The sequence below is a fragment of the Erinaceus europaeus genome, chromosome 21, assembly GCF_950295315.1.
Source record: "Erinaceus europaeus chromosome 21, mEriEur2.1, whole genome shotgun sequence".
Lineage (NCBI taxonomy): Eukaryota > Metazoa > Chordata > Mammalia > Eulipotyphla > Erinaceidae > Erinaceus > Erinaceus europaeus.
In genome coordinates, this window is record NC_080182.1 from 11,098,112 (window position 1) to 11,213,373 (window position 115,262).

The 115,262-nt window shown below is 45.8% G+C and overlaps 2 protein-coding genes and 1 long non-coding RNA gene across 11 annotated transcripts; 2 read left to right on the forward strand and 1 right to left on the reverse strand.

Annotated features, from left to right (window-relative positions):
• The first annotated feature begins 6,653 nt into the window (after positions 1-6,653).
• NKTR (natural killer cell triggering receptor) lies at positions 6,654-91,074 on the forward strand. Of its 6 annotated transcripts, none has more exons than XM_060180381.1 (17): positions 6,654-6,787; positions 7,058-7,137; positions 32,295-32,369; positions 35,874-35,981; positions 37,838-37,882; positions 38,187-38,214; positions 49,619-49,648; positions 50,463-50,608; positions 51,730-51,952; positions 53,304-53,459; positions 60,012-60,099; positions 60,596-60,741; positions 67,488-70,328; positions 84,430-84,525; positions 86,319-86,378; positions 87,036-87,140; positions 90,243-91,074. In XM_060180381.1, exons 2-17 carry the CDS (start codon positions 7,080-7,082, stop codon positions 90,328-90,330), a joined length of 4,293 nt encoding a protein of 1,430 aa, XP_060036364.1. In that variant the 5' UTR covers positions 6,654-6,787; positions 7,058-7,079; the 3' UTR covers positions 90,331-91,074. The 6 variants fall into 6 exon arrangements, with proteins under 6 accessions (XP_060036364.1, XP_060036362.1, XP_060036363.1 ...); XM_060180379.1 differs by lacking the exon at positions 38,187-38,214 and adding an exon at positions 39,579-39,666; XM_060180380.1 differs by lacking the exon at positions 38,187-38,214 and adding an exon at positions 39,579-39,666 and having other exon boundaries at positions 87,039-87,140.
• Positions 91,075-91,420: 346 nt separating this feature from the next.
• Positions 91,421-93,460, reverse strand: LOC132535277 (uncharacterized). The gene is made up of 2 exons (XR_009547049.1): positions 93,152-93,460; positions 91,421-93,058 (listed from the first exon to the last, which is right to left on the reverse strand). It is a non-coding gene; the product is annotated as an uncharacterized LOC132535277 (long non-coding RNA).
• Positions 93,461-97,445: 3,985 nt separating this feature from the next.
• Positions 97,446-110,758, forward strand: ZBTB47 (zinc finger and BTB domain containing 47). 4 transcript variants are annotated; one of them, XM_060180377.1, is made up of 6 exons: positions 97,446-97,588; positions 101,269-102,786; positions 104,275-104,422; positions 105,516-105,631; positions 106,134-106,278; positions 107,810-110,758. In XM_060180377.1, exons 2-6 carry the CDS (start codon positions 101,350-101,352, stop codon positions 108,136-108,138), a joined length of 2,175 nt encoding a protein of 724 aa, XP_060036360.1. In that variant the 5' UTR covers positions 97,446-97,588; positions 101,269-101,349; the 3' UTR covers positions 108,139-110,758. The 4 variants fall into 4 exon arrangements, with proteins under 4 accessions (XP_060036360.1, XP_060036358.1, XP_060036357.1 ...); XM_060180375.1 differs by having other exon boundaries at positions 97,456-97,592; XM_060180374.1 differs by lacking the exon at positions 97,446-97,588 and adding an exon at positions 97,646-98,205.
• Positions 110,759-115,262: the final 4,504 nt, after the last annotated feature.

Genomic DNA, 115,262 nt, shown 5'->3' on the forward strand with positions numbered 1-115,262 from the left:
CAGGGATAGATAACATAATGTTCTTCTAGCGTTTGCTCTTCTTCCTTAGCCAGTTAATGGCTTTGAAAGTGACTGGGATCCATGTGGATTCAGTTGGCTAGGAAGGATCGTCAGTTTCCCCAATGAAGTGGTTATACAGAGAGACTCATGTCTGAGGCTCCTAAATCCTAGGTTCAATCCCCTGCACCACCGTAAGCCAGAGCTGAGCTTAAAAAAAAAAAAAAAAAGTCCATCAGAGCAGTGGATTTGTAGTGCCCGCACAGAGCCCCAGTAATAACTCTGGAGGCAAAATAAGTAAGGAAATAAAATAGAAGAGAGGGAAAGGGGAGAAGTTTACCTTTGCAGGTGGAGAGCCAGGGCTTGAGTCCAGGTCTCTTGTGAATGGTAATGTGTGGCACCCCCTGGCCCCCAATACAGCCTTACGTTCTTGTGAACCGAACTGGTAATAAAACAAGGGGAAGATGACATAGTAAATAGATTTTGAGCAAAGGGGAAATGTTACTTAAAAAAATACTGGTGGTCCAGGAGGTGGCACAGTGATAAAGCTTTGGCCTCTCAAGCATGACGTCCTGAGTTCGATCTATGGCAGCAGATGTGCCAGAGTGCTGTCTGGTTCTTTCTCTCTCCTATCTTTCTCAGAAATAAATCTTTAAAAAACAAATACTGATCCGGGAGTTGTGCTGTAGCGCAGCGGGTTAAGTGCACGTGGTACAAAGCACAAGGACCAGCTTAAGGATCCTGGTTATATCAAGTTAAATAAACTTAAAAAATATTTAATTTTGGTTCATACTCCCAGAAACGGAGAAATTCCTAATACTATGGCCGATCTACATAATCATTGTTTTGCCTGAAAAATCCCCACCCATTCCATTCCTTTGATCTATCTTCTTTCTATCCTGAGAGGCTCCCTGCCTGCAGGGTAATACTAATCCTACCACTTAAAACCCTCAGAACAGTTGCTAAGGAAGTTTCTACCTTCCCAGCCCCTTTTGCCTTTCTCAGCCCCTTTCCTAGCATTTCCGTTTCCGACTTGCCACTTCCGAGAGTCTGCCCTTTAAAAAGCCTGGGCTCTCTGATCAATAAATACATTGCATTGTCTGGCTACCAGGTGTCTGTTACTGAGTCATCTTCCTCCCGTCCCTGAGTGAGTAGCAGCCCAGGCTGGCTCCAGTCGAGTTCTCTCCAACCCAGAGAGTACGCACCCAGGAAGAGGCACCCCCACGCTAGCCCCGGCAACTGTCTGTCTCTATTTATATATATTAGTGCATTTTTCCCCTATGGTCCTGCCATCTCTTCCCTTCTAAGTCACACCTACACCTATTACTACTTCTGAATGTCCTTTTTTTTTTCTCCCCAGGTCCTGATGTAGTTCAGAGCCCTCTGGTCATCTTCCCCTATAATTTCTCCGTTTCTGGGAGTATGAACCAAAATTAAAGATTTTTTAAGTTTATTTAACTTGATATAACAGAGAGAGAGAGAGACCTGCAGCACTGCTTTACCACTTGTGAAGCTTGCCCTTCTGCAGGTGGGAACTGGGGACTTGAATCTGGTTCCCCTGAACCAAAATTCTTTTTTTTTTCAACCAGAGCACTGCTCAGCTCTGGCTTATGATGGTGTGGTGGATTGAACCTGAGACTTTGGTGCCTCAGGTATGAGAGTCTCTTTGCATAACCATTATGCTATCTACCCCACCCTTTTTTTTAAAAGAAATTTTATTTTTTATTTTTTTCCCTTTTGTTGCCCGTTGTTTATCATTGTTGTTATTGTTGTTATTTCCATTGTCGTTGTTGGATAGAACACAGAGAAATGAAGAGAGGAGCACAAGACAGAGGGGGAGAGAAAGATACCTGCAGACCTGCTTCACCACTTGTGAAGCGACTCCCCTGCAGGTGGGGAGCCAGGGGCTTGAACCAGGATCCTTACCTTCACACCATGTGTGCTCTACCCTCCGCGCCACCACCCCGCTCCCACCAAAATTCTTTAAGGGGTACAGAAGCTGGGAGTTCTGGCTTCTGTAATTGCTTCTCTGCTGAACATGGATGGCATTGGTAGGTCAATCCATACTCCCAGCCTATAACAGTACCTTCCATGCACTTAAGAATATGTGAACAAGGGGAGTCAGGGCGGTAGCCCAGCGGGTTAAGCGCACTGGTGCAAAGCGCAAGGACCAGCCTAAGGATCCTGGTTCAAGCCCCCGGCTCCTCACCTGCAGGGGAGTCGCTTCATAGGTGTTGAAGCCGGTCTGTAGGTGTCTGTCTTTCTCTCCCCCTTTCTGTCTTCCCCTCCTCTCTCCACTTCTCTCTGTCCTAGCCAACAGTGATACAAGAATAATAACTACAACAATAAAACAACAAGGGCAACAAAAGGGAAAATAAATATTAGAAAAAAAGAATATGTGAACAGGCTGGGGGTAGATAGCATAATGGTTATGTAAAAAGACTCATGCCTGAGGCTTCAGAAGCCCAGGTTCAATCCCCCAAACCACTATAAGCCAGAGCTCAACAGTTCTGGTTTTAAAAAAAATGTGAACAGAGCAGATCTCATGGTAGGCATTCTCACCACAGTCATACAAAGCTAGAACAAAAGGTGGTTATCAGATTTGAGGAGAGTTAAGAATGAAGCACTATTGTGAAACAACTTTAAACCTCTCTCCCTCCAAGAACAGTGAAGCTGTTATACAGTTGGGAGCAGACAGAGCTGGAAAGCTAGAAACTGGATCTGGGGGCAGTCAGGAAGGTTGAAGGCCCTCAAGTCTTCCTCCCTCCAGGACCACGGTTGTTCAAACTCCCTCCTTGAACAAAACCAGTAATAGATCTTATCCCCCCCTCCCAGAGCACTGGCTTATGGTGGTGTGGGGGGTTGAGTCTGGGACCCAGACACTCAGACATATATATATATATATATTCAATATATATGTATATTCAATACATATAAATATGTATGAACATATATAATATATATTCTATATATATACTAAAAATGATAGGTGTAATTTTATTTATTTTTATTTATAAAAAAGAAACACTGACAGAACCACAGGATAAGAGGGGTACAACTCCACACAGTTCTCCCCACCAGAACTCCATATCCCATCCCCTCCCCTGATAGCTTTCCTGTTCTTTAACCCTCTGGGAGTATGGACCCAAGGTCATTGTGGGATGCAGAAGGTGGAAGGTCTGGCTTCTGTAATTGCTTCCCTATTGAATGAAAAAAAAAAAAATATATATATATATATATTTATTTTATTTTATTTTGCTTCCAGGGTTATTGCTGGAGCTTGGAACCTGCACTGACTTGAATGAATACACTGCTCCTGGAGGCCATTTTTCCCTTTTGTTGCCCCTGTTGTGGTTATCATTGTTGTTGTTCGTTATTGGACAGGACAGAGAGAAATGGAGAGAGGAGGGGAAGACAGAGAGGGGGAGAGAAAGAGAGACACCTGCAGACCTGCTTCACCGCCTGTGAAGTGACTGCCCTGGAGGTGGGGAGCCGGGGGCCCAAACCCAGATCCTTATACCGGTCCTTGCGCTTTGTGCCATGTGCGCTTAACCCGCTGCGCTCCCGCCCGACCCCCGAAAATATTTTTATGTGACCATTATGCTACCTCCCCAGTCTGGTCTCAGCTGGACTGCTTCAAGAAAACAAGGCCAATAGGGTTATCCCTTTGTTACCAACTTCAGCTGTAATATATTAACTGTTGGAGTTAATTTCAACCTAATTTATCAAACTTGTTATCTCTTTCCCATGACTGTATCAGACATCTCAGTGTTTTTCTTTGTAGGGGGGGAGGTCCCAGTTTCAAGGCTACAGTATAAACTTCTAGGCAAAAACACAATATGTGGGAGTCGGGCGGTAGGTACCGCAGCGGGTTAAGCGCACGTGGCACAAAGCGCTGGGACCAGCGGAAGGATCCCGGTTCAAGCCCCGGCTCCCCACCTGCAGGGGAGTCGCTTCACAAGCGGTGAAGCAGGTCTGCAGGTGTCTTTCTCTCCCCCTGTCTTCCCCTCTTCTCTCCATTTCTCTTTGTCCTATCCAACAATGAACAACATCAACAATAATAACAATAATAACCACAGCAAGGCTACAACAACAAGGGCAACAAAGGGGCGGGTGACCTCCAGGAGCAGCAGATTCATGGTGCAGGCACTGAGCCCCAGCAATAACCCTGGAGGCAAAAAAAGAAAGAAAGAAAGAAAGAAAAAACACAATCTGTATCAGATAGATGGATTAGGCACAGAAAGGCTCAAGACATAAAAGAAAGAGATAGAGAAGAAAAAAAAAGGACTAACTGTAGTCATCAAAACAATGAAAAGACAAGACGCAAGTTGGGAGAAGATATTCACAATCACATATCAATAAAGAAGAGTAGAGTGTGCATATAGCACCTGCTAACCAAGAACTATTATAATAAAATGAGCAGTAGCTCAGCGGGTTAAGGCAAGTGGCGCAAAGCACAAGGATGGTCGAAGGATCCCGGTTCGAGCCCCCAGCTCCCCACCTGTAGGGGAGTTGCCTCACAGGCGGTGAAGCAGGTCTGCAGGTGTCTGTCTTTCTCTCCCCCTCTCTGTCTTCCCCTCCTCTCTCCATTTCTCTCTGTCCAATAACGACGACATCAATAACAACAATAATAAGTACAACTATAAAACAAGGGCAACAAAAGGGAATAAATTAATGTTTTAAAAAAAGATTTAAAAAGAGGGGCCTAGTGGTGAAGCAGGGCTGCTGGTGTCTCTCTATCTCCTGCTCCCTCTTGATTTCTGGCTGTCTCTATCCCATAAATAGATAATAAAAAATATATACAAACCTTGACAAATATCTGTTTATCCAGCCACCATCAATTACAGTATTAACACACATAAGTTGGTGCTTAGAAAAAAATTATTCACTAAAAATATTGGGACCAGGTGGTGGTGCACCTCTTTAAGCACACACATTACACAAGGACCTGGGTTTAAGTCCCTGGATCCTACCTGTAGGGGGAAAGCTTCAGGAGTGGTATACAAGGCTACAGGCGTTTCTCTGTCTCTACCTACCCTTCCCCCAATGTCTTTCTGTCTTATCCAATACTAAATACATAATAAAAACTAAAAAGGTAAACTTAAAAAATAAATCAAACCAAGCAAGTTCACAATACAATGCAGAAGTTCAGAGACACCCCCAGATTCCACCTGTCTTGTTTTGTGTCCTCCCTATGCCCCCATCATGTAAGTCCTTGGGTCAGGTCAAGTGGCTTGGCCGGTGGTCAAGTTACAAGGTGACAAGCACGATGTTCCTTTGCTATACACCCAACATATGCAGCTCAGGTCTCTGCTATAGGTGCAGAAGTCAGTTTAGTTTGCTTTATTATTTTTTTAAGTGTCTGATGTACAGTACTGCATACTGCTGAGTCATAAGCTTTACCTTAATAATTCCCTTTCCCTTAAAATATAGAGGTGCAAATTAAAGTCTTCGTCCCTAGCAATTTCTTCTTCCTTTCCTGCTGTTACAATAACATGAGAAAAGGAAGTGGTTATTTATTCCCTTTTGTTGCCGTTATTGTTGTTATTGCCGTCGTCGTTGTTGTTAGGACAGAGAGAAATGGAGAGAGGAGGGGAAGACAGAGAGGGGGAGAGAAATATAGACACCTGCAGACCTGCTTCACTGCTTGTGAAGCGACTCCTTGCGCTTTGTGCCACGTGCGCTTAACCCACTGGGTGGTAGGGCTACCGCCCGATTCCCCCGGAAGTGATTTTTAAAAGGTCATGCATCTGAACTTACCCTTCTCATTAGATGTAGAATTGAATCTATGTCAAGGCCTTTGGAGACTGCACACCAGACCTCCGTGCCTGAGACTCCAGAGGTCCCACGTTCAATCCTGGGCATCACCATAAGCAATACTCTGGTCTCTCAATCCGCTCCTACTCTCTTATTAAAGGAAATAATAGAACTATGCTCGATGAAGCTGCTGCCAAAGCACATCTCAAGCCAATAGAACTTTGAAGCGAAATAAACGGTCTGGTATCAAATGAGTGGGGAGGTAGCATGATGGTTATGCAAAAAGACTTTTATGTCTCAACCTCCAGAGGTCCAGGCACCATCCTTAGTCAGTGGTCTGGTTAAAAAAAATGTGACACCCGCCCCCCCGGTGGAGATTCTCTCCTAAATATATATATATATATTTTATGAGGCAGGGAGAACTGCTTAATAAAGTAGTAGAGCAGGTGAAAAAGATTTTAGGGCATGAAGATGACGTCTCTCCAGATACACAATAAATAGATAATAAGTAATCAGTAAATACTCTAAGGAGAGAGGAGCGTTATTGCGAAAAAGACAGCAGGCTAAAAGATGCGTCTCTTTGCTAAACTTCGGTGGCATAATCCATACAACTTCTTTCCAGCTGTAACTTCAGGGAGCCTGAAGCTGAAGTTCCAGGCAGACAGCTGGGCGCCAGGAGAGGAATGGAGAGCGCAGGCGCCGCCAAGGCTCTCCGATTGGCTGACTGGCTGCGGGGGCGGGGCTAGAGGCCCCACTCAGGTGTAGGAACGCGAGGCAGGACGCCCCCCGAGAGTCTGACACGCCCACGAGCGCGCGCCCCTGCAGTTAAATATCGCTGCGGGACTGCGCTCTCGCGGTACTTGTCCCGACTCTCGCGGGACTGTACGTGGCACTGGGAGGCCAGCCGGAGAAAGAGGAGGAGAAGGAAAGGGGCGGGGGTGGTGCTGGTCCGTTAGTGGCGTTGGGTGGCGGCCGCGGTGGCAGCGCTTTCTCCTCCGCCTTTGAGGAGTCGCTCAGGCTGGAAGCCGGCCAGGTAAAGCATCGGCCCTTAGGTGCGCGCCTCAGGGGGCCGGGGGGCGGAATGGCGGGAGGGGGGCCAGGGGCCGGTCGGATTGGCGGGAGGGGCCGCGCCCCTGCGCTTCACCTCGCTCCGCCCCCTGCCCCCCGCGCCCCACCCCCTGCCCCCGAGCCCCGCCCCGAGCCCCTGCGCCCCGCCCCTCCTCACGCCCCTCGCCCCGCCCCCTCCTCCACTCGCGCCCGCCCCGCCCTCCTCCCCGCCCTGACCGCCTTCCTCTCCCCGCAGCTCTCGCCGTGGCCTGGGCGCGATGGGCGCGCAGGACCGGCCGCAGTGCCATTTCGACATCGAGATCAACCGAGAGCCGGGTGAGCCGGGCCCCGGGGCGGGTCTCCCCCTCCGCAGCCCCCCAGCCTTCCCGGGGCGGGCGGGCGCCCCTTCCCATCTGCTCCCGCGCCACCCCGGGGCAGTGAGGGTGCCCCCGGGCAGTGAGGGTGCCCCCGGGGCAGTGAGGGTGCCCCCCCGGGCAGTGAGGGTGCCCCCCCGGGCAGTGAGGGTGCCCCCCCGGGCAGTGAGGGTGCCCCCCGGGCAGTGAGGGTGCCCCCCCGGGCAGTGAGGGTGCCCCCGGGGCAGTGAGGGTGCCCCCGGGGCAGTGAGGGTGCCCCCCGGGCAGTGAGGGTGCCCCCCCGGGCAGTGAGGGTGCCCCCGGGCAGTGAGGGTGCCCCCCCGGGCAGTGAGGGTGCCCCCCCGGGCAGTGAGGGTGCCCCCCCGGGCAGTGAGGGTGCCCCCCTGGGGCAGTGAGGGGGCCCCCCCAACACACACACACAGCCTAGTGCCAGCTGCGCTCTCCAGACTGTGGGCTGCTGTGCTTCCTGGGCCACTGACAGGCTGCCTAACCCCCTTCCTTTTTTTTTTTTTTTTTTGGTACCTTAATTATTGTCAGAATTTTCTTGGTTCTCGAGAAAATGACTTTGAAATCATTCTGTGTCCACCGACCTGGCAGGGTGCACACACTAAATTTAGCTTCCTCAGTGTTTATCTTGAGCGAATCCGGCCATCCATTCTTATATTTTGTTGGGAAGAAAATATTAAAAACAACAAAAGAAAGAAAGAAAGAAAAGAAAGTATTTTCTTCTGAAGGGGTGTTTGGCTCCAAGTAGGAGAACAGGGAGGATTGCACACTGTCTCTTAGCTCCTCCTCAGTGCCCTGGACGCGAGCTCTGGCTGGAGGCATGTGCAGCCTTTGTGCAAGTCTGTTGAGATGACAGTGGAGCCTGCTGCTGTTCCCGTTGTGGGGACCTAGTGGATAGATCAAGCCTTTCTTACTTTTGGGGTTTGTTTGTTTGTTTTGCCTCCAGGGTTATCGCTGGGGCTCAGTGCCTGCACTACTAACCCACTGCTTCTGGAGGCTATTTTTCCCATTTTTGTTGCCCTTGTTGTCATTGTTGTTGCATAGGACAGAGAGAAATCAAGAGAGGAGGGAGGACAGATAGACACCTGCAGACCTGCTTCACCGCCTTTGAAGTGACTCCCCTGCAGGCGGGGAGCCAGAGGCTCCAGAACCCGGGATCTTATGTCTGTCCTCGCGCTTTGCACCACGTGCGCTTAACCAGCTGCTCTACCGCCCGACTCCTACTTGTGGTTTTTATCCTACTGGGATATTGAGACACTGGCATGAAGTTAGAGCTGCATCGTATTTTGATTATTTCTTTCTTATATTTGATAGGATCATGAGAGTTGAGGGGGGAGAGAAAGCCACAGCTGCAGCCCTGCCTCACTATGAAGCGTCCCCCCTGCAGGTTGGAAAGAGCTACATTTTCAGAGCTTAATCAGAAAGGCCGTTTTTTGAGGTGGTTCCTTAAGCACACATGTAAAGGAGCTGCTGAGCCCTGGGGTGTCCTTGATAAGGGCGTTTCTGGTGGAAGATCAGTTCATTCAGATGCGAGGGTGGGAGGGCAGCGAGGAAGCCTAGGTGGCTGCAGTCCAGGAAGAAGAGAGAAGCAGGAAAGGGCCTACAGGCCACAGAAAGGACTTTGACTCTGAACTTGGAAATAACTGCAGCATTCTTAGGAAGGTGGTTGCCGCCTTTTTATATTTTGAAACATGGTGGATCCTGATCTTTTCTTCTGCTCCTTCTCGTCTTCGTCTTTACCAGAATTCTGCTCAGCTCTGGCTTGTGGTGGTTGGGGGGCATTAAGCCTCGGGCATGAAGGTCCCTTTCCATAACTATTACACTGTCTCCACTGTCTGATGCTTCATCGCCTGGGGCTTATATCTTATTTGTTTTTATTTGTCACCGTCAGAGCTTCACACCTGTGTGGTTGCGTTATTGCAAGCAGACTTTTTTTTTCTCCTTTCAGTCTCAGAGAGGAGTATAGAGAGGAGAGACGCCACATTGCCGCTCCACTGTTGGTAAAGCCACCATTCTGCGTCGTGCTCCTGGGCTTTCGGGGACTTGAACCCAGATAGTAAAGTGGTTTGGGCTTGCCAGATGAGCTGTCTCCCAGTCTCTGCTTTTTTTTTTTTTTTTTTTTTTTGGTTCTGTGTACTTTAGAGAGAGGGCAAAACACCAAGCATCGCTCCATCATCTACGGCGTGTGCTTTGATGTTGTGTCTGATGCCCCATCTGCTGAGCTCTCTTCTCCCTCAAGGCTGTTCATTGAAAAGTAGAAGTAAAGCAAATGTTCTACAACCATTTTAAGTACCTCTTTCCTAATAATATTCATATCTTAGAAGTGCAAATAACCTTTTTAAGTAAAAAAAATTTTTTTGGCTACATTTTTATCTTATTTTTAATTATGATAGAGACAGAAGCAGGGAGATGAGGGAGAGAGAAAAAAAAAAGACACTTGTATCATGTGTGCCTGGCCCTGCAAATAACCTCTGCTGTGGAAAACCCCCAGAACTTTTGGTAAATGTTAGATGGAATTGAGTCCCCAGCATGAAAGGTAGTTTGTAATGATTCCACGCTAGGAGAAGTGACTGGTCCTCTTGAGAATCCAAAGATTGCTTCCATCGATCCAGTGGAGAATCGGCAGCTCCGAGTTCTTCAGTCTCGTGTAATACTTCTCTACCACTTCTCAGTGTGTCACCTAAGTAGTCTGTACTTGTTTTGAAGACTCACTTCAGTTTGAACTAAGGTGTGTTCTTGCTTTGTAGTTAGTATTTAACCTCTGGTATTATATATTGCTGAGTACTGAAGTAGTATTCTTGTCTTACATAGTTAATAATTCAGTTGGTATAATACAAAATGTTAGCTTTCACAAGCAAAGACTATTATTCTTTTTAATATTTTTAAACTTATTTTAATGAGACCCAGAGAGAAAGATAAAGTCAGATCACTGCATAGCTCTGGCATATGGTGATGCAGGGCCTTGAACCTGATACCTTAAAGCCTAAAGCATGATATCTCCCTAGCCCCCAAAGATTATTATTATTTTTTTAAATTTATATTTATTTATTCCCTATTGTTGCCCTTGTTGTAGTTGTTGTTGTTATTGATGTCATTGTTGTTGATGTTGTTGTTGGATAGGACAGAGAAATGGAGAGAGGGGGGGAAGACAGAGGGGAGAGAAAGACAGACACCTGCAGACCTGCTTCACCGCCTGTGAAGCGACCCCCCTGCAGGTGGAGAGCCGGGGGCTCCAACCGGAATCCTTGAGCCATTCCTTGCGCCATTCCTTGCGCTTTGCGCCACCTGCGCAGCGCTTAACCCGCTGCGCTACCGCCCAGCCCCCTCATTCTTTATTTCTTAGGGCAAGGGAAAGGCGGAAGGGGGAGACAGAAAGAGGAGCCTTGCCAGAGCATTGTTCTACCCGCGGAGCTAAGCTCCCAGCGCCACTCAGAGCGCTCACTTGCTGAGCACAGAGAAGCTTGCTCTGCTGGCTGAGCTATCTCCTTGGGGCCTGGAGTTACTTTACTTGGTAGAGTGCATGCCTTACCATATGCAAGAACCTAGGTTCACTCCCCAGCATTGCATAAAACTTTTTTGGGGGGAGTCCGGTAGCACAGCGGGTTAGGTGCACATGGCACAAAGCACAAGGACCTTCATAAGGATCCCGGTTTGAGCCCGCAGCTCCCCACCTGCAGGGGAGTCGCTTCACAGGTGGTGAAGTAGCTCTGTAGGTGTCTCTCTTTCTCTCCCCCTCTCTGTCTTCCCCTCCTTTCTCTATTTCTGTCTCCTATCCAACAACAATAACTACAACGATAAAACAACAAGGGCAACAAAAGGGAATAAACAAATATTAAAAAATCAAAAAAAAATTTTTTTTGGATGTCTTTTTCTGTGGTTCGGGGAATCAAATTTTAAGTCCTCGTGCATGTTAGGCACATACTTGCTTGCAAAGTTACTTTCCCAGCCCAGAACTGTATGTATTTTATAGCAGCCAAGTAGACTTTTGAACTGTAAAGCCACCAACCGAGAACAAGTGTAAGACTTTGTTGGGAGCCAGCCAGTGGTGCAGCGGGTTAAGTGCACGTGGCGGAAAGTGCAAGGACCGGCATCAGAATCCTAATTTGGTGGTCCCGGAGGTGGCGCAGTGGCCAAGGCACTAGGCTCTAAATCATGAGGTCCTGAGTTCAATCCCCGGCAGCACATGTACCAGAGTGCTATCTGGTTCTTTCTGTCTCTCCTCCTATCTTTATCATTAATAAATGAATAAAATTTTTTAAAAAAGAATCCCGGTTAGATCCCCCGGCTCCCCACCTGCAGGGGAGTCACTTCACAAGTGGTGAAGCAGGTCTGCAGGTGTCTGTCTTTCTCTCCCCCTCTCTGTCTTCCCCTCCTCTCTCCATTTCAGTCTGTCCTATCCAACAATGACGACATCAATAACAACAACAACAATAAAACCACTACGGCAATAAAAGGGAATAAATAAATATTAAAAAAAATTAAAACGGGACCGGCAGTGGTTAAGCACACACATTACAGTGCAAAAGGTTCCAGGTTCAAGTCCCTGGTCCCCACCTGTAGGGGGAAAGCTTCACAAGTGGTGAAGCAGGGCTGCAGGTGTCTCTCTGTCTTCCTCTCTTATATTTATATTTATTTTTATATTTATTCATTTTCCATTTTTGTTTCCCTTGTTGTTTTCATTGTTGTAGTTATTATTATTGTTATTGACATCATTGTTGTTGGATAGATCAGAGAGAAATGGAGAGAAGAAGGGGAACCAGAGAGGGGGAGAGAAAGATAGACACCTGCAGACCTGCTTCACTGCTTGTGAAGCGACTCCCCTGCAGGTGGGGAGCCGGGCTTGAACCGGGATTCTTCTGCCAGTCCTTGCACAAGCTTTGCGCCACGTGCGCTTAACCATTGTTCTACTGCCGGACTCCCTCTGTCTTCCTCTCTTATCTCCCCAACTCCTCTCAATTTCTCTCTATCTCTATCCAGTAATAAATAAATAAATATTAAAAATAAATAAATAAAAAAGACTTTGTTGCCTCATTTTATTTGTTGATTGATTTTATTTTTTATTATCTTTATTTTTTCTTTCTTTATTGGATAGAAATAGCCAGAGATTGAGAGGGAAAGGGGAGATAGAGATGGAGAGAGACAGACAGACACCACTGGCAAAGCTTCCTCCCAGCAGGTGGGGACGGGGGCTGGAATCCAGGTTCTTGCACATTGTGACACATGCGCTCAACCAGGTGTGCCACCACCCGGTCCCTGATGCCTTACTGTATTAGTCATTGTTTTATTACATTTTGCAATTATAATGTGTTTTCCTCTGCTAGCAAAAAGACTGTCATTTGCTAAAGGCTCAGATGGTAGCATTAAAAAAAAAACTAAAAATTTGTAATTTTAAAATATGTACTTCTTCAGGGCCTAATAGATTGTACAGAAAAGTGTAAATGTGACTTTTATATCATTGGGAAAGCAGGAAGCTTGCTTGTCTCACTGTGGGAGTACTTGTTTTTATTTCATTGACCTTGACTGGAATTTGTGGCAAACGCTAGAAGAAGAAGAAGAACTGGAATTTGTGATATCTCCATGGTGTGCCTGTATACTAGTCACTGTGAGGCCACTAAAGTGGTTCATGTTGGATATAATTGCAGGACTGTTCCATACACATTTTTTTCAAACATTTAAACAAGTTTTTAAAAAGTTTACTTTGTTCATTATATGTGAAAGTTCACCTGCGACAGGGAGAAGCCAGAGCCCCGTGTTGGTGCCTGTGCTGCTGGGTGGACCTGGGACCTCACACATGCAGCCTGCTCCCCTGTCAGGTGGAAGTGCCCTTCCACTCTGCTGCATCTTTTTCAAAAGCCTTTTAACTAAAATTTGTATTTAATGGTTAGCTATTCGATTATTTCCCGTTCTTTCTTTTTTTTTTTTTTTAAAGAAAAAAATTGCTTGTTTTTTTAAGAGATTATTTATTCCCTTTTGTTGCCTTTGTTTTATTGCTGTAGTTATTGTTGTTATTGATGTTGTCTTAGACAGGACAGAGAGAAATGGAGAGAGGAGGGGAAGACAGAGAGGGGGAGAGAAAGACAGATACCTGCAGACCTGTTTCACCGCCTGTGAAGCGACTCCCCTGCAGGTGGGGAGCCAGGGCTCAAACCGGGATCCTTACACCGGTCCTTGCGCTTTGCGCCACATGCGCTTTGCGCCACATGCGCTTTGCGCCACATGCGCTTTGCGCCACATGCGCTTTGCGCCACATGCGCTTTGCGCCACATGCGCTTTGCGCCACATGCGCTTTGCGCCACATGCGCTTTGCGCCACATGCGCTTTGCGCCACATGCGCTTTGCGCCACATGCGCTTTGCGCCACATGCGCTTTGCGCCACATGCGCTTTGCGCCACATGCGCTTAACCTGCTGCGCTACTGCCCGGCTCCCTTGAGTTTCCCTTTCTGTTCTTTCTTTCTCAACTTCTGTTTATGAGTGGGATCATCCATACTCGTCTTTCTGATTTAGCTCACGTAACATAATTCCTTCTAGCTCCATCCAAGATGGGACAGAGAAGGTGGGTTCATTTTTCTTAACAGCTGCAAAGATGTGTTTTTAATTTACTAATTTATTTATTTGATAGAACAGAAACACTGAGAGGGGGATGGAGATAAGAGAGGGAGAGAAAGAGATACCTGCTTCACCACTAGCAAAGCTTCTTCCCTGCAGGTGGGGAGTGGAGGCTTGAACCGGAGTCCTTGCACATTATAATGCCTGTGCTCAGCTAGGTGCTCCACCACCCAGCTCTGTATCTCTTGTTACTTTAATCCTGGTTCTGCCTGTGTTGGAGGAGTGCTCTGACTGGCTCTCTCCAATGTGATACTTGCATCTCAAGTGAAATATATGCTCAGCTCTGGTTCACGGTGGTGCAGGGGATTGAGCCAACCTGGGACTTTGGAGCCTCAGGCATGAGAGTCTCTTTGCATAACCATTATGCCACCTACTCCCGCCCAAAAAAATCACTTGCTATTTGAAGGACAGGTAGACACCTAGAAAACTTAAGTAACTGAAACATTTGTGAGAAACATTAAAATTGTACAGCCTGTGAGTTGGTGAAGTAGCTAGTGTTGGATTTGAAAGCATCAGGTTCCAAGTACAGTGTTCTGTATCTTTTGTGCTAGGGTGATGCTCTGTTCCCACCCCCCTTGTGTGTATATGTATTTTAAATTGTGGTGTCAGAGGAAGCTTAGAAACAGTGAGATAGCACATATGTGAGACCCTGGTTCCAGAAAATTAATCAAACAATTTGCATATACATTTCACATGTTTTCTTGTGGACTGCATTCTAGAACAGCATGACACAGTAGCGGTGCTGCTACATACTTTCGACTGGTTCCTTACTTCAGTGGAATCAGTACTGTACTATTTTTTTTTACATGAAGCATAATGCTGGGGCTGGGTGGTGGCACGTCTGCTTGAGTGCACATATTACATTAACCGGAATGCTGGCTGTTGATTTGAAGGGCATGTGGGAATGTATGTGGTAAAGGATGAATTCTGGCTCTTGTCAAATACTCTTGGTTTCTGTCACAGAATGTTTATAGAGTTTTTCCTTCACTTTAATTACACTAGTTGATAGTTTAATATTAACTATAGCATTTAAAAAGAAGAATTTCTATTCGGGGTTTTATGTCATTTTCAGACTTGGGTTTCAGTGTATCTTAAAATTTGCCAAGCTTTTCCCTCTCTGTTTTTTTTTTAATTTTTTATTTATAAAAAGGAAATATTGACAAAATCATAGGATAAAAGGGGTACAGCTTCGTACAGTTTCTACCACCAGACCTCCATATACCATCCCCTCCACTGATAGTTTTTCTATTCTTTTAAAAAAAATTTTAAAAAATATTTATTTCCTTTTGTTGCCCTTGTTATTTTATTGTTGTAGTGATTGTTGTTGTTATTGATGTCATCATTGTTGGATAGGACAGAGAGAAATGGAGAGAGGAGGGGAAGACGGGGAGAAAGATAGACACCTGCAGACCTGCTTCACGGCCTGTGAAGTGGACTCCCCTGCAGGTGGGGAGCTGGGGGCTCGAACTGGGATCTTTATGCGGGTCCTTGCGCTTAGCACCATGTGCGCTAAACCCACTGCGCTACTGCCCAACTCCCAGTTTTCCTATTCTTTAACCCTCTGGGAGTATGGACCCAGGATCATTGTGGGTTGCAGAAGGTGGAAGGTCTGGCTTCTGGAATTGCTTCCCCACTGAACATGGACGTTGACAGGTTCATCCATACTCCCAGTCTGTCTCTCTCTTTCCCTAGTGGGGAAGGGCTCTGGGGAAGCAGAGCTCCAAGGCACATTGGTGGGGTTGTCTGTCCAGGGAAGTCTGGTTGCATCCTGCTGGCATCTGCAGCCTGGTGGCTGAAAAGAGAGTTAACATACAAACCCATACAAATTGTTGATGATTCATGGACCTAAAGGCTGGAATAGTGCAGATGAAGTGTTGGGGGGGTCCTCCATTTTGTAGATAGCTAGTAGGCATATTTTAGTTATATTTCAAAGGGCCTGTAGCTATACTAGTGGTTTGTTTGTTTTGTTTTGTTTTGTTTTGCCTGAGCCTGAAATCTGATATGCAGGTGGATCCTAATTATTGTCTGGGGAGATGATGTCATGGCTGGGAAAAGGACCAGCTGGATCAGGGAAGAGAGTAGCTTCCTAATATGGGAAAGGGGTATAAATATTACTGTAAACCCCATCGATTTGATGTGATCTGGGGCCCATAATTAGCTTAGGAGCCTGTGTGACCTCTGCATCCCTCTAGATCTGAGCTCATATCCTGTGGTCATGAATTCCATGACCACATTCCATGCTGCCCCAATATCGACCCATCTTCCTCAGATGTAGCATAGAGTATGTTGTCCAGCCTCCCTTTGAAGAGGATGGAACATTCTCTACCATTGTTGATCCAAGCTGAGGGCAAGGTCCTATGGGGGCCCACAAAGGGGTCTATTTTGTTGTTCCTGATAGAAATGACCGGTAATAATGGAGAGAGGGATTTATTCGAGTTCTAGGCCCATCAAGTCTGTTTGGGAATCTCAAGACTCCCCGATTAGGGCCCCAGCTGGTCTCTGTTTTTTTTTTTTTTTTTTCTCCCCTTCCTCTATATATAGAGAAAGGGGCAGGGGTAGATAGCATAATGGTTACGCAAACAGACTGGCATGCCTGAGGCTCCAAAGTCCCAGGTTCAATCCCCTGCACCACCATGAGCCAGAGCACCTGACACTGTTGACTGGCTACGGAAGAAGGGCAAATGCTAGAAGAAGAAGAAGTGCTCTGGTTAAAAAAAAAGAAGGAAAGAGAGCACAACATTCAAACTTCCTTCAGTGTGATGGAGACCAGACTCGCTGGAACCTGGACTGCGCACATGGCAAAGCAGCACACTAAGTGAGATATTTTTCTGGCCCAGTTGTTATTATTGCCATTGCTGCTGTTGTTGGATAGGACAGAGAAATGGAGAGAGGAGGGGAAGACAGAGAGGGGGAGAGAAAGATAAACACCTGCAGACCTGCTTCACCACCTGTGAAGTGACTGCCCTGCAGGTGGGGAGGCTTATGCCATGCTTGTGTTTAACCCACTGTGCTACCGCCCAGCCCCCATATTTGTGTTTCTAATTAGTTAATTTCTGCTTTTACTTTTATTAAAATATTTGTAATTTCCATACGTTTTTTAATTACACTTTTATATTTTTAGGTTGATTGATTAATTTATCTCTAACCTTTTTCATTAATGAAAATATTTAGGGCTGTATGCGTTGATTCTGACAAATCACTTTTTACCTGGTAAGACTTGGAAATTCTAAGATAGGGTTCCATTCCATAACGTCCTGGTTACTATAACTTTTTGATCTAATTCATGTCAGTATCTTTGTCAAGTAATAACATAAACCAATAAATGAATTCTCTTTGAGTTTTTCCTTATATTGTGTATAATGTATTTTTTGCTAGATGCTGATTAACAGATATGCTTTATGCACTTAAATAATTATAGAGTTGATTTGATATTAACCTTCTATGTTATTCAGGGTTTTTTTTTTAATATTTATTTTATTTTCCCTTTCTGTTGTCCTTGTTTTTCATTGTTGTTGTAGTTGTTATTGTTGTTGTCGTTGTTGGATAGGACAGAGAGAAATGGAGAGAGGAGGGGAAGACAGAGGGGGAGAGAAAGACAGACACCTGCAGACCTGCTTCACCGCCTGTGAAGCGACTCCCCTGCAGGTGGGGAGCTGGGGGCTCAAACCGAGATATCCTTCCACCGGTCCTTGTGCTTTGTGCCACCTGCGCTTAGCCCGCTGTGCTACCACCCAACTCTCTGGTTTTTAATTTTTATCCTTATTTGGGCTAATATCTTTATTGCCTCCAGTGTTATTACTGGGGCTTGGTGCCTGCACTTCAAATCCACTGCTCCTGGAAGCTATTTTTTTCCCTTTTGTTGCCCTTGTTGTTTTATCATTGTTGTAATTATTGTTGTTGGTGTTGTTGATGTTGGATAAGACAGAGAGAAATCAAGAGAAGAGGGGAGATAGAGAGGAGGAGAGAAAGACAGACACCTGTAGACCTGCTTCACCACCTGTGAAGCAACCGCCGCCCCCCCCCACAGGTGGGGAGCTGGGGCCTCAAACCCAGATCCGTGAGCCACGTGTGCTTAACCCACTGTGCTACCGCCAGACCCCTATATCTTTTGTTTTTTATATATTTTTATTAGTGATTTACTAGATTATAAGATAACGGGTATAACCCCACACCATTCCCACTGCCAGAGTTTTGTGTCCCCATTCCCTCCATTGGAAAGTGCATTCATTAGTTCTCTCAGATCATAGATTGGGTTGACTGTTCTTTCTATGACTTTTATCTGTCTGTCTGTCTGTATCTTTACTTATGTATAAACATTTTTTCTCTGTGGTCCTGACTTCTTTCCTAAGTCACACCTACTATTTCTGAGTGTTCTGATTGTCCTTCCTTTTTTTCTTGTCTTCTCTCTCCGGGTCCTGATGGAATTGGAGTTCAGAGCCTCTGGTCATCTTCCACTAACCTTTACTCTGCTGGGAGTGTGGATCAAATTTCTTGCTGGTCCCCACCTGCAGGGGAGTTGCTTCTTTTAAAATTCTTGATGGAGTTCAGAGGGTGAGAGTTCTGGCTTCTCTAATTGCTGGACATGGGCATTGGCAGGTGGATCATTCTGTTTCTATCTTCCCTTAGTATATTTTTAATGTTTTATTTCTTTTCCTTGCCTCCAGGGCTTCACTGGAGCCACCACCTGTGGCGTTCCACCACTCCCAGCAGATGGCATTTTCTTTTCTTTAGATAAAGGATGAGGTGGGTGGGGCAGACTTGACTAGGACACACCACAGCACTGGTTCAGTGCTGGTGAAGCTTCCCCTTTTACCACATGGTCTTATGTGCTGGTTGGGACTTGACCTGGGTCCTCACACATTAGGTAAAGTGAGGAGAGCCATCTCCTTGCCATTTTGTATCTTTTTTAGTGTGCTTTCTCCACTATGCTAATAATGAAGAATACTTAATATATATTTTAGTACTACAAGTGATTATAGATTTACACATGCCTGAAATTTCTATTTTCCTCTTTTTAAATTTTTCAGTTTTTTTTTTATTAATGGTTGACAATATTATAAGATAACAGGCACAATTAATTCCACACAGTTCCCACCACTAGAGTTCCATATCCATCTCCTCCCCTCCACTGGAAGCTTCCCTATTCTCTACCCCTCTGGGAATATGGACCAAAATTATTCTTTTTTCTTTTTTTGTAATAGGTTTATATATTTATTATTAGTTAGAGACAGAAATTGAGAGAGGATGGAAATGGTCCTGCTAGACTTGGTGCTCTGTTGACATACACCCCTTTTTCTGCCAGTTGAACAGTCAGCTAATTCACAAACCCAGGGACTTTGAAGTGAATGTGGCATCTCTTTTTTAAAAATATTTATTTATTTATTATTGTATAGACACAGAGAAATGGAGAGGGGAGGGGAGATAGAGAAGGAGAGAGACAGACAGAGAGACACCTGCAGCCATGCTTTACTGCCTGTGAAGTTTTCCCCCTGCTGGTGGAGACCTGGGATTGAACCTGTAATATGTGCGCTTAACCAGGTAATGCAGGTACTCTCAGGTGGTGGCCATTGGCTTGAACCCAGGTCCTCCTGCATGATGAAGTGATCAAGACTGATTCCCCACTTTTCCCCCGCCAGTTTAAATTACTTTTACATTGAAGACATGAAAAGTTCTTCATATTTTTTAATATTTATTTATTTTCCCTTATTGTTGCCCTTGTTTTTTTATTGTTGTTGTAGTTATTCTATGTTGTTGTTGTTGGCTAGAACAGAGAGAAATGGAGAGAGGAGGGGAAGACGGGGGAGAGATAGACACCTGCAGACCTGCTTCACCACTTGTGAAGTGACTCCCCAGCAGGTGGGGAGTCGGGGGCTTGAACCGGGATCCTTAAACTGGTCCTTGTGCTTCATACCATGCGCGCTTAACCCACTGCGCTACCACCCGACTTCCGAAAACTTCATATTACCCGTCATGGAGCTCGGCAAAGTACTACGCAGTTTGCATAAGTACTGCCTTTTGTAAGAAAGAACACCAAAGTATAGAGTCTGGAGATGTAGTTCGTGGCAGAGTGCATGTTTGGTGTGTATGAGTTCTGTCCTTAGCATTCCACCTGCCCCCACATAGAAAAGAATGTTTTCTTATTTGCTTGTGTGTGCAAGAAAAATACTCAGTTAACGGAAGTGATTACCTGTTGACAGGACTGAGAATAAGACTTCTTGTTCTTTGTTGTTTAACTTCAATTTTTCAGTCATGAACATTTTTTCAAAGAGAAGAACATTTTTGGAAAGTACCTAAAATAACAACAACAGAAAAATACCATTATATGCTTTGTTTCCCACTAGTACAGCATTTACTTACTTTTTAAATTAAAACTTTTCTTAAATTTGTATTTCTTTATTATTGGATAGAGACAGAAATTGAGAAGAGATAGAGAGACAGAGAGACACCTGCAGTCCTGCTTCACCACTTGTGAAGTTTCCCCCTGCAGTTGGGAGACCAGGGGCTTGAACCTAGGTCCTTGTGCACTGTAGTGTGTGCACTTAATCAGTTGCGCCACCGCCTGGCCCCACATTTATTTACTTTTAATTATCTTACGAAGACAGACCAGAGCACCACTCCAGCATATGCACTGCTAGGGTTTGAACTGGCGGTCTCATATGTGCAGGCTCTGGTACTGAGTTTGGTATTGAGTCACCTTCCCAAGTGCTCTGTGCCCATAGTTATTGTTATTGTAATTGGTTAGGCTTAACTCTGTGTGATAATCAATTCACTACTCTATACGACTCTGCTCCATCTCCTTCAAACTTTTTCTCAATTCTGTGAGTCCTAGCTCAGGGTTATTTTTCAAATTTGTCTGGATAAAATCTGATTTGTTTCTGTTGGTTGCCATAAATTCTTTGCCCATAGCATGTTGGTATCCCTTAACAATGATAAACAGAACTCTGTTGTCTCTTGTTTGTTTCTTTCTTTTTTTAATATTTATTCCCTTTTGTTGCCCTTGTTTTTTATTGTTGTAGTTATTATTGTTGTTGATGTTGTCCTTGTAGGACAGGACAGAGAGAAATGGAGAGAGGAGGGGAAGACACAGTGGAGGAGAGAAAGATAAACACCTGCAGACCTGCTTTACTGCCTGTGAAGCGACTTCCCTGCGGGGGGGAGCCGGGGCTTGAACCGGAATCCTTATGGTGGTCCTTGGGCTTTGCGCCACCAGCTTTGTGCTTAATCTGCTATGCTACCGCCCGACACCCGTTGGTTTTTTTTTTTTTTAGTTTTTTTTTCAAAGGTAGATTTAAAAAAAATATTTCCTTTTTGCTGCCCTTGTTTTTATTGTTGTTGTAGTTATTATTATTGTTGATGTCATCATTGCTGGATAAGACAGAGCAATGGAGAGAGAAGGGGAAAATGGGGAGAGAAAGATAGACGCAGACCTGCTTCACCGCCTGTGAAGCGACTCCCCTGTAGTTGGGGAGCCGGGGGATTGAACCGGGATCCTTCCTCCAGCCCTTGGGCTTTGCGTCACAGTGCGCTCAACCTGCTGCACTACCGCCCGACTCCCGTTGCTCAGCTTTGTCTTATGGTGGTGCAGTGGATTGAACCTGGGACTTTGGAGCCTCAGGTATGAGTCTCTTTGCATAACCATTATGCTATGTACCCCTGCCCACAACAGTTATTTTTTCTTTCTTTTTTTTCAGTTTTATTAATCATCTTTATTTATTTATTGGATAGAGACAGCCAGAAATCGAGAGGAGGATAGATAGAGAGGGAGAGAGACAGAGAGACACCTGCAGACTTGCTTCATCACTCAAAGCTTTCCCCCTCCAGGTGGGGACGGGGGCTCAAACCCGGGTCCTTGTGCACTGTAACATGTGTGCTCAGCCCCGTGTGCCACCACCTGGCTCAACAGTTGTTTTTATACTTGTGATAACCTTCTGATATACAATGAAAACTTTTGATCTTTCTGTATATTGAAGTCATCCTTTCATTGTGAAAGTATTCTATTAATCTGTGTGTTTGACTAATTTTGTTTCAAGTGCTTTTCTTGGTAGTATCCAACTACTGAGTACTTACTCTGTTCTAAGTAGTGAGGATAGAGAGCATGTACAACAGAGATGGTCCTTATCTCCCTGCTCTATCCCGTATCTGTCAGATGTAGGTTGGATAAGGGTCCTTCATTCATGCCATTTACACTTTGTGAAGCAGTAGGTGCGTGTAGTACACTAGAGGAGAGACCTCAGTAAATCATGCTTGAATGTGTGACCCACCTTTATTGGGATGCTGCCCATTTCCCCTGAATTCTCTCTTCGACTTTGCTTTCTACTGAGCTAGTACCATGTGTTCCTGTCTGCTCTTCTCCTCATCCTTAATATACTATGGAAAGTATATTAAGTTCTATACAATTTTCTCCAGTCAGTGCTACCTTTACCAGCTATCATTTTTTTTTAAATATTCATTTATTTACTTATTAGCGAGAAAGATCATAGCATTAAAAGAAACAGAAGACCGACATAGCATTGCTTTACATGTCATGCCAGGGAGTGAGCTCAGAACATTACACTTTTAAATTCAGAGTTTTAGCTACTACATTATCTCCCAGGCCATGCTGTCATATCTTTTAAGTGCATGACTTATAATTGCTCCTTAACCATCGCTTCTTCTCTTCCAACACAACTGTTTTTGATAACAAGGAACTATGATATTACGGAAAAATGTATGACTTTATTCAGATTCTGGGTACTTGGCAATTTTATCCTGCCACCCAGTGGTCAAACCAGTATTTATGGCTTCCTGACTGCAGCCAACATTTGCAGTGTGTTCATAATACCTCAGTGATCTCAGTGCTGCTCCTTACGCTGTCTTATTTAACTTATTTCTAAGATAAAGAGCGGCCAGAGTCCTACTTCAGCATTCGTGACTCAGAGAATCAAGCTAGTGGCTGAACCACTCCCAGTGAGGGTTCAGTGCAGATCGGTGAAAATTTGTAGTGTTTGGAAACTGATAACTTACTGTAAATGTACAAAGGAAGCAGAAAATGAAATAATAATTGTATTTTTATTACCTTTTATTTCAACAGTGACTACTTGAACTTAAAAAAAAAGTCTAAGTACCTAATGGAGTAGTTTCTACTTAGCCCTAGATACCCTCCTCACCTACCTTCTATTACATGTCCCTCAATCACTCCAAAGCTAACCTTGTCAGACAATGTAAAGACTACAAAAGCTGAATAAGAGCAAGAGACTGGCATACTTTAATGATGACTTCTTGGTCACTACCAGAAGATCCCTCTCTCCACTGTCACTAGTCATCTCCATCAGGAACAACATAATGGAGCCCTCTGTGGGCCCCTATCAGACCTGGCCCTCGATGTGAATGAACAATGATGGGCAGTGTTCCATTCTCCGAAGGGAGGTTGGATAGCATACTCTGCCCTATCACCTACAGGAATGCAGGTTACACAGGCTCCTGTGCTGATTATAGGCCCCAGATCAGATCAGTGGGGTTTACAGTGAACAATATTTACATACTTTCCCCATATTTGGGAGCTATTCTCTTCCCTGATACAGTTTTCTGGTCCTTTTTCCAACTGTGACACCATCACCCCAGACAATAACTTAGGTCACCTGCATATTAGATGTCAGGCTCAGGGAAAATTAGTTGGGTCATGGGCCCCTTGGAATATACCTAAAATAGACCTACTAGTTTTTTCCAAAATGGAGACCCCAAATCTCCAAATATCTGCGGTATTCTTGCTTTTAGGTTCATAATTAGTCAACAATTTGCTCTGCTTTCTATCTTAACTCTTTTTCAGCCACCAGGTTCCAGATAATACCATGATGCCAACCAGACTTCCCTGGGCAGACAACCCCACCAATGTGTCCTGGAGCCCTGCCTCCCTAGATCCTTGCCCTACTAGGGAAAGAGAGAGACAAGCTGGGGTTTGGATCCACCTGCCAACGCCGATGTTCAGTGGGGAAGCAATTACAGAAGCCAGACCTCCCACCTTCTGCACCCATAATGGCCCTGGGTCCATACTCCCAGAGGGGTAAAGAATAGGAAAGCTATCGGGAGGAGAGGGGATATTGCCCTTCCAATGGTGGGCATTGTGTGGAATTGTACCCCTTTTATCCTATGGTTTTGTCAGCATTTCCATTTTATGAATAAAAACTAAAACTAACTAAATAAAAAGCCTTTATTAACTAAAAGTTACTGAAAACCCAAACCTTTGCAGCCCACTTCATATTCTCTTTTAACCATTTTAGGGCAGAATAATGTTTTGAACTATAAACTTGTTCTTTATTAACAGTGACAGTCATGTGCTTAATGAAAAGCTTTTGATCAATAATTAATCTTCCCACTGAAGCTTGATAATCATCCTTGCTCCAAAATTTGGTTTTGTTAGATCTACAAAATGAACAACTTAGAGCCAGAAACTTAGAAATAAGCTACATGGCTTTTCTTGAGGGACTTTTTTTTTTTTTTTTTTTTTTTAATAACGATTGACAAAACCATAGGATAGGGTAAGAAGGGTACAGTTCCACATATTTCCCACCCTCAGAGCTCCATATCCCATCCCCTCCATTGGAAGATCTCCTATTCTTTTTTCCCTCTGGGAATATGGCCCCAGGGTCATTATGGGATGCAGAAGGTGGAAGGTCTGGCTTCTTTAGTTGCTTCTCTGCTGGACATGGGTGTTGGCAGGTGGATCCACACCCCCAGACTGTCTCTCTCTTTCCCTAGGGGGACAGGGCTCTGGGGAGGTGGGGTTTCAGGACACATTGGTGGGGTTGTCTGCCCAGGGAAGTCAGGTTGGCATCATGGCAGAATTTGCAACTTAGTCGCTGAAAAGCATTAAGATATAAAGCAGAGGGGGCTGGTCAGTAGCACAGTGGGTTAAGCACATATGGCACGAAGTACAAGGAACAGATAAGGATCCTGGTTCAAACCCCCAGCTCCTCACCTGCAGGGGGGTCGCTTCACAAGCAGTGAAGCAGGTCTGCAAGTGTCTTTCTCTCCCCCTCTCTGTCTTTCCCTCCTCTCTTGATTTCTCTCTGTCCTATCCAACAACAGTGACAACAATAATAAAAAAAAAAAAAAGAACCAGAGTTGATTATGCTTAGTGAAGTAAGGAAGTAAAAGGCTAGTACTACATGGTCTCACTCATATATGGAGTATAGGGAATGAAAACACATGAACTTAGAAAAAAAAAAGATATAAAGCAGAACCAATTGTTTAATCATCAGGAACTTAAAAGGCAAGAATACAGCAGATGAGATGTGGGTTCTTCATTTTGGAAGAAGCTAGGAAGTCTATTAGGCATATATACCAAGGGACCCATGACTTTAAGTTTTGCCTGAGCCTGACAGCTAACATGCAGGTGGGCCACAGGTATTGTCTGAGGAGATGGTGTTATTCTATGTTTTCAGAGAACAGGTGAAAACACAGAGAGATGGACGGGAGCAGCAGCACCTCACCACACGTGGAGCTCCTTGCCCGTGGTGCTCTTGTGTGCTCCGCTGTTGAACTGTCTCTGCTTCACCCAGGCTCGTTTTTTTATGTGAGAAAGACTTTAATGTAACTTTTAGTCAGTGAATTAAGTTAGAAGTCTGCTGATTGCAAACACTGAAACAAGATCCAAAGATTTTATTTTTCTTTAGAGCATTCTTTGGGCATATTAAGTGATTTTTATAGGTTGTAAAAAAAATTAGTTGTAGAAAAACTCTTCCTAGAGAAATAAAATCCCTCCTTAGAAAATAGAAATAGGGCCAGACAATGTCATACCTCGTTGAGTTCATACGCTGAAGGACCCAGGTTCAAGCCCCAGTCCTCACCTGCAAGTAGGAAATTTTGCAAATGGTAGAGCAGTGCTGCTGTTTTTCCTTCTTTAACTCTATTCTAAACAAATAAGTAAATTAAATATCTTTTTTTTTTTTTTCCACCAGAGCACTGCTCAGCTCTGGCTTATGGTGGTGTGGGGGATTGAAACTGGGACTTTGGAGCCTCAGGCATGAGAGTCTCTTTGCATAACCATTATGCTATCTACCCCTGCCTTATTGGGGGATTAATGGTTTACAGATGACAGTAAAATAAAATATTTGTACATGCACAACATTTTCCCGTTTTCCATATAACAATTCAACCCCCACTAGGTCCTCTGCCATCATGTCGAGGACCTGATAAGTATCTTAAAAGATACATACGCACAGGCCAGACAAGGAATACCATTCATTCTTCTTCCACCCAGAGAAACAGCTGCTATAATTTCCAATGGTGACTTTTTTTTTCTTCTGTTCATATTTATAACCTACTTTTCCACTTCAGTCTTAAAAAACCTTACCCACCAAAAAAGATCAACACACATTGTTTGGAAGGGCTCACAGCACTTTATCACATTACGTCTCCTGGCTAAGAATTCTGACTAGGCCAGAATAAGGATAAGAAATCTTAACCAGCCTGTCTTCAGGCTTACTGCTTCTTCCAATCTACTGTTTAGTTCCTTTTAGTTATTGTACATTCCAGCTCCAGAATCTGTATGTTTCCACTTTATAGTTTCTGTCTTCAGTCTGATTGTCTTTTTGGAGAGGGCTGTATCTTACGTTGTTCTTTAGATGTGGTTCTTTGTCTCTATGCCTGTGGTCAGAATCTCTCATTTAAAGTCATTTAAAGCTTAATCTTCTAGCAGCTTCAGAAACTGTTCCTGGGAGTCGGGTGGTACAGCAGTGGGTTAAGCTCAGGTGGTGCAAAGCGCAAGGACCGGCCAAAGGAAACCGGTTCGGCCCACATGCAGGGGAGTCGATTCACAAGCAGTGAAGCAGGTCTGCAGGTGTCTTTCTCTCCCCCTCTCTGTCTTCTCCTCCTCTCTCCATTTCTCTCTGTCCTATCCAACAACTATATCAATAACAACAACAATAATAACACAACAATAAAACAAGGGAAACATAAGGGTATAAATAAATATTAAAATAAACCAGAAACCGTTCCATTGATGGGCTTCATGATTTTCTTGTGTTACATCTATGTATTTATATTTTTCATACTGCTTATCATTTTTGTTGTTGAAAATGAGATGCCTTCCTCTCCTCCTAGAGCACTGCTTGTTGTGGGGTAAGTGTCAGAGACCACCCGAGACCAGTTCAAATTTGAGAGTCTTTATTAAGCCGGCTTGTTGTCAAAGTTCGGGGTGCCAGTATGCCGGGCTAGCTTTGCGGGCGGGAGACAGAGACCAGGGACACACGGCTAAGCAGAGAAGCTGTATTTCTTTATTTACGAGCAAACGATTCAAAAAACTAATCTAACCTAATCACCACACAGTTCTGTCCTGCATCTTTCTCCTCTGGCGGCAGCGTCAGGAACCCGGGAAGTACGTAGGATAGGGGGCAGGGAGAAGGGAGAAGGCAAAGACTAAACCACAATCTCCTGGAGGCGGGGGGAGTGAGACCAAACCAATGTGAAGCATACCAACAATTCCCCCTTTTCTTTTTATTTTTATTTTATTTTATTTTATTTTTTTTCCCCTTTTCTTTTTAACTAATTGACCATAGTATCAGGAGTGTGGGGTGAACAGAAACCTATATCATACAGGCATTAAAAAAAAAGAAACGCACAAACATGGAGGAACAAGTAAGTGAGCAACAAGAATGTGTGCTGCCAAGGCCTGAGGGGGGCATTTCTTGCCTCTGTGGGCAAGGCTTTATCAAGCTAAAGGACCTTTCCTGCCTCTGTGGGCTTTTCTTGCCTCGACGGGCGTTTCCTGCCTCTGTGGGCATTAGCTAGCATGGGGGGAAGGGGGTATGACCTATAGAGTCCCAAGGCAGCTGGCTGCAGTCAGTCTTTGAGAAACCCAGCAGCGTAAAGGGAAGCTGTTATAAAGTTGTGCAAAATATCCAAGAGGTGTACCAGTGAGTCCGATAGAAGTGCCTGTCCAAAGCAGATGTCCACGGAAGAATGTCGGGGGGTGAAACGTGGCATGAGGAAGGTCAGCCGTTGGAATTCCGCTTTTCTGTAGAGAACTTGACAGCTGCAATTTACTTACTTATGAAACAAAACTTGTAGCAGGTTAGAAGTTTACCACAATTGATAACTCGATGATTATAATTGGTTTAAGTATCTTTATAAATTTGGAGGGTCTTTTTCGTTTCATTGTAAGGCTTCTAACCAATCTAAGCGCAATAAAGTGTGGTGAGGCGAAGAACCCCTGCTAGAGCCTCAGCATGAGAGTCACTAGCATAACCAGTGTGCAGTCTGTAGTTCCTGATTGAGAAGGTATCTGAGAGCTTCACATATCAACAACGTCTTTTTTTTTTTACACCCATACAAGATGGAGACACACCCTAGGTGTGCGCAGGTTTTTTAGACCAACTTAGTTAAAATATATTGACTTTTAACTAATTTTTACCTCAGACTTTAAATGTAAGTTAATTTTACCTTTATGAGAATTATGTTGAAAACCTTTTCCATTTAACTTTGCCTGATAAGAATGTAGCCTTAAATCTACATTTTTAACCTTAAAATTAATCTTTACCAAACTTCAAACACACACATAAACATGGTCTTCAATACACAAGGAGAAAAACTTTTGTTACGAAGACATGTCATTTTAAACACGAATCTAGATCTGCACTGTCTTCGTTGTTCGGGGGTGTGCAATCCAGAGGTGGCCTCCCACGCAGCTCCACTTCCAGCAATTGCAGGTTGCCATCACTGCACGAATCTCTGCGTATTCTAGCTCCTCTGCCTTCAGAGCCGAGCTGAAGATCTCGGCCAGGCAGCCCACTCTCGGCAGGGAGCCTGCGGTCTCCAGGTGGTCCGGGATCTGCCCAGACTTCATAGCAGCAGGGCGGGCAGGCTGGCCGTGCAGAAGGCGCAGCCCTGCCCACCATGTCTGCCGCCCTGCTCCCGGCGGCCGAGCAGCATGGAGGGAGCCCGCAGCCAATGCCCCGCGCCACAGGCGGCAAGCCGGCTCCTGCGGGCGGGCCATGGGTGGAAACCAGAGTGTAGCCCAGAACGAAATGTTCCAGAAACAGAGAAACAGTCTCATGAAGAAAGGGCAGAGGCCTTTGTAAGCCTCTTCATAAGTAGAAAAGCAGGCCATTGTGGCTTTACTTATCTGATCTTCTTTGGTCTGTTGCAAGTGTGTGGAGCCGAGATTCTTGTCCCTGTTCAGGCCACCATTATGCGGGAGTGAGACCAAACCAATATGAAGCATACCAACACTGGCTGGTGACTACACTCACAGCTAAACGCGCTGCTCAAAGTGCAGTCCTGAGCTCAGTGTAGCACAGCCATTTGTAGGGGTAGGCGCAGAAAGTCAGCTAGGTTACAGAAGCCAAACACGCAGTGGTTAAGGCAGTCTGTTACAGTCAGGATGATGCGTTATGGAAACAATCAACAATTAATCAATAATTTCAGAACACAAAGATCTACTTCTTGTTGGCAAGTGAAGCAGTTGCACAGGTTCAGGCTCAGGTCAAGATGGAGTCATTCAAGATGGGAATTGGGCGGTAGCGCAGCGGGTTGGGACTGTGTGGCGCAGAGCGCAAGGGCTGGTGTAGGAATCCCAGTTCGAGCCCCCAGCTCCCCACCTGCAGGGGAGTTGCTTCACAGGCGACTGCAGGTCTGTAGGTATCTATCTTTCTCTCTCCCTCTCTGTCTTTCCCTCCTCTCTTTACTTCTCTCTGTCATATCCAACAACGACGACAATAAGAATAACTACAACAATAAAAAGACAAGGGCAACAAAGGGAATAAATAAATACTTAAAAAAACAGTTTAAAAGATGGAGTCAGAAGTCAGGTGGTAGTGCAGCAGGTTAAGCACAAGGACTGGCCTAAGGATCCTGGTTTGAGGCCCCAGCTCCCCACCTGCAGGGGAGTCGCTTCACAGGCCGTGAAGCAGGTCTGCAGGTGTCTATCTCTCCCCTCTCTGTCTTCCCCATCTCTCTCCATTTCTCTCTGTCCTATCCAACAAAAACAACATCAATCATAACTACAACAATAAAACAACAAGGGCAACAAAAGTGAATAAATAATAAATAAACATTTAAAAAAGATGGAGTCAGTTGTGCTACGAAAGTGGGGACCCTGTCAACATGCTTAGTGTTACGCTCAGAGGTTCAGTCTGGATCACACACACGGAAGTCCAGAGTCACATGCAAGTACAAGAGCAAGCTTATTAGCAAGCTTAAGCTTGGGTCCCAAGAGCCTCCACGCAGGGGAAGTCTCGCAACCCCAAACATTTTTCATCTCAGCTTTTTATAGTTAGCACAGGGTGGGGACAGGTGGGGATGTTTATGCAGAACAGGGAACAGTTGGTTTTGGGTCAACGGGCTGTTCTCCTTTTTCAATATTCAGGGACTTTCCTGCTTGTCTCTGATTGGTTGGGTTCAGGGTGGCTAACATGGTGGAGGGTGTCCAAAATGGCCTAGATCTTTTCTCTGACCTCCTCAGTTAGCTCTGGCTTCTGGAGGTGCTGAGGATTAAACCTGGGATCTTTGGTACCTCAAGCATGAAACTTTTTAAAAAAATATTTATTATTTATTCCCTTTTGTTGCCCTTGATGTTTCATTGTTGTAGTTATTATTGTTGTTGTTATTGATGTTGTCGTTGTTGGATAATACAGAAATGGAGAGAGGAGGGGAAGACAGAGAGCGGGAGAGAAAGATAGACCTGCAGACCTGCCTGCTTCACTGCTTATGAAGCAACTCCCCTGCATGTGGGGAGCCATGGGCTCAAACCAGGCTCCTTAGCCAGTCCTTGCCTTTGTGCCGCCTGTGCTTAACCCACTGTGCTACCGCCCGACTCCCATGTAACTCTTTTTACATAACCATCATACTATCCCCAGTCCCAACAATTTATTCATTGCTGGGTATCAAACTCAGGACCTTGTGCTTGAGAGTCCAATTCTTGTGTGTGTGTGTGTGTGTGTAATTTTGGATAGAGACAAGTTGAGAGGGAAGGGGGAGGTAAAGAGGGAGAAGGAGAGATCATCTGCAGTATGGACCCACCTATCAATGCCCATGTCTAGTAGAGAAGCAGTTACAGAAACCAGACCCTCCACTTTCTACACCCCTTAGAGATCTTTGGTTCATACTCTCAGAGGAATAAAGAATAGGGAAGCTTCCAATGGAGGGGATGGGATATGGCATGCTGGTGGTGGGAATTGTATGTATTGTACCCCTCTTATCCCACAATCTTGTCAATCATTATTAATTCACTAATAATAATATATATTAAAAAAGTTGAAAAGCACAAAGCAGAACTTGGACTGGGTTTGGTGTACTGCACCAAAGTCAAAGACTCTGGGGTGGGGGAGGGCTCAGGTCCTGGAACAGGATGGCAGAGGAGGACCTAGAGGGGATTGAATTGAATTGTTATGTGGAAAACTGAGAAATGTTACACATGTACAAACTACTGTATTTTACTGTTGACTGTAAACCATTAATCCCCCAATAAAGAAAAAAAGGGGAGGGGAGACACCTGCAGCATTAATGCGCTGCAGTACATAATCCACATTTTCAAAAGTAGGAATTAAGAGTTTGAAAGCAACTGTCAAGATAGCATATATGGAGAGGAGCTTTGGTGCTGTGATGTCTTTATCTTTCTCTGTTTCTCTGGAAAAGTTGGTCTGGAGTGAAGAAGCTCTAGTGATAACAAACTATTATTATTATTATTATTATTATTACTTAGTTTTAAGTCTGTGAGGCGGGCAGTGGTTCATTCAGTAAAGCACTTACTACCATGTGCAGGAGCCCATGTTCAAACCCCCAGCCCCCACCTGCAGAGAAGAAGCTTCTGATAATCTGAGGCAGTGAAGCAATGCTACAGATATCTATCTTTCTCTTTCCCTTTTTATCTCCCCTTTCCTTTCCAATTTCTGTCTCTACCAACAACAACAATAACAAAAAACCACCAGGAGCAGTAGATTCATCATGCAGGGGGCTTGAACCCTGGTCCTCATGCATGGTAATATGTGTGCTCTACCAGTTGTGCTACCACTCAGTCCCAAATTCTTTTAAACATTTGTGTTAAAGGGGGCCAGTGGTGCAGTAGGTTAAGCGCGCATGGCACAAAGTGCAAGTACTGGCATAAAGATGCCATCTGTGGGGGTGGTGGTCACCTCATAAGCAGTGAAGCATGTCTGCAGGTGTCTTTCTCTCCCCCTCTCTGTCTCCCCCTCCTCTCCATTTCTCTCTCCCTATCCAACAACAGCAACAGCAATAACAACGATAAACAACAAGGGCAACTAAAGGGGGAAAAAATGGCCTTCAGGAGCAGTGGATTCATATAGTGCAGACACCAAACTCCAACAGTAACCTTGGAGACAAAAAAATAAATACACAAATTGAAAATAAATAAAATTCTCTTTCTCCCCTCTCAATTTCTCTGTTTCTCCAAAAGAAAAAGGAGGAAAACCAAAAATGGGTTTACTAGTTTATTCATTCTGTTTATTACTCCCACATTAGTGTGATGTATCTAGTCAGTTTGCTAACCTTGCTTTTCATGTGTTTTCTTTCAGTTGGTCGTATTATGTTTCAGCTCTTCTCAGACATATGTCCGAAAACATGCAAAAACTTCCTTTGCCTGTGCTCAGGTAAGTGAATTATTAAGTTATTTCCAACGAGGGCTGGGGAAATAGCATAATGGCCATGCAAAAAAAAAAAAAAAATCAATTAAAAAAAAAAGAACCTCTCATGCTTGGGACACCAAGTACTACCATAAGGCAGAACTAAGCAGTGCTCTGGTTTAAAAAGAAAAAAAAAAAAAATCTATATTTCCAATGAGAAGTCATGGCTTACAGTTTTAGTTTTGTCTTGTTTAACAGAGTAGATCCTATGAAATGAATTTAACAAATGTATATCTTATTTTCACTGTTAGATCAGGATAGCATTCCCCCTCCCCCGAAAAAAAGGTTTTATATAAGATCCAAAATTCATATGCTTAATGGTCAAAATCATCCTTCTTTCAAGAGTTCACCTTTTTCATTTTTTAAAATTTATCTTGCCTAGTACTTTTTAAAAAATAATTATTTTCTATCTTTTCTATCTGTGTTTATACAGTCCCTTCACTCTTCTCCGATGTTTTAGAAAGTTTACTCCAGGGTGGGGGTAGATAGCATAATGGTTATGCAAAGAGACTCTCATGCCTGAGGCTCAAAAGTCCCAGGTTCAATTCTCCCAGGTTCAGTTCCCCACACCACCATAAGCCAGTGCTGAGCAGTGCTCTGGTGTTTATCTCTGTGTCTTTATCTCTCTGCATCTCTCTCAAAAATAAAATAAATATAATAAAGACAACAATGAGATATCACTTCACTCCTGTGAGAATGTCATACATCAGAACAGGTAACAGCAGCAAATGCTGGAGAGGGTGTGGGGTCAAAGGAGCCCTCCTGCACTGCTGGTGGGAATGTCAGTTGGTCCAACCTCTGTGGAGAACACTCTGGAGAACTCTCAGTAGGCTAGAAATGGACCTACCCTATGACCCTGCAATCCCTCTCCTGGGGATATATCCTAAGGAACCCAACACATCCATCCAAAAAGATCTGTGTACACATATGTTCTTGGCAGCACAATTTGTAATAGCCAAAACCTGGAAGCAATCCAGATGTCCAACAACAGATGAGTGGCTGAGCAAGTTGTGGTCTAGATACACAATGGAATACTACTCAGCTGTAAAAAAATGGTGACCTCACCGTTTTCAGCCGATCTTGGATGGACCTTGAAAAAATCATGTTGAGTGAAGTAAGTCAGAAACAGAAGGCTGAATATGGGATGATCTAACTCTCAGGCAGAAATTGAAAAATAAGATCAGAAAAGAAAACACAAGTAGAACCTGAAATGGAATTGGCGTATTGCACCCAAGTAAAAGACTCTGGGGTGGGTGGGTGGGGAGAATACAGGTCCATGAAGGATGATAAATGACATAGTGGGGGTTGTGCTGTTAAATGGGAAACTGGGGAATATTATGCATGTACAAACTATTGTATTTACTGTTGAATGTATAACATTAATTCCCCAATAAAGAAATAAGTTATTTATAAAAAAAAATGACAAATTCAAAACTTTGATACAGCTTTTAACAAATTAAAGTACTTTGGTTTCTTCTCTTTTATTGCTGCCTGAGTTTTCACTGGGGCATTATGTCTGCGTGATGTATTACTCCCTTTGGACCTATTACTATTTTTTAAAGATAGATTGTGAGGAGAGGCAGAGAATAATGTTCCCCCCTTGCATGGTGTTCTTAGGTGGTGATATCGGGCTTATCCCAGCTTTTCTTCATCAGGGTGAGCTGTCTTCCAGTGCCCCCCCTTTTTTTTTGCCTCCAGGGTTACTGCCAATTTCCCCATTTTTGTTGCCCTTGTCATTGCTGTTGTTGGAGAGGACAGAGAGAAATGGGGAGAGGAGGGGAAGACAGGGAGAGAAAGACAGACACCTGCAAACCTGCTTCACTGCCTGTGAAGCAACCCGTTTGCAGGTGGGGAGCTGGGGGCTCGAAGCAGGATCCTTAGGCCGGTGCTTGCGCTTCATGCTGTGTGCGCTTAACCCACTGCGCCCATTTAGATTTATTTTTATGTGAGCAGAGAGACCAGAGCAATACCACTCAGTGGTGGTATATGGCAGTGCTAGGGCTTGAACCCGGTTACTCAGGCATGCAAGACATGAGCTCTAATTCTATCTCCCTGGACTCAAATTCAGTAATTTTAACACAGACATCATTTCACATTCACAGGAAATTTAGTATTACAACAGGGGAAGGGAACATCCAATCTGCAAAATCATTGGTCTGGTCCTGCCAGTGCAACCTCAGGCCAGATTCACAACTCTGTGTGTCTAGGAGCTTTTTCATAGCAACTTAAATTTGATCATTTTGTATGGCAGTGTTATAAATATACAAATGAACCAACCCTTGGCAGAAAAAAGATCCCCCACTCCTGGATTAGCAGATAGACAATAGAAGTTCTTTGTTTAAATGTTTTTCTTTAAATTTTTTTTGTTGAATCATTTATTTATTGGATAGAGATAGAAATCGAGAGGGAAGGAAGTGATAGAGAGGGAGAGAGACAGACAGACACCTGCAGCACTGCTTCACCACTTACAAAGCTTTCCCTCTGCAGTTGGGTGGGGACTGGAGTCTCAAACTTGGATCCTTGCACACCTGTGCCTCAACCAGGTGCACCACCACCCAGCCCCAGATGTGTTACTTCCAATAAGCAGAAAAGTGGGGAGAATACCTATACTGTTACTTTTAAAATAAAAACAACAGGGGCCAGAAGATAGCTTACCCAGTAGTGTGTATACCTCACCCTGTGCAAGGCCCTGGGCTTAAGCCCCTGTGTCAGTTGGGATCACCAGAGATAGCCCAAAGGGAGCTTCATGGGTGGGGAAGCAATGATGTGCTCTGCACCCCTACTACCTTTCACCTGAAATAAAAAGAATGAATGAAAAGGCTCACTAGGGGGAAGCAGTGGTGTGCCCAGGAGAAGGCACCTGGCTTGAAGTCTCTGGTCAACACCCCAGTAATGATCCTGGTGGCATAAAGAGGAGAAAGTGTTCACCCAGGAATGGGGAAATCACACACATGCAAGACCTTAGTATTACAAATAAATCAAAAATTAGAAATGATAGGTTAAAACTTTAATGCCTACATGGATATAAATACACAATAATTGATTGTATTTTTGCTCGAGTTGTGGTTGTTTGTTATTTAAATGAGAGATACACAGAGCAAGATACAAGCCAGAGCACTGTTCAGCTCTGGCTTGTAGGTGGAGCTGGGGATCTGATCTGGAACCTCAGAACCTCAGGTGTGGAAGTCATTTTGCATAGCCAGTAACTATCTCCCTAACCCTGATCACCATTTTTTCATTTTTCTTTTCTCTGGTAGTGTGTACTATTGTAGTTTAACACTTCAGTGCTATACTGTATTATTTATTTTGCTTGAGTGTATGTTTTAAATCATTAAACTTTTAAAAATTGTTGCTACTTCTGTCTCTGAAAGTACCCACATTACAGAAGAGATTTGACACAGAATCAACTGGGTGGCACTGTCCATGAATGGATGTGTTTGTAGCTAAACTTCATTTCTTTTCTCTTTCTAGGGGAGAAAGGCCTTGGGAAAACAACAGGGAAGAAGTTATGTTATAAAGGTTCTACATTCCATCGTGTGGTTAAAAACTTTATGATTCAGGGTGGGGACTTCAGTGAAGGTAGAGCTAAAAGTTCTGTTCCTAATAACTCTGTCTATCAATTTCTAAAGCAGACCTTTCATTGTAAATATTGCCACTTTATAGCATGATAGAACTATTCAGTGAATACTTGTTGGTTGAATAAATGTTGTAGACAGAGAATGTATAAAAATGTAAAATACGAAGATGCTTTGTTTTTGTATGATTTTTGTAAAGTGATGCCCAGGAATAAACGGAGCACCTTGTACATGCAAGATACCCTGACCAGTTTCCCGAACCCAGGTTTATTCTATATACTTAGAGAGAGAGAGAGAGGTGTGGAAAAGGCAGAGAGACACCAAAACAGAGTTCTCGTTGGTGCTGTCCATGGTGCTCCCACATGGTGCCAGGAATCAAAGCCAGGACCTCATTCTCAGCAAAGTATGTGCTCTATCCTTTGAGCTATCTCAAAGGATAGAGCAATACCCCTTCCCCCCCTTTTTTTTTTGCCTCCAGGGTTATCGCTGAGTCTCGGTGCCTGCACTACAAATCCACTGCTCCTGGAGGCCACTTTTCCCATTCTCTTGCCCTTGTTATTGTTGTTCCTGTTGCTGTTGTTGTTGTTGTTGTTGTTGGCGAGGACAGAGAAATGGAGAGAGGAGGGGAAGACAAAGGGGAAGAGAAAGACAGACACCTGCAGACCTGCTTCACGGCTTGTGAAGAGACTCCCCTGCAAGTGGGGAGCCGGAGGCTTGAACCGGGATCCTTGAGTGGGTCCTTGCGCTACGTACTGTGTGCGCTTAACCTTGCTGCACCACCAATTACTGTCTTTATAAAATCTTAGTTACCTTTTTTTTAAAAGACTTTTTAAAAAATATTTATTTATTTATTCCCTTTTGTTGCCCTTGTTGTAGTTATTATCATTGTCCTCGTTCTTAGATAGGACAGAGAAATGGAGACAGGAGGGGATGACAGAGAGGGGGAGAGAAAGACAGACACCTGCAGACCTGCTTCACCACCTGTGAAGCAACTCCCCTGCAGGTGGGGAGCTGAGGATTTGAACCGGGATCCTTATGCGGGTCCTTGCACTTTGCACCACGTGCGCTTAACCTGCTGCGCTACCTACTGCCCGACTCCCTAAAATCTTGGTTATCTTATAGTTACTTGAATTCCCTTGCAACAAATACCCAAACGCTGTCTGACTATTTTTCTATTTTAGAATTTTGTTGGTGTAAGTACTTTCTGACATAAATGAATCATAAAAATCATTTTTCTGCGCCAGGACCTCACACATGGCATATATCACCACTCCAGTCAGACTTTGTTTTCACTAACTGAGAGAGAATAGAGAGGAAGAGACCAAACAGCCCTGCTTCACCGCTCACAGGACGCTTCATTGAACGCCTGCTCCTGCTTCAGTGTGGCTCCAGGGCCTCACTCTGCTGCTTGTTCAGTCTCCCAGCTCCTAGAATGTGGGTTTAAAATCATATTTATTGTTTTAGGATTCACTTTATTTTAAAGATGAGTTGAACTGAGGATTTTTTTTTTCTTTTTAACATAGCACTGGGGAAGGAACCCAGAGTCTTAGGCACATTGGATAGCACTGAGCGACCTCCCTGATCAACAATTTTATTATTATTATTATTCTTTAAGAGGGAGAGAAGGAGAGACATCAAAGCTTAACTCTACCATCCTGGTGCTATCCTTGGTCGTCCCACATCACCACCTCACTCAGAAGGTTCCCACATTCCATAGGCTGAACTGACCCCCAGGATCTTTAAAATTGATTGCAACAATCACGAGGTGTCACTCCATCTGCGAATTGAAACCATAAAACCTGACTTATGTCTATTAGATATTTATTTTCACTATAATTGAATGTAGCTCATTATTTATAGGTAATGGAAAAGGTGGAGAATCCATTTATGGAGGATATTTTAAAGGTAAGGTTTAATGGTTTGTGGTCTTCTGTTTCAGTTCTGATACTAAAGCAGTTTTGACTGTACTTTTAATGAGAAGAGGTTTACTTATAGTTCACTTTTTGCATGAAACTAATGCTGCATGAGGAGACTTTATTTGCATGAACTTGGGGATAAACTATATTGTAATACATAACTTTAATTTACAAGATTAATTAAGGCTAACTTTATGGCTAGACATGACTTTCAGCATGGAGGTTAGGCAACTATATACATGAAAACTCCTATCTTCCTGCCTAAAACTGTCAACATATTCTTTTGTTTATAGAGAATGTGGTCTTTTGCAAAATGAAAAGGTAAGAGAACAAAGCTCAGTAACACAAACTCCAATTCTGTTCCCTTGCACCCTTCCTAATAAATTGATGGACAGTCTGGGTCAGGCTGTGGCTGAATTTCTGTATTGCTTGAAGACTTGGAAAATTCTGTCTACTATTCCATTATGTGCTGCTTTATCTTTTTTTCTTTTGCCTAATGGGTTATTAGTTCCATATCAGGGAAAAGAACCTAGTTGTGTTTTTCTCTTTCCTAAACCAAGCATTGTGTTTGAATAAAAGTTGGTATTTCCTTCTTCTACAAGGTTTGTATGTATTCTTTTGTATTCTAAGACTATGTAATTATGTTTCATTCTTACAGTAGATAATTTGTGTAAATCTAACTATTGCACTTGCCCCAAAAAGCCTTAGAAAAGTCCGTTTCAGAGATTTATAAGAGGAGCCAATATTATTAGGTCTTACCACCATAATAGCTACAGTGTTATAATAGTTTTTATATTTCTTTTGGGGGAAAATGAAGTACTACTGGTTTTCAGAAGCCTGTTCCCAAGGTAATCATTTAAAAACATTTTTTTCTATGTTTCTGTTTACTCTAAAGAAAGATTTATTTGTATAAATGTTAAAAGGAAACATGCATTAGTGTTGGTGATACATTTGCTGAAATGAATCTTTAAGCAATTTTTTAATGGTTATTTTACCTTTGAACTAGTAGGAAACAGCTCTTTTAGCTGGTTCTGTTAATGAAACAGTTTGAAACTATACTCCACTTCAGTGTGGTTATTGTATTTTCCACTGACCTTTTTGTTTTCCTGGAACATTCCTAGATAATTTTGTGTTCCTGTTAATAAGAAGGGATTCGTGTAGCTAATTTAATTTAGGCATGTCCCGACAACTTAGTTTATGTAGTTTTTCAAAACTGTTCTTTGCTCTCATGATCTAGCTTCGGTTCATTTGAGTAATAAATTTGCCATATAGAACTTAAGTTCATAAGAGGATTATTAAATTTCTTTCATGTATTGTCCTGTAGGAAATTTGGAGAAAATGAACTTCACTCTGAAGGTTTTCTAAAATTTTTTTGCTAGTTTTTCTTGAAGGTTGATAGCTTAAATATCATTTAGCCAAAGTATGTTCCTATTAAAAGTGACTGTTCTAAGGCTGTTTGTATAAAGTGTTAAATGTATTTTTCTTCAAGGCTTTCAGTAGTAGTTTTTGTCTTTTATGCTTTTGTTGATCGATCAGTCAGATCTTATTTCTGAATACTCAGCCAAGTAACTGTACTGACCAGAAGAAGAATCTCACCCTTTGGTTTTCTGTTTACTACTGTGAACCTTGCATCTGAAAAGTGGCTTGTAATTGGAGACTGACAAATTTGTGTTTTCTTCAAACAGATGAAAACTTTATTCTCAAACATGACAGAGCATTCCTTTTGTCAATGGCAAATCGAGGGAAACATACCAATGGTTCCCAGTTTTTCATGTGAGTAGGCATAATTCAAAGATGAGCTTTTCTTAAACAGAGAAGCGCTGTTCATGAGAAAGATGGTATACTTAAGCTGTGTTTATTGCTAGAATCCTACCACCTTAGGCTTTGTCATTTATGATTTTATAGAAGTTGATAAGCCCTGATAACTGAGTATTTTGCATATACCCTGGAGTTGAGTAGTACTTAACTCAAAGTTATACATTAGTTCCAAAATATATCATCTTCTTAAGAAAAACAATTGACTTGGACTTTTACCAAATTTGAGGGCTTAGTATGAACACTAGATTGGAATACAAAACTATTGAGTATTTAAGGTAGTCATAGAATAAGGACCACATGCATCCTTAGCATGGGAAACATTTTGTTTGGATAACCTTTGTGTGGTGATCTTTTCTCTTAGTGCTGCTTTTCAAGCCAACATGAGAGTTACCATTACAGTATTTTCTGATACTGTATAGAGATAGATGATTTGCTATTGATGAAGCATTTTAAAAAAAAACAAAAAAACTCAGGCTTTATGAGATCTCAGTATATAATTGAAGTAATACAGTGTTGTCATTGCCACCAAATTTAATAATGAGATAATCACTACAGTTGTTCAGGATGCTGAATTTGCTTTTCAGGAAATACTTTCACATGTGGATGCATGCTTGATAAAAACTATTTCTCATGTGAGAATTCTAACGACCTTTAGTATAATATCAGTTATAATCTTGTCTAAAACTATGCCAAAACCTTTTGGTCCCGTGATATAAAATGGAAGAGAATTGTTCAGTTGACGGTCAGTGCTTCTGACTGGAAGTAAATCCCTACAACTATAGTACATTTGCTGGAGACCTGCCCCATCGCAGCTCCTCAGATAAAGCTTTCTCCCTGTCATCTTTCTGAATGGCGCTTCCCTGTCCTGAAAGGAGTAAGTGGTTCATATAAAACAAACCTCACACTTAAATTTCATCTGAAAAATTGATTTCCAACACGATCTGGTAAAGTTCAGATAAGGGACATTTGGTTCCTAAGAATGTCCTAAAAATGGAAAGCGAACAGAAGATGATAATGTTTGAAGTCAAACAAAAAGGAAAGGAAAGGAGAACCTAGACCCGTTGTTTCTGTGTCTTGTTTTGGCCCTACAGATAACTGTATATTTTTCCCCAGAGTATTTTTCACTATTTTTTTATCTCCTTGCAAGTAAAAAGTAGAGAAAGATGATTTTGAAACATTTCTCTTTTAGTCTAGCTGTGTACTCTTTTGATTGAAGTTTCTCATTTCCATTTTTAAGCTTATCTGAACTGTTAACATGATTAATGATTCATTTGGTCAGGAAACTACCATCTGAGGGCTCTAAAGTTTCTTTTTTTGTATCAGTACATTTAAAATTTGATTTATCAGGGAGCACTTTTTTCCTGTTTTTATATACTGGTTTGCGCACTTATAAAATCTTAGCATCACAACTGATGCACCTGTATCTACTAATTAAAATCTAGTATATGAGAGATTTAGAATAATTTGTTTCATTATTTCGTACTTAGTCTTTCCTATGAGTAAGTTTAGAATCAGACAAAATAATTGCTATTTTCTACTTGTCTTACTTTTAAAGTAAACTGCTCTGACAAGGAATGCCAAATTAAAAATTCAACTTCAAAAGTAGGATTAACACTGTTAGTCTTGTTTCCATAGTTAACTGTAGGTGGCACTTTCGTCACTTTGAACTTATTATTAAAAATTTTTTTTTTCGTATTTTCAGTTTGAAATTTACTTCTAGAAATGAGTTTGCTTTAAAAAAAATCCCTGGAAGCAATTTTGTAAAAAGATATATTTATTAGTCAGTAAGAGTGAAAAAGAAGGAAGAGGGTGTGGGGGTTGGGGAGAAGTTCCCATCTAAGTTGTAGGGTAAAATCAAAGTAACGTATTTTTAAAGAAAGCCATTTCTTGCTTTAATAGAATGGGGTAGGTAGTCTATAAAAGAAAAATATTTGAAAATCCACATTTTACAAATCTAGATTCTCTTGTAATTTAAAGTGTTTTTTTAAGTACAATTTACTATGTTGAAGTTGTGTATATGATTATAGATAATGAGGATTGATAGTCACAGAACTAAATAATGGTTTCCAGGGTAAATTCCTGCCATTCAATTCACCCTTTTATCACATTTCCTATATGGTGTCTAAAAAATGATAGTGCAAGAATGGAAGATAAAATACCAGGAATCTTAATAGTTCCTGTAATAAAATATAGGCTTCACTGGACTTTTAATATATCCTTAGAAAACACTATTTGTAGTTTATAGTTTCTAAATATTGTGTAATTCTTAAGGAGTAAATTTGGTGCTACTCATAGTTTTAGGCTAAACTTAGTGAAACTAGGCTTTTACAAAATATTCCTCAAGGGTTCTTGTGCTTTGTGCTTTAAGTATTGTTTTCATTGCTTTCACATTTAAAACTTGCCCCTTTGAGTCGCTTCACGGGCGGTGAAGCAGGTCTGCAGGTGTCTATCTTTCTCTCCCCTCTCTCTCTGTCTTCCCCTCCTCTCTCCATTTCTCTCTGTCCTATCCAACAACAAAGCAACGTCAACAATGGCAATAATAACCGCAACGAGGCTCCAACAACTAGGGCAACAAAAAGGGGGAAAAATGGCCTCCAGGAGCGGTGGATTCATGGTGCAGGCACCGAGCCCAGCAATAACCCTGGAGGGAGAAAAAAAAAAACTTGCCCCTTTAAGGCATATGTCATTATTAGAAAGCATGATTTTGCATGCTATTATGCAGTTTTCTCTTGGGGATGGAAAGTCTATGATGACAATCAGATTTTCTTCTATAAAGCTATTTGTGATGTTCCTAGCAACTGCTCATAATGTCTAATTCTGTATTGGTCTTAATCATTTCAGTTTGCAGGGTGGGGACCTAGATAGAAGAAAGCTGATTCTTTTTGGTATAATACTGTTCAAGAAATGTGAAAGAAGCAATAGGTACATGGCACTATCCCACTATCCGCATGAATCACTGAGGAATGACGTTTTATTCAGAGGCCTGCGGCCAAAATAGTAACCAAGTTAGATTGGTATTTAGTTGTTTTGCCCTTTTGTTTTCTAAGCCAAAAACTGAAAAGAGACAACAAAACTATAAAAGAATAAATCTTGAGAGTGGAAAGGATTTAGAGATTATCTTGTCCAATTTAAGGAGAAAAAGAAAAAAGATTGGTGTATTTATAGTTCACTTAACGAGTGTGCTACTCTGCCATGTCTGCAACCCAGGTTCTAGCCCTGCCTTCACCACATGGAGAAGGGAGTTGTGGTGCTGTGTGGGGCTGTCTTTTCCACTCTCTCCCTCTGCCTCTTATAGGCAAACAAACAAACAACCTTATTTATGAGAGATAGAGTGAACCAGAACATCACTTTGGCACATACAATGCCAGGAATTAAAGCTGAGACCTCATCCTTGAGAACCCAACACTTTACTATGCCACTCCTCCCAACCCCCACTGATAATAATACTAAATAAAGACAAAACCATGTAACGTTTAGGTTAATACAGTCTAAATTTTAGAGTCCTATCCACTGCACCACCTCCTGGACCACTATATGTTTTTTTAATATTATGGGAGAATTGATAGAATGTTCGTGTTGCTCACTTTAAACTACATGTTTTTTTCTCCCCCACCCCCCAAAATGCCAGAGCACTACTCAGCTCTTGTTTATGGTGGTGGCTAGGGTGGCATCTGCATAATCTTAATTAACCACCGCATTTATTAAGTTTTAGAAGCATAAAGCATTCTTGGAAAGCTATATTGAGAAGCTTTTTTCCTTTGGCTGTTATTAGCAATTACAGTCTGTTAACTCTGGCTCTTGATTTTTATTGTCTTTATATATTATCTTCATATAGCCACTCATCACAACAGAGTTAGGTGCTTGATAGCTTTCATTAGACAGCTGTTCTCATAGGGTTGGAAGAGTAACTTAACTTTGGTTTTAGTTTTGTTTACTACACAGTAAACAAACTCAAGGTACACACTTTGAGTTAGTCTTTCAGTACTTTTTTTTCTTTTGTGGTGATTGCTGGGGCTGCAGTAAAAAGAGACAGACTGAGAGAGAAGGAAGGACACTACGGCACAGGGGTGAGGCTTCAACCTGCATTTATAAACTGCGCACCCCACTTCAAGTATGAGCGCTCTGGTGTGAAAATATAAATATTGAGAGTGGGGGCAGGGCGGTAGGGCAGCAAGTCAAGCGCACATGACACTAATTTGAGGCTCCAGCTCCCCAACTGCAGGGGACTCACTTCAAGGGCAGTGAAGCAGGTCTGTAGGTGTCTCTATCTTTCTCTCCCCCTCTGTCTTCTCCTCTCTTGATTTCTCTCTGTCCTATCCAACAACAATAACAATAATAACAACAAGGGCAACAAAAATGGGGGGGAAATGGCTTCTAGGAGCAGTGGGTTCGTTGTGCAGGCACCAAGTCCCAGCGATAACCCTAGAGGCAAAAAAAAAAAAAAAAGGAGTTATTTTGTAGGCTTGCCCTAACATTTCTCAATATATAGAATGATTTACATGCAGGCATTTCTTTGCCTAAAGAAAAGAATTACGTAATTTTGATCAGTCTGAGAGGTGCTCCCCAGGAGCTTTGGCCTTACGTTGCCTAAATTCAGGCAGTAACAGTCTTGTCATCTGCTATTATTACATTGGTGTGATGGTTAAGACAGTCCCCCTCATGCTCAGTCTCAAGTTTAATCTGTGGAGGAGAGAAACCTGCAGAATTAGGGAGAATTGTCTGTCAGTGGTCACCATCAGTGGTTATGATAATTACAACAATAGAAGATAACAAGATCAGGCGGGCAGTTCAGACTCTAAACTAAACTATAAACACATATTACAATTAAATAGTCATAGGTAGAACTATGGGAGGAAAACAGACTCTTCTAGGATGAGTTCCTGTGTCTTGTAGGAAGCAGACTTGGTAGAGGCTGCCTCCCCACATGGGAGACGCACGCTGATTGTTCGAGAGCTAGCTACACAGTAGGCTGTGCACACTTGGCTTTTTACTTACTTACTTACTTATTTATTTATTTTATTTTTGAGAGAGATGCAGCTCTGGCTTATGGTGGTGCAGGGAATTGAACCTGGGACTTTGGAGCCTCAGGCATGACAGTCTGTTTGCATAACCATTATGCTATCTGCCCCGCCCCAGACTTGGCTTTTAAGGTGCTTGTGAAGCTGTGTTGATAATTCTGAGTAGCAGAAGTAGATCTTGGTAGAAATTACCTCTACATCACAAAAGTGCTAGTGATAACAACTGGTTCTTTTTTTGTTTGCTTAGGGTTAGGTACTTTAGATGTTTGGTACTTCGATGTCTATTTCAAGATTTTTCATGAACAAAAATGCTCATGAAACTTAGCCATTAACCAAGTTCAGGTTCTCTGAATAGCAAGTGTCACCCCAAATCTAAGTCTCATATTCATCAGCGTCTGTCTGGCACGCACATTAGTGTCCTCCTGGCAGGAACTTGCTATCTGGTTGTGTGCTATGTATGTCGTGTGACTGGACGGACGCTAGTGCTGCAGTTGCAAGGCCTCTTCTGTTTCGGTGACTTTTGGAACATGTAGAGGAAGCACTGCGGTGTGGCCTGGCTAGTTCCCATTGCTGCCACTCACACAATCCTTGGCACTCTGTGTGACTGCTGGCCTCCTTCATGCTGGCGGCATAGTCTTAAGGCTTGAAGGGGAAATTGGCCTGCTAAAATCGACATTAACTGAAAAGCTGCTGTTTCTCTCTTCCATACGAGACACTCAGTCATTTGTTTACACCGTTCATTGAAAACTCCATATTTGCAACATTATATTCATTTTGTAGTTTGTGCCTTTGTAAGAAATGAAAGATTTTTCAAAATATTACGAGGTTAGCCATGTCCAATACCCTCTAATTACCCCTCCCTTCACTTTATATAATACAGCTTTGGGTCTGAGTGCGGTGAGACATAGAAAATTTCATAGTTAAAAAGTCGGCCAATCTATTCTTTGTTTTAAAAAGAATATTTTTTATTTGTAATGAGGAAAATCACATTAGGCAGGAAATAAAGAATAGGAAAGCTATCAAGGGAGAGGGTGGGATACAGAATTCTGGTGGTGGGAATTGTGTGGAGTTGCACCCCTCCTATCCAATGGCTCTGTCAGTGTTTCCTTTTTATAAATAAAATTAAATTAAAACAAAAAAAAAGGTACTCTGACCAAAATTAGGCAACGTAATCTTAACCCTTTCATATCTCTTGCCTTTTTATCCTTTGAGAGGTTCCGTAAAATTCTATTTATATCTTATTATTATTTTCAGTGACTTCACAATTATTAAATATACGTAATGGCAGTAAATAGTAACTGCAGGCCAGACTAGCTTTTTCCTTCCTAATAGTGATCTATTGTGATATGTAACCAAAAAGTTTCAGATACGGAAGCATGAAAGTCTCTTTAACTATTTGAAACAAACAGGTAAAAATCAATAAAATGCCTGATATTTCATTTTGAATTTTCTTATTTTAGTTTTTCCATAAAAATCTTTGTTTTCATTGATAGCTTCTAGGCATTCAGATTTCTATATGCATTTACTCAGGATGGTTATTCTCTTTCTGAGGAAATTAGCTTAAGTTTCTGGGATTTGTGAAAATAAATGTAGTATTTGTTACTGGCTGTTATTCATATTCTAGTGTTAAAATGCTAAGGATCTTAGCAGACTCCCACTTAACTAGCATGCTTGTCTTCAGCGTATCTCATTTCTACGTACAATATCCTATGTTAAAGAAAATTTAGAGCCCTCCATTTTAAAAAGCTTTCTTGCTTTGCATAAAACTTGAGAATATTTAATTTCAAAGTTATATTGATATTAAAACATAGATTCAGCCTTGTCTTAAAAGTGTATTACAATTTATTTCTTGCCATTTTTGTGTAAAATTTACAGAAAGAGTGTTACACCGTGCGCTCCAAAGGTAATGTCTCATTACTCTAAGGCTCTCTTTCCTTTCCTTTGCCTTTCTCTATTTAATCCTGTTGTTATATGCATTGAACATTGTAAGAACAATCTGCTTGAACTGTATGTGAGCAATACATGTAAAAACAACTGTCCTGGTTAATCTTCAGAAGTGTACATTAATGTCAGCAGCTTATTTCCACACTTGCTTTTGGGGGGAGGACAATTATATTGTGTCATAGTTTCAGCTCTCATTTCAGTATAGTATACATATATCACTTCTGTAAAGGCCAAGCTTCTTTGATAATGGTATAATATACTTTTCAGTTATTAAGGTTTAATCTATACACATGTATTTTTACAGTAAACTTAGAAAGGGGGAAACTGAAAAGTCAGTGTCTAAGGGACAGGAGAAAATGGAAATGTGAAAATAGTAATAAGCTTTTATAGTTAGAAATGTTTTTTTGTGATTATTTCTCCTTTTGGTCTGTTTTCAGAAATATATATTTATGATAGTCTCTGGCTTTGCTGAGGTACTAACTTACCCAGCATGTTAATACATTGGTCGTATAGTTTTCTTTGAATTTTTTTTTTTTTTTTTTTTTTGTGCTGTGGCTTGGATTTCACCTTTCCAGACTGACTTCCTTCAGAGATCACAGCACTAAAACTTCTTCCCATTGTACTACTCCAGCCAGCGTGGCCTGTGATGCAAAGCAGGCACTCTCCCAGGGAACCATCCTGCTGGCCTTGGGACTGTACAGTTGCACAGGTTGATAGAGTGAGTTGTGGGAGGAAGTCTCTGTCCATTGCATATGGAATTGAACGCCTTGGCCTGAGCATGTTTTCTTTCCCTTGTGCTTTTGGCAGTCTCCGTGGGCAGAGTCATTCCCAGGTCGGCTGTTAGCCCAGTGCCAGTACACTTGCTTTGAATTGAGATTTATGTGTCTGGAATGTAGACTGAGAACTCCAGAGGAATTCTTACAGTATTCCCTCCATGGGCTCTAACTCAGTTAAATGTAAACTTTTGTTTCTGCATTCTATTTGCAGATGCAAGTATTTGACTTGATTATTCACACCAGTTAGTCATAATGAAACAGCTGATATTTGTCCTCAAGAGAGTTATTTCTCTCTTAATTTTTTTCTTTCACTATTAAAATAAGAGGATCAAGATTTTTCTGCTTCAATTTTAATTAAAAACAAAAACTTTAATTTAAAACAAAAACTTTAATATCATAAAGGTATTTATTCTGTCCTCAAATTGAGTTCCAGGAGATATATTCTCCACTGAGGTGAGCTAGAATATTTTAATCTGACCCGTGACTCCATATTGCACTCCTGTTAGCTATGGTGGCAAGTTTAATCTGGCCGTGTGTGTTTCTGAAAATTCTTTATTGCTTTCCCCAATACCAGAAGATTTGAGAATGGTGAGAGTGTCAATAAAGGAGGGATAGTAATTAGTAGACCGTTTGTTGATTTCACTGCTGCATATTTGAAAACACTGTAGGACATCTTTTTAGCTCTAAAAAAATTACCTCTGTATAATACAAGGGAATTACTATCTAGCATATGAATTAATTTCTTTCTCCTTAGTGTGCTTTTCTAATTGTTTATACCTGTGGGAAGCACATTTATATCTTAAATTTATTGTCCAAGTCGTTTTTGGGTGTCAGCTTAAATAAGCACTAGTGTCTTAACCAGTTTGCTAGATTTCCCTTTCTCTCTTCCCTTCCTCTGTCTGCTTTTATCCATTTCTATTATCATATTGGCTTGAATTATCACTCTTAGTCTTTTAAGAAAATTGGAGACTAATAGTTTTAAAACTCAAATTTCCTTAAAATTCTGTTGTTTCTGAAGTTGACGTTTCATTTTTTTTTTTTAAATGCCGTAGTGCTCTTACAGAATTGAGTATTTTTATTGTATGTGTAAGTTGGAGTTCCTTGTAGAATGATGTTCACATTGTTGTAAAGGTTAAAATAGTTTTTGCTGACTTACATGTTTTAGAATTGCCTTAAAAATGATGAAATTGATCTGGGAACTTTTCGTACAAATTGACTGCTTTAATATGGCCTAATAATTCATGGCCTTTCTCTCCAGTCTTATTTCTCGTTTTTGTAAAATGAATATGTTTGAAGTGTACACTTCTGAGTTTAGTTATCTATTTTGGTTTATTGTTTGTTTGGTTTTGGGTTTTTTGTTTGTTTTTGCTACTGCATTCACAAAGTGTAAAGATCTGTGAAAATGCTATGGGAAAACTAACTTTGGTTCAAAGTACCTTAACCAAATATACCCCTGTGAACTTCTCAAGTGATTATATTTCAGTGTGTGGTTGACTGTGGAAGCTTTTTGGGTGTTATCTGTGATATAGAAACTTAGAAATGTTTCTAATGTTACCCACCATTACTTTGCTGTCAGAAGTATGGCAGATTGACAATTTGTTCCCTGTTGCATTTTCAGAGTTGTTGTGAGTGATAGAGGTTCACCTCAAGTGAAGGAAGAGAGGCAGGAAGTTCTGAATTCAGGGCTCCTGAAGCCTACTTGCATTTGCCATCCTAGAAGATGCAGACTGATTCAATATGCTGAATAAAATAGAAAAGAAAAGCATTTAAATCCATGTGGCAACTGTTGCTCACATTTTTCCTTCCTGAGGGCACACCAGACACTTTTTATTCTTGAGTTTCTTTTATAGTTTTATATTTGAAGGTAGCTTTTAATTTGAGTGTATATATATTTATGCTACATATTCCAAACCTGCTTCACATGTATGTAATTCGTAGTCCTGCTATTGAAGGTAGGCGTTTGTAATGAGAATCTTTAGGATATTTTAAACCAGTAAAATGTCTTACTATTGCTGTTTTTAAGATTTTTAAGTTTAGGTGTGTCATGTTTAATTTTTTCCCTTTTTTATCTTTACCTTTGTTTTCTACATGTTGTGCTTTAAATCCTTCTGCTCTGCCCACCTGAATGCACGGTTGTGCCATCTTCTTGTGTTGATGTCTGTTGCGCAGAACCACAAAACCTGCTCCACACCTGGATGGGTAAGAGCTGTCTTCACGGTAGTTTGGGAGGAGGTGTGTGGGTGGTCGTTCCAAGGCATCTTGAAGCTCCCCGAAGGGCCTGTGAAGTAGCTCACTTGGCTAGTGTGCTGTTTTGCCGTCTGTGTGACCCCACTATGTTAAAGGAAACTTTAGTGCTATCATTCCTTTCCCCTCTCTGCTTCTCTACCTCTGTCTCTGTCTGGGGGAAAAAAATCCTGAGAAGGGTTCATTTCTCACACCTAGACTTGTCCTTAAAAGCCACAGGTGCAGTAGATTTAGGAACCCGCCCCGTGTTGTCTGAATTTTGTTATTTGCGAAAAAAGAGAGAGAGGTGGGTGGAGAGACATCGAACCACTGTTCCACCATCCCTGGTACTCTGGCGGTGTTGTTTGTGGCGCTCCCTCATGGTGCCCAGACTCGCCCAGGGCCTGTGCATGTAAAGATGCGCTCTGCCAGCTGGCCTCTTCTGTTGCCCCTTCAGCCACACAGTCCGGCTCCTGCTGTGCCTTCAGCCATGATGACCCTGCAAGGATGGTTTATGCATATCAAGTGCAGTCTGTTTTCAGAATCTTTTATCATCAAATAGTTAGAATCATGTCTTAAAGGTAGACAGCTAGGCCCAGTTTAAATGATGGTTTTTGTTTTTTTTGCGAAGCTGATTTCACATTCCGACTTCCCCTTTAGTTGATTCAGACATCAAATAATCGTCTTTCATTTTCAGGTCTGTAGACATATCATTTTTAAGAATTCTTTTGATTACTGCTCATGACAGTTGTCATCAAACCAATTCATTCTTGAATTTGTTCTGTGACAGGGTGCATGTTGTCTTTGGATTAGTTATTTCTGGCTTTGAAGTAATTGAACAAATTGAAAATTTAAAAACTGATGCCGCAAGCAGGCCTTATGCAGATGTACGAGTCATTGACTGCGGGGTACTTGCCACAAAGTCAGCAAAAGATGGTGAGTTTGGGTTTTGTTTTTTTCTCCCATTTGGGGACGGAGGGTAAGCAGGTGGAAGGAACTGGAATACATGTAACCTATGTTATAGATTGTAACTTAAAGATACCTCCTGGAATTCAGCAGTGAAAATAACTTGGAGTTTTCGTATGGCAGTTGTTCTATCCTATATACCACTCTCCTTTTCCAGTCAGTCAGGAAATCTTAACCTTGTTTCACTCCCTGCTACTTATTCTAAGTCTCACACTGCTCACTCTGCTTCTGTTTTTGCTCCTATGTTGTGCTGTGTTTTTGCCATTAGTGTTAGTACTTGATAAGACAGAAACGGAGAGGAAATACAAAATAGGGAAGGAGAGGAAAAAAAGACACCTGCTTCACTGCTCACCAAGCTTTCCCCATGAAAGGCGGGACCAGGGCTTGATGCGGGGTAAGGTGGACGCTGTGCTGGGTGAACCACTGTCCAGCCCACTCCTCTGTACTCTTCTCAGCAGCAGTAGCAGCAGCCTCCTGGAGTCTGGTTTATCTGCTTATGCCTGTGCTCTCCCCCGTCCTTAATAGCAGCCAGAGTCATTTTCTCCAGTGTCATCTTCTCTCGGGTGGCTAGAGCTCAAGTCTTTACAATGGTCTCTGGGATACAGTCTGGCTTTCTTTGGTTTTTGGTTTTTCTGACCTTTTTTCCCCTCAGTTGTGTCTTCTTGGCACATTGAGCTTTCCTTAGATATTCTAGACACGTAGGAGCTTTGTGTTGACTATCCTCTCTGATTGGAAACGTCAGACTCTGTCATGACCTATTTTGGTCTTTCAAACTACCCCCAGACCACCCCCCCTATTCCCCTTACATTACCCCCCACTCCCATTTTAGTATGTATCGTTTGCCATTTATCCACTTACTTTTACTTCCTTATTTAACCCAGCTAGGATACAGACTTCAGGAGGGCAAGGGCTCTGTTACCTCAGCAGTTTCACTGGCTATACTATCAACTTAAAAAAGCATATTTGAATTTTGTTTCTGGCTTATTAGATATATTAAGCCTGTTCCAATGCTCAGTAATCACACTTTTTTACCCTGAGAGGTAGACACAGAAATCTATGATTAATATATTCTTGTTCTTATTTCTTAAAAGTTTTTGAGAAAAAAAGGAAGAAACCAGTTCATTCTGAAGACTCGGATTCCTCTTCCACTTCCTCATCCTCTTCAGAGTCATCTTCTGAAAGTGAAATTGAACATGAGAGAAGCAGGAGGAGGAAACATAAGAGGAGACCAAAAGTTAAACATTCTAAAAAGAGGCGAAAGGAAGTGAGCAGTTCAGAAGAGCCAAGGAATAAACATATAGTGAGCCCCAAAGGGTAAGTGTCCCGCCCAGTGTAAATCTAAAATCAGACACCCTGCAAAGTATGTGTAACCCTACATGTTTATCTTTTTTTTTTTTTTTTTTTTTGCCTCCAGGGTTATTGCTGGGGCTCAGTGCCTGCACCATGAATCCCCTGCTTCTGGAGGCCATTTTTTCCCCTTTTGTTGCCCTTGCTGTTTTATTGTTGTAGCTATTATTGTCATTGTTACTGATGGTGTCGTTGTTAGGACGGAAATGGAGAGAGGAGGGGAAGACAGAGAGGGGGAGAGAAAGATAGATACCTGCAGACCTGCTTCACCACCTGTGAAGTGACTCCCCTGCAAGTGGGGAGCTGGGGGCTCGAACTGGGATCCTTATGCTGGTCCTTGCACTTTGCACCACGTGTGCTTAACCCGCTGCGCTACTGCCCGATCCCCACATTTATCTTTCTTATTGTTGAAAAGGAAAGTTTTTTAAAAATTTATTTATTTTCCCTTTTGTTGCCCTTGTTTTTTATTGTTGTAGTTATTATTGTTGTTATTGTTAGGACAGAGAGAAATGGAGAGAGGAGGGGAAGACAGGGAGAGAGAAAGACAGACACCTGCAGACCTGCTTCACCGCCTGTGAAGCTACTCCCCTGCAAGTGGGGAGCTCGGGGCTTACTCGGGTCCTTGTGCTTCACGCCACGTGCATTTAACCCGCTGTGCTACCGCCCAACTCCCAGGAAAGTTTTATTTTTATTTTTTATTTCAGATTGAAATCTGGCAAGTCTGGGGGTAATATACATACTTTATTTATGTTTGTAGGTAAAAATAATATCAAACTTTTTTCTTCTTTTTTTTTCATATGTCCAGAACACAAACTCAGTGCTTCAGGCACTGAACTAGCTCCTCTGCCTGATGCCTGAAAGTTTGATTCATTTTAGTCTTTCTTCCTTCCTTTCTTTCTTTCTTTCTTTCTTTCTTTCTTTCTTTCTTTCTTTCTTTCTGTGTTTTTTTTTTTTTTTTCCCCAGAGCACTGCGCAGCTCTGGCTTATGATGGTAAGGGTGTTTGAACCTGGTACGTTGGAGCCTCTGGCGTGAGAGTCTCTTTGCATATCCATTATGCTGTCTACCCCCACTCTACTTGAACATTTGCATGTCAGAATTTTAGCACTGTGAACTTTTTACTGGGTTGATATTTTTATTCATTCTCTTTGAGAAAATACTGCAAATCTTTTGAGTGACATTTGTTCATTAACAATAATTTTTCTGTAGCTCAGTCATTTTCTGTAACTCAGTAATTTTTCTATAATCTTAATGTATCTTTACATTATATAATGCAAACATTTCACATGTCAGTTGGTGATTTGGTCTGTTCTCTCTAAGCCACTCTGAAAGGAGTGATACCAATGAAAAAAGATCAATTGATTCCAGTGCCAAGAGGGAAAAGCCTGTGGTTCGCCCAGAAGAGATCCCTCCGGTTCCTGAGAATCGCTTTTTACTGAGGAGAGATATGCCTCTTGTCACAGTAGAACCTGAACCGTAAGTACATGCTTTTAGTTTTTTCTGACTGATGGTGCTGTCAACTCCACTATTGATTTATTGAGTATGGCCAAGGGTCAAGCGACTGTGTGGCAGGTACCAAATTAATGAGTTGCATGTATCCTACTTTTCAGAATTCACCTTCTACTAGTACAGAAAGGGAGTTAACAGGTTGAGCAAGGAAAAGTTTCTTGTTGGAAATCTGGAGAGCTCTCCAAACATCCATTACTTATTTTCTTGGCCTTTCTAGAGACTCAGTTTTGGTTGTTAGAGCAGAGAAGTAGTTGAATTCTTTGGGTCCAGTTTAGTGTTGGAATTATGTTCCGGAGCTGGAAAGATGGCACAGAGAATGCACACTAGATTTTTCTGCTAGACCCCGGAGATTAACACGCCAATGCCCAGTACTGTCATATGCCACTGCTAAGCTGTACTCTGGTGTCATTCTCTCTCTCTCATGAAAATAAATAAAACCTTTTTCTAAAAGAGTGAGTGAGAGAGAGAGAGAGAGAGAGGGAGAGAGAGAGTGTGTGCGTGTTGTTAGGAACTAAAAGATGGTTCACTAGGTAAGTAAAGCGTGCACTGTACTATGCACAAGGAACCGCAGATCCTGTTTAAGCTCCTGGCCACCACATAGGAGGACCAGGCAGGGAAGCTTCATGAGCAGTGCTGTGGTGGCTCTTCACTCTGTCTCTTTCACTTTTGCCTTTCATCCAGAGTCTATTGGGAGAAGAGGAATATCACAAGCCACAGTGCTAGTAGCAAAAATAAATATATGCTCCAGTTTGAGTACTGTGAAATTAATTGCATGGTGACTGACAATATAATCATCATAAGTAGATCACTATTGTCAACATGCTTGGCAATAGTAACCTCTGCACTGGACAAGTTAGTGTTGTGGGACTTTAGATATGATCTCACCTCACATAAAGAATGTGCATCCTGGTATTAAACTCAGTCATTAAATTTATCTTGAAGACATGTGGACAGAAAGACCATTAACATAGCTGGAGTGATAAGTCTGTATGAAAAGTTACATTGAAAACTGAGAAGTTATCCAAATGTTCAAGTTCCTACTTAAGATTGTGTTCATTAAATCTTTAAAGCCTGGTATTCTCTCTTCTCTCCAAATATTTACTTTAATTAGTTAGCTATAGTGGGGGGAGGAGGACCAGACCATCATTTTGGCACTTGCCTTACCGGGGATCAAACTTGGGACCTCATGCTTGTAGTTCAGCATGCTAGTGACTGCACTACTTCCTGGTTTCTCTTGGTCTCCATCCCACTCCCCACTTTATTTTTTGACCAGAGCACTGCTCAGATCTGACTTATGGTGGTGCCTGGGATTGAGACTGGAACCTTAGAGCTTCAGGCATGAAAAGTCTTTTCTGTAACCTCTTTGCTATCACCTGGGCTATATAGTCCCAATTGTTAACAACTATTATGGTGGCCCCATGGTGACACCATCAATTAAGTGTTGGATTATTAGGACTGAAGTCCTAAGGTTAGTAATATTCTGGCTCTATCTCCTCTCTCATGCAAATAAATAGATCTAAAAAAATAAAAGCTGATGGGGCTGGGCATCAGATTAAGCACACATGGTGCAAAGTGGAAGGACAGGCATAAGGATCCTTGTTTGAGCCCTCAGCTCCCCACCTGCAGGGAGGGGGGGGACACTTCGCAGGTGGTGAAGCAAGTCTGCAAATGTCTATCTTTCTCTCCCCCTCTGTCTTCCCCTTCTCTCTCGATTGCTTTCTGTCCTATCCAACAACGATGATATCAATAACAATAACAACTAGAACAAGGGCAGCAGAATGGGAAATGTGGCCTTCAGGAGCAGTGAATTCGTAGTGTAGGCACCGAGCCCCAGCGATAATCCTGTAGGCAAAAAAAAAAGCTGTTATAAATTAATGCATCTTTGGAATCATAGCTTAGTATGCATATAATGTTTTCATTTTTAAAATTTTAAAATTTCTGGCTTGTCATTAAATCGTAGTGGAATTATTACTTTAATTTGGCATGTAGGTGGTAAGAAACCTGGAGTCAGAGAGCTGACCTGTTAGGACACCCGTCTTGTCATGCATGCAGCCCCAGGCTCAGCCCCTGGCCCTCGACGTGGTGGTCGTATGGCCCTGGGGCAGAGCGTTGGGACTGTGCTGTGCTGTGCTGTGCTGTCTCTGTCTCTTCCACCTCCTCATCTAGAAAGTATTGCCTAGTGTGGTAAAGTCTTACAGAAACACCAGGGGGAAAATCAGTCTCAGTGTCATATTGCAGCAGAGGTCAGCAAACTATATATTCTGTAGGCCAGGGTAGACCTGCCTGAAAACAGTCTTGATGTTTCTGAATGTGTGAGAGAGATCAAGAGAAGAATATCTTACATGAAAATTATGTGGATTCCAATCATAAGAATTAAAAATTGTATTTTCCAATATGTTTCAGTGTCTACAGTTTCATTACAACCTGACCACATCCATCTGTTTCCTATTTTTTGGATCTTTCTGTTCTGCGGCAGCAGGACTCAGTAGTCGCACCAGAGCCTGTATGTGGGCTTCATTGCTTCACAGGTCCACTGGGCGCACTGGGTGCACCAGGCAGCACAGTGAGTGGCACGGTTGTGACTGTTCAGTATTCCAAGTGCGATGAAATCAGGTATTTACTAGAAAAGATAATTATCTAAAAGATGAAATATGCCTTCCCAGATGAGCAGTATTCACATCTCTTTTGATAAGGAACACCGCAGACCCTAATCAAATGAAATGTCAGCCCCTCAAAACAAAACTTCACTCCACTTACTACTTGCCCTCTGTCACGGAAGGTGACACTCAGGCCAGAGTTAGCCCCCCTGGTAGAGCACATGCCCTGCTGTGAGTGAAGCCCTGAGTGCAGATCCTAGTGCCAGTATAAACACTGTTGAATGGCTTTCATGTCATTTCATTCTCTGAACTTGTTTTTTTTTGTTGTTGTTGTTAACTTCTCTAAGATTTTTTTAAATATTTATTTATTTATTTTTGTTGCCCTTGTTTTTTATTGTTGTAGTTATTATTGTTGTTACTGATGTCATTGTTGGATAGGACAGAGAGAAATGGGAGAGAGGAGTGGAGACGGGGAGAGAAAGACAGACACCTGCAGACCTGCTTCACCACTTGGGAAGTGACTCCCCTGCAGGTGGGGAGCCAGAGACTGGAACTGGTATCCTTATGCTGGTCCTTGCGCGTGAGTCGCGTGCGCTTAACCCGCTGCACTACCGCCTGACTCCCTTTTTAACTTCTTAATCTTTAGGATTTTCTGTCCTTAAATTGGAAGTAATAACACCTACCTCATAGTGTTATGGGAACTAAATGAACTCTAAAATATAACAATGATTAGTTTAAAAAGTAGATTGGGAATTGTGTGGAATTGTAACCCTCTTATCCCACAGTTTTGTCAATCATTATTAAATCACTAGTAAAAAAAAGAAGAAATAAATAAATAAATTCCATTTAAAATAATGCCTAAAAGGGGGGCCAGGCAGTAGAGAACCAGGTTAAATGCACATGGCAGAAAGCTCAAGGACCAGCGTAAGGATCCCAGTTCGAGCCCCCGGCTTCCCACCTGTAGGGGAGTCGCTTCACAGGAGGTGAAGCAGATCTGCAGGTGTCTATCTTTCTCTCCCCCTCTGTCTTCCCCTCCTCTCTCCATTTCTCTCTGTCCTATCCAACAACAACATCAATAACAACAACAGCAATAGTAGCGACGACAACAAGGGCAACAACAATGGGAAAAAATGGCCTCCAGGAGCAGCGGATTCGTAGTGCAGGCAGCGAGCCCCAACAATAACCCTGGAGACAAAAATTAATTAAACAGTGTCTAAAAGAGGAATAAAGTTAATCAAGGAGCTGAAAGACTTACAGTGAAAATTTGCAAAATGTTGATGAAAAGTTAAAGAAGGCCCAAGTATAGAGACACTCTGTGTTCATAGATAGAAGATTTAATATTGTAAACATGCCAGTACTATTTAGAACAAGGTCTGGATTCAGTTTAATCCCTACTGAAATCACTAACAGCTTTTTTTCTTTTTCTTTTTTTGTTTCATAAAAATTGACATCCAAATCCTTACTGCAAGGTGGACCAAAAGACCAAAGCAATCTTGATGAAAGGATAAGTTGGAAGACTCAGATTTTCTAATTTTGAAGTATACTACAAAATTATAATTATCAAAATGGTGTGGTATTGGCATAAGGATAAGCAATAGAATCGACTCCACGAATACACCCAGACATCTATGGGAAATTGAAATATGCTGCGGTGTCGGATTCACTCAGTAGAGAGAATACAGTCTCTTCAGTAAAGCCGTGCCGGGACAGGTGGCTTCCCACACCTGAAAGAATGAGAGTTGACACCTTAGCGCATATCATACACAAAGATTAGTTTGACATGAGCCCACAACCTAAATAAGCGCACTGAAAGTAGAAAACCCGTTAGCTGGTGTAAATCTTCCTGACCTTGGATTTGGCAATGATTTCTTACATTTGATAACAAAAGCATAAGCAACAAAAACAAAGATACTCAAAATAAATTGAGAAAGGACTTTTGTATAGTTCTCCAAAGAACAAACACACACTAGTATGGGCAGCATGTAAAGAAACTAGAATGCTTGCGCATTGCTAAGTAGGTGTGTGAAATGATACGGCCACCTGGGAAGAAAGCTTGGTGTTTTCTCAAAATGCTAAACATTTGGAAAGAATTGAATGTAGGGTCTGAGTGGTGACACACCTGGTAGAGTGTGCATTTACAGTGCACTAGGACCTAGGTTCAAGCCCTCAACCCCACCTGCCAGGGGGAAAGCTTCAGAAATGCTGCAGGTGTCTTTCTCGTTCCCTCTCTTACGCCCCTTTTTCTTCCCAATTTCTCAAATAAAATATATATATTTTTAAATTTTATTTATTTTCCCTTTTGTTGCCCTTGTTATTTTATTATTGTTGTAGTTATTGTTGTTGTCATCATTGTTGGATAGGACAGAGAGAAATGGAGAGAAAGAGAGACACCTGCAGACCTGCTTCACCACCTGTGAAGCAACTCCCCTGCAGGTGGGGAGCCGGGGGCTTCAACTGGGATCCTTACACTGGTCCTTGAGTTTCACTCCATGTGCGCTTAACTCGCTGTGCTACCACCCGACCCCCACGAATAAAATATATTTTTGAATTGAAATTAGAGTGGTCCGGGAGGTGGCGCAGTGGTAAAGCTTTGGACTCTCAAGCTTGAGGTCCCGAGTTCGATCCTCTCAGCAGCACATGTGCCAAATTGATGTCTGGTTCTTTCTCTCTCCTCCTATCTTTCTCATAAATGAAAATAAAATCTTTAAAATATAAATAAATAAATTGAAATTAGAGACTCAAACTTATTTGTACACCAGTGTTTATCAAAGCATTTTTTGCAGTATACCAGAAAGGTAGGAACAGCCCAGGTGTTCATGAATAGATGAAAGGATAAGCAAAACGTGGTGCATACACAGTGTTGCTCAGCCGTGAAGTAGAGGTCACCAGAGGCTGGGGGACTGACGGGGATAGAGTCCTGATTTGGGATGATGGCGAGTTCTGGAAAGATAGTAATAATAGTTACAGTGTTTTGAGTGAGTGTGAAGGAATTGCATACTTAAAAATGGTCAAGATAGCCAACTTTTTACTGTGTATGTTTTGCCCAGTAGAAACCCCCCACCCCCAACAACACCAGGGTTGTCACTGGGTTTGGTACACTATAACTTGGCTGCTACGAGTGGCCCTTTTTGGTTCTTTTGCCTGATAAAGAGAAGGAGAGAAAGACAGCTGCAGCACTTCTTCACCACTCGTGAAGCTTCCCCTGCAAGTGGAAATCAGAGAATTTTAACTCCGGTGATTTGTGTGACCTACCCAATGCGCCGATACCCAGCCCCTCCCCTGGTAGAAATATACTATGAATGCATAAAAGCCAGTCCTGTAATTAATAACATACCAAAAAAAAAAAAAAGCGTGGTCACAGGAGACTTCATGGAAGACTGTAGCCATTACAGAAGCCTTACTTTTAAATAAATCACTCAGAAGGTAATCCGATTCACTCAGAGCACTGAAGGAGAGCGACTCAGCGGGTAGAATAGGGTTGTGAGCTACAGACAAGATCTGAATGGAGAGGTGCAGTTGCACGGGAGTCAGACGTCAAGATTCCTTTAAAACCCCACTGTCTTTAACAAGAGGCATCTATAAAGGAGTACTGTTTAAGAGTAGCAGGACTAAGATGATAGGTACTCGTGGGTTGTCAGCAAAGTCATGATGTATTTTTTGTTTTACTATGCAAGCAAACAGTAGTGTGCACTCCTACCTAATTCAGGTACTTTTTTTTTTTCCTTTGCTTTTAGGTTTTGTCACCTAAAGGGTTTGCTTAGAACACTAGGTTATGTGGAAGTTGTGTGGTATATCACTTTTCATAAAATTGTCAGATCTAATTGAAATGTTTTTGTGTTACAGGAATTCGAATTCTGTATGACTTTTGTATTTAAACATCGAAGATCTGCCTAACATTTATTTTTCATTTTAATCTTTTCAGGAAGATTCCTGATGCTACACCCATCGTAAATGATCAGAAGCCATCTGTATCCAAGTCTGGACGGAAGATTAGAGGGCGGGGCACAATTGTATGTGTGTTAAAACTTTATTTTTAAAAATCACCTATCTAGCCAATAAAATGTTTTCTCCATAAGCAAAATCGTGGCTTTAATTTTAGGTGCAATTCAAAATCTGTTGAGGAAGCTAGTTGTGTTCTTCATGGTTATAAGAAGATACTGCCAATACATTTAAGTTAATTGCTGTTTTTGAAGGAGCTTAACAATGAAATGACCTTCAGTTCAGTATGTCGAGGGACTTTAGTATGTTGAATAATGTAGACTAGTGAATGTAACCATCAGGACTCAAAAGAGGAGATTTTCATGTTTGCTAACAGGTCAGTCTAACCCTCCCGCCTGGATTTTTAGTCCCTCCTGTTTGAAATAATGTCATACTCTCCTTCTGTACTTAAGTTACTAGGGCCTTTGAATGGAGTCTGAAACTTGATCTCATAGCTAATTTTGTCCTTTAGCATACTCTAATTGAGATCTATCTTAAAAGTGATTATTGTCATCTTTGTTTTTAAAGCGCTACCACACACCTCCAAGATCCAGATCCTGTTCTGAGTCAGATGATGATGGCAGCAGTGAGACTCCTCCCCACTGGAAAGAGGAAATGCAGCGGTGGAGAGCGTACAGACCACCTAGCGGAGAGAAGTGGAGCAAAGGGGACAAGTAAGTGCCTGGAGAGCAGTGTTGTCCTCCAGAGGCCGTAAACACGCCGGGTTTCTTTTCTCTTTATGTGTTTAGTTTTCACTTACTTACTTTTTAAATTCATTCATTGCCACCAGGGTTGTTACTGGGACTTGGTGCCAGCAATACAAACCCACTGCTCCCAGTAGCTATTTTTCCCCTTATTAGATAGGATGCAGAGAATTTGAGAGAGGGAGGGGAGATCAAGAGGGAGAGAAAAGACACCTGCAGACCTACTTCACCACACATGAAGCTTCTCCCATGCAGGTGAAGAGCGGGGTCTTGAACTCAGATCCTTGTGCTTACTAATATGTGCACGTAACCAGGTGCACCACCACCTGGCTCCCTATTTATTTCTTTTTATCAGAGTACTGCTCAGCAGCTGTGGTTAATGGTGTTGCTGGGGGTTGACTTGGGACCTTGTACCTCAGTCATGATGGTCTTTTTGCCTAAGCATTATGATGTTTTCCCATCCCAGACCTATTGAACTTCTTCTTTTTTTTTTTCTTGCCTCTAGGGGCTCGGTGCCTGCATTATGTGAATCCACTGCTCCTGGAGGCCATTTCCCCCCCCTTTTGTTGCCCTTGTTGTTTATTGTTATGCTGCTGCTGTTGTTGGATAGGAAAGAGAAATTGAGAGAGGAGGGAAGACAGAGGGGGAGAGAAAGACACCTGCAGACCTGCTTCACTGCTTGTGAAGCACCCCCCCCCCCCCCCCGCAGGTGGGGAGCTGGGGGCTCGAACTGGGATCCTTATGCTGGTCCTTGCACTTTGAGCCATGTGCGCTTAACCCGCTGCACTACCACCCGGCCCTCCCTACTGAACTTTTAAAGATTTCTTGTTTATATCAGGGGTAGGTAGCATACTGGTTATGCAAAGAGATTCTCATGCCTGAGGCTCCAAAGTCCTAGGTTCAGAAGTTGAGAAAGAAGAACAGAGGGGAAACGCAAAGCAGAATTTGACTGAGTTGGGAGTCTTGCACCAAAGTCCTAGGTTCAATCCCCATACCACCATGAGGCAGACTGAGCAAATAGTAGTAATTATAAAAATGGAAAATGTGTGATCTGGGAGGTGGTGCAGTGGATAGAGCATTGGACTCAAGCATGAGGTCCTGAGTTCAATCCCGGCAGCGCATGTACTAGAGGGATCTCTGGTTCTTTCTCTCTCCTCCTATGTTTCTCATTAATAAATAAAATCTAAAAAAAAATGAAAAATGTTGTTTAGGGCCAGAAGCAGCTCAGCATTTAGAGTCTGATGCAAGTTCAGTGTATGTAGACCATGAGATAAGACCCGGGTTCAAGCGTCCCCACCTGCAGGGGGAAAGCTTTGCGAATGGTGGAGCAGGTCTGCAGGTGACTCTCTGTCTCTCTCCCTCTCTGTCTCCTCCATCCCTTTCAACTTCTGGATGTCTCTGTCCAATAAATCAAAATAATAAAATGTTTTATAAGCAACGTGTACTCATCTCTTAGTCTCAGGGACACTCCTCAGTAGGGTCTCTAAGTTAGAAATGGATCTGGTGCTAGTGTGCCGTTAATGAATCTACCAGTGGCGCCCTGTTCATGGCAGAAGTCCCCTCCTTCCTTCTTTCTCTTTTCTTTTTATCCAAAGGGATATCATTGGAGCTTGATGCCTCCATGATGAATATCCCACTCCCAGTGGCCTTTTGTCCATCCCCCCCCCCCCTTTATCAATGATATAATCGGACAGATAAGTTGGGAGAGGAAAAGGAGAGTCTCTGGAGTGCTGTTTCACTGCTGAGAAGCTTCCCTGCAGGGAGGGCCCAGGGGCATGAATCTGGGTCCTTGCAATGGCTACATGTGTGTTTGGCTGAGCGCACCAACTCCTGGCCCCCATTGTAGAGACCCTGCCCGGGGGAATTGGCAGAAGTCCTTTACTCTGGGAGTGTCCTGCAGTGTGGTCTGAAGTAGACTAAGGTGCTGTTCACTATATGGGAGAATTTTCAAATTTGAGATTATGTATAAAGTCTGCATACATTTTCACGAGGTTTTCCTTCAATTTCTATAAAGTGCTTTTAAGACCTCAGGATTGAAGAAAAAACAACAACAACAAAAAAAAAAAACATAGTAGTCCGGGAGATGGCACAGTGGATAAAGCATTGGATCTTCAACCATGAGGTCCCCAATTCGGTCCCCGGCAGCACATGTACCAGAGTGATGTCTGGTTCTTTGGTTCTTTCTCTCTTATCTCTCTTATGAGTAAATAAATAAATTCTTAAAAACAAAAAACAGGGGGTCGGGCGGTGGCACAGTGGGTTAAGCGCACGTGGCGCAAAGCGCAGGGACCGGCGTAAGGATCCCGGTTCGAGCCCCCGGCTCCCCACCTGCAGGGGAGTCGCTTCACAGGCGGTGAAGCAGGTCTGCAGGTGTCTATCTTTCTCTCCCCCTCTCTCTCTGTCTTCCCCTCCTCTCTCCATTTCTCTCTGTCCTATCCAACAACAAAGCAACGTCAACAATGGCAATAATAACCGCAACGAGGCTGCAACAACTAGGGCAACAAAAAGGGGGAAAAATGGCCTCCAGGAGCGGTGGATTCATGGTACAGGCACCGAGCCCAGCAATAACCCTGGAGGAAAAAAAAAACAAAAAAACAGCTGGACGGTGGTGCACCTGGTTGAGTACACACATGACAGTGTACCAGGAGCCACATTCAAGGTCCCAGTCTCCCCTCTGCAGGGGGAGCTTCACAAGTGGTGAAGCACTGCTGTAGGCATCCCCCCCCCATCTCCCTCTTCCTTCTCAGTGAGCTTCACAAGTGGTGAAGCACTGCTGTAGGCATCCCCCCCCCATCTCCCTCTTCCTTCTCAGTGAGCTTCACAAGTGGTGAAGCACTGCTGTAGGCATCCCCTCCATCTCCCTCTTCCTTCTCAGGGAGCTTCACAAGTGGTGAAGCACTGCTGTAGGCATCCCCCCCATCTCCCTCTTCCTTCTCAGGGAGCTTCACAAGTGGTGAAGCACTGCTGTAGGCATCCCCCCCATCTCCCTCTTCCTTCTCAGGGAGCTTCACAAGTGGTGAAGCACTGCTGTAGGCATCCCCCCCATCTCCCTCTTCCTTCTCAGGGAGCTTCACAAGTGGTGAAGCACTGCTGTAGGCATCCGCCCCATCTCCCTCTTCCTTCTCAGGGAGCTTCACAAGTGGTGAAGCACTGCTGTAGGCATCCGCCCCATCTCCCTCTTCCTTCTCAGGGAGCTTCACAAGTGGTGAAGCACTGCTGTAGGCATCCCCCCCATCTCCCTCTTCCTTCTCAGGGAGCTTCACAAGTGGTGAAGCACTGCTGTAGGCATCCCCCCCATCTCCCTCTTCCTTCTCAGGGAGCTTCACAAGTGGTGAAGCACTGCTGTAGGCATCCGCCCCATCTCCCTCTTCCTTCTCAGGGAGCTTCACAAGTGGTGAAGCACTGCTGTAGGCATCCCCCCCATCTCCCTCTTCCTTCTCAGGGAGCTTCACAAGTGGTGAAGCACTGCTGTAGGCATCCGCCCATCTCCCTCTTCCTTCTCAGGGAGCTTCACAAGTGGTGAAGCACTGCTGTAGGCATCCGCCCCATCTCCCTCTTCCTTCTCAGGGAGCTTCACAAGTGGTGAAGCACTGCTGTAGGCATCCCTCCCCCATCTCCCTCTTCCTTCTCAGTGAGCTTCACAAGTGGTGAAGCACTGCTGTAGGCATCCCCCCCCCATCTCCCTCTTCCTTCTCAGGGAGCTTCACAAGTGGTGAAGCACTGCTGTAGGCATCCCCCCCATCTCCCTCTTCCTTCTCAGGGAGCTTCACAAGTGGTGAAGCACTGCTGTAGGCATCCCCCCCATCTCCCTCTTCCTTCTCAGTGAGCTTCACAAGTGGTGAAGCACTGCTGTAGGCATCCCCCCCCATCTCCCTCTTCCTTCTCAGGGAGCTTCACAAGTGGTGAAGCACTGCTGTAGGCATCCCCCCATCTCCCTCTTCCTTCTCAGTGAGCTTCACAAGTGGTGAAGCACTGCTGTAGGCATCCCCTCCATCTCCCTCTTCCTTCTCAGGGAGCTTCACAAGTGGTGAAGCACTGCTGTAGGCATCCCCCCCATCTCCCTCTTCCTTCTCAGGGAGCTTCACAAGTGGTGAAGCACTGCTGTAGGCATCCCCCCCATCTCCCTCTTCCTTCTCAGGGAGCTTCACAAGTGGTGAAGCACTGCTGTAGACATCCCCCCCATCTCCCTCTTCCTTCTCAGTGAGCTTCACAAGTGGTGAAGCACTGCTGTAGGCATCCGCCCCATCTCCCTCTTCCTTCTCAGTGAGCTTCACAAGTGGTGAAGCACTGCTGTAGGCACCCCCCCCATCTCCCTCTTCCTTCTCAGTGAGCTTCACAAGTGGTGAAGCACTGCTGTAGGCATCCGCCCCATCTCCCTCTTCCTTCTCAGGGAGCTTCACAAGTGGTGAAGCACTGCTGTAGGCATCCGCCCCATCTCCCTCTTCCTTCTCAGGGAGCTTCACAAGTGGTGAAGCACTGCTGTAGGCATCCCCCCATCTCCCTCTTCCTTCTCAGTGAGCTTCACAAGTGGTGAAGCACTGCTGTAGGCATCCCCCCCCCATCTCCCTCTTCCTTCTCAGGGAGCTTCACAAGTGGTGAAGCACTGCTGTAGGCATCCGCCCCATCTCCCTCTTCCTTCTCAGGGAGCTTCACAAGTGGTGAAGCACTGCTGTAGGCATCCGCCCCATCTCCCTCTTCCTTCTCAGTGTCTCTCTGTCTCTAGCCAAGATGAATAAATAGAATATTCTTTAAAAAGTAGGCTATACTTTAAGAAAACAGAACACCTGAGGATTAAGTTGTAATTACCTCTGTGAGACTGAGATAGAACAGCCGTACTGGGGCTGGCAAAATAACTCACCTGGATAGTGTGCCTGACCTGCCATGCACATGACTCAGGCTCAAGCCCAGTCCCCACTAGACTGAGGGAAACTCCACTCTGTCTCTTCCTGTGTGGGGCAGAAACTACCTTGAGCACCGAAGCCCGAGTAATTGCAGACAGACAAGCAAAAAAAAAAAAAAAAAAATGTGGCCGGGAAGTAGCCTTGCCACAGAAGGATTTGCACAACTAAGGCTCCTGGATTGATCATCAGTGTCTCACGTGTTAGATTAGTGCGTTCACTTCTCCCTGTCATGTGAAATTATCTCATGTGAAACACATAAATTCTTTTTAAAAGCCAGGCATGCTAACCTCTTAAGAAAGAGCCCTTTCTTAAAGTTTAGACTATTGTCCTTTTTAAAAAATTTTTTAAAAAAATATTTATTTATTTTCCCTTTTGTTGCCCTTGTGGTTATTGATGTTGTTGTTGTTGAATAGAACAGAGAGAAATGAAGGAAGACGGGGAGAGAAAGACAGACACCTACAGACCTACTTCACTGCTTGTGAAGTGACTCCCATGCAGGTGGGGAGCCAGGGGCTCCAACCGGGATCCTTCCTCTGGTCCTTGCGCTTTGCGCCACCTGTGCTTAACCCACTGCGCTACCGCCCAACTCCCGACTACTGTCCTTCATCTGCAGAAAATCAGCACAACTGGTTGGTAGCGCAGCAGGTTAAGCGCACATGGCGCAAAGCGCAAGGACCGGCATAAGGATCCCGGTTCGAGCCCTGGCTCCCTACCTGCAGGGGAGTCACTTCACAGGCAGTGAAGCAGGTCTGCAGGTGTCTATCTTTCTCTCCCCCTCTCTGTCTTCCCCTCCTCTCTCCACTTCTCTCTGTCCTATTTAACAATGACGACATCAGTAGCAACAACAAATAAAAAAAAAAGCAACAAAAGGGAAAATAAATAAATAAAATATTAAAAAAATTAAAACAAAACAAAAACGACAATCTGCAGATTTGTCCGTGAATGGGATACGACTTTGCCTTAGAAATGGTTCCTGCAGACAGAATGTTAGCAGATTATAGCCAAGAATTCAGTTTGTCTCCTGTAATAAACTGGTTTGGATCTCCCCCTTTTCTCTTTATTTTTCTTGCTTTTGCCATCAGAGTTCTTTCTGGGACTGTGCCTGCACAACAAATCCACTTCTCCTAGTGACTATTACTTTTTTCCTTTTAAACATATTTTGGGATAGAGACAGAAACTGCAAGGGACAGGAGTTATAGAGGTGAGGGGGGAAGACAGGAGGGAGAGGGTGAGGAAGAGGCCTGTGCACTGCCCCGCCACTTGTGAAACTTACCACTGTGTGTGATAACATGAGCACTCAACCAGGTGCACCACCACCTGGCCCCATTAATTTGAATTTTAAAAATCATTTTTTTCTGTACAAATTGAAAGTCTTTGCTTAGCTTTGTAAGTGAACATTTTAGTAGTTATTAGTGTCTCTACAGTTACAAGTTCAAAGCTAACCTGTCCAGTGATAATTGTACACCAATGTAAATTTATCATTGTTACTAATTAGATACTAATTATAAAGGTGGTTAAAACAAACAGCTAGGTGTGGAGATAGTATAATCGTTATGCCAACAGAGTCTCATGCCTGAAGCTCCCAGGTTCAACCCCCTCACCACCATAAACCAGATCTGTGCAGTGCTCTGGTAAAACAACAGAAAGAGTAGCCTATCACACTTGGATTTATCCTTCTGTGTGTGTTCCAGTGTTGATGGGGTCACTGCTGTCTTGTTTGATTGTCAGTACATTTGTATTTGCTAACAGCTTGCCGTTAAAGTATAAGGACAGGAAACATGTTTTAAACAGCTGCATGTATATTCTCCTCTATAGGCTCAGTGATCCCTGTTCAAGTCGGTGGGATGAAAGAAGCTTGTCCCAGAGGTCCAGATCATGGTCCTATAATGGTTATTATTCTGACATGAGTACAGCAAGACATTCTGATGGTCATCATAAAAAACGCAGGAAGGAGAAAAAGGTTAAGCATAAAAAGAAAGCAAAAAAGCAGAAACATTACAGAAGACATAAGCAGGCCAAGAAGAAGGTTATTGTACCATCTGACATAGAGTCTTCAAAGTCTTCCACCCAGCGAATGAAGTCTTCTTGTGATCGAGAAAGGAGATCTCGTTCTTCTTCATTATCATCTCATCACTCATCAAAGAAGGACTGGTCTAAATCAGATAAGGATGACCAGAGTTCGTCAACTCATTCTACCAGAGACTCATATAGATCAAAATCTCGTTCACAGTCTTATTCTAGAGGAAGCTCTAGATCAGGGAGTCCATCAAAATCTTTATCACGTTCTCGAAGCAAATCTAAGTCCAGATCTAGTTCCAAGTCAAGGCATCAAAGGACAGTATCAAAATCACCAAGAAGAATAGCCTCTCAGCTAAGTGAACATAAACCAGTTAAAGCAGAACCCTTAAGAGCAACAGTAGCACAAAATGAAAACATCATAGTGCAACCAGTGGTGTCAGAAAATATTCCTGTAATACCGCTGAGTGACAGTCCCCCTCCTTCACGGTGGAAGCCTGGACAGAAGCCCTGGAAGCCCTCTTATGAGCGGATTCAGGAAATGAAAGCTAAAGCCACCCATTTGCTACCCATCCAAAACACTTACAATTTAGCAAATACAAAAGAGACTGGTAGTTCATTATCCTATCATAAAAGAGAAAGAACTTCAGAAAGCGGTCGAAGCGCTTATTCAAGATACAGTGATAGAAGTTCCGAAAGCTCAGCGCGATCAAGGAGCAGGTCTCCCAGGAGTAGGTCTTACTCCAGATCATACACAAGGTCTCGGAGTGCAGCTAGTTCACATTCACGATCCAGGTCTCCTTCATCGCGATCTCCTTCACGGAGTAAGTACAGCTCTCATTCACAAAGTAGTGGGTCCTCATCGTGTTCTTCTGTTAGCAGTGATGATGGAAGACGAGCCAAAAGAAAATTTAGGTCCAGTAGGACAAAAAGCACTTCAAGTAAAAGACACAGCAGCGGCTCTGAAAAGACATTTAGCAACAAGCATGTCAAAGGCAGAGACAAGGCTTCACGGCAAAGAAAATACAGTGAAAGCAGGTCATCCTTAGATTATTCTTCAGACAGTGAACAATCAAGCACTCAGGTTACACAGTCAGCCCAGGAGAAAGAAAAGCGGGTCCAAATGGATATAAGTAATAAACAGGAGAAAGAGCGAGATGAAGAGAAACCCACGCCTGACCGGGACTGCCCTCGCTCAAAAAAAAGAAATTTGAAAGAGAATCTTACTGATCACTTTAGAAATGACAGTAAGCTCAAAAGGAAGAATTACGCTGAGAGTAAATGGGACTCTGAGTCAAATTCAGAACGAGACATAGTTAAGAACAGTAAAAATAATTCCCGACCATCTTCTGATAAGGAGGAAGGTGAGGCCACATCAGATTCTGAATCAGAGTTTGTTGAAACTCCCCTCAAAGCCAAGGTGGCTCCCAAGTCTTTGGCAAACGCCTCGGATCAGGGTAGCCATGGCACCTTGAAAGCAAACAAGCAGCAGCCGTCACCTTCTGATACTGAGGGGTCCTATTCTAGCTCAGAAAACAAGAGAGGCAAGCGATGGAGGCACAGACGTGGACTAACGGAAAATCTTAAAAGGGAACACAACAAAAAAGTGAAAGGGAAAAAAGAGAAACAACACAAGCCTCCAAAACGAAATCAGGCATTTCACTGGCAGCCTCCACTCGAATTTGGTGACGAGGAGGAGGAAGAGATTCACGAAAAGCAAGTCACCGTGGAGTCAAAAGAAAAAAAACGGGTTTCTGGTAACAGTGAAAGCATTCCCCAGAACGAGAAGTCTAGTGCAGATATCACCCCTTCAGATAAACACAGTGCGGTAACAGTTTCATTAAACACTGATCAGCCTACTAAAGGTGATGGTGGACACAGTGTTTCTCTGACACCTGGAGACACTGAAGAAAACGTCGCCAGTTCTCCGCAAAAAATTCAGCACGTTGAAAGTGTACCAAGTGGAGTGGAGGCCGTGCTTCAAATAGACGACAGCATGGAGATTTGCACTCCTGATCGGAGTTCCCCAGCACAGGTGGAGGGGACATCTCCTCTGGGAAATCCAGGGCTCGACTCCACAGTTCCTGGCGTTGTTCTGAAGCAAGACATACAGAGGGAGCATCCTGAAGCAGAGGTGGTAAAGCAGGAAGGCCGCCCAACGACATGCATAGTGGCAGCTGAAGCGGGAAAGCAGGACAGCAGTTCTGCTAGCTTGGCCAGTGCTGTAGAAGGCGCTGTGAAGGGTCAGGTCGGCCTTACGGATACTAAATGGAAACCCCTGCCAGGTGTAGGGGACCTGACGGCTCCAAGTGCTGCCACAGCCGGCACTGTAGAGACCAAAGCAGCGACTGCTATGTCTGAAGTGAAACCACAGGGCTTAAGGATAGAAATTAAAAGTAAAAATAAGGTTCGCCCTGGGTCTCTCTTTGATGAAGTAAGAAAGACCGCACGCTTAAATCGGAGGCCAAGAAATCAAGAGAGTTCAAGTGACGAGCAGACCCCCAGTCGGGGTGGTGACAGTCAGTCCAGGAGCCCAAGTAGGTCAAGAAGTAAATCTGAAACCAAATCAAGACACAGAGCAAGATCTGTCTCCTACAGTCACTCAAGAAGTCGATCTAGAAGTTCCACATCATCTTACCGGTGAGTAATAGTTGCTTTTTTTCCCCTTCAAGGAAGAATTTGCTGTTCTTTAGCCTGGAAGAACATCCAAACTAGCAACCAGATTACTTACTTCTAAATGTCTGGACATGGTAAGAAGTATTGTTCTGTGTGATGTAGTAGATTGAGGACATGGTGAGTGGATGTTCCAGGGAAGGAAATTTAGGCTCAAAACCAAAAAGCTGTCAGTGAAAGTTCTGTAGTGAATGTTCTCTTCATATCCTCTGCCCATTTTTGGATGGGGTCATCTGCTTTTTTGTCACTAAGTTTGCTGAGCTCTGTATATTTTGGTGATTAAGTCTCTTGTCTGATGTATGGCATGTGAAGATCTCCCATTATCTGAGGGGTCTCTTTGGGCGATGGTTTCTTTGGCTCTGTAGAAGTTCTTCAATTTGATGTAGTCCCATTGATTTGTTTTTGTTTTTAGTCTTCCTTGCAATTGGGTTTGTATCATCAAAGATGTCCTTGAGGTTTAGGTGGGAAAGTGTTCTACCAATGTTTTCCTCTTATATTTGATAGTTTCTGGTCTAACATTCAGATCCTTGATCCATTTGGAGATGTCCATAGGTGTGGGGGATTAGTTCTGGGCTTTCAATTCTGTTACACTGGTCTGTGTGCCTATTTTTGTTCCAGTACTATGCTGTTTTGATGATGATGACCTTATAATATACTTTAAGATCTGGAGTTTGATGCCTCCATTTCTGTTTCTTTTCCTCAAGATTGTTTTGTTGATTCTAGGTGTTTTCTGGTTCCAGATAAATGATTGTAGTTTTTGTTCTATTCTCTTAAAGAAGCTTGGTGGAACTTTGATAGGTATTGAGTTATATTTGTATATAGCTCTGGGGAAAATATTCATTTTGATGATATTAATTCTTCCAGTCCATAAGCATGGGATGTCTTTCCATTTCTTGGTATCTATTTCCTTGAATAGTGACTCATAGTTTTCAGTATACAAGTCTTTTTTTTTTTTTTTTTGCCTCCGGGGTTATTGCTGGGGCTCGGTGCCTGCACCATGAATCCACTGCTCTTGGAGGCCATTTTTTCCCTTTTGTTACCCTGGTTGTTTACCATTGTTGTGGTTATTATTATCGTTGCTATTGCTGTCGGATAGGACACAGAGAAATGGAGGTAGGAGGGGAAGACGGGGGTGGGGGTGAGAAAGCTAGACACCTGCAGACTTGCTTTACCACTTGTGAAGTGACTCCTCTGCAGGTGGGTGAGCCGGGGGCTCGAACCAGGATCCTTTCACCGGTCCTTGTGTTTTGCATCACATGTGCTTAACCAACTGTGCTACTGCCTGACCCCCCCACTGGCCCCCCCCCCCCCAGTATACAAGTCTTTCACTTCTTTGGTCAGGTTTATTCCTAGTTATTTTATTGATTTTTCTGCAACAGTGAATGGGAATGATTTCTGGATATCCCCTTCTTCAGATTTAGTGTTTGCATATAGAAATGCCACAGATTTTTGTACATTGATTTTGTAGCCTGACACCTTGCTATATTGCCTAATAACTTCCAGTAGCTTTCTGCTGGATTCTTTGGCTTTTCTATGTATACTATCATATCATCTACAAATAGTGAGAGCTTGAATTCTTCCTTTCCAATCTGTATTCCTTTGATTCCTTTCTCTTGCCTGATTGCTATGGCAAGAATTTCTAATACTATGTTGAAGAGTAGTGGTGATAATGGACAGTGCTGTCTAGTCCCCTATCTGAGAGGGAATGCTTTTAGCTTCTGTCCATTGAGTATGATGTTGGCTGTAGGTTTGCTGTATATGGACTCCACTATCTTGAGGAATTTCCCATCTGTTCCCATTTTTTGTAGTGTTTTGAGCATGAATGGGTGTTGGATTTTGTCAAAGGCTTTCTCTGCATCTATTGAGATAATCATGTGGTTTGGGGCTTTGCTTTTATTGATGTGGTGATTGACACTGATTGACTTAACGTATGTTAAACCAGCCTTACATTCCTGGGATAAATCCCACTCGGTTGTGATGAACAATCTTTTTGATATACTGCTGGTTGGCCAGGATCTTGTTCAATATTTTGGCATCTATGTTCATCAGAGATATTGGTCTGTAGTTTTCCTTTTTTGTTGTGTCCCTATCTGCTTTTGGTTTCAGAGTGATGTTGGCTTCATAGAAGGTGGAAGGGAGTGTTCCTGTTTCTTTGATATTTTGGAAGTGCTTTTAGAAGTATAGGTATTAACTGTTTCCTGAAAGTTTTGTAGAATTTGTTTGTAAAGCCATCTGGTCTAGGACTTTTTTTTTCTTCCTCCAGGGTTATTGCTGGGGCTCGGTGCCTGCACTACGAATCCACTACTCCTGGAGGCCATTTTTTCCCTTTTGTTGCCCTCGTTGTTTATCATTGTTGTGGCTATTATTGTTGTTGTTATTGCTGTTGTTGTTGAATCGGAGAGAGGAAGGGAAGACGGGGAGAGAAAGATAGACACCTGAAGACCTGCTTCACTGCATGTGAAGTGATCCCCTGCAGGTGGGGACCCAGGGGCTTGAACTGGGATCCCTTCGCTGGTCCTTGTGCTTTGCGCCATGTGAACTTAACCCGCTGCGCTACTGCCAGGCCTCCAGTCCAGGACTTTTGTTGTTGGGAAGATTCTTGATAACTGTTTCAACTTCTTTGTCTGTGATCAGTGCATTTATGATCTGTAGTTCTTCTTGGTTCAATTTTGGAAGGGTATATATTTCTAGGAATTCTTCCATTTCTTCCAGATTCTCTAGCTTGGTGGCGTACAGTTCTTCGTAAAAGTTTCCATGATTTTCTGGAATTTCTGTGGTGTCAGTTGTGGCATCTTCACTATCGTTTACAATTCTATTTATTTGACTCTTCTCTTTCTAGTGAGTCTGGCTAGGGGTTTGTCTATTTTGTTTAATTTTTCAAAGAACCAACATTTGGCTTCATTGATCTCTTGTATGGTTCTCTTATTTCTGCTCTAATTTTAGTGACTTTCGTCTGTCTGGTTGCTTTAGGGTTCCTTTGTTCCTCTTCTCTAAGTCCTTAAGGCATGCAGTAAGGTCGTTTATTTGAACTTTTCCTTGTTATCTAATGTATGCTTGTTTGGCTGTGAGTTTCCCTCTCAGTACTACTTTAGCTGTGTCCCAAATATTTTGATAGCTTGTGTCTTCATTTCATTTGTTTCCAGGAATATTTTAATTTCTTGCTTGCATGCCTCTTTGACCCAGCGGTTTTTAAGCAGCATGTTGTTGAGTTTCCAGGTTTTATGACTCTTAATAATTTTCTGTTTGTTGTTGAATGTTAGCTTTACTCCACTGTGATCTGAGAAGATACTTGGGATGATTTCAGTGCTCTTTAATTTGTTGATACTGTCTTTGTGGCCTAACATGTGGTCTATCCTTGAGGATGTGCTGTGTGGATCTGAAAAGAATGTGTATTCCAGTTTTTTGCAGTGAAGAACTCTGAAAATGTCCAGGAGGTCTAGTCTGCCCATCTCTACGTTTAATTCTCTTGTTTCTTTGTTGATTCTCTGCTTCGTTGATCTGTCTAAGTGTGAGAATGGGGTGTTGAGGTCTCCCACTATTATTGTATTACTATTGATGTATTTTTGTAGTTCTTTCAGTAGGTGTTTGATGTATTTAGATGGGCCTTGTTGGGTGCATAGATGTTAATCATTATTAAATCTTCTTGATTGATTGATTGTCTAATCATTATGTAATAGCCTTGCCTATCTTCTATTACTTTATTTAATTTAAAGTTTATTGTGTCAGAGATGAGAGTGGCTGTTCCTGCCCTTTTTTGTGGTCCATTAGCCTGTATGATAGTTTTCCATCCTTTCACTTTAAGTCTGTGTTGGGTCAGGTGGGATTCTTGCATGCAGCATATGGTTGGGTTGTGTTTTCTGATCCATCTTCCCACTCTGTGCCATTTAATGAGTGAGTTTAAGCCATTGACATTTACTAACATTATGGATTTAACATACTGCAGTGCCATTATTCAACAATTTTCTATTTGTTCTGCTATAAGGCAAGTATTATGGTGATGTTCTTGTATATAGGAGGTCTTTTAGAGCCTCTTTCAGGGCAGGCCTGGTGATTGTTGCTTCCTTTAACTGTTGCCTGTCTGAGAAGGTTTTGATCCTTCCATATAGTTTCACTGCTTGTGAGGTGGCCCTCCTGAAGGTGGGGAGCCAAGGGCTTGAACTGGAATCCTTGTACAGGTCCTTATGCTAGGTGCCATGTGTGCTTAACCTGCTGTGCTACCGCCCGGCCCCCCTCCTCCATCTAATTAGAATGAAAGTCTAGCAGGATATATTATCCTTGGTTGAAACCCTTTTTCCTTCAGGGCTCAATAGATATCTTGCCATTCTCTTCTGGCTTTTAGAGTTTGAGTGGAGAAGTCTGCTGATAATCTTATGGGCTTTTCCCTGTATGTAACTTTTTGTTTTTCTCTTGCAGCCTTTAGGATCCTTTCTTTATCCTTACTTCTTTTCATTGTAACTTCAATGTGTCTTGGTGTCTTCAGGTCTGGGTTGATTCTGTTTGGGACTCTCTGGGCGTCTTAGATGTTAATGTCCTTTCTGTTGTTTAGGTCTGGGAAATTTTCTTCTATAATTTCCTCTCAGATGTTTACTTCCCCTTCCTCTCTTTCTTCCTCTGGCAGGCCAATTATAGGAATGTTAGTTCTTTTGAGATCATCCCATATGTCTCTGTTGTTTTCAGTGTCTCTCAATCTCTTTTTGAGCTCTTTTACCTCTTTCTCTTTTCTCTAGCTCATCCTCTGTCTGGCTAATTCTGTTTTCTGCTTCTGTTAGTCTGCTTTCCCTTCCCTCAGCTTCTTTCTTCAGTTCAGTTCCAGTATTAGCTTGTTTTGCTAATTGGCCTTTTAACTCAGCTATTTCAGCTTTCAGTTCTCTAATTACCTCAAGGCAGCTAGTATTTTCCTTGAGGGTCTCATCTGTTGTTTCCCTAATTCTGATAGCCCTTCCCTCCACAGTTGTCTTCATTTCTGTGATTGTTAGGTTTATTATTGCTTGCATACTTTTCTTATCTATGGTTACTTCTGACTGATTTGGAGTTTTTCTTTTTTTTTAATTTATTTTTCTTTTTGTTGCCTTTGTTGTTTTTATTGTTGTAGTTATTATTGTTGATGTTGTCATTGTTGGATAGCACAGAGAGAAATGGAGAAAGGAGGGGAAGATAGAGAAAGGGAAGATAGAAAATGGAGAGAGGAGGGGAAGATAGAGAAGAAGAGGAGGGGAAGATAGACACCTGCAGACCTATTTCTACAGGTGGGGAGTGGGGGTTCGAACTGGGATCCTTATGCTGGCCCTTGTGCTTTGTGCCACATGCGCTTAACCTACTGCGCTACCGTCTAACTCCCATGATTTGGAGTTTCTTCTGGGCTCCTGTCCTGATTCATTGTGGTAGCAGTTTTATTTGCTCTTGGTTTAACCATTTTTTTTATTGATGTGGTTTATATTTTTCTATTCTGTTGTTCTAGTTGTTGTGTTTTGAGTACAAGGCACTCTATACTAGTCTTTTCACAAATGCAGTCACCAACCTCCGAAATTACAACAATAGCAACTGAAGCAAGGATTGATGCAGTTCAACCAATACCAGTTAGCCTAACAACACTTCCAGTCCAAAATAAAAAAGAAAGAAAGAAAGAAAAAGAAGAGAAAGGAAAAAAGGCAAAGCAAGAATAGACAATTATGCAAATCTACTGTCCACTACAAATTGTAAGGATAGCAAGTGGAGAAAGGAAAGTAGAAAAGAGAGCTAGACACACAGAGAGACCACTCCAAATCAGATTCCCCACACAGTAATTCACAAATGAGTGTCAGTGAATTCAGAAAGCAAAAGAAGGAAGAAGGAGGAGGAGAAGAAGAAAAGAGCAGTGAAAGGAAAGAGTTTTTGTTTTTTTTTTTTAATTAGCTAGGAGTAGAGAAAAAAGAGGGTGGGGTGGAGGGAGGAGGGACAGAAACAAGTTCCTCCCACAGTGGATAGGATAACCAGTCACCTGTCGATGGAAAAAGCAACAACAGTTAATTTTGATCAAGCTGAAGAGGAGGGAAAAGGGACATGTTTATATAATAATAATAATAATAATAATAAAATAAAATAGAGTAAAAAACCCTAACAGTCAGTCTGCAGCAGCTTGGACCACCTCAGATTGACTGCACGCATCTGGTCCCCTTCCTAAACTAAGCAAAAACATCCAATTATAAGAAGTATCAAAAACAAACAAAACAAAACAAAACAAAAAAACTCCAGCTATTCTTTCCCAGGCAGGGCTGAGACCCTGATTGGTCAGGTATTCTGTCACTCAAATAGAGCGCCAGCCCCCTTCACAAGAAAAGGAAAAGGCTTGGAATGACACCCCTGCTGAGCCAGGAATCTTGGTAAAGAAAATAGCTCCACAGGAAGCCTGCTAGGAGCAGCTGGCCAGCCCTTGGGGGCTGGTTCTGGGGAGGGGGGGAGGGTGAGTTCAGAAAGTCAAGCCAAAGATTTCCCTTTCTTTGTCCTTTTGGCCTCTGTTTGCCAGCCCAAGAATGGGTTATAGGACTCTTTTTTAGTGTTACCCTGACTCCCCCCCTTACTCACCCTTTCACGGATGCGCCAGATATCCTATCCTCTCCAGAGAATTCCAGTTTGTAAGCTGATACTTTTTGGAGCTCATGCCAGGTGTTGTCTCCAAGTTGCCATCTTGGCTCCGCCCCCTATAGCTGTATCTTATAAAGTGATGCAACCAGTTACCTCTGTTTTCCCTGGTCTGAGATTATAGGTGATTCAATATTTCGAAGGAGAAATCATTACTATAAATGTATTAACAGTTTAAGCCCACTGTTAAAATTCAATCAGGTTACCAATTTTAAACCTTTAAGTGCTTAGATTGAAGGAATATATACTCAGAACTGGGGTCTGTGCATCAAAGTTTGAGACATTCAATCTATTTTTCCTCTCTTATTGATTAAATAGTGATTTATGAAAATATAAGTTAATAGGAGTGTATATTAACACCATTCCCACCACCGAAGTTCTGTGTCACCCCCCCCACCCCCCACAAGTGAAGCTGAACATCTACTCTCACCCACCATTCAGAGATTTTTACTTTGGTGCCCTGCTCCAAACTCAGTCCGATTCTGCTTTGAGTTTCCCTTTCTGTTCTTCTTCTTTTTTATTTATTTATTTATTTATTTATTTTAAGAAAGGATTAATTAACAAAACCATAGGGTAGGAGGGATACAACTCCACACAATTCCCACTGCCCAATCTCCATATCCCACCCCCTCCCCTGATAGCTTTCCCATTCTCTATCCCTCTGGGAGCATGGACCCAGGGTCATTGAGGGTTGCAGAAGGTAGAAGGTCTGGCTTCTGTAATTGCTTCCTCGCTGAACATGGGCGTTGACTGGTCGGTCCATACTCCCAGTCTGCCTCTCTCTTTCCCTAGTAGGATGGGTCTCTGGGGAAGCTGAGCTCCAGGACACATTGGTGGTGTCTTCAATCCAGGGAAGTCTGGCCGACATCCTGATGACACCTGGAACCTGGTGACTGAAAAGAGAGTTAACATACAAAGCCAAACAAATTGTTGAGCAATCATGGACCCAAAGCTTGGAAAAGTGGAGAGGAAGTATTAGGGAGGTACTCACTGCTAACTCTAGTATACTTCTGCTTTCTTACTTTGGTGCCATACTCCAAACTCAGTCAATTTCTGCTTTGCGTTTCTACTTCTTTTTTTTTTTTTTTTTACATGCATAACATTCCCCAGATTCCCATTTAGCAATACAACCCCCACTATTTCATTCATCATTTTTCATGGACCTGTATTCTCCCCACCCACCCACCCACCCCAGAGTCTTTTACTTTGGTGTAATACTCCAATTCCATTTCAGGTTCGACTTGTGTTTTCTTTTCTAATCTTGTTTTTCAACTTCGGCCTGAGAGTGAGATCATCCCATATTCATCCTTCTGTTTCTGACTTATTTCACTCAACATGATTTTTTCAAGGTCCATCCACGATCGGCTGAAAACGGTGAAGTCACCATTTTTTACAGCTGAGTAGTATTCCTTTGTGTATATATACCACAACTTGCTCAGCCACTCATCTGCTGTTGGACACCTGGGTTGCTTCCAGGTTTTGGCTATTACAAATTATGCTGCCAAGAACATATGTGTACACAGATCTTTTTGGATGGATGTGTTGGGTTCCTTAGGATATATCCCCAGGAGGGGAATTGCAGGGTCATAGGGTAGGTCCATTTCTAGCCTTCTGAGAGTTCTCCAGACTGTTCTCCACAGAGGTTGGACCAATATACATTCCCACCAGCAGTGCAGGAGGGTTCCTTTGACCCCACACCCTCTCCAGCATTTGCTGCTGTTACCTTTTCTGATGTGTGACATTCTCACAGGAGTGAAGTGATATCTCATTGTTGTCTTGATTTGCATTTCTCTGACAATCAGAGACTTGGAGCATTTTTTCATGTGTTTCTCAACCTTTTGGATCTCTTCTGTGGTGAATATTCTGTCCATGTCCTCCCCCCATTTTTGGATGGGGTTATTTGTTGTCTTGTTGTTGAGTCTGGTAAGCTCTTTATATATGTTGGTTATTAAACTCTTATCTGATGTATGGCATGTAAAGATCTTCTCCCATTCTGTGAGGGGTCTCTTGATTTGGGTAGTGGTTTCTTTTGCTGTGAAGAAGCTTTTTAATTTGATGTAGTCCCATAGGTTTATACTTGCCTTAGTCTTCCTTGTAATTGGATTCGTTTCATTGAAAATGTCTTTAAAATTTATGCGGAAAAAAGTTCTTCCAATATTTTCCTCTAAGTATCTGATAGTTTCTGGTCTAACATCCAAGTCCTTGATCCACTTGGAATTTACTTTTGTATTTGGTGAAATACAGTGATTCAGCTTCATTCTTCTGCATGTTTCAACCCATTGTTTCCAACACCATTTGTTGAAGAGACTCTGCTTTCCCCATGTAATAGTCTGGGTCCCTTTGTCAAAGATTAGATGTCCATAGGTGTGGGGCCTCATTTCTGGGCTCTCAATTCTATTCCACTGGTCAGTGTGTCTGTTCATGTTCCAGTACCAAGCAGTTTTGATGACAATGGCCCTATAATATAGTTTGAGATCTGGCAGTGTGATGCCTCCGGTTCTGTTCTTTTTTCTCAAGATTGTTTTGGCAATTCTAGGTCTTTTCTGGTTCCAGATAAACATTTGTAGCATTTTTTCTATTCTCCTAAAAAATGTGCTTGGGATCTTGATGGGGATAGCATTAAATTTGTAGATGGCTCTGGGTAGTATATTCATTTTAATGATGTTAACTCTTCCAACCCATGAACATGGAATATCTTTCCACTTCTTTGTGTCTTTTTCAATTTCTTTGAGTAGTGACTCATAATTTTCAGTATACAAGTCTTTCACTTCTTTGGTTAGGTTTATTCCTAGATATTTTATTGTTTTTGTTGCTATAGAAAAAGGAACTGATTTCTGGATTTCAATTTCTTCTAACTTAGTGTTTGCATAGAGGAATGCCACTGACTTTTGAATGTTAATTTTATAGCCTGACACATTACTGTATTGCCTGATGATTTCCAAAAGCTTCTTGCTAGATTCCTTAGGTTTTTCCATGTATACTATCATGTCATCTGCAAATAAGGAGAGTTTGACTTCTTCTCTTCCAATCTGTATTCCTTTAATTCCTTGCTCCTGCCTGATTGCTATGGCAAGAACTTCCAACACTATGTTGAATAGTAATGGTGATAGTGGGCAGCCCTGTCTAGTACCTGATCTGAGGGGAAATGCTTCCAGTTTTTCACCATTGAGTATGATGTTGGCTGTAGGTTTGCTATATATAGACTCCACTATCTTCAGGAATTTTCCATCTATTCCTGTTTTTTGTAGTGTTTTGATCATAAAGGGATGTTGTATTTTGTCAAAGGCTTTCTCTGCATCTATTGATATGACCATGTGGTTTTTGGTCTTGCTTTTGTTGATGTGGTGGATCACATTGATTGATTTACATATATTAAACCAACCTTGCATGCCTGGGATAAACCCCACTTGGTCATGATGAACAATCTTTTTGATATACTGCTGTATCCGGTTGGCTAGAATTTTGTTCAATATTTTCGCATCTATGTTCATCAGAGATATTGGTCTGTAGTTTTCTTTTTTGGTTGTGTCCCTGTCTGCTTTTGGTATCAGGGTGATGTTGGCTTCATAGAAGCTGGCAGGGAGTATTCCAGTGTCTTCAATCTTCTGGAAGACTTTTAAAAGTAGAGGTATTAGTTCTTCTTTGAAAGTTTTGTAGAATTCATTTGTAAAACCATCTGGTCCAGGACTTTTATTTTTGGGAAGATTTTTGATAACTGTTTCAATTTCATTAGCTGTGATGGGCCTGTTCATGTTATCCACTTCCTCTTTACTTAGTTTTGGAAGTTGGTAGGTATCTAGGAAATCATTCATTTCTTCCAGGTTCTCTAACTTGGTGGCATATAGTTGTTCATAGAAGCCTCGCATGATATGTTGAATTTCTGCAGTGTCTGTTGTGATATCTCCTCTTTCATTTACTATCCGATTTATTTGGGTCTTCTCCCTTTTTTGTTTTGTGAGTCTGGCTAAAGGTTTGTCGATTTTGTTTACTCTTTCGAAGAACCAACATTTACTTTCATTGATCTTTTGTATGGTTTTCCTATTCTCAATGTTATTTATTTCTGCCCTAACTTTAGTAATTTCTGTCCTTCTGGTTGCTTTAGGGTTCCTTTGTTGTTCTTCTTCTAGGTCTTTAAGATGTGCAATCAGGCTGTTTATTTGTGCCTTTTCTTGTTTCCTAATGTGTGCTTGTATAGCTATGAACTTCCCTCTTAGGACTGCTTTAGCTGTGTCCCAAATATTTTGATAGCTTGTGTCTTCATTTTCATTGAACTCTCGAAACATTTTGATTTCTTCCTTGATTTCCTCTTTGACCCAGAAGTTGTTAAGAAGTGTACTGTTGAGCTTCCACATTTTGGCACTGTTACTAATCTTTTGTTGATTGTTAAGTGTTAGTTTAATTCCACTGTGGTCTGAGAAGATGCTTGGGATGATTTCAGTGCTCTTGAATAGGCTGATGCTGTCTTTGTGGCCTAACATATGGTCTATCCTTGAGAATGATCCATGTAGATTTGAGTAAAATGTGTATTCCAGTTTCTTGGGATGAATGACTCTGAAAATGTCCAATAGTTCTAGTTTATCTATCTCTTCATTTAGCTCCCTTATGTCTTTACTGATTTTCTTCCTGGATGATCTGTCAAGTTGAGATAGTGGGGTGTTAAAGTCCCCTACTATGATTGTGTTACTGTTAATATATTGCTGTAGCTCTTTCAGTAGAAGTTTGATGTATTTAGATGGCTTCTCATTGGGTACATAGATGTTAATAATTGTTAAGTCCTCTTGATTGACTGATCCTCTGAGCATTAAGTAGTGTCCATTCCTATCTTTTTTAATCTTATGTATTTTAAAGTCTATCATGTCAGATATGAGAATAGCTGTTCCTGCCCTTTTTTGTGGGTCATTGGCTTGTATGATAGTTTTCCATCCTTTCACTTTAAGTCTGTGTTTGTCTTGTTGCGTTAGGTGAGTTTCCTGTAGACAACATATTGTTGGGTTGTGTTTTCTGATCCATCTTCCTACTCTGTGTCTTTTAATAGGTGAATTCAGGCCATTGACATTTATTGATATCAAAGATTGAAGATATTTGAACGCCATTCTTGTAGAGTTTTAGAGTGTTTTGATATATGTTCTATTTGTGGTGGTCTGGTTGTTTATAGGAAACCTTTCAGAACTTCTTTCAAGGCAGGCTTGGTGATGGTTGCTTCCTTCAACTGTTGCTTGTCTGAGAAGGTTTTGATGCTTCCATCTAGTCTGAATGACAATCTAGCAGGATATAGTATTCTTGGCTGAAATCCTTTCTCATTGAGCACTCGATAGATATCTTGCCATTCTCTTCTGGCCTGTAGTGTTTGTATGGAGAAGTCTGCTGCTAATCTTATGGGTTTTCCTTTGTAGGTGACTCTTTGTTTTTCTCTTGCAGCCTTGAGGATCCTTTCTTTATCCTTATTCCTTTCCAATCTAAGTATGACATGTCTTGGTGTCTTTAGGTCTGGGTTAATTCTGTTTGGGACCCTCTGGGCTTCTTGAATCTTTATGTCTTTGGTGTTGTCTAGACTAGAGAAATTTTCAGCTATTATGGCCTGGAGAACGCTTTCTTCCTCCCCTTCTCTTTCTTCCTCTGGTAAGCCAATAATGCGTATATTGTTTCTTTTGAAGTCATCCCATAGGACTCTGTTGTTGTTTTCAGCATCTCTTAATCTCTTTTTGAGGTCTCTTACTTCTTCTTTAGTTGTCTCTAATTCATCCTCAATCTTGCTAATTCTGTCTTCAGCCTCATTGATTCTATTCTCTCTGCCCTCTACTGCTTTCTGGAGTTCATCTATTTTGTTGCCCTGCTCTGATACTGTTTTAGCTTGTTCAGCTAGTTGCCTTCTTAGCTCAGCAATTTCAGCTTTCAGCTCTCTAATAACCATGAGATTATTAGAATTTTCTTCCATATTCTCATTTGTTGTTCCTGCAATTCTGATTACAATTTTTTCAAATTCTTTACTCACTCCTGTTATTATTTCCTTAGCTAATGTTTGGATGTTTAACTCGTTGTTTTGTGCTTCGCCCTCTGGAGGACTTTTAGCTGGACTCTTGTCCTGGTTCGAGTCTCCATTATTTTTTCTTGTTGTTTTAACCATTTTATATAAGTTAACAGTTTTTTCAATCCCTGAGTTGGAGTTCAGTGGTGTAAAAGCCTTTTTTTTTCCCCTGTAGGCTATGGTAGCCTGAGGGCTTTTAAACTATCAATAGGCTTCTTGGCTTAATCAATGACTCCTGACCAAGAGATAAAGCAGGGTGTGGCAGAGATAATCCAGTGGTTATGCAAAGAGACTTTCACAGCCCTTCAGCTATGCCACCGAGGTATAGGTCTTCTCCTGAGTTTCCCGGTTAGATCTCTGTGCCCTGGTGTCCCTCCCTGTTGCTGCTCCAGATTCTGAGGGTAGTAGCAATGGAGACTCAGAGTTGTACTTGGTGAGTCTCTGGGGAGTCCTTTCCTCCCTTCAGCTGTCCCCTTGTTGTGGAGCAGACTGGAGGTGGTGTCTCCACTGACAAACTGTCGAACTGTTAGCAGTCACTTAATCTCTCCTTAGGCCCCTCTCTCCTCTCTGTCACCAGCCTCGCGTGTTTGTACTCACGGGTTATTTACTGGGTTTCTGTGGTCATTCTAGTCCTGTCTTGTTTCGGTCCGGGTGGTCTCCTTTGGTATTCCTAGTTGATCTGGGAGAGGAAAGGAAAGGAGAGAAAGCGATCTGCTGCTCGTAGCTCCGCCTCCGGAACCCCTTTCTGTTCTTCTTTCTCAACTTCTGTTCACATTTTATTTATTTAATGAGCAATGGAGAAAGACTTGAGCACCACTCCAGCATACTCGGGGCCAGTGGTGAAGCCTAGGACCTCATGCATGCGATCCTGCCCCTGAGCCGCCTACACAGCCATCATTGTCTTCTGTCGAGACCCTCAGTAGTCACCACTGTCATGCGTCGTGAAGAGTTTGTCAGACTTTTCCTGTTATTCCTTCTTGCGCTCCCAGCAATTTTAACAGCGTAGTGAATCAATCCATATTTTCCACTCTTGATTTTTTTTAATTTATTTCTTTATTGGGGAATTAATGTTATACATTCAACAGTAAATACAATAGTTTGTACATGCATAACATTCCCCAGTTTCCCATTTAACAATACAACCCCCACTATGTCATTTATCATCCTTCATGGACCTGTATTCTCCCCACCCACCCACCCCAGAGTCTTTTACTTTGGTGCGATACGCCAATTACATTTCAGGTTCTACTTGTGTTTTCTTTTCTGATCTTGATTTTCAACTTCTGCCTGAGAGTGAGATCATCCCGTATTCATCCTTCTGTTTCTGACTTATTTCACATAACATGAATTTTTCAAGGTCCATCCAAGATCGGCTGAAAACGGTGAAGTCACCATTTTTTACAGCTGTCCACTCTTGATTTTTAGATCCAGAAGCTACTCTAGGAGTCGGAGCAGAGGATGGTACAGTAGAGGCCGCGCAAGAAGTCGGAGCAGCTCTTACCGCAGTTACAAAAGTCGTAGGTGAGCTAATGATCCTCTCCTGACATGTGGCTCCACCCTGCTTGCTCTTCAGGATGTGATGTCGGGCTGACCTCCATCTCTCATCTATAGCTCCTCTCGTCTATCCCCCCACCAAGAAAAAAAAAAAAAACCTTTGAATTTTTACTATTCTGGGATCAGATCTTAATCAGAGTAAAGGAGAAAAGTAGAAATATTTAGCAGAACATCTGATCACTACTTCCCATTACCACACACACACATACACACACACACACACACACACACACACACACACACACACACACGTCATTTTAATGAGAGAGACACCAGAGCGCTGCTCAGCTCTGGCTTATAGTGGTGCCAGGGTTACACAAGGGACCTCAGAGCCTCAGGCAGGAATGTCTTGCAGAACCACTGTGCGCTCTCCCACAGTACCAGTGCATTTTCTTTTTAAATTTAAGTTCCATCTGCAGTCACCTCTTGATCTAGATAGAGACTGTTGAAAACAATCTAGATAGGATTGTTGAAAAGTGACCAAAGGAAGAAATATATGAGTGGTGACCCCAAGTCTTTAGCTTTCTTTTTTTTTTTAATATTTTATTTATTTTTTTCCCTCTTTTTTTAATTGGGGAATTAATGTTTTACATTCAACAGTTTGTACAATAGTTTGTACATGCATAACATTCCCCAGTTTCCCATATAACAATACAACCCCCACTAGGTCCTCTGAATCCTTCTTGGACCTGTATTCTCCCCACCCACCCACCCCAGAGTCTTTTACTTTGGTGCAATACGCCAAGTCTTTAGCTTTCCTAAAATCGTCCTTCTCCTTTCCCTCTGGTCTTCGCTGTCTTCCATCGTGCAAGTGCACGTGTGTTTGTGGGTGTTCTGTTACAGCCTGTCCCCATCCCTGTCGGCTGTCTTGTGTGCAGCCTCACGGAACAGTGGCAGAGAGCATATTCTTTTTAAAGAGTCGGGACATGCTCTCCTCTACGTCCGGCACAGGGCCAGGGAAGGCTCACCCAGTAGAGCATCTGACTCTGTGCAGGAGGCCCTGGGTTCAAGTCCCAGCACCACATCCAGAGCATCACAGGCGGCATGGCGGTGTGGGTGGGAACCCCACGGATGGCGCTGTGATGTTGCTCCCCCCCTAAGGAAACAAAGAATGAAATAGTGGACAGTGAGATGGCTCACTGGGATCGTGTTGCTTCCCCATGTGCACGATCCAAGTGTGAGCCGTCCCTGCCTGACTGAAGCAAGCCTTTGTGCTACGGCCTCTTTTATTTTCTCTCTGCCTCTCTGCCTTCTCTGCCTCTGTCTTTGAAAAAAAAAAATAGGGGCCAGGTGGTGGCACACCTGGTTGAGTGCACATGTTACAGTGCACAAGGACCCAGGTTCAAGCCCCAGTCCCCACCTGCTGGGGAGAAACTTCACTAGTGATGAGACAGTGTTGCAGGTGTGTCTCTACTTCTCTCCCTCTCTAACACCCCTTCCCTCTCAATTTCTGGCTGTCTCTATCCAGTAAATAAATAAATAAATAAAGATAGTAAAATAAATAAATTATTTCCATATTTATACTGAGTTCAAGGAGGTTATTTGGGGGTACTGTGCAGGTGTAAGACCCTGTGTTCATTCTGTAGTGCCACATTTCAAACACACAGACAAAAAAACCTAGTGATTTTGACCATGAAAATGAAAATATAGCAGCTGAGTTTTTATTTTGAGTTCTTCTTGATGGGCAAATAGATGTCTAGATTTGTGGTATGTCTTATCCTTCCTGACTGACAAAGTGACGTTCCCCATGTGATTACCAGGACGTCCAGCAGGAGCAGGTCCAGGAGTGAGAGCTCCTACGACGCCCACAGCCGATCCAGGTACGGACAGGAGCTGCGTGCTCTCTGCAGGAACAGAACTCAGAGGCCTCATTTTATAAAGCAGACACAAGTTCCCCTTAAAAAGGACTGTATTGTATGAATGATTTAAACACATGCATTTATCTCAAGAAGTCATAACCTTCCTTCAAATATCTTTGGACAGTTTTTACCCCTTTTTTGACAGTTGACCTTTTACTGTCAAAAGTGACAGTGGATGTCAAGTTGTAGTAGCAAATACTTATTAAAATGTAATTACCTAATACGAACACCTTAATTTTGTGATATTAGTGCTAAAAAGAAAGAAAAAAGAATTTGACAATTTTTCTGTTTAATACAGGGGTGGGGTCATTAAGGTATTCACAGCTCCATTTGCAGGCCATGAAAATCAGCACTTAACTGCAGTTCTGTCCTGCCTGCGATTGCCTTGGCAAGGCCAGGCCAAATGCTTCCAAGGTATATAAGGCCTGTGTAGGCTAGACAGTCCTCCCCCTGGCTTAAGGTGACACATGATCAGTCTGATTTGGGGTCTTTGTTAGGTATTTCCAGTGCCCTCACTGTCATATACTAACTCCATCCTAAGCCAGAATACTCTTTAAAATCCTAAAAGAGATGGGACATTTGAATATTAAAATTTGGTTTGTGTTATTGCTGTCAAAGCAGGTCCTACACTTACGACAGCTACTACAGCCGGAGCCGGAGCCGGAGTCGGAGCCATAGGAGTGACAGTCACCACCGAGGCAGAAGTTACAGCAGGCGGTCCAGGTGGGTCTTTGTTCTTGGGAGTGTCGCAGGTTACTGTGGGCAGCTGGTCTGAACTGATGCGAGTGGAAGAGCAAGCATCCTTTTCTGGAAACGAGAGTTTGTCTCTTCGTGAATGTTGGCCGTCCATGGACAGATACCAAAGTGGCTTTTGTGTAAGAGCAGCTGGGGGGTGTTTGTTGGGTGTATCAATAAAATGGACTTTCCTGTATTCACATGTCAAATCAGAGGGATTAAGAGACAGTATCAAAGTCCTGGCTCACTTTTGTTTGCTTGTTTGTTCTGGCGACTTGGGTTGCTGCACATGGCTTGCTTCCGCCACTCCTCGCTACCTTCACCCAGAGTCACTTAGAGCCGCCACAGCACCGAAGCTTCCTTCCCCTGTTGTCCTGCACTTGCCATGGCTCCCGGGACTCGGATTCAGGTCAGGCAGTGGTAATGCAGGCACCATTTCCAGTGAACTCTCTCGAGACCTGGCTCACGTATTTATTATTTTTTTTAAAGATGTATTTATTATCACGAGAAGAAGAAGGAGAGAGAGATTGAGAGATATCAGTCTGGAGCATCAAACACTTAAATTCTGTATCTCGTGCTTTGAAGTTCAGTGCTGTAACCACACCACCTCTGGGGCCGTGCAGCTCACTTCTCTATATAGGACTTGTTGCCAGAAATATAGAAGCCAGTCGGTCAAATTACTATTATTATTTTGCCACTGTGGGGGCTTTAACACTCTGGGTCAACTTTTTTCAAATAGAGGGAGAGGGGAGGAGACCCCAGCACCAAGACTTTGCCCAGTGCACTGAGGCCTGAGTTCAAACCTGGGATGTTGGGGGTCGGGCGCTGGCGCAGTGGGTTAAGCGCATGTGGCGCAAAGCGCAGGGACCGGCGTTAAGGATCCCGGTTCGAGCCCCCGGCTCCCCACCTGCAGGGGAGTCGCTTCACAGGCGGTGAAGCAGGTCTGCAGGTGTCTATCTTTCTCTCCCCTTCTCTGTCTTCCCCTCCTCTCTCCATTTCTCTCTGTCCTCGTCAAAAAGGGCAATAATAATAACCACAACGAAGCTACAAGGGCAACAAAAGGGGGGGAAAAATGGCCTCCAGGAGCGGTGGATTCATGGTGCAGGCACCGAGCCCAGCAATAACCCTGGAGGAGGAAAAGAAGGGAAAAAAAAAAAAAACTGGGATGCACCCATGGCAGAGCAGGTAACCCCCTGTAAGCTCTCCTGCTGGTTCCTCGTCATCTTTTTAGATGGGGGCGGGGGGCTGCATGCATAGTAAAATGGCGCAGTCCTTCCCCTCAGCAGCAGCATTGGACTTTATATCTTCTTGGTGAAAGTGTTTTTCTGTCGAAGATAATCGTTTTCCGCATCGCGCATGCGTTCGTGCTGCAAGGCTTCCTGCGTTACTCTTTTTCTAGCGCCTTCCTATCTTACGCTTCTCCCACCCATTGCAGTGACAGTGTTTTTGGAGACGATCTCAGTGTGATCTCTATAGGCCTAGGTTTAAAAGTCTTCAAGGACTTACTACTGCCGACGTCTAAGGCCTCTTCTGAGCCAGTTAGACCTGGGACATTTGCCCATGCCTCAACACCTTTCTCTCTGCCAGGCAGAGATGCACGCTGTTTCCCTTCCCACTTCCTCTCTCATTTATTTATTGCACTAAGAGGACCTCTCCTCCCCTGGGATGATACTCATTTTTTCCTCTTTTTAAAAAATCTCAGATACAGAATGGAGAAAACACCATACCACACCACTCCTGGTGCTGGTGGCGCTCCCATGTTGTGCTGAGGGTTGAACCCAGGACCTCATGTGTGTGTTGAGGTGCATGTCCTGCTGGCTGAACTGTCCCCTGGCCCCATTTTTGCCTCTTGAAGTGGTGATTTCCCACCTCCTCTCCAGGCCTGCCTGTACTCCTCTGTTCTTGGAGCACCTCCCTCCCTGACTGCCAGCCCTGAAGTATGCACCCCACACCACACCACTTCTGTGTAGCCTCCAAGACATCCTTTCTTCACCCTCTTTTCTTGCCCCGAACTTGTTTGGCTTATTGTCTGTACTATAGTGGAGTCCCAGGTATCTTTTCAGTTGTCAGAAAAGTCATGGCTCATTTTTGCATAGAAAATGCCATGATTTCTCCAACTACCCAGTATATAGTGGGCTGATTTTTTTTTTTTTTTTTTTTTTGCTTTGGTTTTTCTTTTGTCACTAGCATCTACTTTGACCAGCTTTCAGTGAATGTTTTTAAAAATAATTGAAACTGGGAGTCAGGCGGTAGTGCAGAGGGTTAAGCACACGTGGCGCAAAACGCAAGGACCAGCAGGAGGATCCCGGTTCGAGCCCCCAGCTCCCCACCTGCAGAGGAGTCGCTTCACAGGTGGTAAAGCAGGTCTGCAGGTGTCTGTCTTTCTCCCTTTCTGTCTTCTCCTCTTCTCTCCATTTCTCTCTCTCCTATCCAACAACAATGACATCAATAACAACAACAATAATAACTACAACAATAAAAAACAAGGACAACAAAAGGGAAAATAAATAAATATTAAAAAAGTAATTGAATGATGACTAACCAGGTCCTTTTGACTCCCTCGTCCAGTTCTTACCCTACTTTTGATGATACTGTCATTTATCATTGGACCCCAGTTTTCACTTTTTTTTTAAAGATGGGTCGAATAATGAGAGAGAAGTATGGTGGTAGGGAGAACCAGAGCATCACTCTTACACTGTGGCTCGAACTAAGGACCTCATGCATGAGAATCCAAGCTTTACCCACTGCACCACCTCCCAGCCACTAATTTTCATATCGTCAATGAAACTTTCTCCATGTACCTTTTTAACCCTCACAACCTCAGTCTAATTAACTGTCGATACTCATCTTTAGTAATATAGAAGATCATCCTGTTCATTTGCGTGAGTGGTTTCAAGTAATTGTTCAGGTGTGAGGTCTGTCTTAGCCTTGACAGTGTTGGCGTGTCACTCATATAAAAAATAAACCACATGAGGAATTCAAAGGGTTATTTAAAAGTAATAATAAAAGCTTTTTATCTATTTGTTTTGTTTCGCCTTTTAATGCATTGTCTCTAAGGACCTAATATTTTCTGTGCTTTTTAATACACAGGAGTTGTAGGTCTTACGGCTCTGACAGTGAAAGTGACCGAAGCTATTCTCATCACCGGAGTCCCAGTGAAAGCAGCAGATATAGTTGAAAATGCCCTTTTTTTTTTTTTATATGAATCATACTTTATTTGTAAATATCTGGTAACTTAAAAGTTTAAGAAACTTAATGGCAGTTTGTTCTTCTATTCCAATAGCAGAGATGAATTTCCAGTAGAGATTCTTCCTGTTATTTGTTCATTTACATGTGCCCAGAACTTAAAATGCGGATGTATCTCCTAGAAATATTCTAATGCCATATTATACAGTAGTCAACTATGGAAATTAATTTCACTTTCTTGAATCAAGAAATCATGAAATTCAAGTGTAATTTGCAGTTATTACTTTAGATAGACTACTTCTCTCCACCCCACACACTCCTTAGAATACAGATTCTTTTTTATTTGCTTTTCAGGTTTTGACATATATGCTGCCAAGTGTAGGACCAGGAAAGTGAACTGTTAAAGGTGGCCAAATAGTTATGTATGATTATACAGAGACGTATGCTATATGCTCTCAAACACAGGACACCCGGAGTGGGTACAGATGGTCAGCAGGAGTGTAACGCAGTGGCTCTAGGGCTTTAAACCCCTTCCGTAACTCCCTGGTGTCTCAAAGGATCAGGAAAGTGGTCATCATGTAGGCCACTGTCTCTTGTTACTTCAGGCTAGTAGGTAAGTTCAAAAGAATAAATCAGCCTTAACTATAACACCCGCTCTGTCTCTAAGTACCTGATGCTTTCTGTGCTTTTTAATAAGTATTATCAGAAGTTTTGATTATTAAAAGATTATATTCCAGCTCATGCTTTGGTGCTTGGTACTTTGGGGTGCCTCTTTGTGCATCGTTGTTACATGTTATCCGTTAAAATGTCCTAAGAGAGAAAGATTTGATGCATTTATTCACTGGCACCAAAAATGCCTCTTCCGCTCGATATTTACTGTGAATATCTGCAGGGCGTCTTTGGAGCGTGCGCGTGAACTGAGTCCCCAGGCAGGTAGCGTGGTCCTCAGATCTGTTGCACACATGGGTCTCCAAAGTGACACCCAAATCTAACTGCCACCATCTTGGAGATAGCTTGCAGGACTGGCATTTATTTCAAGTGAGAGAGACACTACAAGAGCGTCAAACTCTGTTAAGCTCCTGTATGTTTTCATGTCTCAGTGAAGTTGAACTCAACATGAGTAAACCCAGGATAACAGGAGAACAGCAGCATAGAATTCTGCAAAAAGTCTACATTTTCAGATTTGGATGCTTATCCCAAACATGATTTTACATGTAGAAACTGGTGGAGGTTTTTTTTCTTTGTATTTTCTTAAGATTGAATTCTACACCCCCCCCCCCCCAAGTGTACTTAGTCACCTTAGTGCCAATTTAATCTAACCCAGTTATACAGTAGAAATTCATACTGGATGTTTGATAGAGAACTTTGCCATCCTACCCTGGGTCTCACCTGGGAGGTTGGAAAGAACCCTCAGTTGGAGAGATCTGACACCCTTGATGAATGGAGGGGTGACTGGATTTATTACCACCATCGTCCAAAGTAAAGTTCACAAACAGGGTTAAGTGAGTTATTTAGGCAAGAGTACATTAGAAAAGTAAGACTTAGACAAACATGCTTGCTAGAGAATACAAAACAGTGTAAATTCTTAGGAAGATTTTTAAATCACTCTTGCGGGGGTGGGTAACGGTTTGCTATAGTATAGTTGTTTACACATGGCACAGTTTCTCATCTCCCATGATAGGTGTCTGCGAAACACTCTGCCCCATCTTAGGGCCCTTGCTGTTATGCATGAAGGCTCCAGTACCTCTCCTTCCCTTCCCTCCTCCCCCAGAGTCTTTGGTGCAGCAGAATTTTTTTAATTTTTTTCTCCCTGCAAAGGAGAATATTAATTTTAATAATATTTGTTAAAAAAAATCCTAACTAAAAACAAAAACTGCCAAATCCAATGAAGTTATCCTCCTGCAATGAAATGGCTTTCTGTTGCTGTTTCCAATTACCCACAATCCAACAGCATAAAGTAATACCGTTTATTAGCACGCAGTTGTGTAGCTTGTGAGTGCTGCATGGTATGGTTGGGTTTTCTACTCACAATCCTCACAAGGCTGAAGTCAGGGGTCAGCAGGGCACCACTCCTATGTGGAGGCTCTAGGAAGTACCTGCTTCTGAGTTCATTGAGGTCATTGGTAGAGTTTAGTTCCTGACTGGCAGGCGCCAGGCCCTTTTCTTTTCTCTTAGCTCCTTAGGATTGCTGGAATGCATTCTTGTGTGAGTCCTTCCATCTTCAAACCAAAAGAGGCCCTTCCAGTCCTCCTTACGCTGCAGATCTCGGTCTTGCTTTTCTTTGGTATGGGCTCTTGTGATTCGATTAAACCTAGTGAGATGCTCTCCCTACTTTAAGGCCAGCCATACTGTGGTGCACCATCAGCACAAGGCTGGTATCCTGACAAGTTCCTGGAACTGAGGCATGGAATGGTGGGAGGAAGAGCATCTTCAGATTTTGACCTACCACTTGGCCCATCTCAGCCATAGTGGAGTTGTGTCCTGAAAAGGTGGGCCCTAGAAGCCTCATTTCTTTTCTCCATGCCCTCAGTTGTAGTGTTCAATTTGTATGTTGACTGATCTATAGAAATAGCTTTTCTCCCTAAAGGGGATTGTTCTGTATTTTAAGTTATTTTTAATAAAACAATTAATTTGTATTGTGCGTCTTAATGGAAAAGTACATTATTGAACTGTTTCTATAACATCAAATGAAACATGATATAGCTGGTCTTGTTCAATATCTGTAGAAAATAATTTGTACAATATTGTCAGTGTCTTATTTGTATACACTTCATTTCCCTAAAACTTGAAAGGGAGAAATTTGAAATACATACTTAGTCTAAGGTTGCATCTCTGCATGTCTCGTCTTTCTTTGCTCAGCCAGACTTCAGATAGTCTTCCCGAAATGGAAAGCACGGAATCCCTTTGCTGACCCAGCCGTGAAGGGACTCTGCAACTTGCTACCATCTGCTGACCGAATACTTGTGTATCAGCACGAGGTGGTGCTCGAGAATTTCAAACAGAGCCACACTGATGCTGTTTGGTCTCCCTCCCTTTGCAAATTCTAGATTTCCTCTAAACTTTCTTGTCACCTAGCTGAAAACTGGCTGGGCATTAAATAGAAGGTAAGAGAATTCCAGAAAAACGCCCTTCACAGGTGGCTGTGAATGCTAGCTGTGCATCACTGGAAAGGAAAGAAGGTTTTCACTGAAACAGGAGGCTTGCACACCAAGAAAATGCAGTTGCTTTGTCGGGGGGGGGGGGGTCGAGCTAGAGGGGGGAGCTGGAAACCACGAGCCACTGGAAGAACTGGGGCTCCGACTGCCGACTTCTTTACACAGGGACTTGGCTGACTTCTGTCCCTGGTGAGATGTGACACACTGTAAAGGCCTTGGGTAGAAAGAGTTGGAAAGTGCTAAACATGCTTTGGGAGTTCTTTGATGCTGTGATGATGGAAGCCTCTTGAGGAGAGAGTCAGAAGAGGCACTGGGTGCTGCAGAGGAAGCTAGCAGCTGCTCACCTCCAGACAGACTGGGAAATTCCAGCCAGTGCCCAGAGAGCGCACGACAAGGAGACTCAGTCGACACGCGTACTTGTGCACACACAACAAAGGGGTTGGAGGCCTTTACCAGTGCCTTTCCTTGAAAGATTTTAGTAGAAAATATAGAAGTACTCAGGATATCAGGCTTTGCCTCCTCCCTATAAGCCAGAAGACCTCAGGTGAACTATGTTGCTGTCTCTACTGGACCCTAGACCCACCCACCATTCGCTATCTGTTATCCCATCAAGCCCCAGTTGGCCAATTGAGCCAAGTTTCACGACCTGTAAGACTCGGCCTAACCTAGGGAGGGTTAGTATCTCTTCAACCAGCCCAGAGCCCTGAGAAGAACAGGATAAAGAGAGGAGAGTGGTTCGCCTGATGGAGCATGTGGCTCACCGCAGCCAAGGCCCTGGGCTCCAGCTGTGAGCCTACATGGGAGCACCACAAGTGGTAAAGAGGAAATTGGACCCAGAAGGTTGTTGTGCTTCACACGCACAAGGTCAGGATGGCCTGCATTCTACTGATCTGGCCCTCGCCTGGGCTCATCTGTCCTATGAGGCCGAAAGTTCTTGTACTGCTTCTATTGGCTCATAAGCCCCAGAAAGCATGCATATGATTGGCTGCAGCCAGATATGAGGATGAGCCTGGACGGAGTTGGCGTCCCAGAGATTCCACTAGGAATAGTGCTCTGAGCTTGTTCTTCAGCTTCAGGTCATCCAAGGCATCCTGAACTGTAATCTCATACCTCTAGGCCAGCTTCACAGGGAAAGGCTGAGAGTCCCCCACTGGTTCTCAAAAGCTCTGGCCTAACTTGATTTGAATTTGAGAATATAAAAGAATTCTGTGGACCTTAAAGGTGCAGGGCTCGAGTTAGGCTATCTGGGTGCTAGTTCTAGTCTGCCACTTCCTACTTGGCTAACTAGTTAAATTGCTCGACCTTTGTCATTGAGCTTCTTGTCTGAAAAATGGAGAGTCTAGGGACTCCTCCCTCCTAGAACTGGTCAGGATGAAGTGCTTGAACCCAGCATGCATCAGAGTGGCTGTGGTGTTGGCCCTTGGCTTACATCCAAGAGGAGTCCCACAGGCTTAAAAGGGCAGGGCACTGCTGCCGCCATGAGCCAGTGAGTTCATGGATGTGCTGTGTGAAGCGTCCTGGAGGCTGTTAGGGAGGCCTTGAAAGCCAAGGCTGTGACACTGCTGCTGCGGAAGGGTGCCACCACCACTGTAGCTTACAGCACCAAGCTCCGTGGGGGCAGAACATAGGCCTCCCTCAGACCCACTCCTGTAGGCCCTAGGTCAGCACCTAGCAGTGAGCTGCTTTCCCACCACCCCACCAGCCCTGAACTGCGGCGTTGCCTTCTGTCTCCTGCCATTCCATCCTGCCCTCCCCATGTTCCCTCACCCCAGCCTGAGTGAGCGTGCACACACCCGAGGAGGGACCGCTCCAGCACAGTCTGGGTCTCATTCCTCCCTAACACAGGAGAAAAACTTGCGGTTGGATGCTTGGGGAAGTTCTAAGAATCACTTTTTTTTTTCACTTTTTTAAATTTATTGGGGGAATTAATGTTGTATAGTCGACAGTAAATACAACAGTTTGTACATGCATAACATTTCTCAGTTTTCCACATTACAATACAACGCCCACTACGGCCTCAGTCCTTTTCCAGGACCTGTGCTCTCAGTGTCTTTTCCTTTGGTGCAAAACGCCAGCTCCAGCTCAGGTTCTACTTGCGTTTTCTCTTCTGATCTTGTTTTTCAACTTCTGCCTGAGAGTGAGATCACCCCATATTCATCCTCCTGTTTCTGACTTATCTCACTTCACATGATTCCTTCAAGCTCCATCCAAGATGGGCTGAAAACGGTGAAATCACTACTTTCATTTTTTTTATTTATAAAAAGGAAGCATTGACAAGGCCATAGGATAAGAGGGGTACAACTCCACACAGTTCCCACCATCCCCTCCCCTGGTAGCTGTCCTATTTATCCCTCTGGGAGCATGGACCCAGGGCGCGGAAGGTGGGAGGACTGGCTTGTCATGGCTTCTCTGCTGAACAAAATCACTATTTTTAATAGCGGAGTAGTAGAATCGCTCATCTTTACTGAAGGCGGGGGCATAGCTCTGCCTTCCTTGCTGGCACCCAGCCCAAGTGTTAGCACACTCTCCTGACCTGCCCTGGGGCAAGCAGTTCTGGGGCTACCAGGCTACTTCCTAATAAGCGCCCCCCTTCACCAGCCCTGAGGTGAAGCTCCTATGGAATGGCCCTCACAAGGTGAGGGAGCGATTCCTCCATCTCCATACTGACCAGCCACTCTCCACACTGAAAGCTGCTTCCTGCCTTCTGGTCTCTCTGGGCACTTTAACAAACAAAACCTGGATTACTTACTCCCTACTCTTGTTAATCTGTAGGCCGTAGCTCTGCACAGCCCCATTTGGGCCCACCAGACCCATCTCTTTAAATAGCCTGTACCTGCAGGGCCTAGTGTGACCCTAGTGCTCACCTCACAGAGCTCAGGTTCTGCCCTGGGGCTCCCCCAGCAGAGGGCCTTTAGTCCAGAGAAACAGGAGGGAGACAGTCCCTGGACTCTGGACTCTGGCCTCAAACACACCCCTTCTTCTGCCTTAACTGTCAGAGCCCCAACCTCGGCCACACTGCCTTACCCCTGACCAAGCTTTGCCTGGGAAGTAAATCAAAGAGTGGCCTGCACAGCTCTCTGCCAGGGAGATGGGAAGGTGGTTCGCTCCTAACCTCTAACCTCTCTCCCTGGCTCCTGCCAGTAGTGCCCAGCTATGTGTGTTGTCCTCTTAGGGGGTCTCACTGTCCTCATCCAATCAACAATCCTCCCCTGCCAGCTCCCAGGCCAGTGTACAACCCACTGAAGTGGATTGGGAAGGAGGAAGGTGTAGAAGGCAGTCCTGAGGCAACCGGCCAGATAGGCACAGAGACCCCTAGGTTTGGCCTCAGCCTGGGGTCCCCAGGAGCTGCTCCAGCCCCTGTGCACACACTGGCCACCGGAGCAGGGTGTCTGCAGTGGCCACCTCTGGGGACACATCCCCTCCCTCCCTTTCTCTTCCCCTTCCTACCTGAGTCTCTCCTCACCCTCTCTGAGGCTGTATGCGCACACCCCGCTCCTAACATTCCTTAGCCACCCTCATCTTTGCTTCAGATGCCTCCCTGGTACTGGGATGGCCCTGTTTTGAGAACGGTGGATCTTGACTTCTTTCTGTTCCATCTCCTCCCCTTGGCACCCAGAACCAAGGCGTCCTGAGCCAGTCCCAGAATTCCTGCCCACTCACAAGGTGGCATACCTAGGGGACACTGGTCCAAGCTGGACAATGAGGTGGGGTGCTACCAGAATGGCTGCACTGTGACAGTGGCCAAAGATGAGGCGGGCAGGGAGAGAATGGCGTGGGCCACACAGGAAGGGAGACCCCCGTCTCCACAATGGTGGCCCTGCCGGGCCCAGCACCCCACGGCCCCCGCCCCGCTGGCTGCTCAGTCTGGCAATTCCTTTGCAGCCTCCTGCCAACAGCCAGCCCCCTGCCCCCACCGGTGTCCATGCCAGAGCAGCATTCCGCAGGCCTGGCTGCATCTCCCCAGCAGAGCCTGTAGCAGTCGGGTCACAAGGCTGGGCGGGACTGTGGGGCCTGGGCCTCGGCCCCGGGGCCGCTCGCCTTCTCCCGGCCCCTGTCGCGTCCCCTGGAGGATCTGCAGGCAGCGGAGGCCACCGGGTCGGTGCGTGTCTGCGGGACCCAAGTTGTGCAGGCGCGGAGCCAAGTGAGCCCCGGCTTGCTGCGGGGTGGGGCGAGGGGAGAGCCCAGACTCACCCTCGGGGCTGCGGGGCTGCGGGGCGCAGGTGGCAGCCTATGCCGGCGGGTGGGGGCCGGGGCCCGCCTCTGGGCGCAGATCAGACGCGGGCGAGCTCGCGGGCGGCCGGGCCGGCGGGAAGGGGCCGGGCGCCCAGGCCGGAGTCAGAAGGGCGGCCGGTGGGGGCGGGGGAGCGGCCGGAGGGGCCCGCGGCGTGTCCGCGCCCCCGGCCCCCCGGCCCCCGGCCCCCGACCCCGGCGCGCGGGGCGGCCTGGCCCTTTAAGCGTCCAGACGGCGGCCCCAGCTGACGTGCGGGCTCCAATCGGCGCCCCGCGCCCCCCGCCCGCTCCCGCCCGCCCGCGGCTCGGGGCGCAGCTGCTGGGCGGCCGACTCCCGCGGCCCTGCTCCGCCCGGCCGGCCGCGCCCCCGGGGCCATGGTGGCGGGGCCCTGCGCGGCGCTTCATGGAGCGGCCCCGGCCCGGCCGCCGGGGGCAGCGCGATCCCGCGGGGCCCTGTGAGCCCCCAGCGCCGCGGCACCATGGTACGCAAGGCCCCGCCTGTCCCCCCGCTTATCCGCCCACCTGCCGGGCCCTGCGCGGCGGAGCCGGGACTGCCGAGCCTGCGGGGAAGGGGTTAAACCCGGCGAGGGGGATCCTGATTCCCGGGCGCCGCCCTGGGGCCGGGCCGGGTGCGGGCCGGGTGCGGGGCGGGAGGAGGTGGGTTCCCGCCCGGCCTGGGCCACGTGGGCGCCGCAGCGGCTGGGCCGGCCGGCGGGCCTGGGGCGCCTGGGCCCGGGCTGGCGGCGGGGGCTTGTCCCCACTTGTGCCCAGACTCCTGTGTGACCTTGGGCTGCTCTCCCGCCCTCTCTGGACCTGTTTCCTGGGGGGAGGTTGGGGGCCGGCTCGGAGCAAAGTGGCACAGACACCTTCTTCCCGAAAGGAGCAGGCTGGAAGGTGTGAGCCTGCGTCCCTGGTTCAGCCCGGCGACAGAAGATCGAGGCTGGCGGAGGGGGTGGAAGGGGTGCAGCTGGACACCCCCAGGCTTTATCCTGAGCTTTCAGGAGGGCACCCGGGGCAGGTAGGGAGTCATTGGTTTTGCGATGGCGAGCACAGCTGTCCCTGATTCCATAAGCTTGTTTGGCGAGGTCCACCTGGTACCTGAGCTGCCCCTCTGGGACATGAAACCCCCTGGCGACAGGCGGCCTGACCGTTCCCCTGCTTCTGCATCTTGGCGAGGCTGGCCTGGCCTGGACACGAGCAGAGTGTGCTGCTGTAGCCGGCACAGCCATCCGCGGAGGGGTGCCTGCAGTGCCAGGGAGCTGGCACATCTGGCAGGGGAGGTACACAACTGGCGAGCCCCTGTGGGAGCTGCCAGGCCAGGGGCAGCTATGTCCTCTGGAGGAGCTGCCAGTTATGCATGTGGACAACATCTGTGTGCTCTGCCCTGGTGAAGAAGCCCATCCTGGCCGTGATGTTCTCTGCCTCCTGGAGGGCCAAGGATGGCGCTGGAGTTAGCCGGGGTACACAGTGGGAAGTGGAGTCTTGGGGGACAGTGACTCCTTTCCCTCCGATGAAGCCAGAGAGCCCTGGCCAAGCCTTACCTGGGCCCTGGGCCCTGGTCTGCACACAGGAAGGTCAGGCACTCGAGGATATGATGGGGGGGGGGGTGCAGGGTGAGCTGGGGCCCTGGGTCTGGAATGGGCTTCCCAGAACAAGCCTGGTTTGACAAGCCTTTATCCAGACAACTCCCCTTGCCACTCTTTGGCCCCCAGAGTCTTAGAAGAGCCTCTCTTGTAGACCAGCTAGCATCTTGAACCATCACTGACCTGCAGGTGGCAGGAGCTCTAAGGAGGAAGCTCCAAGTGGGGGTCACAGAGGTGCAGCTGGTTCCTCTGCTGGGAGGTACCCCAAGTGACTCTTTCTGCCTGTTAAGTCCTTAAAGACCACGGCACCCTCTCACTTGGAGCATATCCCATGTCCCTTCCAGCAGGGGAGGGGTACCCTTGGGAGAGCTGAGAGCCAGACTTGCTGCTGCTCACAGTGAGACCCTCCTGTCCCAAGCCCCAGTCCCCCACACAGCCAATAGAGTTTGTCTCAGAAGAATCAGTGAGTCAGCGGAGGGAGATGGAGAGGCTTGGCACCAGATTCCTCAGTTAGATCAGCCAGACCCAGATGGGTCAGCTGCCCAAGACGGAGGGAGAGATGGGTGTTCCTGACTAGAAGGAATGAGGCCTGGTACTGGCAGGACTCTGGCTGGGGGCCTGACCACAGATGATCTGAAATGTAGATGTCTCTGTCTACATTTGGCCCATCCACTGCTGCCCCATTGGTGGGCAGACTGGCACAGAGGTACAGGTGTAGGCTGTGAATCCCAGGGCTTCCTGGAAAGTGCTGAGAAGAGACAAGCTGATGGCTTTGTGACAGTGAGGAAACCCCTCGCACAGTCTGTGAGCTGGCTGGACAGGGCCTGAGGAGGGCTGGAAGCTCTGTGCGGCTACTCCAGCCAGACAGGTAGCTGGCAGATATTCACTGAACAGAACATCTGCCATGTGCTGGGCCCATGCAAGGGACTGGGCATCCCTGCCTGACTGTACTGCCCACCTTTGTTTGGAGGTAAGGGCATGGGGGATATAAGCTGGGAATGGCCAACTTCTCTCCTTCTCTGGGCAAGTCACAGGTCCTGGATGTGGCCCAAGAATCCAGCAGACTCCAAGGGCCTCCTTGAGGCTCCACGGGCCCCAAGGGATGTGGGGACCTAGAGGAAAAGGGTCTGAGGCAGGTCTTGGGGCCCCCAGCCTGCAAGTGGCAGAGCACAGCACAGCTGTGTGGGCCTCAGCACACATACAGAGCCTCTGTGCGTTGGGGGAGGTAATGGCAGGTGGGCCTGAGGTCAGAAGCATGGGGCGGGGGTGACCTGATTCAAACTCTGGACGACTAACGAGGGTATGGCTTGGTCTTACCAGCCTCTTCTAGCAAGGCTAGGAGGGTGGGGGAAAAAAGGTACGGGCCCTGGTATTGTCACAAACGTGTCTGCTTCTGTAGCTGTCAGATGAGGTGAGGGGTTCCCTCGGGTGCGGCCTCCAGAGGTGCATTAGCCCGAGACTGAGCAGTGAGTGAGGGGACCTGATTTTTGCTCTTGAGATGCCGGGTGGGGCAGGCTCTGCTTTATTTGTGTGGGTATGTGTGCGGGGGAGAGAATCCACGGGGTGCAGAAGTGAGGGAACAATGCTTATGTGCCCGCAGGCTATAGCTCCCCCAAAGTTCCTTGATTCAGCCATGAAAGTTCCTTTCTGGGGAACCCCTCAGCCCCTGGCCACCTCTTTCCCTTTTCCTTCCCCTTCCCTTCTGGGGTATCTTTCTGTTTCCAGGGAAATGGTAGCCAGCTAGCCCAGGAGCTGGTGTTTGGCAGGTCTTGCTGGCAAGCTGGCATTCTGCAGGGGTAGCCAGCTTCGGCTTGAATTCAGGTCTCCCGGTTTGGGTTTCAGCTCCTCTCCTTGATGGTAGAGGCGTTCCCCCCCCCCCATCTCTCCTTGATGGTAGAGGCGTTTCCCCCTCACCCCCCGCTTTCCTCAGCCTTGGCCTGACCTGCTCCCCCCGCCCCGCAGTTGCTGGTTGAGAAGACCACCGACACTCCGGCGGCCGAGTTCTCGCTGGTGGAGGACGTAGCACTGCACTTCGCCTGCTTGATGGGCCGCCTGAATGAGCAGCGCCTCTTCCAGCCTGACCTCTGCGACGTGGACCTGGTGCTGGTGCCCCAGCGCAGCGTCTTCCCAGCACACAAAGGGGTGCTGGCCGCCTACAGCCAGTTCTTCCACTCGCTCTTCACCCAGAACAAGCAGCTGCAGCGTGTGGAGCTCTCACTGGAGGCGCTGGCCCCCAGCGGCCTGCAGCAGATCCTCAACTTCATCTACACGTCCAAGCTGCTGGTCAACTCAGCCAACGTCCACGAGGTGCTGAGTGCTGCCTCGCTCCTGCAGATGGCTGACATCGCCGCATCCTGCCAGGAGCTGCTGGACGCCCGCTCCCTGGGGCCACCGGGGCCCGGCACCGTGGCCCTGACCCAGCCGACCGCAGGCTGCACCCCACCCTACTACTGTGACATCAAGCAGGAGGCTGACGCTCCGGGCCTGCCCAAGATCTTCGCTCGAGAGGGCCCTGACCCCTACTCGGTGCGTGTAGAGGACGGTGGCACCGTGCCTGCTGCCGCTGGGCCAGCCCAGCCTTTCTTCAAAGAGGAGAAGGAGGGCGGCGTGGACGAGGCTGAGGCTGGTGGGGCCCCGGCCAGCTTGTGCAAGCTGGAGGGCGGGGAGGGGTTGGGGGAAGAGCTTGGGGGTTCTGGCACATACAGCCGCCGGGAGCAGTCCCAGATCATCGTGGAGGTGAACCTCAACAACCAGACACTTCACGTGTCCACGGGCCCCGAGGGGAAGCCGGGGGCTGCTGCCAACCCAGCCACCGTGGTGCTGGGCAGGGAGGACGGGCTGCAGAGACACTCGGAGGAGGAGGAAGAGGAGGAGGAAGAGGAGGAAGAAGAGGAGGAGGGGGGTGGCAGTGGAGGGGAAGAGGAGGAAGAAGAGGAGGAGGGTGGTGGTAGTGGAGGGGAAGAGGAGGAGGAAGAGGAGGAGGAGGGGGGTGGCAGTGGGGAGGAAGAAGAGGAGGAAAGTCACAGTGAGCAGGGTCAAGAGAGCGAGGGGGAGGGGGAGGCGGGGGCCCAGCAGGGGCCAGCAGGACCCGGGGGGAGCCGGAGCGGCCTGTCGGACCCCCCTCCCCACAGTCGAATGGCCACGAGGTCCGGGGAGAACGCCCAGCGCCCGGGTCCCCCAGAGCCGGAGGAGAGTGGGCGTCGGGGCGGGAAGCGGCCAAAGGCGGCTCCCGGGGTGGCCGCTGCACCTGCTCGGGGGCCGCAGGCCGCTGACGGACTAGGGCCCAAGGTGAAGCTGGAGGAGAAGCAGCACCACCCGTGCCAGAAGTGCCCTCGAGTGTTCAACAACCGCTGGTACCTGGAGAAACACATGAACGTGACCCACAGCCGCATGCAGATCTGCGACCAGTGTGGCAAGCGCTTCCTGCTGGAAAGCGAGCTGCTGCTGCACCGGCAGACGGACTGCGAACGCAACATCCAGGTGGGTGGCGGGGCAGGCGGCCAGGCTGCCAGTGCCACACGCTCTGGGGAGACCAGATGCGGCTCACAGGCTGAACCCAGGCCTCGGTGGTGAGAGCGCAGAGACACTGCCAGAATATGGCGCTGCTGAGCACAGGCACCAGCACAGGGGAGGACAGGAGGGGTGAGCCCAGAGGGGCCACCATGTGTCAGCCGCGTGTCACTTACCGGAAAGGCTGAGTGACTCGAGGGGCAGGGAGGCAGGAGGAAGCCGCCCGCCTTCAGCATTTTGCAGATGTCAGCCGGCATGGCTGTGGGGCAGAGGCTGGGTGAAGAAATCTGGGAGAGTAGGGACTGCAGGGGCCTCAGTGGAGAGCTGCCAGGCAGGGAGAGGCTGTGAGCGCAGGCTTTCTGGGCAGGGATTTTTTTTTACCTTTTGTGGCTGAGAGGGGTGGGGAGAGTAGGCGTGTGCTAATTGCCTGAACTGATTGCTAATTGCGCACACTGTAAAGACAGTGCTACCTGAGGCTCACCTGGTCTCCCGCCCCACCCCCACGTACCTGTCCCCACTTGCTTGCCCGCTGGGCGGCTCTTTAACTCCACCTGCCACATCTCGGGTCCCTTCTGACCTGTACACCCTGATCGGGTTTCTGCTGAGCCTTGGCACAGCTGCCAGGCCTCTGGAGGGTGTCCTGCACAGCCGGGCAGGGTGAGGGTCCAGGGGGAGAGGAGGGACGGAGTGTGACTCCAGAGTTTCTACCACTCTGTGACTGATGGGACCTGGTGTCCCCTGCAGTTCTGCCCCAGCCAGCCCTCTGGGACCTGTCACCTTGGGAATCTGCATGGTGTTAGGGCATGGTGTTAGAGTCCCAGCTGGCCACTGGGGCAGCAGAAAGAGGACCCCGACTCTACCAGGGCCTCCTCCTCAAACTGCGTGTATCGCCTTAGACGTGCTGTGACCCTTCAGCCTAAATGTCTCCTCTCTGTGGAGATGCCTTGTTAGAGCACAGACGAAGGGTTTCCTGGAGGAAGTGACCCCAGATGCTGGCTCCGTCAGTTTAGAGATGCAGAAGAGTGTTTGGGTTACTGTCCCCAGCTCCTGGCACTGGATTCAGTTTTTATTTATTTACTTATTCCCTTTTGTCCTTGTTTTATTGTTGTAGTTATTATTATTGTTGTTATTGTCATTGTTGTTGGATAGGGCAGAGAGAAATAGAGAGAGGAGGGGAGGATAGAGAGGGGGAGAGAAAGACAGACACCTGCAGACCTGCTTCACCGCCTGTGAAGCGACTCCCCTGCAGTTGGAGAACCAGGGGGCTCGAACCGGGATCCTTACACTGGTCCCTGCTCTTTGCACCACCTGCTAGATTCAGTTCTTATAGGATACCCAGGGCTCACTCTCCAGTATAGCTCAAGTGGGGAAACTGAGGCCCAGCGAGGGGCAGGGACTCATGCTAGGCCATGCGGTTTTGAGTCAGGACCCAGGGCCTAATAGCCTCTCACCCCACAGTGTGTCACATGTGGCAAAGCTTTTAAGAAGCTCTGGTCCCTCCACGAACACAACAAGATCGTGCACGGCTATGCAGAGAAGAAGTTCTCATGTGAGATCTGTGAAAAGAAGTTCTACACCATGGCTCACGTGCGCAAGCATATGGTTGGTAAGTCCAGGCTGGTGGGGCTGTGGCCTGGGGGACTGGAAACAGGATCAGGCCAGCTTCTGGGTTTAGTGGGTTTGCACATCCAAGGAAAGTGTGAGGGCCCCCTCTCAGCTGGGAGACCTGGAGAGGCTGTTTGTGCTGGCATGTGTGGCCTGGCCATGTCCAGCCGGGCAGGCTGCACACAGCACAGGGCCTCCTGGACAAGACGGCTGGCAGGGAGCAGGACACAGCTGGCATACTGCTCACCAGGCTGTGCACCCTGGCATAGGGTGATATCTGCCAGGGAAAGAGCACTTCTGGCTGCACTTCACAGAATGGTCTGGGGCTGGCATGGTATGTGTCGGGTCACTCAGCTTCCAGGAACCAGCCCGGTCAGCCGGAGCACCTTCCTTTGCTTACTCAGGGCCTGGGGTTCACAGGAAGGATGACCAAACCAGGCAGTGTGTCCCTGCCCGGTCCTGCCCCACGTGTGAGCTCACTAGGAGTTGGGTTCTCAGCCAGGAGCATGCTGGGTAGTCTGGACTTGGCTTCTCCAGCTTAAGCTCTGGGCTCCCTGTCTCTGGTTGATTCCTGCAGGGTCTTTCTGAAAGAGCTCGTTGGGTCTCACCGACCCACAGGTCCCTGAGGGCAGCTGGGGTGGGGGAGATTCTGCTGAGGACTTTGGACTTGTGTGCGCATCATCCCTGGGCGACTCGGAGCCTCTCCGAAGAGGAAGATGCTGAGCCCATAGGAGCCACGCAGGGAGCTGGTGGCTGGACCAGGATTTGAGCAGAGGCCAGTTCCACCTTAGATCCTAGGTCTGCTCCCGGAGCTTTAGGGAGTGAGGCAGCCTTGGCCACTTCCCCTGGACAGAGGCTAGGTCCGACCAAGCCTCAGAACAGAAGGGGATATCTGGCCTGGAAAGGAGGTGGCCTGGTGGAGCAGGAGGGGGCTGGCTGGGTGGGTGGGTGGAGGTGTCAGCCCCGGGTCCTTGAGGCCAGCTCTGGGGGAGCTGGTGCTCCAGGCTGCCTGGAGATGGGGTGTGGGTCCAGTGTGAGGTGTGAGAAGCAGGGACTCCCTGAGATGTGACTTCATGAGGCCTGCTGCCTTGTAGCCCATACCAAGGACATGCCCTTCACCTGTGAGACCTGTGGGAAGTCCTTCAAGCGCAGCATGTCTCTCAAGGTGCACTCGCTGCAGCACTCTGGCGAGAAGCCCTTCAGATGTGAGGTGAGTTCCCTTCTCCCGAGCCCCAGACCAGGAGCAGCATCTGCCTGAAAACTGGAGGATTAGGAGTCGCTTGCAGGGCTCAGAAAAAGGGACCACCCTCTAGGGTCACACAGACAGCTGACCACCCGTTTCCGCTCCCCACCCACACCTAGCCCACCCCTCAGGAAGGCTGCACACGTCACAGCCATGGTGGCAGGCTTTCTGGGAAGTGGAGGATCAGTACAGAGAGACAGACAGAGGTGCGGATGGGAGGAGGGGTCTTCCCACATGGAGGCAGGATGAAGGGGCCTGCAACCTCCAGCGCGAGGGCTCCCAGCACCCTGCAGCCTCTTCTCACTTTGGACCCTTCTGCTGGGGCCCCGCACGGCTGAGGCCACGCGGCCCACCCCAGGGGCACCTCTGCAGCCAGGAGCTGTGTCTGTATGTCCTGCCTGGCCCCTGCCTTCCTTCCCTGAAGGCCACTCCCTACTCTTCCGGGCCCCGCCCCTCCTCCCTCCCTCAGAACTGCAACGAGCGCTTCCAGTACAAGTACCAGCTGCGGTCACACATGAGCATCCACATTGGCCACAAACAGTTCATGTGCCAGTGGTGCGGCAAGGACTTCAACATGAAGCAGTACTTCGACGAGCACATGAAAACTCACACAGGTAGGGTTGCGCTGGCCAGTCCCTCTGCATTGGCTGCCCCAGTTCACCTTCCTGCCCACCTGCCTGTTCACCTCACTGCCCACCTGCCTCAGTTCACCTCGCTGCCCACTTGCCTGTTCACCTCGCTGCCCACTTGCCTGTTCACCTCACTGCCCACCTGCCTCAGTTCACCTCGCTGCCCACCTGCCTGTTCACCTCGCTGCCCACCTGCCTATTCACCTTGCTGCCCACCTGCCTGTCCACCTCGCTGTCCCCCTGCCTGTCCACCTCGCTGTCCCCCTGCCTGTTCACCTCGCTGCCCACCTGCCTGTCCACCTCGCTGTCCCCCTGCCTGTCCACCTCGCTGCCCAACTGCCTGTCCACCTCACTGCCCACCTGCCTGTCCACCTCGCTGCCCACCTGCCTGTCCACCTCGCTGTCCCCCTGCCTGTCCACCTTGCTGCCCACCTGCCTGTCCACCTCGCTGTCCCCCTGCCTGTTCACCTCGCTGCCCCCCTGCCTCAGTTCACCTCACTGCCCACCTGCCTCAGTTCACCTCGCTGTCCCCCTGCCTATTCACCTCGCTGCCCACCTGCCTGTCCACCTGGCTGTCCCCCTGCCTGTCCACCTCGCTGTCCCCCTGCCTGTTCACCTCGCTGTCCCCCTGCCTGTCCACCTCACTGCCCACCTGCCTCAGTTCACCTCGCTGCCCACTTGCCTGTTCACCTCGCTGCCCACTTGCCTGTTCACCTCACTGCCCACCTGCCTCAGTTCACCTCGCTGCCCACCTGCCTGTTCACCTCGCTGCCCACCTGCCTATTCACCTTGCTGTCCCCCTGCCTGTCCACCTCGCTGTCCCCCTGCCTCAGTTCACCTCGCTGCCCACCTGCCTATTCACCTCGCTGCCCACCTGCCTGTCCACCTCGCTGTCCCCCTGCCTGTCCACCTCGCTGTCCCCCTGCCTGTTCACCTCGCTGTCCCCCTGCCTGTCCACCTCGCTGTCCCCCTGCCTGTCCACCTCGCTGTCCCCCTGCCTGTCCACCTCGCTGTCCCCCTGCCTGTCCACCTCGCTGCCCACCTCGCTGTCCCCCTGCCTGTCCACCTCGCTGCCCCCCTGCCTGTCCACCTCGCTGCCCACCTCGCTGTCCCCCTGCCTGTCCACCTCGCTGTCCCCCTGCCTGTCCACCTCGCTGCCCACCTCGCTGTCCCCCTGCCTGTCCACCTCGCTGTCCCCCTGCCTGTCCACCTCGCTGCCCACCTCGCTGTCCCCCTGCCTGTCCACCTCGCTGTCCCCCTGCCTGTCCACCTCGCTGCCCACCTGCCTGTTCACCTCGCTGTCCCCCTGCCTGTCCACCTCGCTGTCCCCCTGCCTGTCCACCTCGCTGCCCACCTGCCTGTTCACCTCGCTGTCCCCCTGCCTGTCCACCTCGCTGCCCACCTTGCAGCGCGGTGTCCGGGGGCGGGTGCGGCCAGCACGGGGCGGGGTGACGCGTGTGGCTCGGGTGGGCTGTGGTTGCCCCCGCAGTGACGCCCCCGCCCCCTGCCCGCCCAGGGGAGAAGCCGTACATCTGCGAGATCTGCGGCAAGAGCTTCACCAGCCGGCCCAACATGAAGCGGCACCGACGCACGCACACCGGCGAGAAGCCCTACCCCTGCGACGTGTGCGGCCAGCGCTTCCGCTTCTCCAACATGCTCAAGGCGCACAAGGAGAAGTGCTTCCGCGTCAGCCTCCCGCTGGACGGCCCGGCCCCCGCCGCCCCTGCCGCCGCCCTGCCCCTGCTTCCCGGCCCGGCGCCCGCCCCCGCCCCCGCCCCGCCGCCGCACCTGCCGCCGCCGCCCCCGCTCTTCCCCGCGGGCGGGAGGCTGGGCGCAGACCACTAGCCTCGCCGGCGCCCCGGGGCGCCCCCTGCCGGAGGCTGCGAGGACCGCGGGCACCCGGGGGGCGCCGCCTCGCGCCCAAGTGCCCCTCTCACTCCGTGGAGTCTTTCCTTCTCTCTTTCTGTTTTTATTTCTGAAGCGGAGGGAAAGAGCCCGGGCAGTGGCCCCTGCAGGCGAGGGTGTCACGGCGACAGAGGGAAGGGTCGGGCCGGGTCGCCCGGGCTGGGTCGGCGGGAGGCTGGGCACCGGGCGGAGGCGGGACCGGCACGCAGCTGGGTGCAGCGGCGGGTGCGGGCTGCAGGGCCTGGACCCCCGGGATGGGCTGGACCCCGGGATGGGCTGGACCCCCGGGATGGGCTGGACCCCCGGGATGGGTCGTCTCTGTTTTTGGGCACCTGCCGGCAGGCGCTCCTGCGCCCAGGATGGCTCTGCACCGCGGGCCTCCGGGTGGGCAGCCGGGCTGGCTCCTGTTGCACCGGTCCTGGGGGGCCACAGGGAGGAGGCCCTGGACGGGGTGGGCCAAGGAACAGCACTCCGGGAGGCGGCTTTGGGCAAAGGGTCTAAGGCTCAAGGTGCTATCGGTGGGGCAGGGGGTGAGGATGCCTTGCCCACCCCTCACCAGCTGCCCTGGCTGTGTCTCCACACCCGAGGGAGGTGTGTGTGTGTCTGTCTGTCCTCACTCCCCGCGGACAGTGCCAGGCCTCTCTCCCTTTGACTCGGTTGTTGGGCCCGGCCTTGGGGTCCGTCGTGGGCCCCTGTGCTAGGTGAGGTGCTGGGGTACCTGGAGCACAGCCTGTTTGGGGCTTTGCAGCTGGCCATGGGAGGGTCCCTGGGGACTCCAGCCTGTGCCCAAGGCTCGAGCCCATAGGACCAATACTAACAGAATACCCCTTTTTTTGTTGTCATTTAACATCTTTATGCCTGCCTTTAAAATGGGCAGGGAGGATCCATAAGCTACATGTTTCCTAGTTAAGCTCTTTCCCATTGTGTTTATATGGTTTTGTTTGTTATACTCTCTGCACCTTAAACCCCCCCCCACGACTACCCCTGCACCACCACCCTTCACAGCATGGCTGGAGTGGGGAGAGGCCTGAGCCCAAGGAGGGGCAGTGTGGAGGGGGCACTGGACCCCATCAAGGGCGCCAGAAGCCCCTCTCTGACTTCCCTGTGAGGCCTGTGGCACTGGGGCAGGGGACTGGGAACATTTTAATCATCAATAAACGAAGCACTTTATTCTGTACAGACGTGGGCAGGCCCAAGGAGCCTGAGTGATTTGAGGATTCATAATCCACGCCACACAGCCTTGCCTGTTTTCTGGGCTCAGGGGACAGTGCCCTGGCCTGGTTCGGTCTGGGGCTGCAGAGAGTAGGTACAAGTACAGACTCTCAGGTGCCCCTGCAGTTCTGGGGTGAGGGGGAAGAAGGTGGGCTTCTCCAGAGAGAGGAAGACTCCCCGCTTCCACACTCCCTCACCCCACCGCTGGGGGCCAGACCCTTGGCATTAGTTCAGCCATCCCCCTCGCCCCAGACACCTGCTTTACTGTAGCTGTCTCCCTCTCCCTTCATCTCTGGGCTTCCATGATGTCCTCAGGGTCCCCTTCCCCAGTCTCCCCTGCATTGCTATTTCTAACCTCTGGTTCTAGTGCCTGGCAGCTCCTCAAAGCTGGCTCACAGTTTTCGAAAAAAAAAAAAATTAAAGTTGGTCTCCCTCCCCCCCCCCCCCAGCAGGCTATAGAACAGGACTTCAGTGGGTTCCTCAACCCGTCACTCACCAGACCCTGCCGTGGAGGCTGGCAGCCTAGGCACCTACTAAACCCACTGCAGCCTTAGTGCGCCTGGGGGCTTTCCTTCCGGTGTGTTGGGCGATCCTCGTTGAGCAGAGGCCAAAAGTGGGTGTAGGGGAGCTGACAGCAAAGCCCCACCCCAGGGTTTGGGTTCCTGTGTGCCTTCCCCACTAAGGGTAGGAGAGGGTCCCGGAGGCAGGCTGGACTCTGGTCAAAGTGGTTATTGTAGCTGTAGGCTTGGGCAGCCCCCTCCCGGGCCAGTCCCAGTGGAAACAGAGCTCTGTGTCCTGGTGCTAAGAGCTCCTTTTGCTCTGGGCCAGTGTGGTGGGGGCTCCCTCCTGGCCAGGCCACGTGGGTCTGAAGCAATAACGAACCTCTGCAGTGCCAGTATGGAGAGGTTTTCCGTTTTCTTTTTTCTTTTTTTTTTTTTAAAGCAAATTAACAAGCACCTGGGTATTGGAGTTGGGGGAGCTGGGGCATCCCACCCTCTTCACAGGGTTGGTAGGGAAGGGGCTCGGGATCACCGTGTGGGAGATTTCTCTGTCCAGCTGAACTCAGCACAACTGGTCCAGAATTTGGGTTTGGCTTCTTAGCTGCTCCTGGGCAGTCTGGTCTTGAGACAGCCGGGGGGAGTGCACCTCAAGACCCATGACCATAGTCAGAGCCGCAGCCTCCAGCCCTGGCATGTGCAGCTACTGTGGCCTTCACAGGGGGCTCAGAAGGCCTGTGCCCAGGCACGTGGACCCATTGATGTCTGGTCATATGTAGCCCCGAGTGCATGGGGACAGCAGGAGGGAGGAGATGAGAGTGAAGGAATAAAGTCAGTACAACTGTCCCATGGCCCAGCCTCTTCTTTACCTGTTGCCTGCCCTGTTGGCTGGGGAGATGTGGGCCACGGCGAAGAGGGTGTAGACCCGACAGCATGGCCGCAGGACACACAAGTGTCGATGCTCTGAGGCATCTTCCTACCCTTCCTCTCATAGGGGTGGGCAGGGCTTCAGAGGGCATACCAGGGTCAGGAGCTGAGACTAGAATAGCAAGTTCCCACAACAGAGTGCTGAGCCTTGGGCAGGATGCAGAAAGGACTTTAGAGCAGGTGTCCCAGAGTGCTGGGAGGTAGCTCACCTGATAAAGCACACACATTGCCTGCCATACAATCACAGAGCAGTGGTGGTGTGTGTCCATCTCTCCCCCTTGTCATCTGTTAAAAAAACAAAAAACACTGGGATTGGTGGAGTGCCAATGGTGACCTTGGTGACAATGAAAAAGACACCCTGGGGCTGCTGAGGCTGAAGCGCCCACAGGAATCAGGGTTCCTGAAATAGTAGTTTTGTGTGAGTGTCACATGGGGACCCCAAGAACAGTGAGGGCCAGCCGGTGCTGTTGGCATGTTTAACCCAATGTGGATTTGCCCCCAGGCCAGTACGTCTGCAGGTGTCAGGTATCAGGAGCTGCTGTGGCATCTGGAAGGACAAAGCAGATGCAAGGCAGGTGGTCGCCTCTGGGCAGGTTGCCACAGGCTCTCTGGGACCCGAGTGACTTCACCAGCTCAGGGAGCACTGGCTCTCTGCATCCCAGGGATACTTGGTGAATGAAACCTAAGTCAGGGGCTCATACACTGCAGTTTGACTTGGCACAGGGAGTGGCTGATGGACCATTTTAGGAGGGAGAGGGAGCTGGCTGCAGCTGAGTCACTGAGCAGCCAGAGGGGAGGCATAGGCTCCCCAGATGTGGCCGTTTGTTTTCCTATACAATTCCACTTGGTGAGAGATGGGGCTACCTTAGATAACCATGAAAATGGGGCTCAGTGAAGGATCAAAGGTCTGCTTGCTCTCTGGTCGTCTGTGAGGTTTCTGTTTCTATCTCTGATCTCGGACCTTCTTGCTGTCCACCTGTGCATCGTGCCTGTCTTTTTCCCTTCAGGTCCTTTCCCATTGTCATTATGTAGCCAGCTTCACAGTCCTGAATCTGAGGCACATACCTGGCTAGGCTTGGAAGCAGATGGGTTGTGGATGGTGGGCACTGAGGTTGGCATATCTAGGGCACTCACTCACCCTGGTTTTGTTCTTTGGGACTGAACAGATCACTCACGCCTCCCATCCTGTAGCATGTCACACAGTGTGAGGCCTCTGGAGGAGCTGGGCTTCCCTTCCCCTGGAGAATAAAAGGGGCTGAGAGATGCAGAAGGGATGCATCCTTGCTTAGCACTCCAGCCTACCTACCCATCCTCCCATGGTGTGGTTTTCTGGAGCCATGACTGGTGAGCAACTCAGGACAGGCCGTGTTCTGCTGCAGTAACAAACCACCTCCAGTCTCAGTGCTCAACCCCCGCAGCTCTAGGTGCTGCGCCAGGCAGATCTGACCTTCCACATCTTTAGACGGATGAAGGTTCTCATGGACCACAGAACACCACAGCTTTGCAAGGCGGCCAGGAACCTGAGGACATGGAAGTTCAAAGAGGGAAATTGACTCACACCTGGATCGAAAGTGTCGGACTTTGGACTTAAATGTAGGTCTGATAAAAGCCACTGGTTGAACCAGGCAGTGGTGCACCTGGCCGAGTGAACACATTACCATGAATCAGAACTGGGCTTACCCCTGGTCCCCACCTGCAGGGAACTGGAGGGAGAGAGCGCTTCCGGAGCAGTGGAGCAATGCTGCAGGTGGCTCACTTTCTCTCTCCCCCACTCTCTCTCCCCTCCCCCTCTCAATTTCTTTCTGCCCTATCAAAATAACAGAAAGAGAGAGAGAAAAAAAATGGCTGCCAACAGTAGTGAATTTGTAGTGCAGGCACCAAGCTCCAACGGGGGGAACTTGAAACAGGACCTCCCCTGTTCAGCCCCTCCCGTTCCCGTCCTCATGCAGTGGTAGTCAGGAGAGCAGGCAGTCCGCCTTGGCTGCTGGCTGTGAACAGTAGGCCCCTCTAGCTGGTTTATGCAGAAAACAGTCTAATGAAAGGTGCTAAATGATCTCCAGGAGAACCAGAGACTCAGGCTTTAAACTCAGCAGGGAGCCAACCGAAATCACCCTGCAGGATGTGTTCCCTGACGGTGAGGGGGGTCGGGGGGGGGGAGGAGTGGGCACCCCAGTGGGTACTGGCACACTTTCTGTATTGCCTTCCCCTGAGAATAACACCACCCCACTCTCCCCCCAAAACTGGAGCCTGCGTGGCCTCAGCTTCCTTGCTGCCCTTCACTCTTGCCTGGGATATGTAATGGCAGGTTCATACCTAGGTGCAAAGCAAGTTATGTTTTCCACTTCCAGCAGGTGGGACTCCTCCCACTCAGACAAAGGCTGCCTTGGCATACGGACTCGCTTCAAAGTGTCAACAGACAACCTGTTCCATCACTGCTGGACGGCCACCTGTGCCAGCACTGTACAGGTGCACCATGCCCAGCGCCAGGCACAGCTCCAGGAGCCATGGGCTAGGACTCATGTTGGTTCCTCTCTCTAGTTGAAAAAAAAAATCCACCAGTAGTGGAAGAATCATGCATGTGTGAAGCCTAAGATCTCTCTGCCTTTTTTTTTTCTTCCAATAGATCATGAGAGCGAGAAAGAAGGAGAAAGAGGGGAGCTGGGCGGTAGCGCAGTGGGTTAAGTGCATATGGCGCAAAGCTCAAGGACCGGCGTAAGGATCCCGATTTGAGCCCCAGCTCCCCGCAAGCGGTGAAGCAGGTCTGCAGGTGTCTCTTTCTCTCCCCTGTCTGTCTTTCCCTCCTCTCTCCATTTCTCTGTTCTATCCAACAACAACAACAACTATAACAACTACAGGGGCAACAGCAAGGGCAACAGAATGGGAAAAAATAGCCTCCAGGAGCAGTGGATTCATAGCGCTGGCACTTCTTCTAGCGTTTGCCAGCACTGGCACTAAGCCCTAGCAATAACCCTAGAGGAAAAAAAAAAAAAGGCAGAGAGATAAGCACTACTTCATTGCTCAGGAAGTTCCCTCCACCCAGTTGTTCCCATTTGGCGACTGGGAACCTTGTTTCCTCTCACGTGTTAAGGTTTTTCTCTACCAGGTGAGCCATCTCAGGCTCACAGAGCTCCAAATCAAATGACGGTCACAGCTTCCAAGTATAAATGGAAAGATGATTGAGTCCCCGTGAAAACAACCCCTCCCCTGGTATTCTGACCCTCAGACAGCAGAGTCCAAGACGTAAGAGCAGAAAGCACAGTTCTGGGAGTGGACTGTGACCTACAGGAGTGCGAAGATCCTTCTTTCACTCTGTGTCTTGGTTCTGGGACCCACCTCTTGAGAGGGACCCCACCACAAACACACATTTAGTATATTTAGAGTTTATTCCTGCTGGAGAGTTAGCATAATGTTATGCAGATAAACTTTAGTACCTAAGGTTCTAGAGACACAGGTCTAATCCCCAGCACCACCATAAGCCAGAGCTAAATAGTGACTTGGTAAGAAAAAGTCTGTCTCAGAGAGCTCTTCTGTTGGAAGTTCCCAGCCTCAAAGCACAGAGCCCTGGGCTGTTGCCACAACAGATTGCTCTGGACATCATGACCTTCCTTCCTGTCAGCTGCTCCTGGTGAAAGGGGAGGCTAGTCTGCTCTGAGCACCAGCCCAACGCCACACAGAATTGCTTTCTACTGAACTGCAGAGAAAAATATCTTTGATTGTTTATTGATTGGAAGTAAAGAGAATCAGGGCATCACTCAAGCACATTCAATGATGTTAGGACCACACCTTTAAAATTACACCACCTCCTGGACATCAATATCTATTTTCTTTTTTAAAAAAAAAAGATTTTATTTATTGATGAGAAAGATAGGAGAATGAGAAAGAACCAGACATCACTCTGGTACACGTGCTGTTGGGGATTGAACTCAATACCTTATTTTTCATTTTATTTATTTATTTTTTTGCCTCCAGGGTTATTGCTGGGGCTCGGTGCCTGTACCAAGAATCCACTGCTCCTGGAGGCCATTTTTTGTCCCCCTTTTGTTGCTCTTGTTGTTGTAGCCTTGTTGCGGTTATTATTGTTGATGATGTCGTTCATTATTGGATAGGACAGAGAGAAGTGGAGAGAGGAGGGGAAGACAGAGAGGGGGAGAGAAAGGCAGACACCTGCAGACCTGCTTCACCCCCTGTGAAGCAACTCCCCTGCAGGTGGAGGGCCAGGGGCTACAACGGGGATCCTTCCACCGGTCCTTGCACTTTGTGCCACGTGCACTTAACCCACTGCGCCACCGCCTGACCCCTTCAAGACCTTATTATTATTTTATTTTCCCTTTTGTTGCCTTTGTTGTTTTTATTGTTGTTGTAGTTATTATTGTTGTTGTCATTGTTGGATAGGACAGAGAGAAATGGAGCGAGGAGGGGAAGACAGAG

Coding starts and splice junctions, on each gene's coding strand:
- NKTR (XM_060180379.1), top strand. CDS start 7,080: ATGGGCGCGCAGGACCGGCCGCAGTGCCATTTCGACATCGAGATCAAC. Junction 50,609..51,729: donor CACAAAGTCAGCAAAAGATG/GTGAGTTTGGGT, acceptor ATTTCTTAAAAG/TTTTTGAGAAAAAAAGGAAG. Junction 84,526..86,318: donor CGCAGTTACAAAAGTCGTAG/GTGAGCTAATGA, acceptor TGTGATTACCAG/GACGTCCAGCAGGAGCAGGT.
- ZBTB47 (XM_060180374.1), top strand. Junction 104,423..105,515: donor CGTGCGCAAGCATATGGTTG/GTAAGTCCAGGC, acceptor GCTGCCTTGTAG/CCCATACCAAGGACATGCCC. Junction 105,632..106,133: donor AGAAGCCCTTCAGATGTGAG/GTGAGTTCCCTT, acceptor TCCCTCCCTCAG/AACTGCAACGAGCGCTTCCA.